The sequence below is a fragment of the Macrotis lagotis genome, chromosome 2, assembly GCF_037893015.1.
Source record: "Macrotis lagotis isolate mMagLag1 chromosome 2, bilby.v1.9.chrom.fasta, whole genome shotgun sequence".
In the NCBI taxonomy this organism is placed as follows: Eukaryota; Metazoa; Chordata; class Mammalia; order Peramelemorphia; family Peramelidae; genus Macrotis; species Macrotis lagotis.
Genome location: NC_133659.1, coordinates 331,328,697 through 331,469,023, shown reverse-complemented (window position 1 = coordinate 331,469,023; position 140,327 = coordinate 331,328,697). Strand labels below are relative to the sequence as shown.

Below are 140,327 nucleotides of genomic sequence, written 5' to 3'. Positions count from 1 at the left end.
GGCCGGGGCCCTTTAAGAGCCAGCGCGCGCTCGCCCCGGTGCCTAGCAACCGCCCCGGGAGGCGCGGGCCCGGGCCGGCGCGGGTCACGTGGGGCCGGCGCGAGCGGCCGGGCGGCGGGGCGCGGGGGCGCGGGGCGCGCGGCCGGCGGGCGCGGGGGCGCGCGGGGCGCGGGGCCGCGGGCGGCGGGAGCCGAGCATTATGGGCCGTGGGCGCCGCCGAGCAAGATGGAGCTGTCTGCAGTGGGCGAGCGGGTGTTCGCGGCCGAGTCCATCATCAAGCGGCGGATCCGCAAGGTGAGCGCCCCCCCGGCCCCCCGCCCCGGCCCCCCGCCCCCGCCGGCGCCCCATCTTCTCCCTCCTCCTCTCTCTTTCAGGGGCGCATCGAGTACCTGGTGAAATGGAAGGGCTGGGCCATCAAGTGAGTGTGGGGGGCCCCGGGGGGCTCCCGCAGGCGGGGGGGCTGGCTCGGCGGGGCCGGGGTGCGCGCCGCCCCCACTGCCCGCACCCGTGTTTCTGCAGGTACAGCACCTGGGAACCCGAGGAGAACATCCTGGACTCGCGGCTGATCGCGGCGTTCGAGCAGAAGTGAGTGGGGGGCGGGGGGCCGCGGGGCCGGGGCTGGGGGAGCAGCGGCCGCCGGGGCGGCCCCCCACCCACGTCTGCCCTGTCCTCCCCAGGGAGCGGGAGCGGGAGCTGTACGGCCCGAAGAAGAGGGGCCCCAAGCCGAAGACTTTCCTGCTGAAGGTAATCCAGGCCAGTGCCGCCTAGGGCCCGTGACCCCCACCCGTGGCCCCCCTTCTCCCCTTCCCGGGATCCCCATCTTGCCCGTGACCCCCCCTCTGTCTTGCCCGTGACCCCCTTCTCATCCTGTGCCCGTGACCCCCCTTCTCCCTTTACCGGGATCCCCATCTTGCCCGGGATCCCCCGCTCCTCCCCTGCCCGTGACCCCCCTCTAACTTGCCCGTGACCCCCCTCTGTCTTGCCCGTGACCCCCTTCTCATCCCGTGCCCGTGGCCCCCCTTCTCCCCTTACCGGGATCCCCATCTTGCCCGGGATCCCCCGCTCCTCCCCTGCCCGTGACCCCCCTTCTCCCCTTACCAGACCCCCCCATCTTGCCCGTGACCCCCGCTCCTCCCCTGCGCGGGATCCCCCCATCGTGCCGTGACCCCTTTTCCACCGCTGCCTGCGAGCTCCCCCTCCTCCCCTGCCCGTGCCCCCTCCTGCAGGAGCCCAGCACCCCAGCCTCACTCGATCTGGTTCGGGGTGGGGGGAGGCGAGCCTCAGAAACCAAGTTAGTTGTCTGGGCTTGGGGCGTCCCAGCGAGACCCCCCCAGCCGGGCCCTGCTTGGCCTTGGCCCCCAGCCAGATTGGGCCGCTCCTGGCTCCTGCGGGGTGGTGTTGCTTGGTACAGGAGGAGGCCAGGGCAGGCTGGGAGGTCTGGGGGGGGGGGCCTAAGGGCCACAGGGGAGCATAGAGAGGAGGGGGTCCAAGAGACCCTAAATGGGGGAAGCTCTGGGTGCCAGAATTTTGAGGACTTGGGGCGGCCGGGAAAGTGGGCCCCCAGAGGCAGGGAGCGGTCAGGAGGCCGGAGACAGATGGAGCTGTCCACCTGTGAGGGGTAGCTCCCCCACCGGAAGTCAGAGGACAGTCCCCGGGAGCTGTTCTCTTGCCCTGAAATTAGAACAGACAAGCAGGATCTGGGGCCCGGGTCTGCCCTCTCCCTCCTTCCAGGGGTGCACATGAGTGGGACTCCCTCTCAGGAACTCCCTCCTCTCCAAGCCCATCTGCACCCCACCCCACCCCCCACTCTGGCCTGACTTGAGCTTCCAGGGGAGGAAGTGAGCTTAGTGAAGGGACTGCTGAGTCTGTAGAAGGGAGACCCGGGTCAGGCCCCCCAATCTGCCCCCCATGCCCCCTTCCGCCTTGAATTCTATGACCATAGAAGCAAGACCTCTTTCTGGGCCTTCATTTTCATTTCTAAAGACTAACCCCCTCACCTCAACTCTGACACCCCCTGTTCTAAGGTCCCTTGTAACCTTGATATTCTGTTCTAAGACCCTGTCCCAGCTCTGACCTCCCCTGTTCTAACCCCTCCCAGCTCTAATGTCCGCTATTCTAAGGTCTCTTGTAGCTCTGATTTTTGTTCTAAGATTCTGGCCTGTCTGACATCCCCTGTTCTAAGCACCCCCCCAGCTCCGCCATCCCCTGTTCTAAGCCCCCTCCCAGCTCTGACATCCCCTGTTCTAAACCCCTCCCAGCTCTGACATCCCCTGTTCTAAACCCCTCCCAGCTCTCACATCCCCCATTCCCAGACCCCTCCCAGCTCTGACATCCCCCCCTTCTCACATCCCCCATTCCCAGACCCCTCCCAGACCCCTCCCAGCTCTCACATCCCCCATTCTCAGGCCCCTCCCAGCCCTGACCTCCCCTGTTCCCAGACCCCTCCCAGCTCTTCCGTTCTCAGCTAGCTCTGGGCTCTGTGTAACATTCTCTGTTACAAGGTCCATGACAGTGCTGACGTTAGGTGACTATTTCTAGACCTCTCTCTAGGGAAATCAGTGATGCAGGAATCCCTACTTCAAAGGTCCTTTAGCCCCCAGTGGGTGACTCCTGGAGGGGGCTCTCCAGTGAGTTCTTAGAGGGGGTGGGAGCAGTGATTAGGGCCGGGGAAGACATTGGGGGGGGCGGTGCATCTGCACCCCAGCCACAGGGTAGAAGAATGAGCCCCCACCCAGAATGTTGGAGCTGTGGGTCTCAGTCTGTGCCCTAACCACCACAACTGCCCATATGACCCTGGGCTTCACTTGGCCTCAATTTCCAGCTCTGAAAAATGGGGATAATAAAGATGGGTTAGGAAACACTTGTGAATTTCTTAAGTACTTACAGAAATTGCCCAGAGCTGGAGATACCCTGCCCATTAAGGCGGGTTGGCCAGGCAGCCTCAGGGCCATTGTACAGATGGGGCAACAGAGTTACAGGTAGCAAGTCACAGCTGCTCAGTGACTGAACCAGGCCTCCTGACTCCTGTCCATGTTTTGCTTTAATACAGGGTACAAGGGAAGTTGCGGGGGGAGCAAAGACAGAGGTAAGGGATGCCCATGGGAGCCGGCAGATAGAGATATCACGGGTTTGTGTCTCAGAGTAAAGTGGGGACTGGCGTGCAGATATCGGATTCTGGGCTTTTCTTCATGCTTTGGGGGGAGGAGGCAGATAAGCGTTTATTAAGCATCTACTGTATTCCAACACTCCCTGGCAGATGTAGAGGCAGAAGGGACCTCAGATGCCATTGAGTCCAACCTTCTTCTTTTCTTTTTCTTTTTGGACCAACTGCTGCCTTTATTGTAGCCCTTCCCATAGGAGGAAAACAAGGCTCAGAAAGGTTGACTTTCCTACCTCCACACAGGTGAAAACATCAGTGCCCAAGGGAGAAGCCAGGTCCTCCAATTCCAAGGCCAGCACTTTTTCCACCATACCAAATTTTTATGTCCCTTTTTTGGGCTTCACCCAAGCCCAAATTAAGAGCTCGAGGGAGACAGTGAAGATCCTTCTGAACAATGGAGAAATCAGACAGGGAAAGCAGCATGTTCCCCATCTGTCAGAAGAAGACTTGTTTTGTGTGGTTCCCACTCCTGGCCATCACAGAAGGCAGGCCTCAGAATTTGCCAGCAATTAGCTGGCTGCTTTGTGAGGTAGTGAGCTCCCCATCCTTGCAAGTATTCAAGCAAAGATGATTGCTCTTTCCCCTTCCTCCAGTGGTTGAAGAGAAGGTTAATGTCTCAAACTTTTCAGGTCCCTTTCTGATTTGAGGTTTCATGATCCTCTTCCTAATAGTGAATGTTCCCCAGCCTCCTTTTGGGGGAGGGCACTGCTGTCCCTGAGGGACTCCAAGATATGTATTTGTCTTTTTAAGTGAAAGGGCATAAGGACTAATTTTGTCCTGAGAATCTCTCTAACGTGGTTCAGTTAAAAAGGGGGGGGGGGGTTGGCTTTGATCTTTCAGGGCCTCAGTTTTCTCCTCTGAATTGGGTAGACCAGTTGACCTCCAAAGTTCTTGGTGAACCAAAAGGACTTCCCTTCTCTGAGCCTCAGTTTCTCATCTACAAAAAATAGAGGATTTCTTGGATTCCCTCTTGCTATAGAACTCAGATGCTGGGTCTCACAGCTTCTGCCCCCAAGAACCCTCCATCCAATTTTATAATTGGTAAGAAAAATCCAGTCCCAGTTCTTCTCCCCAGTGTTCAGGCAGGGAAGCAGAGGCTCCAAAGGAGCAGGCTTACAAGCCTCAGAGCTGCTGAATGGTGAGTCCTTCTCCCCAGGGACTGCTCATGAAAAGCCTCTTTTTCATGGAAAGATTAGTGTTGTAGATAATGGAGGAAGAGACTGTCCCTGGACAGATAACCTGGGACTGAAAGGCCAGAGGGAGGAGGAACTGCAACCCTTGGGGCCTCAACTGGGGAAGCTTCCCCTGGGCCTTTCACAAGGACAAGATCCAAGGTTTTCTCTTTTCAGACCAGTGCTGGGAGATGGGAAAAGTGTCTTGGAATTAGGATTCTGCTGGACAGGAAGAGACTGAGGGACAGAGTGGGAAGGAAAGTGACCTAGAGGATCATGGATCTCCCAGAACCAGAAGGTACCTCAGAAGCCTCCTTTTACAGAGGAGCAGGCTGAGGGTCAAAATGGGAAAAGGAACTGGCTTAAGGCCCCAAGAGCTAGCATTTGAACCCAGGTCCTCTGATTTCAAACTCCCAGATGAAGGGCAAGGCCATCATGAATGGAACTCAAATTGTCTCTGGGGAGAAAAAATGTTATCTCCCACCCCAGGACCTGACCTGATCACTTAGAATACAGAAGACTGTGAGACCTGGGTCCAAATGCTGCCCTTGCCTATCCCTGTCACCTATGGAATCATCTCTCAGCCTTAATTTCCTTATCTGTAAAATGGGAATAATTCATAGGGCCTCTCTCACGGGGTTTGGTGTGAAGGGCAGATGAAAAAATATTTGTAAAGAATTTTGCAAGCCTTAAATAACTACAGAAGTGTTGGTTATTATTAATTATTCATTATCATTGAGCTTCAAAGAGGTCTCTGTCCTCAGAGGCCCCTATGAGCTCTGGATCTGTGGGCGGCTAGTCTATAATACTGGACTTGGGAGTTGGCAAGACCTGAGTTCAAATGCCACCACTGGCACTTGATAATTGCTTAAACCTACTTTCTCATTTATAAAATCAAGTGTTGGAAGAGATGACCTAAGAGCCCTTCCAGCTTGAGATCTAGCCCCTTTCCCTTCTCTGTGCCTCAGTTTCCCTCTGTAAAATGAGGGAGTAGGATGAGATGTCCTCTGAGGACTCCCTCTCCCTGATCCTCTGTTCAGATGTTAAGGCAATTGAAGGAACTTTGGGAGTCACTCCCTTTGTACCCCAGGCTCAAACATAAATCCATCCTTCCTTCAAGTCCTCTCTTCCAGGAAGCTTTCCCTGATTTCCTCAGCCAGAAGAAAACTTTCCTTGAACCTCCAATACTGTCCCCTGTATTTAGTCTCAAGTATTGAATATTCCTGTGTGTTTTTTTGGGGGGGGGTCATTTCCCTTACTAGAATATAAACCCCAAGAAGGCAGAGGCAGCACTTCTTATGTCCTTGTATCCCTTAAAGATTAGACTCATCCACAAGCATTTATTAGACACCTACTGGATGCCAGAAGTGACAAAGACAAAAGATGAAATGATCTCTGCCTTCAGGAACCTTCATTCTTTGTATAGACAGTATGTGTCTTTATAACTATGTAGAATAAATCTCGAGACAGTCTGAGAGAGGATGCTAACTCTTGGGGTGGGATGGGGAGTCAGATAGGGCTTCATGTAGAAGGTGGTGCTTGAGCTGAGTAGGGGAGGGAGAGCATACCAGGCAGAGGGCACTGCCTGGGCAAAGTCATGGAGAAAGGAGATGGTACATCCTATGTAAACCGCAGTAAGAGTGCCATTTTGGCTGGACTGTGGAGATTGGGAAGATCATTGGGGCCAAATTACTAAGTACACTGTTTAATGTTTATTGAATGAATGAAGACAGTGAATATTTAGGCTGGAAGAGATTTTAGCCATCATCACATTGAACCATCCCATTTTGCAGAGAAGGAAGCTAACTTGCCCACATTCACCCAGAATGTTAGTGGCTGTGCCAAAAGTCAGTGCTTTTCCTTGCACATGATTTCTTGCCCTATAGTCTAGTGAGCTGGGGGAGCCCAGAATTAGCCTGGGAACTTAGGGGAGAGATCTGAGATTGCTCCCCCACTTCTCCATCTCTCAAATCTATAGTCTCGTGCCATCAATTGACCAACCCACAATATTCTTTTATTAAGCGCCTGTTCTTTGACTAGTCCTGGAGAAGGGGCCCTCTGAATATAGTGGGTGCTTAATAAATGTGGGTACCACAAGGATAGGATCATTCTCTCACCTTATCTGCCCATCTCCTCTGGCCATGAGCCTGGAATTCTGCTTACAGTAGTCAATAAATGTAGGTGGGCTGTCTTTGCACCCTTGGGTCTAAGGGAGAGAGCTGTCTGAGTGGGGGTAGAAAGAGCCCTTTAGTTCTGCCACTTCCTGGCTTTGCAGCCCCAGACAAGTCACCCAGCTTTGGAGACTCAAAACTTTCACAGTTTAAAGGTTTTTTCACACAGGGCCACAAGCACCCCCTTTAAGGTGATAAAACTGAGGTTCAGAGTCGGGGAGCTCAGAATTCACACAGCTTGAAGTCTCTCCCATCCCACTACACTGGGACAGATGTTAATACCAACAGTCGTCGATCCCTTATTTCCTGGGTTCCTCATCCCAAGCCACTCACAGATGGGGAGGTTGAGGGAGGCTCAGAGAGGTGAATTGACTTGCCTGAGGGTCACCCAGCTAATACTCCATCCACAAGCATTCATTAAGCACCCGCCTTGTGCCAGGGACTAGGGACTAGAGACAGGGGATTCCAAGAAAACCAAAAACAGGACTTGGCCTATCCTGGGCAGCTGAGATGGGATTGGAACTCAGGACTCCCAAGTCTAGTAATAATTGCAAGCCCCTCCTTCTCTCTGAGTCTCAGTTGCCTCTTCTGTAAATGGGAAAAGAGATTATGAGAGCCTTGAAGGTCCCTTCTGTCTCTAGTACTAACTGCCTTCCTTTATTCATTTGACAAGAACTGATAACTACATTGTAAATTGGTTTTAGCAATGGAAGATGCTTCTCCTCTCTCCTTCCCTTTTTTCTTCCTCCTCCCCTCCCACCCCTCCTCGTCTTCCTCTTTCTTCCTCCCTCCTTCCCTCATCCTACCCCTCCTCTTCTTCCTCTCCCCTTCTCCCTCCTACCCCTCCTTCCCTTCCTCCCTCTTTTCTCTTCCCCCTCCCTCCCTCCTCTCCTTCCTCCTCCTCCTCCTCCTCCTCCTCCTCTCGCCTCCCTCCCGCTCCCCGTCTCCCTCCCCTCCTCTTAGCTGTCTTGTTGTCATCCTTCTAGCCTTGGCGGACAGGAGAAGGCTCTGGATTGTTTCTATGGCTCCGACTGCCTGAGTCTGGCCCGCCGCCATGAGGCCTCTAGCGCCACCGCGTGACCAGCGGGGCTATTGATGGAGAAGAGTGGGGGTGGGGCCTCCTAAGAGCCAAGCCCAGGATGTCCTCTGATGATGCTTGGGTGGGACAGGAGCCAGGCTGAGGCACAACCTGCTTAGGCTCCAGTCTTAGAGACGGAGGATGGGCCAGGAATCCCAGCTTACCTGGGATCAGCCTCAGTTTCCCCACCTGTAAAATGAGGGGGTTGGACTTGCTGTCTCTACTGCCTCTCCCAACTCTGAGTCCCACAGTCTCTACCCCACAGAGGGTCATCCTGGTTTTCTTCTGGCCACACCCTAGAGTAGCTCAGTCTCAGGGTGTCCCCAGACAACCACATATCATGTCCTGACTCAGTTTCTGTGGTCCTGGCAAGTTCCTGGTTGGGAAATCAGAGGACCCGGGTTCAAGGGCTGGCTCTGCCAGGCTTCCCACCTGGCCTGGGACTGGCCCTTCCATTCCCTTCCCTCTCTGAGCCTCAGCTTAGTCCTCCCTTAAAATGGTGGGGGGGGTGCCTAGATGGCCTCTGGGGTCCCATCCAGCTTTAAGATCTAGGACTAGGCATGTTCTAAGCTCTTTCCACACCCCCTGTTCTAAGCCCCCTCCCAGCTCTCACATCCCCTGTTCTAAGCCCCCTCCCAGCTCTCACATTCCTTGCTTTTCTCTTAAATGTCCATTGATGGATCTAGTCAGAGCTGCTGGAAGCCATCAGGGGGAGTGGTCAGGGTGATCCCAGGGTGATCTCCCCATTGGTCCTAGAACCAAAGCTGAGGGTGGGGGCCAGATTCCTGGGTACGTTTATCTTCTTCTTTGGAGCCTGCCCAGTCTGGGTGACGCCTCATATGAATGCGGGCAGTTGTTGTTATGGCTCCTCCCCAGTCCCTGCCAGGCATCGGTGGGGGAGAGGGCATCTTCCCTCCTTGGAAGGGAGGGGTTCGGCTGCCACCCTCGTGTGCCTCTCTTCCCCCCCTTCCCATATGAAGCTTTCCTTCCCCTTGTTGCTGTCTCTGCAGGGCCACAGAATATCAGAACTGGAAAGCAGCAGAGCACAGGGCCTTGGTTCTGGGGTCCCTCAAATCTTGACTGATGTCACTTTGAGCAAGTTCCTTAGATTCTCCGTGCCTCGGTTTCCCCATCTGTAAAATGGAGGGCTTGGATTTGACAACTTCTAAGGCCCTTCCATCTTTATTTCCATGATCCTACCATGCCATACCCCTGGCCTCATTTTTCTCATCCATAAAACTCTGAGGGGCTTGGACTAAATGGCCTTTGAAGTTGCTTGTCATTCCCAAGCTATAATCCTAAGCAATTTCCTTATCGTGGGCCTCAGATGCTTCCTAGCTGTGTGACCCTAGGCAAATCACTTCACCTCTCTCTACCTCAGTTTCCTCATCCGTAAAATGCTAACCTCAAGGTTAGCATTTCTCAGGGTTGTTTGAAGGTGAAATGAGATCATATTTGTAAAGAGTTCTGCAAATCTTACGTGGCTATAGAATCACCAGCTGGTTATTTTGATTGCTATTATTTGGGGTGGGGGAAGGGAACTGCTGACTGGAGAGGGGGGGCTTGTTGGGAGAAGGGATGAAGCAGACAGGTGATGGAGGAGCTGGGGCTGGAGGTGAGGTGCCCTCCCACATGTAATGGAGGAACAGAAGCATTCACAAGGGGCATGGGGTGGGCGCAGCTCTAGGGAGCTGCCCAGCCTCGTCAGCATGGGAAGGCTGCTTGGCTTTTCCACCAGAGGGCAGCAGAGAACCAGGTGAGGCTGCCCCTCCCTGCAGCTTGGGCATCACCTGGTCCCTCCCACAGGTGGAAGGACCTTCTTAAAGGCCTTCTCTTCCCAACCCCTCTTTTGGGGCGCTGCTGGCACCTCCTGGCTCTGCCCTGGCCCCCTTCCTGACCTGCTCCTCTCCCCCCTCACCTGCTCCTCCCCTCCCCCTCTCACCTGTTCTCCCTCTCCCCCTTCCTCACCTGCCCCTCCCCTCCCTCCCCTGCTCCCCTCCCTCCCCTGCTCCCCTCCCTCACCTGCTCTCCCCCCTGCAGGCCCGGGCCCAGGCTGAGGCCTTGCGGATCGGCGACGTGCACTTCTCCGTCAAGCCGGGCTCCAGCGCCAGCTCCCCGAAGCTTCACTCCAGCGCCGCCGTGCACCGTCTAAAGAAGGACATCCGCCGCTGCCACCGCATGTCTCGGCGGCCCCTGCCGCGCCCGGACCCCCAGGGCAGCGGCGGAGGCCCGGGCACAGGCCCCGGCATGCGGCCGCCCATCTCGCCCTTCTCCGAGACCGTGAGGATCATCAACCGCAAGGTGAAGCCGCGGGAGCCCAAGCGGAGCCGCATCATCCTCAACCTGAAGGTCATCGACAAGGGCCCCAAGGGCCCGGGCGGCGGCCCCGGCAGCGGGGCCCTGGCGCGCCCCAAGATCCCCTCCCGCAACCGCGTCATCGGCAAGAGCAAGAAGTTCAGCGAGAGCATCCTGCGCACCCAGCTCCGCCACATGAAGTTCGGGGCCTTCTCCATCTACAACAAGCCCCCGGCCAGCCCCGGGCCGCCCCCCGGGCCGGCCGGCAAGCCCGAGGCCGGCGCCCCCCAGGGCCCGGCCCCGGCCCCGCGCGGGCTCATCCTGGCCGCCGCCCCCTACGACGTCCGCAGCTCGGGCTCCTCGGGGTGCCCCTCCCCGGCCCCGCACTCCTCCTCCGACCCCGACGACTCGCCCCCCAAGCTCCTCCCGGAGACCCTCAGCCCCGCGGTCCCCGACTGGCGCGAGGCCGAGGTCCTCGACCTGTCCATCCCGCCCGAGTCTGCGGCCACCAGCAAGCGGGCCCCCCCGGGAGGGGGGGAGGGGGGCCGCACGCCCCCCTCGTCCTCGCCGCCGGGCTCCTGTCCTGACCCCGAGCAGGAGGCGGGGGACTGGCGCCCCGAGATGTCCCCCTGCTCCAACGTGGTGGTCACCGACGTCACCAGCAACCTCCTGACGGTCACCATCAAGGAGTTCTGCAATCCCCAGGATTTCGAGAAGGTGGCGCAGGGGGCTGCGGGGGGTGGGGGGGGCCGGAGGGGGGAGCAAGTGAAGGGCGTTGGGGGGGTCTCCACCCAGAGGGCAGGGGGTCCTGGGCGCAGCTCGGGGATCCGTTTTTGCCCACAGCCACTCGCATTCCGATCTCTGCACCCACGCCACGCACCCCCCCCCCCGCCTGTCCTTTGCTGATTTTCTTTGGCTCACAGGCACCCCACCTCTCTCTGACCCCCCCCCCCAAGCCCTAGAGGGGACAGGAAGGATGGGGCCGGTGGGTGGGTGGGCCCAGAAGCGCTCCTGGTCTCTCTCTTGCCCTTCCCCCTCTGCCAGGACCCAGGTACCCAGAGCTGGCGTCTGACCATTCTCGGTGCTACATCGGCAGCTGAAGGGGGTGCTCTCGAGGCCTCTCCTCCCTTCCCCTGACCCCAGGTGCTAACTCCGTCCTCCTCTTGCCACCCACCGCTCCTAGGTTGGGGAATGGGGAGGGACCCGGTCAGGGTCCCACCCGCCTGCCCTGGCTGTCTCTCCCACCGAGGCTCCAGGGGGAGGGGGGAAGGCATGCTCCCCAGCTGCTGGGGGCACCCCCTCAGCTGGCCACACCCAAACCAGAGGCCGGGGGGCTCCTTGGTGCCCAGCCCACTATCTCCTGCTAGCCCTCCTCCTTCCTAATTCCTCTTTGGAGGAGATGGGCTGACAGGGTCCCCCTCCCCTCCAAAGACACCCAGGATCCGAAGTGGGCCCCTCAACCAAAGGTGCTAGCAGAGCCTTCTGGGGACACCGTCCTTCCTGTGTGTATCCATTGCATCTTGGTGTATAGGCGCGCTGTGCGTGTGTGTGTGTGTGTGTGTGTGTGTGTGCGCGTGTGCGTGTGTGTGTGTGTGTGTGTGCATGCTAGGGACATGGGCCATTCCCTCTCCATCCCAACCGTCCCCACTGCTGCCCGTGCTCCCTGTTTCGGTGCTCCAGTCTCTGTGCGGTGGGAGCAGTCCTGCCCATAGCAAACCTTCCAGCTCCCCAAGGCCTTGGGGATCCCTGAGATCTTCGTCCATAAACATCCTGGTCTTTTCCTCATTCTCTCTGGCTGTGGGACCCACAGAGCTGGCCGAAGAGCTCAGTCTCCTCCCGGGACAATGGAGCCCCCAAATCTGCTTCACTTGCCCCCCAGCATCCTGACCTTTCCTGCTCCTCAGTCCCTTCCACTCTCTTGGGACAGGAGCAGGCCTTCAGACCTTCTTGCTCTTTCAAGTGACTTATCTGAGGGTGGCGCAAGGATGGGCCCCAGCGAGGGGGAGCTGGCAATGGGGCGGCTCATGTATACTGTGCTTGGTTAGAGGGTAATTGTTTGGGAAGTAGTTGCGTCTCGTCCAAGACGGCTGTGGTTTGATTATGGGTGGGTGAGAGAGAGAGAGAGAGAGAGAGAGAGAGAGTGTGTTCACACATGTGTGGGTAGGGCTAGAGTGACTCCAGAAATTAGAAAGGGAAGCAGAGAATGGAAAGAGAACCCAAATACAAAATGCCCATCTGTGCCCCCCCTTATGGCCATCCCTAGTGCCCCTGACCCTCCTCAGGACTTGTTAGAAGTATGGGTCACTGGCCTGGGAGGGTCAGGGGACAGTGGCCCTTGGGGTGGGCTTGGGGCGGGCATGGTTCACTTGGGCCCATCCTTTCCTTCCCCTGCCTGGTGTAAAGAGCCAGGACCCGCCGTTGGCTGGTTGGCCGTCCAAGTGCCGGTCGGCTGTCCCTCTTGGAAGAGCTGGCCTCCCCACCCCACCCCTGGACGCCCAAATCTGGCCGTTTCCCAGGGACCCTAGAAATGTGTTTTCTGAGAGTCTGTCGTTCGTGAAATTTTTTTTCTTTCTTAAAAAAGGGGGGTGGGGGGGAAAGTCGTGTTTTCAAAGGTGATTTTATGATGGGAGAGTGAAAGAACTAGTTTTACAAGAAAAGAAAAAAAAGACAGAAAAATATTGTGGAATTCCTCTAGGGAGGGGGAAGAAAGAGATATTTAAAAAAGTAATAATAATAATTGTGATTGCACAGCTCTGGTGGGGCCATCAGCCAGCCGTGTGGAGGGAAAGTCAGGAGATGGGAGGGCGCAGACGGGGAACCCACTATGGGGCGTCCTATGGCTCATCACTCTCCTGTTCTCCCAGCCCCCGAGAGGCCCACAAACTACGGTCCTCCTTGGCCCTCTGCTTGACAGGATATGGTTCCCAGGGTCTTCCTCCCTACTTCCTCCTCTGGAGGTAGGACAGGGGTGATGAGGCTGAATGATGCTTAGTGGGAACTGGCTTGGGAAGACCAGATTTTGGGGGTGAAGGCAAGAGGTAGGTGGCTCTCTCTATAGGTTAGACCTGGATGAGGGACCCTTAATCTGGCCATGCTCCAGAGGGTGGAGAAGGGCTGTAGGAAGCAGGAACAAGAGACCAGGGCATGGGGATTGGGGTGAGAGGAGGAAGAGAGACCCTCCCAAGCCCCTGAAGGACCCTGGTGGAAAAGCCCCAGGGAGGAGGGATAGGCTTTCAAACTAGGTCGTGTCAATCCATCCCTGCCCCCTCACCCCTTAAGAGGGAGATGCCCACCTGTCACACCCTACAGGGTTTGATGCCCACCCAAACCTAGGCCCAGAAACAGAATTCCTCCTCTCCTGGGGTGATTCTGAGCAGAAGGTGCCCCCTTCCCTCAAGGCCTCAGCTGCTTTTCCCTTTGCCCCCTAGCCAGGCAGAAGCTGCAGTCTACTTCTCTTTATTTTTGTATGCCAACTCTCCCAAACCCCATTTTCCCAAACCTGATTTCGTCACAAGAGCCTTTGGGTTCCCCCACTTGTCATAGGACAAAGCAGAGAAACCAAGGTCCGGTCTCACTTTCCAGACCGTTCCTATCTAAATCTCAGCTCCAGTCCCCAGCTTGCCTTCTCTTTCCCATCTGTGAATTGGGTTGATGGGCTTGTGTTTTTCAAAAGCAGGAAAGGTGAGGTGGGAGCTGGGGTGCCTGGCGCCCTGCTGGAACCCCCCCCACCTCTGCTCCCACAGACTGTCCAGTGGGGATGGGGGAGGGGAGGAGGGGCCCCTGGTGGCTCCATTCCTACTATTCTGTATTTAGCGCTTTACAATTTTCAAAGCACTTTCCCCATCTGTCGTATGGTTCCTACTATAAAATTGCTCGGCGGCCTGTGGAGCAGACGGAGAGGCTACCTCGGGCTCAGGAAGACGGGGCTTCCAGTCCCAACCCTGACACACATGTGTCACCGAACCCTCCAGACCCAGAAGACTCACCGCTCGGGGCTGCTTTCCTGCCTCAATGAAATTGAGATCCAGTCCCCCACCCCCGAAAAAATGTTTTTTAAGCGGAGGGAGACTTCCCTAGAGATAGAAAGCACCTTACCCAGGATCACGTAGTAAACAACAGCGTCGGGGACTCTTTGCCCTACCTTGTGCTGCTCTTTGAGGAGGGAGAAAAGGAAGTCTGGGCAGGGGAGAAAGCCCAGACTCTCAGTGGTTGTGGAGGGTAGACACCCTTATCCCCCCTACTGCCATGAGCACTGGAGGTGGTCAACACAGAGGGCTCGCCAGTCATCCCTCTGGGCACCCAGTAATGGACCTTGGCTGTTCTGTCTAGGAAGAGGAAAGCCCAAGGTGGCCATCCAGAGGGCAGAGCTCGGAGGCCGCTTCATCCACCTTCTCGGCTGCCTCCTCAGGGGGGGAAGAGATGGATGAAGGAAGCAACGGCACCTCTTCTTTCTTGAAGGCCGGGGCATCTGTCCGGTTTGATTGTGGCCAGGGGCAGGGCCTCTCCCCACTCTAGCCCTGGAGGGGTCAGGCCCAGAGGCCTGGGCCCTCTCCTTGTCCAGCCCGGCCCCTTCCACCATTTTGCACTTCTTGCCTTGGAGACCAGACTGCTCTGATCCCACCCCACGCTATTCCCCGGTTCTCATGCACTGGCCCAAGGTCACCTCCCCTGGGGCTCTTGGAGACCCACTCTGTGCCCCTGGCCCCCCACCTTGGGAGGGAACTTGTAAAAGAAGGGAGTTCTCCACCTGTATTTCCAATGAAAACCTCCTACTCTGTGCTTGATACTAAGGGATACTGAGGGTGCCACACTTCATCACCCATCACCCCCTTGTCAGACTGTTCCTGGGATATGGGAACAAGGCCTGGTAGGGGAGATGGCTGGGGAGAGCCAGGTAGGGGACAGGGAGGTGGACTCAAGGCCCACCCTCCAGCCCATGGGTGCCAACGGCCTCCATCCAAGTGGGCTCTCGAGGGACCCTGGTGGGCCGAGGCTGGATGAGCCAAGGTGGAGACTTTGTTTTCATTTTTAAAGCTGAAACAAAACAAAAAAAAAAAAAAGAAACAACCCTTAAAAGGAATAATTATTGTATCTTATAATTTTTTTTAGATTTTTAAAGAAAAGACGCATTTAATGAAAAGCATTGTGCACGAATGAATTCTATATATAAATATATACACATACATATCTCTCTATATATTTTGGGAGGGGGTACTGTCATCTTTTCATTTCCAAAATGGAGTGTGTTGGCTTGGTTTGGACATCCAGCTCCCAGCTGGCTAAACTTGGCCCCCACCCTAACCCCTCAATGGCTGGGGCGGAGGGAGGAGGGCAGAGCCCTGCTCACTCCTGGCCCCCCTCCCAACCTTTGTCCGCTTTGCACCTCAGCCTCCACGCCCTCCCTCCCCCAACTGATGTTCAGGGTGGAAAAGCTGGTGTCTCGGGGTTTGGGACATTTTTTGGTTCTGTTGGGTTTTTCCCTGGTTGTTTTTGTGCTAATTACTCTTGTATTGTACATTTGTTTCTCCTGCTGCTCTTCCGTATTGTATCAATGCCAGGAATGGGGGAGTTAAAAGCCTCTTTTGCCCCCCAATAAATTGTTACATTCCAAAGCTCCAGCTTCCTCCGGCCCAACCTCGGCCGCTGCTGTCTCTGACTTCCTTTCTTTCTTGGGGTGGGGGTGGGGGCTCAATGGAGTCGCCATCTCTACAGAATTGGCACCTACACCCATGCTCCTGGGCTTGGCTGCATCTTCATGGTCCGTCCTGATGTTGGGAGTGAAGACCTGGGCACTGACAGGCCTCAAGCCAGGAGGGGTCTGGCCGAGTCCTTTAGAATTTCTCCTGCTCAGCTTTGGAAGGGCAGACCCCTCGCTGTGCTTAACTGACACTTAGAACAGAAGGTGTCAGTCAGCAAGAGTGTTAGGACCTAGAATTTCAAGTCTGGGAGGGGCCTGGGAACAGGGAAGGTCAGAGATGGGGGGGGCCTAGAACTGGGGGTGTCAGAGCTGGGAAAAGCCAGAGAAACAGGAAGGGGAGGAAGCTTAGAGCAGGGCATGTCAGAGCTGGGAGGGGGCCTGGGACAGGGTATATCAAAACTGAGAGGGAGCTTAGAATAGAAGATGTCAGAGCTGGGAGGCCGTTTCAAGCTCTCTGGCCTAACCCCTTATTTTATAGTTGAAGAAACATCCCAGAGGAGGCCGGTGATTTTCCCGGGCTCATCCAGCCCCCTTCCATGACTTCCATGACAAACACTGGGTCCATCGGGGATTTGAATTGACTTGAGGGCAGGATTCCCCTTCATGGGACGGCTGGGCTGGCTGCTGAAGCTGAAGACATCTTGGACCACAGGAGAGCTCTGGGAGAGGTGACTGACTGCCCTGCTTGGCTTGGGGCGGGGGGGGGGGGGGGGGGGGGGCGTTCTGACCCATCTGAGAACACTCAACTGGGAAGAACAATCAATACTGATTGGAAGTTTCCATAAGAGACACCAGGCCTTACTGTAACTGGGATCCAGTGAACAAATGAACAAGCATTTCCTGGGCATCATGATCCCCAGCAGAAACTCTTTAAGAGTCATTCGAGAGATGCTCAGACAGACCCTGGAATAGCAAGAGCCCTTTGCCTCCCTTTGGAGGATTTGGGAAAGCAGGGAGAAAGACGTGGATGAAATGTCACTCCGGGAAGCCTTAGAACATAGGTTAGAAGGGAGGGAATGGGAGGGATGGAATAGACTGAAGAATGGAGGATGGGGAGCCTCGAGGGACCTTAGAACAGGGGAGGTCAGGGCTAGGAGGGGCCTTAGAACAGAGGATGTCAGAGCTGGGAGGGGCCTTAGAACAAGGGCAAATGATGGAAAGTGCACAACTTAGTCAGAGGACCAAAGTTTGAATTCTAGCTCTAATAACTGACTTTGGGCAACCCAAATAACTTCTATGGGACTCAGTTTCCTCATCTATAAGTGAACAGACATGAATGAAGGATCCTTGAAGTCTCTTCTATTCCTACCTAGATTAAACTATTTGATTTTCTGGACCTCTGAGTAAAAAAAGAATCAACATTGATGGGTGAGTTTTTACTCTAAAGCAAACGAGCAGCTAAATGGCACAGAGGATAGAGCACTGACTCTGGAGTCAGAAGGAAGGACCTGAGTTCAAATCCGGCCTCAGACACTTAATAATTGCCTAGTTGTGTGACCTTGGGCAAATCATTTAATCCCATTGCCTTAAATAAGTAAAATTTTAAAAATAAAGCAAACAGCAAAGGACAGTTATCACTGGAAGACCTTGGACAAGTGACAGCTCCCTGGGACTCAGTTTCCTCATCTATAAAATTTGGCAGTTGGACCAGATGACTTCCTTTCCAGACTTTGAGTTCTAGTATGAAAGGGGCCAAGTCGCTTTTCTCTCTTTGAGCCTGTTTCCCCACCTGGAACATGAGGCAGACAGATCTGAATGCCAACATGAATGCACCTCCAGAGATTTATATGGAAGACCTACGTGACCTGGCTAAAGATCCCGAAAAGGGGAGAATAGGAGCAGTCAAGGAGACAGAACTAAAAGAGAATGAGGTCTCAGAAACCTAGAGAGATGAGTGTCACAGAGAAGTGGGTAATCAACATCATTAAAGGCTGCAGAGAGAGGGATGAGCACCAGAAAAGACAATTTAGTCATAAAGAAACCACTAGTAACTGGGGAGAACAGTTCCAATTGAATGATGAGGGTCAAAGCTAGTCTTCCGAGAGATTAGAAGAGAATGAGAAAAAAGGAAATAGAAGCAGCCTTTGTAGACAGCCTTCACAAGTCAGCAAAGGCAGAAGAGGTAAAGAATGAGAACGGGGGGGGGGGGCCTGGAGTCAGGAGGACCTGAGTTCAAATCTGTCCTCAGACACTTCATAATGACCTAACTGTGTGACCTTGGGCAAGTCACTTAACCCCATTGTCTTGCAAAAATAAAAAAAAGAGAACTAGAGAAGCTCATTGAGGGCTTTTTGAAGAGAGGAGTGCCATGGCTGTTTGTGGTCACAGAAGGAGATAGTAGACAGGGAACCACTGAAGTTCAGTAAGAGAGCAGAGACATAGAGGAGAAGGTCTGCTGAAGGAAATGGAGTGGGATGAGATTGCTTGTGTGTGGAGAGGCAAAGAGGAGAGTCATGGAAGAGTAGATAGCAGTGGAAGGCAGCCGAAGGATCTAAGAGGAAGAGGCGGGGACAGGAAGGATCTCTAGGTGGAGGGCCTCGGGATTTTCTGTGATCAGTCAGAAACTAGGCAGTGAATTTACTGAAGAAGGAAAGCCAGGGGGCAGCTAGGTGGCACAGTGCATAGAGCAATGACCCTGGAGTCCCGGAGGGCCTGACCTGGTTTACCTATTACCTAGCTTAGGTGAAACTGGCCCATTCAATTCTTACACGTTGCTCTGATAGCTAGCTGTGGGACCCTGGGCCTGTCACTTAACCAGAAGAGGAAAGAGGAAAGAGGAAGAAGAAGAAGAAAAAGAAGAGAAAGGAGGAGGAGGAAGAGGAGGAGGAAGAAGGAGGAGGAGGAGGAAGAAGCAGCAGCAGCAGCCTTGATATTGGTAACAAGAGTTTTCAGAATCTTGATTGGGTGGTAAATATGAGTTGAGTGAACCTCAAAGGAAAAGATGTTATGAATTGATGGCGACAGAGGGAAAGCTAGCGAATTCCAGTTCCCTCATGGGAATCAGTGCATGGGGGATGGGGGGAGTGAAAAGAGGCCCCGCAATGGGTGAGAGTTTCACCAATGCCCAAAGGGGCAGCCAGGGAGGTTGTGGCATCAGGAAGGAGTCAGGGGTTGTGAGTACAAAATGAAACAAAAGAGAAAGAGCAAGGTTTAAGAGGAAAACGGTTTGTTGCCTATGGAAGAGGCATGCCAGGGAGCCCAGGGGAAGGTGGGGGATGAGTTTCAGGGAGGAGGGTGGATTGATTTAATCCTGAAGTTTCAGAGTTAATTCCTACTTTTTAAACCTGGATGAGGAAGAGGGAGGACAAATCAATCCACACGCATTTTAAAATGTTATAATTGATATTCTCATTGATATCAAACCCCCAATTTCTCATGTTTTTCTCCTTCCTCCTACCTCCCCACCCTCACCCAAAAACTATCCCATATAACAAATAATTTTTAAAAAGAAAAGAAAAAGGCAGGAAAAATATCAGTAAAATGGATCAATACACCCAGGAAACTCTAACAAGAGTGTTCTGTTCCCAGGCCCTTCTTCCCTCACCTCTGAAGAATAGTGAGGGTCATCTTGATCAAATGGTTCTTTGAAACGAAGTTTTTGATAAGCATTTATTAAGTGCTTACTCTATACTGGGCTTTATGCTGGGATCTAAAGACAAAGAATGAATGAGGAAATTGAGGGTGGGAAGGGACTTTTTTTTGGAAAGGGGGAGATGGTGAATCCATCTTGGGAACCATCCTGTATACAGTTCATTGGATTTTGAGAGACCCTGGAGAGCACCTGGTCTATGACCTGGGGGAACTTGGAGATGTGAGTCTGGAGCTTGGGAGAGAGAGGTCAGGGATAGAAAGAAGGCAAGTTTAATCCTCCATGAAGTGGAGATAATGAAAGTTCTAGGAAAAGGTTAGCACTTAAGGCTGAAAGTCCATGTGAAATGAGGACAGTCCCCCCACTCTGGTCACCATTGCACAGGAGAGAAATCTTTCCAGCCAGAAGAGACTGTCCGAGAGCCCAGGAGACATCTCACTAATGAGCACCCTTTGCCTCTGGCAGCATTCTTCCCTTTCCAAAGCCCTCTCATCTTTCAACCACCTACTTTGCAAACCTCACATCCTCATTTTCCCAGAGGACTCCTGAAGACCAGAGCACCTCAATCCAAAAGGAGGCAAGGCTAATGGGGGACTTCCAGGCAAGGAGGCAGGCAGGTGGGTTGAGAGTTCGGGCAGGGGGCCTGCCATCCTATCCTGGAGGCAGCTGCTCTCGGCAGCCCCACTCAGAGCTGGCCTTGCCCAGAACCCTGCCGCACTGATTGCCAGCCTCGTGTTCTCCCCACAGTCCTCACAATATGCTGCCTTCTATTTAACCTGCTCTAAAGCTACCATTCTTTGAAAGATTGTTGACGCAGGGCTGTTCAATGCCTCTTGTCAGTCTCCTGGATACAAGGCCTATTCCCCTGGAGAAAAGCAGTGGAACATTTTGTACTGAGATGGTATTATTAATATTCTACAGGAAGGCATATGGAAGACATTAAGGCCAGCTTTTCTCTTCTAGGAGCTAGAAATGGGGGCCAACCCCCCAGGGAAGTCTGGCAGAGGCAGTTCCATGGCATCACAAGGGCTAAAGACGTGGATGTTCAAAAGAGGCTTTCTTGGGTCAGTGTTTGATAGGTCTCCATCTCTATGAAGTACTGAAGTCACCAAGTCACCCTATCCTAGCTCCAGAGCTGGAGGGGACCTCAGGGATCTTGTGCTATCATTACACCTGGCTGATCTTGCCACAGGATTTATTGATCTCATCTCCCCTAATTAGGGCTCTAATCACTTCCAGGACTCAGTCTCCACAGATGAGGAAACTGAATCCTTTGGTGATTAACTGACTTTGATTAAGTCACACAAGTAATGAATGTCAGAGGCAGGATTTGAACCCTGACTTATTCTCATCTCCAGGATAGCAGGGAGGAGGGGCTTAAGGGGAGGGAGATGTGATAGGATTGTCTTAAGATGCTACCAGAGAGTAAGGAAGCTTAACCTATGAAGCATAGACGTGGCAGGTAGGGGGAGAAATACACCACCCCCACCCCATAACCCTGCATTTGGCACCTCCCCCAGGTTCTACTTGCCCAGTCCTGGGTAGGTTGGTGAAGATTAGGGGGTTCAAGGCTCAGCTGAGGATCCCCTGCCTCCTGGAGCCTATATCCTCACGAACTGTGAAGACTGAGACCTGGATGTTGAAGTGAAGCCCTGATTTGGGGGATGATACCAATAAATCCTGTGGCTAGATCAGTCAGGTGTGAAGAAAGCACAAAAATTCCCTGTGATTTACTTTCAGCATAGGACTACTTAGACCTTGGTTTGAGTCCTCAGTTTACCTATCTGGAAAATGTCACTCTCTAAGATCCTTGCTCATTTAACTTTCTGATCCTCAGATCTCTCTTTCCCTTACTTTGATATTATGACCCCTCTGACTGTTTGCTCCTCCAGGCCTCACTTTGAGCTCAGATTTCCGGCCTCCTGTATTTGTGACTATGCATATTCATGGACTTATTTCCCTGCCACCAAGTCCTGCCCTTACTTACATAGTCAACAAATTTGCCAATGTCACAATGCCGTGAGGAGTAGTTGAAATACTGAGTAAGGATTGAGTGAGGATTCACAAAAAGACCTTCCCTGGATATATAACCATGGGCTCTTGGCCTTTGGAGTCTACAAACTTATTTTTTAATACTTTGATCATTCTAATTTAATGGGATGTTCCAATAAAATGTATTTTAAAAATGATCAGTTTTCTTTGTAACTTAGTATACTTTATTTGATGAATTTAGGACATGTTTCTTAGAAGGGGACCATGTGACTGACTGCTGGGGGGACCAGAACACCAAAAGCAGATAAGAATGAATGACATGGAGTTTCTTTTTTTTTAAGAGTTTTTCCAAGGAAATGGGGTTAAGTGGCTTGCCCAAGGCCACACAGCTAGGTCATTATTTAGTGTCTGAGGCCGGATTAATGACATGGATTTTCACCCTTAATTCGAATCCCTCTTTCACAGGAGGACTAATATGGAAACATGTTAAACATGCTAGTACATCCAGCCTATATCAGATTATTTAACAGCCATGGGGAGGTGGAGGAAGGGGGAGTAGAAAAATGTGGAACACATAAACTTACCAATGGATCAGTGTTGAAAACTGCCTTTGCATATAATTGGAAAAAATAAAATAAAAAACAAAGAAAAAAAAGAATGAAAGAGAGAGTCTAATAAGGTCAGATTTCACTGAGAGAAATGTAAAGTCCCATGTTTAGGTTCAACCAATGAACTTTATAATCACATATAATCAATCAGTTAAGCATATGAAATATTTACCATGTACTAAGCATTAGACCAAGTACTGACCATACAAATAGGCCCAAACAGTCCCTTGCAGTATACAAGTCCACATTATAATGCTAGAAGATGGGGGGAGAAGCATGGCTAGATAACAGTTTGTCTGAAAAAGATGTGAGGGGCAGTTAGGTGGCATAGTACACTGGCCTTGGAATCAGGAGGACTTGAGTTCAAATCCATTCTCAGACGTTTAATAATTATCGAGCTGCGTGACCTTGGGCAAGTCACTTAACCCCATTGTCTTCCAAAACTTTTTTTAAAAAAAGAAAACGATTCGAAGGTTTTAGTGGACAACAAGCTCTTTATGAGTTAGCAGTGATCCCTGACCAGAAAAGGCAAAATGCAATTGTAATTTGTATTAAGGCAGACATAATGTTAAAAATAAAGCGTTCCCCTGTGTTCTACTTTGTGCAGACTCGATCTGGTAGATTCTCTTAAGTTCTTGGCACCTGTTTCTGGAGTGATATGGGCAAGCCAATGGCAGCATGCCAGAGAGGACAATGGGTTTTCTTTGAAATCAGGAAGACTTGAATTCTAGTCTTGCCTCTGACCCCAAAGCTTGATGTCCTAGGTAGTTCTCTACAGCTATAAGGTACAGACCTTACAGTCCATCTGTATCTCTGGAGGGAGTTTCCCTTCCCCCCACCAAAAATATGGTTAAGTTTGGAAGAAGAGAAGAACCAGGTTGGGGAAGACGCTGGAGAGCTTGCCAAATATGGTTTGGGGAAGCAATTGTGGATGGTCATCCAGAGAATGATGATGTTTATCCTTCATTCTCTTTTTTTTTAAGATTTATTTATTTAAGACAATGGGGTTAAGTGACTTGCCCAAAGTCACACAGCCAGGTAATTATTAAGTGTCTGAGGCTGGATTTGAACTCAGGTACTCTTGCCTCCAGCACCGGTGCTCTATCCACTGAGTCACCTAACTTCCCTGTTTAGCCTTCCTTCTTGAAGAAGACCATGGCATCGGGAGGTGATACCATGACAAGCACTTGAATTTGATTTGAGTAAGGGGATTGCTGTGCTAAGCCACCAGCCTCACTTTCTCCTCCAGAACCATCTGGATCTAGGGGTCAGATAGAAATCAAGATGACTGGGGATAGTCCTGGATGCAAGACAATCACGTTAAGTGACTTGCCCAAGGTCACACAGCTAGGAAGTGTCTGAAGCCAGATTAGAACCCTTGTCCTCCCGACTTCAGAAGCAGTGCACTACCCACTGTATCCTCTAGCTGCCTTTCATTCAGAAGAAGAGAAGACTGGGAGAAATGAGTACAATCTTGACTTATTTGAAAGACTTTTTACAAGGAAAGGGGATTAGACAGGTTCTCTTTGGCTCCAGAGACAGAACTGGAAGCAGTAGGTGACGATGTTGTTATAAGCAAACTTGGGTTCACTATAATGAAAAGCTTTCTAGTAATGCAAGCCATTCCAAAATGGAATGGGATGCTTTGAGAAGTAGTGACATATGTCACTGGAGCTCATGAAGAAAAGACTAGAGGATTATTTGACAGGAAATTGTAGAGAGGATTGGCATTCAAGCAAAGCCTGGATGCTCACTCAAGACCCTTCCAAATTCAATTATCTGTGATTTGGTGACATGGTAAGTCATCGAGAGGGGCAGCTAGGTGGATAAAGGACAAGAGTTTGAAACCAGCTTCAGAACTGGACATTTAAATTAGCTGTGTGACCTTGGACAAGTCACTTAACTCTGATTGCCTCACATCCAGGGTCATCTCCAGTCATCCTAATCTATATCTGACTGCTGGACCCAGATGGCTCTGGAGGAGAAAGGGAGGCTGGTGACTTAGTCCAGCCCCCCCCCCCCCACTCACATCCAGTTCATGGGTTTGTCATGGCATCGCCTACCTGAAATTGTGGTCTTCTTTGATAACCAAGGACAAACATCGCCATCCAAGTCATCAAGGCATCACTTTGGCATTGGGTCACGTGGTAGGTTGAAGGGGCGGAGAGTAATAAAGGGGATGGCCTGGGTGAATGGGAGAGGTAGAAAGGCGCAAGGGCCTAGGATGCTTTGATTGAAGTCAACAAGAGCTGAGTTCAAATTACATGTACGAGTTTAGGACCCGCCCCATCACCTCAATCAATGTGATCTAATTCAACTATTTCCTAAGTCATCGATAGGTTACGATGTGCTTTGTACGAGATCATTCTGCTACCAGAAATTCCCTCATATGCACAGCCCCAGAGCCTTCTCATATTAATGTATCAGTGCTATTGCTGAGTATTCTCTACACTACTCAAAAGAGAAAAGCTTTTTCAGACATGTTAGTGTTAATTGTTTTGCAAATTCTAAATACATCATTTTCCCTCCCAGCCACCATCTATTCCAATTCTTCCTGTCTTTCAAGTATCAGAGCTAGTGCAGAGTCCCCCTGGGAGCCTTCCTGAGGACCCCAGCCCATGCTGAGCTCTCTCTCCTCTGAGCTACAGATAATAATTGCTAGCTCAAGTTATGGAGCACTGAACTGTCTGCTGCCTGCCACATCTCTTGGAGGATCATGGACTAGTTTTAATTAAAGCTTTATTGATCTCCTTAGTTTTTACATCATAGACCCTTCTGCATATCCTTTACCCACCCAATGAGCCTTCCCCTATAACAAAGAAAAACAGGTAAGCAAAATTAATCAACAGGGCAACTGAATTTGAGAGGGTATGTAACATGCAGCAACCATAGTCCCCACCTCTCCAGCTAAAGAAAAGGAAGGAGGGACGTTTAGAGCACTGGCCCTGGAGTCAGGAGAACCTGAGTGCAAATCCAGCCTCAGACACTTAATAATGACCTAGCTGTGTGGCCTTGGGCAAGTCACTTAACCCCATTGCCTTACAAAAACCTAAAAAAAAAGAAAAGAAAAAAAGAAAAGAAAAGGAATATTCTCATCTTGTCAAGACTGGGCATTACAGAACCATAGCCATCAGCTTCAGTTCTGAGTTCTTTTGCATAGAAATTGGTGTAGTGACCATATATATATATATATATATATATATATATATATATATATATATATATATTCATTTTTCAGGAGGCTTTTGGGGGGTTCTGCATTAGTTTACACATGTTTGTATTTATTTTTATGGATCATTTCTCCCTCACATTTATGAAGGAATTTATATGTGTCCAGGATTGGATTAAGTATTGAAAAGTTACTGCATGACAATCGCTATTCATGGAAGAGACATTTTCAGGGCTATATAGGATCTTGCAGGCCATCTAATTCAATCCCTTATTTTTTCAGAGAAGGAAATTGAGGCTTAGGGACAGGGAAATAATTACCTGGGACCACTACAAGTCATTGGGGAGACAGGGCTTGAACATACTTTTTTTTTAATTTTTTTTTTTTTAGTTTTTGCAAGGCAATGGGGTTAAGTGGCTTGCCCAAGGCCACACAGCTAGGGAATTATTAAGTGTCTGAGACCGGATTTGAACCCAGGTACTCCTGACTCCAAGGCCAGTGCTCTATCCACTGAACCACCTAGCCACTCCTTGAACATACTCTTTACCAGCTTCATGTCAACAGTTTTCTTGCTGACCCTCAGAGTCCCAGGAACCAGTTGGGTCTCAATCTCTTCCAAGCAAGTTTCCCCTTCTGTAAAAGGAATGGCTTGAAGTTCTTATTAAAAGAACACATCAAGGGGGCAGCTAGGTGGTGCAGTGGATAGTGCACCGGCCCTGGAGTCAGGAGGACCTGGGTTCAAATCCGGCCTCAGACACTTAATAATGACTTAGCTGTGTGGTCTTGGGCAAGTCACTTAACCCCATTGTCTTGAAAAAAACAAAAAAAACTTAAAAAAGAACACATCTTGCTCTGAAAGTTCTATTATTCTATATTGGTTCTATATGATGTTCCATATTGGTTCTATATGATGCTCCATATTGGTTCTATGTACTGTTCTCTATGAGTTCTACTGTTCTATACATTCTATATTGCCCTATACAAGTTATTCCTAGTGAAATAAGAGACTGGGCCTCTGAGGGCGGGCGGGGATGTTCCCAGATTTCCCAGCAGAGGTGGGTGGCCACTCGGCCACCTGGGCATTCGAGGAGCTGTGGGCAGGGCCCGGATCCTCTGAGGCTCTAGAACCAGGTGGAGGCGGGCTGGGAGACGAGTGAACGTAAAGGTGCAGGGACAGGGCAAAGGAGGCGAGAGACACCACCCCTAACCAGAATGCTGAAAGACGAGGGGGCACAGGTTCTCCCCTTCTCAGCCTCTGGAATAAGCGTTCCCTTCCTTGTCCTCTTGGACGGGCGCCGGGATCAGCGTGTACAGAAGGAGCCCCCGAGGAGCGTCCATTTTCTGCCAGGACTGGGGCTGGCGGGAGGCAAGGGGGGGGGCATTCCTGAGGCCCCTGAATGTGCCCCGCCCCCTGTTGTGGGAAGGTGGGGAGCTCAGATGGGGCCGCGGGGGCCCTGAGGCCCCCTGGACACGGGCCACAGGGGGAGGGGAGAATGGACTGGGCAGAGGCGACCCGGTGTCATGGTGCCCTGGCCAGCAGAGTCGGGAAGCCAGGTCTTGGAGCTGCCGCTGTGTGACCCTGGCCAAGTCCTTCTCTGTGGCAGATGGAGGGGGTCGGACCCGTGGTCTCCAAGGCCCCTTCCGAGGGATCCCGACCGGCCGCGTGGAGAACCACGAGGGGGGGCCCCAAAGATGCCTGGAAGCCTCGGTCCCTTCTCTGGGGCTGAAGGCAGCCCCCAGCCCCCCCCCCCCCACTGCGTGATGGCGGGGCCCGGAAAGTGGTGAAGAGGAGCCCCCCGCCCCTCCCACGAGCGGGGTCCCCTCCCCTTTCTCGGGGCCGGCAGGGGGCCGGAGGGGCGGGGCGGGGCGGGCCGGCGCAGCCTCCCCCTCCCTCCCTCCCTGCTCCAGCGGGAGCGCAGCTCAGAGCTGCGGCTGCGGCGGCGGGAGCGGCAGCACCGGCCCCGGCCCCGGCACCCCGGCCCCCGGCCCCCCGGCCCCCGGCCCCCCGGCCGCCCCAGGAGCCGCAGCTCCAGCCGCGCGCCGGGCTTCCTCGCCGGCCCACCCCCTGCCCTCCTGTCCGGGGCCGTGCGGCCCCCCGCCGCCCGCGCCACCCTGAAGTTCCTGGCCGTGCTGCTGGCCGCGGGCATGCTGGCCTTCCTGGGGGCCATCGTCTGCATCATCGCCAGCGTGCACCCGGCGGCCAGCCCGCAGGAGGGGGCCGGGCCCCCCGGGCCCCCCGGGGCCAACGACTCGGGCGGGGGCGCGGCGGCGCCGCTGCCCCCCGGGCCCGAGCAGAGCCTGAGCGCGCTGCACGGCCCCGGCGGCTCGGCCGGGCCCCCCGGGCTGCCCGCGGCCGGCGGCGGCGGCGGGGGCGCCGGCGGGGCCGAGCTGCTGGCCGGCGCGCGGCCCCTGCAGCCCCCGCTGCTCTTCAGCCGCTTCCTCTGCACGCCGCTGGCCAGCGAGTGCCCGACGGCGGCCGACGGGGCGGCGGCGGCCGGGCCGCAGGGCCAGGACCGGGCCCGGGACCAGGACCGGGGCCGGGCGCGCGAGGAGGAGCTGCTGGCCCTGCAGAGCACGGCCGAGCAGCTGCGCCAGACCGCGCTGCAGCAGAAGGCGCGCATCCGGGCCGACCAGGAGGCCATCCGCGAGCTGACCGGCAAGCTGGGCCGCTGCGAGAGCGGCCTGCGCCTGCCCCTCCCGGAGCCGGGCCCCGACGGCCGCCAGGACACCCTCAGCGACGGCCCCGCCTGGGACTCCCCGGCCCTGGTCCGCGAGCTGGAGGAGGCGGTGCGCGCCCTCAAGGACAGGATCGAGAAGATAGAGGTGAGCCCCGGGCCGGGGGGGGGGGGGGGGGCGCTCCGGAGCTCTCCGAGGTCTAGGGGGCCCAAACCGAGCTGGGGCTGGGGAGAGGAAAGACAGAAAGAAGCCTGGGGCTGGGTGACCTTGGCCAGGTCCCCTGCTCTCGCCTAGAGCCGGGATTCGAGCTCCTCAAGCTCGGCATCCCGGGGGCTTCCCCTGCTGATTCCCTTCTGGAAGAGACAGGACTGAGTCCGTTAGGAGCCCCAAGCACAGCCTCCATCTCGCTCTGTTTGCCCTCCCCCGGGGACTAGAGGCACGGGCGCGGGGGGGGGGGGGGGGCTCTGGAGACCTGATCTGGGAGCTCGGGGCTCCTGCTGGCTCCCCGGAGGGGCCCGGCTGAGAATTCACCCTCATTGGTAAGTGAGCGAGTAAGCTCAGTGCCGCCACTACCCCTCCCTCCCCCGGGGAGAAGGAGCTGAGAGCGACAAACACTGGGCTCGGTGCCTCCAGATTCCTGCCTGTCGGCAATGCTCTCTCTTCCCATTTCTTCTCTCTCGGCGTCCAGAATGGCTTCTCGGGGGTGAGGGGGAAAGAGAGACCCTTGGGGTGAAGGAGGAACTGCCATTTATAGGGAGAGCCCTCAAGGATTGATCTCAGGAGTCAGCCTACCTCTAATAAGAGTCTTATAATCCTATGACAGATGAAGAGACACACCCACCTTGCCTTGGTCTATCACTGTGGTAGAGCAGGGAAAAAACCCCTGCACCCCTAAACTCAGCTCTGCCGCAGTCTGTGTGATCTTGAGTAAGTAATTTGCCTCTCTGGGTCTCAGTTTCCTCATCTCTATGATGTGGGCTAGGTTCTTCCCAGTTCAGGCATCCTGTAGGTTTTTGACACCTGATGTAAAGGCCTTTGGCCCCATCTTTCTTTCATTGCTAACTTCCACCCCTCCCTCATTCCTCTCCTCCTCCCTAGCCCCCAGTCTTCTCGGTTCCATCAGACCTTGTCAGTGGGTGGGTTCAAAGGTCAGGAATGGCATTTGGAGCCAGCCCTCCTGACTCTGCCACTTTGGTTACCTCAGGTAAGTCACTTGAGACATGTCACCCTGGACCTCAGTTTCCACCTTTTAAAAAATTGGAGTGGATGGCTTGTAGAGTCCCTTCCAACTTCTATGGTCCCATGATTCATTTCAACAAACTTTTAGGGCAACACAAACCTCATGCAAAGAAAGCCCTATATTGGATCTTGCCTTGGGGTTAAATAGGGGATTTGCAACGTAAGCCTCCTCTAATTCCTTACATTTTTCTAGGTAGGCAGGAGGACCGCTGAGAAATCAAAGCTTCCACATTTGGCACACATGGATTAAAGTCTTGAGTTTAATATTGAGATTGGGGGGGGGGGAGATGATTTATCCCTCTTTTACGGATCACAGTGGATAAAGCACAGGGCCTAGAGTCAGAAAGTCTTGAGTTCAGATCTGACCTCAGACACTGCTCCCTGTGGGACCCTGGGCAAAGCACTTCACCTCTGTCTGCTTCAGTTTCCTCCACAATACAATGAAGATAATAACAGCATCAGCTTCCCAGGATTGCTGGGAGGATCAAATGAAATGTTTAATTTAATTTAATTTTTAACTGCTTTGCAAATCTCAAATCCCTAAAAAAAAATGGGGGCTAGTATTATTAGTAGTAGTATTAAGTGATCTCTGTGCCCCCTTTTAATTGGGAGCACAGAAGGGCACCAAGTCCACTAGGCTGGTATTTAACACGCATTTGTTAGGTATGTACCATGCATGTGCTGCTGGTGCTGAAGATATAAAACAGAGGCCATTGTCTCTGGGAGGCTACGTTCTACTATGCCCCAGACATTGTTCAAGGTTCTAGGCATATGGTTACAAAAGAGATACAGTCTCTGCCCTCCGGGAACTTCTATTCTCCTGTGGGGATAGCTTATGTCCCCAGAAAAGTCAGGACAAAGTAATATGGAGAGTGAGGAAGAGGGCAAAGAGGAAGAGAAGGAGAGAGACAGAGAGGGAGACAGAGATACAGAGAAAGAGAGATATATACAAGAGAAACAGACACAGAGACAGAGATAGAAGACAGATAGAGAGACAGAGACACACACAGAGACAGACAGAAGAGGAAAGAGATGAGAGAGACAGAGTAGGAGACAGAAAGGAAGAGAGAGAGACTGACAGAAGAGACAGAGACAGAGACAGAGACACACAGAGACACACAGAGACAGAGACAGAGGAGAGGAGAAAGAGATGAGAGAGGACACAGAGACAGAGACAGAGAGGGACAGAGAAGAAAATAGAGAGACAGACATACAGAAACAGAAAGAGTCAAAGACAAAGTCAGAGAAGTGGGAGAGGAGCAGAAAGAGAGAAAAGCATCCCCCCCTTGGAGAATGAGGAAAGGCCTCATTCAGGAGGTAGCCCTTGGAGTGAACTTTGAAGGGACTCCATGAGGGGAGGAGAGAGAGCATTCCAGACACAGCATGGACATACCAGTGGGTACAACCTGTGCAAATCTTTCCCCCAATTGGAGCCGGTAGGGGACAGGGTTCCTGAAGCCTTCCACATTTCTACTCCGTTATGTGTAGCACTGATCTTGCCAAGGTACTGACATGAGTGGGCACCATTAAAAACTTGGATTCCTCTTTGAAAATATGAGCAGCACCCATATTTCCAGGGAAAGGAAATGGAGACAGAATAGGTTTTTTTCCTCTTCTTCTCCTGCTCCCCATTCCCCATTCCCTACAACACATGCAGCTTGCAGATGGTACTGGTGGGTTGTGCTTGGCTCTCTTAACTTCCCGGGCATCCCAAGATAATGGAGCCGGAAAGGGCTTGGCTTCAATCCCAGCCTATGCTTGGCAACACCTCCAGTTTTTGGCTTGGAAAGGCCCTCCCAGCAGGACCTGCTGCCCATGTCATGTCACTTCAGGTAAATGGTCATGGTGGACTTTGGCCAACCTTGGGCTTCCATGCTACCTCCCCATAAGAGTAGTCCTGATTTGGCTTTTCTCTCCTTCCTTCCTTCCTTCCTTCCTTCCTTCCTGGGTCCTGTCACTGATGCCCCCTGAGAGTATGAGGCAGGTGTCTTGCCCTGTCAGGTATAGGAGGAGGGAAGCATAGCAATGGGCACAAACAGGAAGTAGATAGATAGAGAAAATGCTGGAAACAATTTCTGGGCTTCATTTCTGAATGAAACTTTGGCCCCATATCTCCCTTGGTCATACCCTAGGTCCCTAAGTCCTCATAAATGTTCACATCCTCATAAAGCCTGAAAGGATCACTGAGCTGAAGAAAACTTTGGAGACCTTCTCATTTGACATAGAAGGAAATTGAGACCCAGGAGGGGAAATTATCTACCCAAGAGCATACAGGTGGCAAGTAGTAGAGACAGTATTTAAATCCAGTCTTATTTCTGGCCAGGCCAGGTTGCTTCTTGAAATATGTTTCCCTTCTTCCAGAAATAGGAAATCTGGAGATGGGGAGACTGGTCCCAGAGAAGTTCCCAGAGATCCTTGGTCTAGTGAATAGGGCTTAGAATCAGAAAGTTCTGGAGCTAAATTCTGTTTCAGAATCTCACTAGATGGGAGAGTAACTTAATCTCCCAGAGCCTCAGTTTCCTCATGTATAAAATTAAGGGATCACAGACCTCCAGCCCTAATTCTAACTCTAACTCTATGTTCCTAGGATTCTGTTGCCCTGTCTTCCAGAATTATTGTTATTAGCCATGTCTTTTCTGCCTACAAATCATTTCTGTGGACATGACCTCTAGGAGGAAAGGCAACATTGGTATATTCATTTTCCAGATGTAGAAATCGAGACACAAAGAAAAGTAACCAGGGTTAGTAAGACCCGAGCTGGGACCAGAAGTAGAAGCTGACAAGGGAGAAGGGGCTTCCTGGGAGATTTCATGGCTCTTTGTTCATTTTTGTTGTAGAGGGAATCCTGCTCAGCATCAGAGAGACTCATGCATCCTGCCTCCTCAGAGGTTTGGTGATTCTCTAATTATGACCTATGGTAAAGAAAGGATAGGTGCACCATCCCTGTCCCTCTTTGGGTGTCAGTTTCCTTCTCTGTAAAATCAGGATATTGGACTCGTGGATCTCTAAAAGCTCTTCCCAGCTTTGATAGTCCCTGTTTTAAGACCCCCCCCAATTCTGACCTTTTCTATTCTAACATCCCATTTCCAAGGCCCTTCCCAGCTCTAATATTCCCTATTCTAAGGCCTCTCCTTGCTCTAACCTTCCCTGTAGGGCAGCTAGGGGGAACACTGACCATGAAGTCAGGAGAATGGGAGTTCAAATCCAGCCTCAGACATTTGCCACTTACTAGCTGTATGACCTTGGGCAAATCCCTTCATCCTGAGCAGGGCCATCTCCAGTCATCCTGATTCATATCTGGTTACTGGACCCAGATGGTTCTGGAGGAGAAAGTGATACTGGTGACTCAGCACAGCCCCCTTCATTCCAATCTAATTCATGTGCTTATCATGACATCACCTCCTTGATGTCATGGTCTTCTTTGAGAATGAAAGGCATACAACCTTCCCTGTTCTAAGGCTCCCTCCTACCTCTGACATTCCCTATTTTAAGACTTCCCAGTTTTGACATTTCATTGTCAAGATCACAGATTTGGAACTTCGAAAGTCCAGCCCCCTCTTTTTTTACGGATAGAGAAACTGAGACTCAGAGAAATGACAAGTCTTAAATAGCAGAGTTGAGTTTTGAACCTATGTCTTCTAATTCTAAATTCAACCTTCCCCCCTATTCTGTGCTCCTTCAACAGAGTCCTAGGGTCCTCCACCCTCTGATTGTGTTTCTAACGTTCTACATTTTATGATTGCAAAAATTCCCTGCTCACCTGGCTCTCAGCCTTGAGCATGTCTTGGACAGTGTTTCCCGTGCAGCGGGATCCTGGAGGATTGGGGCCACAGGATGAATCATGAGGGTATTTCTCTCCCCTGGGCTTCCAGCACTCAAGTAAATCTGAAAATGAGCATAGCCAATAAGGGGATTTAGAGCCTTTTCTGAGGTCCTATTGATTTTACGTTGATTTGCTTTTTCAAAATTTGCTGCAAAAGGGGAGAAGAATGTTGCCAGGAAAGCAATACAACCCAGGGATTGGGCTGCACTGATGCTCACTTCATGGAATAGGATGGTACTTGTCAGAGATGCTCCTCTTGGGGATGATGATGGCGATGGATGCAGATGGAGTCTGTCAGGAGTGAGGAGGTGACAGCACAAAGTAGGAAAAGGTGGGGAATCTGGGTTTCTCCATTGACTCTCTGGGCCTCAGTTTCCCTAATTGTAAAATGAGGTGCTATGTGATCTCTAAATCTCATGAGAGGCAGTGAGGGGGTAGGTATCTCTGGACTTTCAAAAACCTGGGTTCATCTCTCACCTCTACTGCTTAGGAACTATGTGACCTTGGGAAAATAATTTATCCTCTGTGGCTTTCCTCATTTGTCAAACAAGAGGCTTAGACCAGATGATCCCCGAGGTTCTTTCTAGCTCTTGGATCCTGTCTGATGATGGTGTTCATCCTTCAAAATCTAAGAAGTGCATATCATCATATGCATGATGATATGATTTGCCCATCCTGTCTATAACAATAATATACTCGATGGGGCTTTAAAGCTGGCCAAACGCATTGTAGTTATACATTCTCTTATGTGAGCTTCACAGTGATTTTGAGAGAGTTTGGTATTAGAACTATCACTGTCCCTATTTTTCAGATGAGAAAACTGAGACCCCGGGAGGTGAGGGGACTCATTGATCACAGTGAATCTTCTCAATTCAAAGTCCAGTGCTCTGTCTACTGCACCATGTTACCATGGTCTGACCCCCCCCCAAAAAACCCACTGTCTGGCATAGTCCACTGGAGGGTTATAGCCAACAGGGAGGGGCTTGTCTACTCTCCCTTCCTCTTCCACTTCCATCATTACTTATTTTCCAAGTGAGTTCAGCAATGACTTTCCAGCGGTAGCCACAAAAGGAAATGGCAATAAATTTATCCTCATCAATTTATTGGAGGGTTGAGGATGAAGATTTGAAGAATTCATTGAGGGAAAATGACTTACAAGGGGCAGAAGTTGGAGGAAGGTGCTGAGAGTGTGTTCATAAAGTCAGTCACTTCTCCCTCTTGAGGTCTTAGTTTCCCCTCATCTAAAATAATATAATTTGGGCTTGATGACTTCTGAAATTATCTCCTGTTCAAAGACTCTGATACTCTCCTTAAAGTCTCCCAGGGACATATGGGGTGACATGTCTGAGACCTCTTTGCCCTTGTCCCAATAGCTTGTGTAGCTGTCTCTTTTTTTAGGGTTTTTTTTTTGCAAGGCAGTGGGGTCCAGTGGCTTGCCCAAGGCCACACAGCTAGGTAATTATTAAGTGTATGAGGTCACATTTGAACTCAGGTCCTCCTGACTCCACTGCGCCACCTAGCCGCCCACAGCTGTCTTTTTATGCCTCGATTCTGCCCTGTTATCATCACCACCATTCTGTCTCCCTCACCCATCCATTTATCCTGAGCTGGCAAGGTCTGGGCTTCAGGAGGCCCCATTTGTCTTCTTTTAATTACAGTTCCAAATTGAAATTGGGTGACTAGGCAGGGGAAATCAATCTGGCCCTCTCTGTTTCCCTTTTCTCCCTCCTCCTTCCCAACCTTGATTAGATTGAGGCCAGGAGCCCAGAGCTTCCAACCAGAAAAGGAAAAGGGAAGTAGAGTGGGAGATGTCGGGTCTCCTCGTCAGCTTGGGATGGTGCATTTGTGACTTGGGCAATATTGTACACTAGGAAGAAAATTAACTGGGTTGGGAGTAAGAGGACCTGAATTCAAATATCAACTTTGTCACTCACTACCTATGTGATCTTAGGCAAGTTAACTTCATTTTCTAAGGCCTCAGTTTCCTCATCTGTAAAATTAGGTTAGACTAGATGACCTCTGAGAATTCTTTCAGACCTTGATCTATGAATCTCAGATCTGAACAAAGTGCATCTCCCTAGAATTTTTGGAAAACATCAGTCTTGGATGTGAGAATACTAGCTCAATCACAACCAAACAGGTCATTTTCCCAATCTGGGCCTTAATCCTTTCCCTCTGTAAAAATAAGGGGGTTGTACTTTATGGTCTCCAAGTTTCCTCTCATCTCTGACATCCTTTGTTCCTTTGGAAGCTTGGTGATGAAAGAACCCTGGGTTGGAACTGGGAAACCTGGAGTTGGTCTCATCTGAGAAGGTTAAGAAGACTTGTGCCCCCGGACTCCTGGAGCAGTTAGGAGGGAAGAGTTTGGAAACCTGGAAGTACTTTAGGAAGCTGCTATTGGTCCTATCCTCCTTTCCCTCCCTCACTACAACCCAGTCCCAAGGGCTCTGTTTGTCTTTCTTAGAAAAGTCTCCAGTCCCAACAGTTCTGCCAGGAGAGGTCAGTGAGCACAACCTAGTAAAAAATCACAGGGCAGCCAGCCAATTGCCTAAAAGCATCCGAGAATCAACAATGCCTGTGCTGGAAGGAACCTGTATCCGGGCAGGAATCACAGGCCCACAACAAGTGGAGTGTCCTTGCCCCACTCAGACACCTCCAGTGATGGAGAGCTCACTACCTTAAGAAGCAGCCCATTGTGATCATTGACTAGGAAGTCCTGGATCTGTTGCTTGTGAGGCTTTGGACAATTAAGTTTTTCACCTTTCTTAGTCTCAGATGCTTTATCTGTAAAACAGGAATAAAAACATCTATTCTTTCTTGCCAAAGGTCTTATGTGTAAGATCATAAGATCATAGAAAGAGTTGGGAGTGGCCTTAGAACTGGGAAGGTCAGAGTTGGGAGGGGAGTGTCTTTAACTAGACAATGTCAGATCTGGGAGAGGCCTTAGAGAATATTAGGGCTGGAAGCGGCCTCAGAATATGCAGCAAAATTTCAGAGATGGGAATGGGCATAGGAGACCGATCCTAGAACACTGAGTATCAGAGCAGGAAAGTACCCTAGGGCAGAGGTGTCACACTTGCAGCTGAACCAGATGGAAATGTAATTGGGAAATGTTTAACAAAATATATAAAAATCCAGTGCAACACGGATAATGTTAATTTGAAGTTATCCAAGTCCAGATGCAGCCTGCAGGGGTCTGTTCCTATTTGAATCTGATACCACTGCCCTAGAGCATTGAATGTCGGAACTGGGGGTAGGGGGGTGAGTGGGGAGGGGAAGGGGGCCCTTAAACCAGAGCTGGTGAGATCAGAGAGGGGCCGCTATAGCTGTATCTGGCATCAGTATTAAATCCATACCAGTAAAAATCCACTTCTTATCCATGTCTCCCACTTCCATTTAAAAAAATACATTTTATTGATTCCTTTTTATTCTTAAATCGTTATCTTCCTGGAAACCCAACCTTCCCATTTCCCTCTTCCAGTCTGAGCCCTTCACTGAACAGTGAAACCATCCCATCCTGGGGAACCTCCCTCTACTGAGAGTAAGGGCTGTGGTTTCAGTATCTGACCTTAAGGACCATCAGTCACTGACGCATCACCTCCCTTTTATTTCACCCCCATTAATGTAAGCAGTGAGTGTGTATTCTTTTTTGAGTTCTATTTTTCCCTTGGCTTTAGCCCATCTTCCTGCCTCAGACTATTGGAACTAGAAAAGACCTTAAGCCAATATCTCTGTTTGTACAGAGGAGGAAACTGAAGCCCAGGGAGGGCGACTTACCCATGGTTATACACAGCAACATTATAACTCCTCCTATTTCAACAGGGTTTCAAGGCTACAAAGATTCATTTTGCAAATGAGGAACCTAAGACAGCTCAGTAAAGTAGTGTGCCTGTGGTTGCCACCTAAGACATGACAAGGTCAGGATTCAAACTCAGATCTTTTCTTTTCCAGTTATTTGATCAGAGAATTCTAGTTGGAAAGCTTTGAGGGACCTTGGCAAACATCTAGTGAACTAGGAGCCTTCAATCTTTTGCTGTATCCTGGACCCCTTGGACAGTCAGACTGGGAAGCCTGAGAGCCCCTTCCCAGAATCATGTTTGCTGCCGACATAAAGTAATAGAAAGAAAGATTAAATTTCAGTTAAGGGGAAAGCAAATTGTAAATGTTTTTCCCATCCAAGTTCACAGGTCCTCTGAAGTCTGTCCATAGTATGTGAAACCCATGTTAAAAATCCCTGATCTGGTCCAAAGTCCCTCATTTTACAAGTGGAGAAACTGAGGCTCAAAGTGACTTGGCCAGAGTTACTTGGCCAAAGTCACATGGGTAGTAAATGGAAGATCTGGGATTTGACCCATTGTCCCCAAGTACCCTAACTTCCAGCTTGGTCATACGTGGGAGAATTCAAACTTTTGAACTTTGATTTATCTGTTCATTGGTCCCTTGATAGAAAAGGGAGGAAGAGGGGAGACTGGGAGGAGGAGGAGGAGGAGGAGAAGGAGTCCAGGAAGAAGCCAAGAGAGACAGATTTTCCAATCCATTAGTAGGTGAGTGGTGAGAAAGTGTTGCATTTTTCCCTCCTCCCTTCTTCCCCATCCACCTCCTCTTATCTTTTCATAAACTCTGAGTGGGTTCTTCTGGAAGACAGTCAGTTCCTCCACCCTGGTGAGCATCAGAGTGGGATGGCAGATGGGGAAGTTGGCAGGGGGTGGGGGGGAGAGGTCTCGTGCCATGTTCCCCATGCAGATGCCAACATTCTGATCAGGGGAATGGGATCTGATGAGCTTGCCTTACTAGGCTGGTTTGGCCAAATACCTCCCACTTCCAAAAGTCCCTACCCCCCCATTCCCACCACCTCCCCAAACAAATCTCCCCAGCCCACATTGGCAGGTGGTAGGGACAAAGTGGCCATCTCCCGAACAACCAGCAGCCTTGGAAACTCTCTGCCTAGCCTACTTTGTTTCTCTCCATGAGTAGCTGATGGGGTGGTGTACTAGGGAGAGGGGAGCTTAGCTATGTGGATGCCACAAGCGAGAGGTTGTGTTTGCAGATCTCATGTGTGAGCAGACATTCTGTTAAGTCCTTGGAAGAGGAATTGGAATCATGGAGTGTTGGCAGAGATGGGAGGGACCTGGAACAGGGGATGTCAAAGTCAGGAGGGGTCTTAGAACAAGGGATGTCAAAGTCGGGAGGGGTCTTAGAACAGAGGATGTCAGGGTTGGAGGGGCCTTAGAGCAGGGGATGTCAGAGCTGGGAAGGAGCTTATAAACTGAAATGTTAGAGCTGAAAAAAACTAGATGGAATATGAAGCATTGATGCCTGAAGAGCGCTTAGAGAATGGAACCTCAGAGTTGAGCAGGACAGTAAAGCTCAAAATAGTCATTCATAAAACTCTCCTGAGGTAGAGCTGAAAGAGCCCTTGGAAGCCTCCAATCCAGTGGAATCCCCTTCCTATGTGTTCTAGTCTCTTTGGGCAGTTAAAGGGAGCCCCAGGGTTATCTTTAATAGCACTACCTGCACCAAGACTTTTGGGACATCCATGGTGATGCCACCGTGTAGGGCAGATACTATAGCAATTATTATCTCCATTTTACAGAAGAGGGAAATGAGTATCACAGGGACTTATCCAGAGTCATCCAGTGTCTCAGATCCAAGTCTTCCAGTCTCTTCAGATATCAATGCTTCATGTTCCAACCTTCTATATTCTTTTTTTTAATAAAAGAAAGATTTTATTTATTTTGAATTTTTCAATGCTCTCCCTAATCTCACTTCCCTCCCCCCACCCCCCCACAGAAAGCATTCTGTTAGTCTTTACCTTGTTTCCATGGTATACACTGATCTCCTCTGAGTGTGATGAGAGAGAAACAGTATCCTTAAGGAAGAAACATAAAGTATAAGAGATAGCAAGGTCAGACAATAAGATCTCAGGGGTTTTTTCCCCTAAATTAAAGGGAATAGTCCTTGGTCTTTGTTTAAACTCCACGGTTCTTTCTCTGGATACAGATGGGATTCTCCATCACAGAGAGCCCCAAATTGTCCCTGATTGTTGCACTGATGCAACAATCCATTAAGGTTGATCATCACCCCCATCCAACCTTCTATATTTTAAGAGTTTTTTTCAGCAAGGGGATTAGGAAGCAACAGTGAAGTTGAGTTTCTGTAGACTGAATCTGAGTTTCTAGAAAGAGTTCCAGGCAGAGGGAGCCATTTTATGGGGAATTGGCAGAGCTGCTTCTGGGATGAGAAGTAAAGTAAGGGCTCTATTAGCCATCAGCATCCAGCAAGGTTGGGTGAGGTTTCCAGATCAATGGATGCAGCAGACAGTCAGGGCCTCAAGGGGCAAATTAATAGACTTCACCAGCCCGACACATCCCCAACAGCAATGGCTGAGCCATCTCTGCACCTTTGCCAGCTGAGGTTCTGGGCTTTTCTCTGTCTGTCCTGGGGAGCTGACTAAAGTTCATAGTGATAATATTTCCAGATCAGTTTAGGCAGTGGCCAGCCTCAATTTAAAGGGGGTGGAGAGTGAGATAATCAAGTGCAAAACAAAGTAAAACCCAGGATGCAACCTAGAACAGAGTTAGGATCTCCATCTTACATCTCCATTCATTTCTCTGGGTATGAGCAGAGGAGAATAACAGTGAGTCAGGGAAAGCCTCAGCTCTGACCTTGAATCTCTCTGTGGCCTTGAAAAAGGCACACTGGGTTGCACTCTCCCCTCATAAAAGGTGTGGGGGGGGCGCGCAACTCTAAGATTCCTTTCTGATCTAAGATAGCCATTTCTAAGTTCCCTCCTAGCTCTGATATTTCATGTGGGCAGCTAAGTGGCACAGTGGATAGTGCACCAATCTTGGAGTCAGGAGGATGGGAGTTTGAATCCAGCCTCAGATACTTACTATTTGTGTGACCCTGGACAAGTCATTTAACCATAATTGTCTCACATCCAGTTGTCCTGATTCATATCTGACCACTGGATCCAGATGTTTCTGAAGGAGAAAGTGAGGCTGGTGACTTAGCGCAGGTCCCCCCCCCCCCAATCCAATTCACGTGCTTGTCCCGGCATCACCTCCCTGATGTCGTGGTCTTCTTCAAGCATGAAGGACAGCGATTATTATTATTATTATTTTTATTATTCCATGTTCTAAGGCTCCTCCCAGATCTAAAAGGTTCTGTGATTTCCTTTTTTTTTTTTTTTGCAAGGCAATGGGGTTAAGTGGCTTGCCCAAGGCCACACAGCTAGTAATAAGTGTCTGAGGTCAAATTTGAACCCAGGTACTCCTGACTCCAGGGCTGGTGCTCTATCTACTGAGCCACCTAGCCACCCCTGGTCCTGTGATTTCACACAAGCTTTAAAACCCTCTCAAGGTCCTTCTCACTACATTGGAGAAAAACATCCTTTGTTGTTAGGAGGATCCAATGAGATCCAAGCTGTGAAAGTCCTCTGATTATGATTATTCTGGCCAGTTTCTCATGCAGCCTTACTAGATAGATCTAGCTTCTTGCTTTTACTTTTTGACCTAGTTCAAAGATAGAGTGCTTGGTCCCTTCTCCCTCTCCCTTCCCATCTTCCTCTGCTGCATTCCTGCCCAGTCTTTAAAGCCTCTCCCCCAGGAAGCCTTCCTTGATTGACCCATTAGAAATAGTTTCTTCACCCTTGGTCCTCACTGAAGTATTTACCTTTTCTAATGCACTTACAAGATGAAATGGCTTTATTCCCTTATACCTGTAGGTGGATGGAAAAGAAAAAGGTCCCTTTCTCAGCTCTCTCCTTTTAGGCAATAGGGTTAAATGATTTGTCCAAGGTCACACAGCTAGTGCCAAGTTTATGAGGCTGATTTGAATTCAGATCCTCTTGACACAAGTGAAGTCATATAATCTCATAGAAAATGTCAGAAATGGGGCTGCTAGGTGGCGCAGTGGATAGAGCACCAGCCCTGGAGTCAGGAGGACCTGGGTTCAAATCCGGTCTCAGACACTTAATCATTACCTAGCTGTGTGGCCTTGGGCAAGCCACTTAACCCCGTTTGCCTTGCAAAAACCTAAAAAAAAAAATGTCAGAAACGGAAGGGACCTAAGGGCAGGAAAAAGGGATAAGCATTTATTAAGTGCCTACTATTTCCAAGGCACTGTGCTAATCCCTTTACAAATGTTATTTCAGCTGGTTTTAGAAAGGAATTCTGAGCTGGAAGATCTTTATTTTTGTTTTTAATTTATTTGTTTTCTTCCAATTATATGCAAAAGCAGTTTTCCACATTTATCCTTTTGCAGCTTTTGAATTTCACATTTTTCTACCACCCTCCCTTTCCTTTCCCCTCACCATGTTGGCAAGCAATCTGATATAGGTTGTACATGTAAATGTCCATATCAGTAATGGAAAGAGGAAGTAGAACTAAAGGGAAAAGAAAGCATGAGAAAGGAAGAAAGAAAGAAAGAAAGAAAGAAAGAAAGAAAGAAAGAAAGAAAGAAAGAAAGAAAGAAAGAAAGAAAGAAAGAAAGAAAGAAAAGAAAGAAAGAAAGAAATTTGAAAGAGGAAACCTAGTCTGTTTTGCTCTGTATTTGAACTCCATAGTTTTTTCTCTGGATGTGGATGGTATTTTCCATTACAAGTCTTCTAGAATTGTCCTTGATTGCTGAACTGCAGAGAGGAGCTGCAGGTCCATCATCATTGATCATCGCACGTTGCTGCTATTAATGTGTACAGTGTTCTGTTTCTGCTCACTTCACTCAGCCTCAATTCACACAGGTCTCAGAAGGCCTTTAAAACCTAGGAATTGCTACTGGGAGGAACCTTGGAGATGATCTGGTGACCCAGGGATTCTTAACTTCTTTTGTATCCTGGACCCCTCTGACAATCAGCCTGAGGAAGTCTGAGGATCCTTTCTCAAAACTGTGTTTTTAAATGCATAAAGTAAAATATATCAGATTACAGAAAAAAAAATCATTTATGTGAAAATACAGTTCCTGAACTATTTAGGAAAAAAGCTTGTAATTTAATGATGTATCTAGCAGAGGGTTTCAGAGCTAGAGTAATTTCAAAGTCATGGTAACAATAGCATAAAGGATATGCAGAGACATTGGCAACAGCTATAATATGACCTGAAAAGACCTATGGTTTCTATTAATGACAAGGTCTTAGCATACTTTGGGTTGTTGCTGACATTCCTAATTAGAAGAAGTGTTAAATTTCAATTAGAGTCTAGTGAAAACAAAGATGTCATTTTTTTTTTGCCATCCTGAGTGCACAGATCCCTTGAAATCCTTCCATGATTTTTTTTTTTAGGTTTTTGCAAGGCAATGGGGTTAAGTGACTTGCCCAAGGCCACACAGCTAGGTCATTATGAAGTGTCTGAGGTCAGATTTGAACTCAGGTACTCCTGACTCCAGGGCCGGTGCTCTATCCACTGCACCACCTAGCTGCCCCTAAATCTTTCCATGATTAAAGACCCCCGCTCTAAACAGACGGGCTGGGGCAAGAGAGACACACAAAGCCAAAATAGGCATCAGCCTGGATTTTCTCAGATAGGGATGCATTTTGTTGATAGGTAGATCCTTTGGTCTCAGGGAATTACCAGGGAACCAGAAACTTCCACCTCAGTTTTCCCCAGCTCAGGTGGTCAGCCACCCTTTCTCTCCCTGCCCCTACCCCAGAGATTTGGCTGCTTCTATTACCAGCATGAAACTAATAGTCATGCTAATAACTGACATTTATGTGGTACAATTTGTAACGGCAAAGTGTTATATAAATGAAAGCTATTATTAGTGGTGGCATCATGGGGCAAAATCGTGAATGAGTACTATGAGTGATGGGTAGGCAAAGGTGGGTTTCTATCTGCATTGGTGGAGAGACTCTCCTCATGGAGGATGACAGGGTCATCTGTCCCTAGGAGAAGGAACCTAGGTCATCTATTCCAAACCCCCTCATTTCTTAACAGGTAGATGACTCCTAGGGAAAGGCCAGGTGACAGACAGTTCATGAGGCCGTAGGCCCAGAGCTGACCATCCAATCCACTTATTTATTTCGCCATTGAGAAAAGAGAGTGGAAATGACCTGACTAAGGTCATACAGGGAACAAGTGTCCGAGAGAGGATTTGAATCGGGGTCTTCTGGCCTCCAAGAAATCAGAGATGACTTTGGTGTCATTCACTCAAGTCTTGCTTTGAAGCTTCTTGACACTGAAACAACCCAAAAGGTTCTACAGGTGAAACTCAAGCTCCTACAGGCCCTTCTCCACTGAAAGAGAAGATTCAAGGGATGGACCTAGGCACAGATATGGGTTATCCCATGCCCCCACAACCAGTTACATTTGGAGATCTGGTGACCCAGGGATCCTTTATCTCTTTCGTATCCTGGATCCCTGTGGCAGTCAGCCTGAGGAAGTCTAAGGATCCTTTCTCAAGACTGTGTTTTTAAATGCATAAAATAAAATATATCAGATTACAGAAAAAAAAACAATTACCCCAAAAGTAGAGTTATCGAACTATTTAGAAAACAAACTTGTAATTTAATGATGTATCATTAAATCACCAAGATGGCTGGAGGAGAATTGATAGTTTTGACTTCAGCAACTTCTAAAAACTGCTCCTACAAATACACTGTGGCAAATTGCAAAGTGTCCTGGCTTCAAATCCTGTGTGACCTTGGATCTCAGCCTTCTCATCTGTGAAAAGGGGAGGGAATTGGACCAGAAGACCCTAGAGATCCCTTTTAGGTCTAAGAACTTCTGCTTCTGGGTATTACAATCCAAGCCCCAGAGAGATCCAAACAAAGCTCTGTGTCAGGTCTGAGGGAAGAGCTGTAACCAGGGTGGTACAACTGGGACTGCTTCCCTAGGGTAATGAATTTACAGTGTCTTTGACACTGTTGTACCTGTGGGGAATTGTCAGCCTAAAAACAGGGCTTAGCACTGAGTTAGCCATGATAATTAACCAAACTGAAATGCTACCCAATGGTAGGCTAAGGTGAGCTCCTTTGGGGCTTCTATTTCCCTCACTGGAGGATTATGGCCCTCCTTTCTTTTCTCTCTTTTTTTTAAGGTTTTTGCAAGGCAAATAGAGTTAAGTGGCTTGCCCAAGGCCACACAGCTAGGGAATTATCAAGTGTCTGAGACCGGATTTGAACCCAGGTACTCCTGATTCCAGGCTGAGGTCAAATTTGAACTCAGGTCCTCCTGACTCCAGGGCCAGTGCTCTATCTGCTGGGCCACCTAGCTGCCCCTATGGCCCTCCTTTCAATCAAGGGTGTGTTTCATTAGGCTTTTATAGAAACATAGAAGGATGTTAGATAAGTCTGCTAATCAAATAAAAATAAAATAAATTTATATAGCTTAGGATTGTTAAATGAAAGAAGACAGATATCTCGGGTGTAGGGGAAGAGTTAAGAGATGAAACTTCCCCTCTCCCCACCAAGAAATGGGGGAATTAGAGGAAGGATTTCTTTTCTTTTCTTTTTTTGTTAGTATTTTATTTTCTCAAGATGCATGTAAGAGCAGTTCTTAACAATTCATTTTCAAAACTCTGATTCCAGCTTCTTTCCCTTCCTTCCTCTCCACCTACCCCCTCATTGAGAAGGTAAGCAAAATACAAATCTGTGTAGTCATGGAGATCATTTCCATAAGAGTCATGTTGTAAAAGAAAATATACACCAAACAAACAAACAAAACCCCAACAACCCAAGGAGGAATTTATTTAATCTGATACTTAAGACTAACACAAGTGTGGGAGACAAACTTCAGCAGATAGTCATACAAAAATGAAAGCCTCTATTTCAAGGAGCTTATAGCCTTTAATAGGTTTTTTTCAATTAACAAGCATTCATTTTTCTTCCTTCTCCCCTCCTCCCTTCTCATTAGAAAAAGGGAAAAAAACCTTATATGAAACATGTGTAGTCAAGCAAAACAATCCCCTCATTGGCCATGTGAAAAAAAATTATCTAGTTCTATACCCTGTGCCCATGTCAGGAGATGGGAAGCAGACTTTGTTGTCTATTGTCTGGACCAGTGGTTGGGCATTGCATTGAGCACTGTCTTTCTTTTATTTTTTTTTTAGAAAGATTTTATTTATTTTGAGTTTTACAATTTTCCCCCTAATCTTGCTTCCCTCCCCCCACCCCACCTCCACAGAAGACAATTTGTCAGTCTTTACATTGTTTCCATGGTATACATTGATCCAAACTGAATGTGATAAGAGAGAAATCCTATCCTTAAGGAAGAAACATAAAGTATAAGAGATAGCAAAATTACCTAATAAGATAACGGGTTTTTTCCCTAAGTTGAAGGTAATAGTCTTTGGTCTTTGTTCAAACTTCACAATTCTTTCTCTAGATGACCATTGTCTTTCAAAAGCGTTGCTCTTTATAATATTGCTGTTATTAGAGAAATTATTCTTCTGGTTCTGCTCCCTTCAGTCTGTATCACATCAAATTAATTGTCTTCCTAGGTTTCTCTGAAACCTTCTTTTTCACCATTTCTTTCAACTTGATAGTATTCCTTCACATTCCTGCCATGTTCAGCCATGTCCCATTTGAGGACACTCAAGAAGCTTTAATTCTGGATAGCTATTTAATCAATACCTACCATTTATCACATACTCTGCTAAGTCCCAGAATACAAAAGAAGGCAAAAACATATCTGCTCTCAAGAGGCTTGCAGTTTAATAGGGGGAGAGGACAACAAATAAATATACATACAAAATACATACAGAGTAGGTGGAAAGTCATCTCAAAATGGAAGGGTCTAAGTGACTCTAAGGGAGTTTCTAACAGTTCAAGCCAGTTCATAATGTAATAGTATTAACTTGTGAAAGTAGTAAGCTCCCTATCGCTGGGGATGTTCAAGGAATGATCAGATCAGTCCTTCTGTCAGGGTTACTATAGAGAAGATTCCTGCAGCATACATTCAATAAGATGAGTTCTCAGGTCCCTTCCAACTCCAGGATTCTCCTGTCCTAACTTTCCACACCTTCAAAGGGCCTTTGAAGCAGGGTTGGTGTATCAGTTCTCTCTGGAGGGGGAGAAGATGTTTCATCATGGGTTCTTCGGAATTGTCTTGAATAAGAGTAGCTAAGTCTTCCATAGTTGAACACTGCTGCAATATTGTTTTTGTATACTCGTTTCATTTTGCATCAGTTCAGATAAACCTTTCCTGGTTTTTCTGAAACCATTTCTGATGTCATCAGTCATTTCTGATAGCACAAGAATATTCCATCACATTCATACCCCATAACTTCTTTAGCTAGTCCCTGATTAATGGGCATCCTCTAGATTTCCAATTCTTAGCCAGCAGAGAAAGAGTTGCTATAAATATCCATAGCCAAGGTCCTTTTTCCTTTTCTTTGATCTCTTTGGGATCTAAACTTAGCAGTGACATTGCTGGGTCAAAGGGTATGCTCAATTTGATAGTCCTTTGGGCATGGTTCCAGATTGTCCAGTAGGAGCCCAATGTAAGATGGAAATTACTCCTCACAAGTGTAAGAGGTTCATAGTTCATAAGGTGCTCTGACAGAAGGCAGAGCACAATGTAAAGAGAGCCTGGGAGTGATGAGGTTCAAACCCCATATCTGACCATTCATTCTTTTTCTTGTTTTGGGTTTTTTTAGATTTTTCAAGGCAATGGGGTTAAGTGGCTTGCCCAAGGCCACACAGCTAGGTAATTATTAAGTGTCTGAGGCTAGATTTGAACTCAGGTACTCCTAACTCCAAGGCCAGTGCTCTATCCACTGCACTACCTAGCCACCCCTCATTCTTTTTTTTTTTTAGGTTTTTTTTTTGCAAGGCAAATGGGGTTAAGTGGCTTGCCCAAGGCCACACAGCTAGGTAATTATTAAGTGTCTGAGACTGGATTTGAACCCGGGTACTCCTGACTCCAAGGCCAGTGCTTTATCCACTATACCACCTAGCCGCCCTCTCATTCTTTTTTTTAATAGATATTTTATTTTTCTAATTATGTGTTATGAAAGCTTTTCAACATCAATTCACATGTATATGCATATTTTTAAGTTACATAATTTCCTTCCAACCTTCCCACCCCCCCTCCCCTCAGCGGCAAACAGTCAGGTAAATATTGTACATAAATTTATGTTTAACATGTTTACAGATGAGTCATTTTTGGTATGAGGAATTAAGATAAAAAAGGAAAAGAAAGAAAACCATGGCGGGGAGGAAAGAAATACATAAGGGGAAATTTTAAAAAGTAAATGTAATGTTCATTCAAATTCTATATGGTCTTTTGGTTTTGTTTTTTTCCTCTGGTTGGGGATATCATTGTCCATGGTCTCCGAGGGTTGTCCTAGCTCTCTGAACTGCTGAAAGGAACAGCACCAGTTAATGTCTGACCACTCGTTCTTGTATGACCATGAGTATGACCCCCACCTTTGGGCCTCAGTTCCTTCACCTGTAAAATGAGAGGGCTAGATTAGATAGTATCTGGAGTCTCTCCAGCTGTATATTTATGATCCTCTCTGGGCTTCAGTTTTCTTCCTTCTCTGTAAAATGAGAGTGGAGATTGGGATTGGAACAGGGAACTCTGACCTTCCTCCAGGTTTAGATCCAGGTCCTAAATAATCCATCACTTCCCCTCTCTGAACCTCAGTTTTCTACACTGTCACAGTGGGGAAGTTGGTTTCTGGGGCTTTTCCATACTCAGATCTTTAATTCTATGATTATTCTCTTTCCCCTCCATAATATCCCTCAGAAGGAGGTGGGGGAGAGAACTGTATCAGCATTTCATAGAAAAAGAGAAATGGGATGATTTGTCCAAGATATCATCATAAATTTTGACCCAAAAAGGCAATAGTCAGGTTTACTAACCCCCTCTCCCAGAGCATTTTTTCGTCTATCTTGCTGCCTCTGGTGAATGAAATGAATTCTCCACTTTCTCCTGTCCCCAACTTCATTGAGACAGGGAGCCAGTTTCAATTTTTGACATTCAAATGCAACAATTTGAGATTTTTCAGTCTCAGGGAACCCTGTTCTCTGGATTCTCACCTTGCCCCTGTCTGAATGTATTTTCATTCTCTCTACCTCAGTTTCTCCTCCCTTAGTCTAGAAGCCTTCATTGTACTTGTGTCATCCTCTTTCCCACCTTGCATTCCTCATTTGGGTTTGCCTCTATGGTCCCAAGGCTGGTTCTAGGACAAGAATTCCATCCACCATGCTAAGCTGGGTAGACACCAGCTGGTCATAATTCCTGGAGCGATGTCAGCCCCACCAGCCTGCAAGAAACTAGGAATGAATTGGAGACCAGAAAGAACATTGGACCCATGGGGAGTGGGGGGAGGGAAGGAAAGATGAAAAGACCCAGAAAGGACTTCTTAGTCTCTGAGAAGTGTGCTGAATTATTAAGCATCCTCTTAATGATTCTGGCTGATAATAAACCTTCTATGCCCTCAAACAGAGGAGGAAATCTGGAGGGAAGGAGAGGGGAGGGAAAGAGAAGAGAGGGGGAAGAGGAAGGGGAGGTAAAGGGAGAAAGGAGGGAGAGTGAGAGGGAAAGGGGAGAAGAGAAGGTGAGGATGAGAGAGTAAAAATAAGGGGGAAAGAGGGAGAGGAAGGGAGGAGAAGGGAGAGGGACAGAAAGCTTTGAAGTAAGGTAGGGACTCTTAAGAGATGGGAGTTTAAAAGGAAGTGACTGCCAGACACATGGAGGTTATTGACTCTAATCTGCCTTGACTGGGAGAGGGGGAGGGCAGAATCTACACAATGCAGTGGAAAAAATAGCTGGCATCGAATCTCAGCTCAGCCAGCTTGGCACTTTGGTGGCCTCTGCCAAGCCCCTTCTCAGTCCTGTGCCTAGATTTTCCCATCTGAGAAAGAAAGAAAGAAGGGAGGAAGGAAGGAGGGAGGGGGAAGGGAGGGAGAGAGGGAAGGGAGGAAGGAAGGAAGGGAGGGAGGGAGGGATGGGGGAGGGAAAGAGGAAGAGAGAGAGGAAAGAAGAAAGAGAGAGGGAGGAAGGAAGGAAGGAAGAGAGGAAGGAAGTAAAGAAGAAAGAAAGAAAAGGAAGAAAAAGGAACAGAAGGAAGAAGAATAAAAAAGAGAAAGAAGGAAAGAATAGAGCAAGGAGTAAAGGAGAAGAGAGAAAGAAAGAAAGAAAGAAAGAAAGAAAGAAAGAAAGAAAGAAGGAAAAAGAAAGAAAGAAAAGGAAAGGAAAGAAGGAAGGGAGAAAGGGAGAGAAAGAAAGAGAGGAAGGAAGGAAGAGAGAGGGAGGGAGGGAGGAAGGAAAGGAGAAAGAGAAGGAAGGAAAAAAGTACAAAGGAAGGGAGAAAGAAAGGAAGAAGAAGAATAAAAAAGAAAGAAGGAAAGAACAGAGGAAGGGAGAAAAGGAGAAGAAAGAAAGGAGGTAAAAAGAGAAAGAAAAGGAAGGAAGGAAGGAAGGAAGGAAGGAAGGAAGGAAGGAAGGAAGGAAGGAAGGAAGGAGGGAGGGAGAAGGAGTAAGAAATCAAGCAAACTCCAGGGCATGTTCCTGCAGGAAGGCTCTATAGCTGCTATAGGGAAAGCTGTCCTAGTTCATGCTAAAAGATGCCCTTTTGCAGTTTGGGGGGAAGTCTACTTCCATTGGTGTATCCTCAAAGATCCCCTCTATGCCACTTCTCCCAGGCAAGGACTCTCAGTAGTTGGCTATACTCTAGCTGGACCCACATCCATCTTTCCTTTGCTCATAATTCAACATATAAATGTTGGTTATAAGAACCGTAGATCATTAGAGCCACTAAGGAACTTCCTAGAGCATACTATCAGCATCATTGTCCTCATTCTGCTTTTCCCTTCCCCCAATTTTACAAGGGCTGCTTGGGCAGTAGCTACTCCAGTCTTAGGATGGGAGGGGTGTTGATGGAGTTTCTCAAGGGTTATATGAGTGTTTGGTGACCCAAGACCTGAGTTAGTGCAAAAGGCCTTTGACAAAGCATCAGAAGAACTGACCTCTAGGCTGAGGTTTTCTATTCTCTGAACCATCTGTTTTCCCCACCTCTCTGTTTTCCAGACCTCAGTTTGCTCTCTGTAAAATGTTCCCTAAACTATCCATCTTACAGGAACACTTGTAGAGTTCATGTGTAGATTTGGAAAAGTTAGAAGCAAAAAAAGAAACCGGAGTAGAGAGTGGGGACTAGGGGTATGAAATACCACATACACACTGTCAGACTTCATGTATATACTGGCAAGTTCTGAAACATTACTCTTTTCCCTCTTTTTTTAAATTTTTTCTATATATGAGACAGTTCAAAGATGTAGTCAGAAATAATGATAATGTAAAATCAAAGCATATCAATGTATTTTAAAAGTTGCTGCAGTTATACAGATGACCTATATATATCATAATATAACCATAATATATCATAACATAATAATAGCTGTTGTTAGGATAAAATCATGTTGCTAAGAGAGCATTTCCATAGTGTTGAAAGCACATTGTAGATGTCTCATGTGATCCTCAAAGTAACTCTGGGGAAAGAGGAATTATTATTATCTCCAGTCAGCCAGAGGCTAAGTAACTTGTACAGAGTCACACAGCTAGTAAATGGAGGTAAGATCCAACTCAGGACTTTCTGACTGAAGAGATAAGTTTCTATATACAGCACCATCAGTCAAATGTTTTGCAAACCTGTACAAAGTAAACCATGATGACAAAGATTAAAGTAATGATGCCTGAAGAAAGGTGTGTCAGTTCTCCAGATAGTCCCAAGTGGGCTCTCAATGACTTTCTCTCCTCTCTTTCTTTCTCTCTCCCCTCATACAGCAGGAACTTCCAGTCCATGGGAATGTTTCAGCTGCCGCAAGTCAGCCCCTCCCAACTCAGGACCCACTCCACACTCAGATGGAAACCCTGGAGTCTCAACTCCTGTCCAAAGTCATGGCCCTGGAGAAGGAGCGCTCATCGCTGAGCAGCAGTAACCACAAGCAGCAGCAGGTGGTAGAGAAGGAGTTGAGTGCTTTGCAGGAACGGGTGTCAGAGCTGGAACACGGTGAGACCTGGAGAGGAACTCCCAAGGATAGTGTTTGGGGGGCAGAGAGTAGCAAGCACAGGCTCTGTCTTGGGCTTCTTGGGTTGCTGTCCAGGTGATGAAGGCTTGAACCAGGTGATGGTTACTGTGTGAAGAGAACAGAGATGAAAGAGATGTTGTGGAGATAAAATGGAGAAGATTTGGCTACTGATATAGAGAGAATGAGGAGGAGAGAAGTCAGAGATGACTCCAGGGTTTCAAGTGTGAGTGACTTCAGGAATAGAAGTTGACCTATTCTGAATTAGGGCAAGTGAGAAGATGTGTAGATTTAGGGAAAAGATGATAATTTTACTGAGTAATGGAAAAACTAATGAATGACCTCAAGGAGCTTCCATTCTAATGGAAAATTAGGGCTAGAAGAGAGACAGGGTAAAATGAGATTAGGGAAGAGCTCACAGTGGTGTTCATCTGAGTGTAAAGACTGAAATAAGGCCAGAATGGTAGGTGGAGCCAGATCATGGAGTATGAATGTTAAATTAATGAGTTGTAATTTTATTCAGCATTAAGTTGGAAGGAACTGAAGGTTTATAAGCAAAGAATAATCTAGCCAGCTCTACGATTATAGAATCACAGACTCAGGGATCCAGAGTTGGGTGAGACCTCAAAGGCAATCTCCAAATTCTTCATTTTACAGGTGAGGAAACTGAGACCTAGTGAGGGGGAAGACCTTCCGTATGGTCATGAAGATAGGAAATGACAGAGGGAGGATTTTCTTGATCATAAAGTCAGGACTTTTTCTTGGGTGTTAGATTGCTTTGATCATTCTGTGGAGAGAGGGGAATCAGGATGATGGATACAGCCAAGTATACTTAGGAAACTAGTGCAATACTCCAGTGATAAAGGCCAGAATTATGGTGGCTCCATGGGTGGAGAGAAAAGAGATAGAAAAGATGTGGAGATAAAATGGAGATTTGGCAATTGATAAGATATAGAGAGAATGAGGAGAAAAGTCAGAAATGATTCCAAGGTTTCAAGCTTGAGTGACTTCAAGAATAGAAGTCATCCAATCAGAATTAAGGCAAGTGAGAAGATATGTAGATTTTGGGGAAAGATGACAATTTTACTGAGTAATGGAAAAATTAATGAATGACCTCAAGGAGCTTCCATTCTAATGGAGAATTAGGGCAAGAAGAGAGATGGGGCAAGATTAGGGAAAAGCTCCCAGTGTTGTTTGCCTAAACATAAGACTAAAATAAAGCCAGAATGATAGGTTGGAGCCAGACCATGGAGTTTGAATGCCAGATTAATGAGTTACAATTTTATTCAGTATTAAGTTGGAAGTAACTGAATGTTTATGAGCAGAGAATAATTAGCCAGCTCTTGGATTATAGAATCACAGATTCAGAGATCCAGAGTTGGATGAGACCTAGAAGACCATCTCCAAATTCCTCATTTTTCAGATGAGGAAACTGAGATCTAGGGAAATTGAGACCTTTGGAGAAAGATGATAAATTTATTGAGTAAATGGAAAAACTAATGAATGTTGGGGAGAAGAATAATGAAACATATCTCCTCCCATACTTACAATAGAGAGGTGGTGGCCTACAGGGACAGGATAGAGGATATATTGTCAGGAAACAGGGTCTCTGTATTGGATGTTTTTGTTCAACTAAGGGGGAGTGATCAAAAAGAAGGGCATGATGGGAAATGGTAATAACAAATATTTAAGACATCATCAGTAAAATGTTTTTGTTTTTCGATGGAAGGTGATGAGTTCACTTTTGGATATGTGGCATTTGAAGTGCTAACAGGATGTTCAGGTAGAAGCTACCAGCAGCCAGGTGGGATTTCAGATCTGGAGTTCAGTGAAGCAGACAGGACTGGAGCTACAAGTGTGGGAAGCATGCTCATAGAAATGATCCTTGAAGTCAAGAGATTGGATGAGATTGCTTGGGGAGGAGAAAGAAAAGGGGTGAGAGTCTTGAGAGGTATCCACATTTTCTGGTGGAGAAAAAGAAGCAGCATTGAAGTTGACTGAAGAGGAAAACCAGGAGAGACCAGGAGACAAGGAAAGAAGGATAAGTTATCCAGGAGGAGATACTGGTTCAAGAAGCAATGTAGCCAAAGATTGAGGAGGAAGAGGATTACAAATAGGTCATTGGGAAATGACATGTTACAGAGAAGCAAGTTCTGAAGTCAATGGACCTGAGTTTAAATCCTATCTCTGATATTTACTGTGTGACCCTAAGCAAGTCACTTCCCTGGGCTTCAATTTCCCCCTTCTGAAAATTGAGGTTGGGAATTGAAGTGGGAAAGATTAAAGTGATATCCGGAATCCCTTACAGCTATAAATCCTAGGATCCTCCAGTCAGGAGGCCCTGGAGAGAGTAGTTTAAATCAAGGAGGTGAAGATGGAGAAGGAGAATTTTGTCTTTGAGAACATAGTGGCTAGGGCACTGAATTCAGAGACAGGACGATTAAATTTCAAAACTCGCCTTAGACACTTGTTATGTATTGGGAAAGTCGATTAACTTCCTTGGACCTCAGTTTCCTCATTTATAAAAAGGGGTTGGACTAGATGGTCTTTGAAGTCCTTCCCAGCTCTATGATTGTCTCTGGGTCTCAAGTTTCCTCATTGGTAAAAGAAGGGGTTGGATTGAACAGTCATCCATCTACAGAACTAGGAGCCTGAGAGAAGGTCTAGAACCGTGGTAAGGGTTTTGGTGATTGTTGTTTTGTCTTGTCGTTTGTTTTTTTCCCAGAGGGACATAAGGGAAGGCAAGGACTGAGGAAGTCTGAGGCAGGGAGCACAGTCCTTGCTGAGTGAGAGGCTTGAAATGGAGTTGGGAAAGGGGGTTGCAATTTGGAGCCTAGCCTAGAGGAGTGGGAGGAGATGGGAGCTGGTTCACATGGTAGAAGAGCTGGTCTTGTCAAGGTTCCTCCACCCCTTTCCCAGAGACTGGAGGAAAGGAAAAGAAGAGAGAATGCAAACGGGTGTTGGTAACTGGAGGAAGAGGGGTAAAGCAGCTCATGACAGATGGGCTGGAGCTTCTCAGTCAAGTAGGAAGGAGGACCATCCACTGAGAAAGGACTTTAAGGAGGAGGTTTGGAGCAGCTGCTATGGGGAATGTGAGAGTAAGTCAACAAGAGAGCACACAACACAAGTGATAACAAGTGTTTTTATTAAGGAAGCAGACCAGCAAGAGATTTGCAGTAAGGACCCACTCGGGGCTGAATGACTTCAGCTCATAGTGAATGTAACCAACACAGCGTTCATGACTTTCTCCAGACAGGAGTAGAATAACAACGCCCAGACAGCTGGTTTTACATTGAGTTGGGGAAGGGGGGGCTAACGTGACAGTGGAATGTTTATCAATTAATCGAAAATTAAAGCCTTATTATGTGTCAGATGCCATACTTGCGGATGCAGAGACAAAAGTGTAAGTCTGCCCTCAAGGAGCTTACATTCTGTAGAACCAATTCACTTCATTTAACAGTCAATTAACATGGGTAACATACTAACATTGGCTAATATAGAAATGTTTTGTGTGGTTCCATGTGTATAATCAACATCAAATTGCCTGTCTTCCCAAGGTAGGGAGAGAACCTGGAACTCAAAATCTTTAAAAATGAATGTTAAGGGTGGCTAGGTGGCCAAGTGGATAGAGCACTGGCCCTGGAGTCAGGAGTACCGGAGTTGAAGTCCAGCCTCAGACACTTCATAATGACCTAGCTGTGTGGCCTTGGGCAAGCTACTTAACCCCACTGCCTTGCAAAAACTAAAAAAAAATGAATGTTAAAACACATTTACTTGCAAATATTTACTATTTAAAATATTTAACAACATAAAAATACATTAAAAACAAAATGTGCAATGCTTTGCAAACTTTAAAGCATTAATAAATGCTAGATATTATGATTAGTAGCTTACTAGATGGTCTCTAAAAACATTCCAGTTTTACATTGATATTTATGATCCTTTAATCCTAGATTTTCTGGGATTTTGATGGGACAAGCTGGTTGTGGAAGATGTGAAAGGAGATTCTAGTTTAACTGTTGGGTTTATTTGGAAATGACTCTGAGGTCCCATCCAGCTGGGGACTCCTGGGAGTCTGTGATTGGTTGACCGAATAGAGTGTTAGCATCAACAGCCGTGGGCATCCCTGACTCATCAGCAAACTCCTTGTATCTGAGCACTTGGAGGGTGGTTGGGACAGAGTCTGAGTCTACCTCTGTCATTTCCTCTGGGACCCATCATCTCCTCCCTCTGACTTCTCTTTGCCTCTTCTTCCCTTCTCTCTGGTTCTTAGGGGCATCAGCCTACAGCTCCCCAGATGCCTTCAAGATCAACATCCCAGTGAAGAATAATTACATGTATGCTCGTGTGCGCAGGACCCTGCCGGAGCTGTACTCCTTTACCATCTGCATGTGGTTGAAGTCCAAGTCTGGGGGGATGGGAATAGGCACACCCTTCTCCTACTCAGTGCCAGGCCAGTCCAATGAGATGGTGCTCCTGGAGGCAGGGCATGACCCCATGGAGCTGCTCATCAATGACAAGGTGAGAGTCTGGGGAGTGGAATGGAGGGCAGTTAGCATTTATTAAACACCAACTGCAAACACAAAGACAAAAGTGAAACAGGCCCTGCTTTCAAGGAGATTTCATTCTATAGGGAAGACATAGCACAAGCCAGGAAGTACAACATCTATAGAAAGGAAATTCATAGTCATTTGGGGGTGGGGAAAGAATTAGCATCCAGGAGGATCAGAGGAAGTTGAGTGGAAGGGGTTGGCACTCGGGTGAGCCTTGAATGATGTCAGGGAATCCAAGTGGCATTGAAGAGAAGGAGGGTATCTCAGGCTTGGGAAACAACCTCTGAGGCAAGAAATGTGACTAGGGATTGAGGAAGGAGGAGGACCTGGAAGGGTTGGGACTGGAGGAAAAGAGACCAGGAGCTCAGAAGGGGAAGGGGGCTAGGTTTGAGAAGGCTAGGGAAGGAGGAGGCTAAGGCCAAGGAGACAGTTGTGGAGGAGAGGGAGTCAGAGGTGATTGTGTAAGCTAGTATAAGTGGTTTGCCTTAGAACAGTCCTGGGAAGCAGGTGGTGGCATCGCCAGCTTGCAGAGGACTCAAACTGCCTTTATCTGGGTCACAAAGCTAGCTAGTGGTGGAGCCAGGATTCAAAGCCAGTTCTCTCCTGACTCCAAGTTCAGAGCTCTATTTACCATGAGAGGCACCTAAGGGAGTTTGGGAAGGAAGGGACCAGAAGGTAAGGAGATTTGGGGGGAAGAGACCAAGGGAGTGGTGAGGAAGGGTCCCCTCCCTGCCATTCACCTCTAGTCAACTGCCTTGACTTCTCCTAATCCTCTTCTTTCCCTTTTCTCTTTCTCACTTAATAGTATTTTTTCCAAATACATGTAATGAGAGTTATCAACTTTAATTTTTGTAAGATTTTGGTTTCCAAATTTTCCCTCATCCCTACCCAAAATAGCAAGTGATCTGATATAGGTTATCCATGTTAAACTATTTCCATATTTGTAACATTGTGAAAGAAGAATCAGAACAAAATATTTCCCTTTTCTTCCCCAGATCTGATATTCATCTTAATAGAGCAGACCCCAACTTCTTTCATCTTGTCCCCAGGAAAAATATGGGGGAGGTAGCTAACAGAGGCCCCCCCAGTTTCTCCAGAAGGGCAGGATTATTTCTTCTCCATCAGTGCGTGGGTAGTTTGATTGTGTGATTGTGTGACTGGGTATGTGTGCAACTGTGTGGTTGTGTGTGCGTGCATGATGGGGGCCAGAATAGCATCAAATGAGGAAGGATGTTTTATATTCATGCAGAGGGTGGAGTCCTCAGTGGTTAAGGAGAGAGAGGTGGGAGCAGGAAGCCAGCTGCTCATATAGTCTGTCCTTATTGAGAGGCCCTGGTGCCCCACAGAGTCTGGCTGTTTGGCTTCTGAGGTCTCAGTCCATCAGTTTCCCTATAGGGAATCAGGACTGGGACTTGGGATGGATTCATAACTAAACTGGGCTAATCTCTGGTCTAGGGCCCTTTAACCAACACCCCACATTTCCCTAGGGCTTCCAAAGCGCTTTCCCCCAGCCAACCTCAGAGTCCATTCTTGGACCCAGAGAAGGGAAGGAACCAGCCCAAGGTCACAGACTCAACTTGTAAGATAACCAAGATCTGAATTCATATTCTCTGACTCAAAATCCATTACTCTTTTCACTGCACTTAGGTAGGAAGCAGTACAAGCATTACTATTATTTTCTGATATTTACTACCTTGGGTAGGTCTCTTCCTCCCTCTGGGTCTCAATTTATTTATTTATAAAATGAGGGAGTTGAATTTGATAAGTCTCTAAGTCTATGATTCTAGTCTATTTTGCAGATGAGGACATTGAGGCTGAGACAGGCTAACGAGCTCACGATCATAGTTGCAAAGTGTCTTCATGGTAAAATTGAAGACCCAGGGACCTGTTTTTAAGCTGTGGTGCTGCCCCTACTCCCCGACCCCAACCCCCAGTTAGGATGAGGTCTTGCTTGTCTCCAGTGGCTCATGGGGCAGTCTCCTCCTTGATGGCCTCTGATGAATCCTACTGCCAGGGCCATCCCTCACACTAGACAGGTTCTATTCATAGTCTCCATTCTCAGACGATGAGCAGCTATCTTCTGCCAATGGACCCTTCCTTCGCCTTGCTTGTCTGGGACTTAGTCCACAGTCAATAAATATTTACAAACAATGCCCGTCACTGCTTCTCTTGATTTCCTTTTCAATAAAATAAGGGGATCTGGTTAGATGATTAGGAAGACCCCTTCCATCTCTAAAGCCTATGAACCTAGAATGTAACCTAGAAGGAACCGTTGAGTCTGAACCAACTCACTTTGCAAATGAGGAAACTGAAGCGAAGAGGAATGAATGACTTGCTCAGGGTTTCTGAGTCTAGATTTGAACTCGTCTCCTTTTTTAAAATTCATTTATTTTTCCAACTGCTTGCAAAGATCATTTTCAACCATCATTTTTGTAAGGTTTGGGGTTTCGCAGTTTTCTCCCTCTCCTTTTCCTGACAGCAAGTAATCTAATATAGGTTCTACATGGGTAACCATGTTAAACATTGCCATATCGATCATGTGGTGAAAGAAGAATCAGAACAAAAAGAAAAAAAAGAAAACAGATTTTAAAAATTGAAAATCGTATTCTTTGGTCTGCATTTAAACTCCATTGTTCCTTCTGTGGGTGTGGATGTGTCCTTGGGAATTGTCTTTGATCAGCGTACTGCTGAGATGAGCAACTCCATCACAGTGGATCATTATGCAGTGTTGCCGGTAGTGTGTACAATGTGCTTCTGGTTCTGCTCACTTCACTTAGCATCAAACTCAAAAAGTCATCTTGACTCTAAGCCCTGATCTCAGTCATTCTACCATCTAGCTGCCTATGATTCTTATTCTGAGCTTTGCTGGCCATGGGACCTTGGGCAAGTCACTTAACCTCAGTTTTATCATCTGCAAAATGGGCAGGACTTCCATGAGGAAATCACACTGGACTTTTAAATTCCAATCAGGTAGAATCATTGATCTAATTAAGGGACTCAGGGGAATGGACCTCACCATACACCCCCACTTCTTCAGGGGTCATTCTTGTGTCTCTAGGACCTAATGGCTCCTGGCACATAATAAATATTTAATAAGTGTTTGTTGATGGATTGATTGAAGTTCCTTCATTGTTGGAGGATTTCATTCTTTTGGCCTCAGGAGTTTTTTTGGTTTTTCAGGAGGTGTCCATGAAAATACAGGCAGCCCTGAGAGATTAGCAGTAATAGGTGAAGGGGGAGCTCACTGCCTTTGCAGATAGAGTCACCTGTGGAGTCAGGGATGGGGTTCAAGGTCTGTCTGTGACCCAAGGCATTTCACTTCTCCCAGGCCCAGGCAATTCTCCAAGATTCAATAAGTGGGCTGTCCCATCCTCCCATTCAACAGCAGAAGGAATTTTCCTGCTGCATTTCCCATGCCAATAAAACCTCCCAACTGTGCCCAGCCCCTCACACTGAGCAAGGACTCAGTAGCTGTATCTTGAAATGGGTTATTGATGGAAGGAAAAACTTCCTAAAAAGTAGAGCTACCCTCATGACGAATGGGGTGAGTTCCCCATTGCTGGAGGCAGGTGAGTGGGTAGTTCTGCTATGACCTGGATGGGATCTCTTCTGCCATTCCCTTTAGCTCTGAGGTTTTCAGTGACTTGTTGAAGCTGATTGGGCAAAGCCTGAGTATCAAGCATGGGCAGGAAGCTCTTTAACTTAGGTCTTTTGTGTTCATTCTCAGGTGGCCCAGCTGCCACTGAATCTGAAGGATGGACGTTGGCACCACATCTGTATTGCATGGACCACAAGGGATGGCCTATGGTCAGCATACCAGGACGGTCAGCTACGTGGCTCGAGTGATAATCTGGCTGCTTGGCATCCCATTAAACCCCATGGGGTTATCATCCTGGGGCAGGAACAGGTGAGGAGGACTTAGATCCTGGGAAGCTCAGAGGAAGCAAGGGAAGGGAGAAAGAAAGAGAGGGGAAAAGGGAAAAAGAAAGGGAAGGGGGGAAGAAGGAAAAGAGGGCAAAGGGAGAAAGGAGAAGGGGGACAGAGGGAGAAAGGGAGGGAAGAAAGAGGGAGGAGTGAGGAAAGAAGGAAGGAAGGAAGGAAGGAAGGAAGGAAGGAAGGAAGGAAGGAAGGAAGGAAGGAAGGAGGGAAGGAGGGAGGGAAGGGAGAGGAGAAGGAGTGGAAGAAAGGGAAGGATGGAGGAAAGTAGGGAGGGAGGGAGGAAGAAATAGGGAGGGGGAAGAGGGAAAGGGAGGAGAGGAAAGATCTTTCTGGAGGAAGCAGCGGGGACTAATCCTAGGAAACTCCTGCATTATTAAAATATCTAATAATGGTGATGATTCTTTCAAGCTTAGTTGCCCTTCTAAGATTTTTCAAAGCACTATTATTGGCTTGCTTAATCTACACACCATTTTTGTGAAGTCAGATAAAGATGTCTGAGATGAGAGGGTCCTTAGAACACAGCATGTCAGAGCTAGAGGAGGCTTCGGGGTTCTAGTCTAATCCTAGAGGTTCTGGTCTAATAGCCTCATTTTCCACAGTGTGGGAGGGGGTCATTTCCTCATGTTCATACAATGGGGCAGTAGCAGAGCTGACCCCAGGCCTCCAGATTTCTGACTTCCCTGCTGCCCACTTCAAAAAAGCAAGCACCGCCAGGAACCACTAGTGTTTTATTAATTGAATTTATGTCTGTCTCTCTCCTCCCTTACCCCATTTCTCCCTTCCTTTCTTCATTTCCCCCTTGGTCTTCCCCCAGGATACATTGGGTGGCCGATTTGATGCCACCCAGGCTTTTGTGGGCGAGATTGCCCAGTTCAACCTGTGGGATCATATCCTGACACCAGCCCAGATCTTGGGCATTGCCAACTGCACCTCCCCCCTGTTGGGTAACATTATCCCCTGGGATGACAAGCTGGTAGAGGCTTTTGGGGGTGCAACCAAGTTGGCTTTTGACTCCTGCAAGAGCAAGGCCAAGGCCAAGGCCAAGGCCAAGGCATGAGGGTGGGAGGTGGGCCTACAATCCCAGCCTCCTCCCCCTCTGTCGTTCCCCAGAGGAGCACAAGGCAGGCAGCACCCCTTCCCTTCACCCCACCCTTCTCATCCTTCCACCTTTCACTCTTCCCTGATAGACCTTGGATATCATTGCTTCCCTCCCTCCCCCCCCCCATCATCCACTCTCCCACATTCTCCAGGTAATGAGGACAGACACCTGCCGATACTCAGCAGCTGTGACTTGTTCTGTCAAGTGTAGGGTGAGTCCTGGGGAAAGGGGGGGCAGGAGGGACAACTGAAAGCATGGAATTGCCCACCGCTGGGCCCACTATCTTGGGCATGTCTCTGTCTCTAGCAAGAATTAATAACTGACCAGAATGGAGGCTTGGAACAGATCACGTCTAAAGGGACCTCAGCGTTCATCTACTTCAGTCCCCTCTCTTTTACCAGTGGGGGCTGAGGCCCAAAACATTATCATTTGAGTTCAAAGACATAGATATGGAGATGGAAGGGACTTTATTAAGACCATTGCCTCCAATATCTTCATATTACAGATATGGAAACTGAGGCCCAAAGGATTTAAGAATTTAAAGTTAGGTTCATCTCTTTGACAAAAATCATGGATCCTCAGATCATAGGATTAGCTAGGTGGCACTATAGTACACAGAGCATCAGGCCTTAGAGTAAGGAAAACTTGAGTTCAAATCCAACCTCAGAGAGACGTACCAACTGTGAGAGGCTGTATAAGTCTCTTAATCCTGTTTGCCTCAGTTTCTCCATTTATAAAATTAACTGGAGAAAAAAATGGTAAACTACTCTAGTATCTTTGTCAAGCAAACCCCAAATGGGGGTCACAAAGCTATGACATGACTGAAATGATTGAACAACAGTCATAGATTCAGATCTAGAAGTAACTTCAACATCTGGTCCAAATCCCTCTTTTCATAGATGGAATCTGTGGCAAAGCCAGAATTTGAACATGTCTTTTCTGCCTCCATATCCAACTACTTTCCTCCTCCAGTCCTCCATTTATCTGTCATCACCCCCATCACAAGACATTAAATGGTGTCTGGGCATCACCAGATGTGTGGTGTGGGGGATATTGCCTGAGCACTGGAGGGTCCATCTCCACCCATCCCTCTGTTCCCAAGGAGCTCATTTTCATGAGTTCCCATGAGCACTGCCAACAGATATGGCCTCCCTCTGGACCTAGCATTTTTAGGAATAGGCATTGGTGCATCAGGGTCCAGGGATTTTCTATAAACTTGGCCAATTCCCTTTTCCTTCTGGACCCATCATGGGCAGATCTGCCTTCTTACCAGACCATAACTCTAAAGTATTTCAAACATCACTCAGCCAGGCTGTCAGGACTTGGCATAGAGGGGATCTCTGCTCCTTCATAATGCCCCCAAATCACCTAAGTAAGCATTTTTCTACTCCATCTCTGACTCCATCCATCTTCGAAGCCACCATGCATCCTAGGGGGTCACATGGAAGGTCTTGGACCAGACAGAGGTCAAAGGCAGGGTGCTGAGGTCCAGGTCCAAGACCCAAACCAGTCAATGTCCATAGGGATGACTGAGCAGGGTCTCATGTCTCTCAGCCTGTCTTATGGAAACCCCATTTTGAGCTAAAGAGGAGAGGGATATTTGCTTAATGGTGGGTTTGAACCTCTCCCAAATGAAGAGATCTTTTTTCCATTTTCCTTCAATTAAATGATTAAGATGTAAGCTGCCTCAGACCTTAGATATCTATCATAAGAATTAAGTGCCTATTAGGTGAGGAATCTTGAAATACAGACTAGAAAAGAAAAGGGACCAACAGATTTAGCATCTGTCATTCTGTCGGTCATTTGGGGTGATTGGCCTTGGGGTGATTGCCATTATCATCATTTCTCTGACAAAGTGATCTAAGAACATTTGAAAAGGAGGAGGGAGGCTTTCAGCTGAGAGGAGCAGGGAAAGTTTCACGGAGGAGGTGGTGCCTGAGATAACCCTTAAGGAAAATAAGGGATCTTAAAGAAAAAGCAAAGATTAAGAGGAAATTCATCCCAGACTAAAAGGTCATAGTGGATGCATGGAAATGGAAGAGAGCTTTTCTGATTTGGGGAATCCCTATGACTCCAGTCTGGTTGGAATGGAGAGTATATGAAGGGGAATTGTGTGAAATAAAACCAGAAGGGTAGATGGGAGACAGACTGTGGAGGGCCAAGACTGCCTGCCTAAGTAGTTTATGTTTTATTCTGTGAGCAACTGGGAAATACAATGATTTTGAGCTAAGGAATATAGGGCTATAGGAAAATTATTTGAGCAGCTGTGTGAAGGATGAACTTAGGGGGGTGGTGACCAGCTGAAACCCCACTATGGGAGGAAGAGGGACATAGGCTGAGGATGCCATGGGGTTAAGTAACAGAGCCGCTAGACAAACAAGATGACAGGGAAATAAGTTGAGTGGGTACCATTCAAGTTACATTTAGCCTGGGGTAGCTAAGTGGTGCAGGGGGCAGAGCATCAGTGCTAGAGTCAATCAGAAGGGCCTGAGTTCAAGTCCGATCTCAGACACTTGATCCTTACTAGGTTTGGGCAAGTTACTTAACCCCTTTGCCCTACAAATACCTACACACACAAAGTTACATTTAGTCTCATAAAGGCTTATTAGGGTTAGGGTAGCGCACAGGGCTAGGTAGGTATTGGGAGCTCTGCCCTCCTGGAGTTTATAGTCTAACAGGGACATGAGATTCACAGATAACTGTAATTCAGAGTATCAGCTGTTTCACTCAGCAAAAAAGGACAAAATCAAGTCCTGTAGCTGGCATTTGAATTGGGTCTCAGAAGATGGCTAGGAATTCAATGGATTTAGAGGGGGAAGAAAGAAATTTCAGGAGTATTACCATGTATAAGAAATGCAGGCCTACCTAAATTGGCTGAAGCATGGCGTATGTGGAGGAGAGTATGATGAGATTAGGAATGGAAAGGTTTGGTGGTGCCAGGTGGTGTGGAATGTTAAATGCCGGACAAAGGAGTTTAAACTCTATTCAGTGGACAATAAGACTATGCATGCCCCTGCTAAGAAGCATGAGGGTACGTAGCCTAAAAGCTATTGGTTGGTTATTAATATCTTCTCATCCTTTGTCAAAATGGAGATGTTGGTTTGTGTTACAAAGTTATGGTCCATAATGTTTCCCAAAGTCCCAGAATCCACCTTCACACATATCTTCATGCCTTAGAGAGAGATAGTCTTACTGAAAGAAATAAAGACAGACTGGCATTCATCTTATTGTTCAAGGTCAGGTTACTGGTGATTCCCTCTTTAGAAAAACTAGTGAAATTCCCATCTTGACTCCAGATGGATTTTTATTTAACTGGGAAATAGTGTTTGTGGAACCCAGGATGATTAAACATTGTTTGGAAATGGATCCTTCACTGGGATCAATCTGGAATGGGCACTTTCCAAGTCTTTAGCTTGGGCTCCCTGCACAGAGAGGTAAGATTACAAACTGAAGAACAGCAGCCTCCCATGAAGCTTTATCTCTAGAGCACTGCTGTCTCTTACATCAAAGACAATTACCTATCAAGTTGGCCTGTGATCTGCAAAGCTCATCCCGACTGGGATCACCCAATCCTTACCATAACTGATCACTCAGGGCCAGCTCTTTACAATCCAGTCCATGGGTACTTGAGTAATAGGAAAGGGAGCCAGCTTTGCAGCATAACCACCAGGTGTGGTGGTTGATGATGTCCTTGTCTTGTGGCATCTCAAAGGCCTGTTTCTTTACTTGGATGACATCTGCTAGATCATTCAATGCAGGATTGGGAGTCTGAAGATGAAATATGAACCTCAGGGCAAGAAAACAATACCTAAGGAAGCATTCTGTTTAAGCAAGAGGTCAAAAGTCCTCATTGAAAGGAAATACATTTCTGAGACAACTGATATTTAAGGGTTTAAATTACACCAAGGGATTTACATAGATAAACACATTTGATTCTAGGACATGCATAGTTACTATGAATATTATTAGCCCTACTTTATGGATGAGAAAACTGAGGCCTAGAGCAGTTTAAGGGATTTGACTATGGTTAGGGAATTAGAGACAGATAGAGACAGAGAGGAAGGGACAGGGGGAGAGGGAGAGGAAAAGAGAGGGAGAAAGGAGGGAGAAAGGAGGGAGAGAGGGAGGGGAGCTTCAAATCCAGTAACAGTAAGTAAGCTCTGATGTGACTTCTTAAGCAGGCAAAAGGTGATTCAAGTCTCATAAATGAGGATGCAGGAACAAACCTTGGGGCTTTGTAGTCCAGTCAATCAATCAAAATTTGGGATGACTGATCCAAGATTCTAGAATTTTGTGGAATGCCAGCCTATGATGACACAAGTCAGTGGGAGGTATATTTAAGGTCATGATGAAGCATCAGTCCTGAAATGCTGAACAAACTGAAGGTCTTTACAGTGGTGATGGTGATGATGATGATGATGGGGTTACTCAAACTGATCACATTATTAATAATGAATTCTTTCAACCATCTTGAAGTTTCAGCTTGACAAACCCTTTGGCTGCTCAGGGATGTTCCAGAGACTAAGAGCAAGAGATCCTTATGGATGTTCATTTGCTGCCTGTTAGTCATCACATTACTATAACTTTCCCACTACCTCTTTTTCTTTTCAAGAATCCCATCATGCTTCTTAGGCAGGTCAGAGGTGGGAACTTACCCCACTGGTGCTCAGCTCCTGTGAGTTACCATACTCTTTGGTTCATTTCAAGAGATACAGCTATTTTCTGGATATGGAATTTCTAGCCCTTGACTAGCAGTAGTGTGTTTCTATATTCTATAATTTGGTCAGAACAAGTTTTAAAGAACCCAGTTGGAAATCCAGTCTACTGCTCCAGAGCTTGTCAGGGCAAAGCAGGAACAAGTTATAGGAATAGATAGACAGAAGATGTTGATATAGAAAATGTTGCTGTCAGAAAGAAGAAGAGCAAAACTTAAAAAATTATTCATCTTCTCTTTTTACATCACCTTCATTTCCCAATATATCCCTCTTCCTATCCTATCCAGAAAGTTATCCCTCATAACAAAGAATCAAAAAGTGTAAAATCGAAAGTCAAAACCAGCACATCAATCAAGTCTGACAGTATAGGCAATGTTCTATATTCATAGTTCCCCATCACCATTTCTACAAAGAAGAAGGACCTTCTCATTTCTCTTCAGGGACAAAAGGACAGAACACACAAAGTACACAAAGACTGCCTTTGAAGATTAGCGAAGACAGATTCTGCTTTCATAAAACTAATAAGCTTACAATGCAACACAAAGATCTAACAGATACTATAGGTAGGACATAGTTTAGGGTAGATATTGTTAGTCAAAAGAGGAGGCTTCAAGGTAGTCAGAGGCTCGAGGTCTGGCTGTGAGATAGAGAATTGAGATCCTTATGGCCAGAGGCCTTCAGGGAGAGGCAGTGTGGTCAGCACCCTGGATAGCATCCATGGGAGCAGTGGCTCTTTAATGGCTAATGTCTACACTACTCTCTAACCTCTTAGCCCTGGGCCAACCCTACTGGTTCTGTACTAGTGTTGAAGGGACCTTAGTCTCATCCACTAGGCTTCATCACTATGTCATGGGAGAAATCATCTTTTCATTCATCCAACATTGATTGAACACCTGCCATAGAGAGCATGTTGTGCTAAGCGTGGGGGGGAAATGTAAAGAGGTGATCCTTGTCTTCATGGAGGATAGAGTCTAGATCGAAGGTGGGAGAAAAATATGCAAATAATTCTAATGCAAAATAAATTATATGAATGTAATAAAGCAACATCACCAAGTTATTGAGGGCCGAAAGTACAAAGTAAGTTTGTAGCCTGGTAAAGAGTCTGGCCTGGCATGGGTAAGGGGAAGTAGTGTGAGATAAGAATATAAAAATATATTAGGATTAGGCAGTAGAGAACCTTAAATTCCCATTTAGAATCTTGGGGGTGACAGGAATCTCCCAGAACATCTAGTCTTGCAGTCTCTCTTGGGGCTGGCCCCTCAAGGGAATTCAGCAAACTGGTTGGGGAACTTCATCCTTTCTTTGCCTTACAGAAAGGGAAACTGAGGCCAAAAGAAGTTAGTGAGTTGGGTTTATATGATGGCTCACACTCAAACTTTCTGCTTCCTTGGCCACTTCCCTTTTCTACACATGAAGCTGCCTGACCTTTGGAGTTTTGGATGATTGGTGATCTTAAAAAACCAGAGTGCCTAGCAATAGGAAAATATTTATTTATGGCATAACCCCAAACCTTGGCACCCACCTCCACTAGGAAGCATCTCCAAGTCACTGTTCCCCTGAACAAGGGAAATTGAGGCATTGATGGGGAGAAACATGTAATACAGGTGGAATGATTGAACCCAGGAATCCTGCCATAGAAGAATACCTCCCGAGGGGCTGATTGTACTTTGACTAATTACAAGTTGCATTACAAAGTCTCGCTTTCTTTACTGTTCCTCTCTCCATCTCTTGGTCTCTTATCTTCTTTTCTGGCCACCAGCCAGAGACTTGGCACTGCCATATTATTCTTCCATAGCCACATCATTGTTCTAAGGCCCCCGGCTCTACAGGCCCTTCCCCACTGGCACATTCGAATATCAAGAGCCAAAAAACATTCCTTCTCTCTTTCTTCTATACCTGATTTCAGCCACACTCCCCAAAGACCCAGTGACGTTGTGGTCGCTATTTAGCCAGAACCAACAGAGCCCTGAGTTGCCCTGGTAACAGCTGATGACGGCAGCAAGAGCTCTGGGTCAAGGGCTCTATCAATAATGCGATGTCTTGTTGCCATGGTGATAGCAGAATTCAGAATTTGAGTATCTAGAATATGGGGTTTTCCCCTCCCCCTTTTAAAAATAAAATCTTTGTTGACAATTGTGTATAAAAGAGGAAGTGGCTAAGGGGGATATCTCAGAATTGTGATGCATGCCATTGGCCGTAGCCAGTTATGGTTAAGGCCTTGACCTTGTTACCAAGACAGCCTGTCAGGGAGTGCCTGGTCCTCATCTCTCATGGCTGAGTCCCTAGCTGCTGGAGTCCCTAGCTTTCTCCCTGAGAAGGAAGGAAAAGAAAACAAGAGAAATTGGAAGTCTAGGTTAGGTCAAGGTTAGGACCCTGACTTGTGCCCCAGACAGTTCTTCCTTTCTCAACGTCTCTATCTGTCCAGATGGTGTGTTCTTGAAGGATGTCGGTTCCTCAGACCCTCAGGCACAGGGAGGACTCAGTTATTATTACTGTCAAAAGTGTTTCCTTTTTCACTTTGTCTCTCTGGTGTCTGACCATATGATAGGCTCATTGAATTAAGATTTCTTCCATGTCTCATCTGAGATCCCCATGATCCTGCTAAATCTAAAGCCTAGTTGTTTCCAAACTCTTGTCCTTCTAAGGCAGAGAGGACAGGGAGGAAGGTTATTTCCTTGAGGATGCTATTGTTCAACCACTCAATCCACTGAAGAGACTGACAAAAGGAAGACATTGCCTGCTCTCAGAGGGTTTAAATTCTAATGTGTGGAAAGGGACCTGGAGTCAGGTGAAAGGGGGTATTATCATCTGAGAGGGAATTGTGGGGATTATTTACGTTATTAAAAATCAACCTCTTTGTGCTCCCCAAAAGTACGGGATGCAGAAAGCAGATGGCAAGTAGTTCAATACACATGGTTCAATACAACATTGGCCCCATAGGGAGGTTTGAAGGAAAGCAAATGATCTCAGACCTTTCTAGAAAGAGAAGGACCAGTCCTGCCCCATCCATAGGCCTATTTTCCCAATGCAAGCTCATTTTCCTATCCATTTCTCTCCTCTGAGACCCCACACTCTCAAGTGCCAACATGGAGGCTCCTATAGGGCCTTGTGTCATGGGCAAGCAGGGATGTGGACAGCTTGGGGGGGGGGCACTGCCTTGATCTCTGTGAAGCTCAGGATCAGGTGAACCAAGAAGTTAAATCCTTCTTTGTGAGGATTTGGTCCCCACGGTGGGAAGCAGGGAGATAAGGGAAGGCTTTCATCTTCAACAATAATACTTGCTCTCCTTCAAACCTGGTCCCATTGATGTCCCAGTGTTTTCTCCATGTTCTACATGACTCCTTCCATGTCCTACCCCCTCCCCCTATCTGCTGCCCTCTGGCTCCTCCAAATCCCACTGCCCTTCCTTGAGTGTGACTCTACTCACCCCACCCTAAGACACAGGCACCATTTGGGGGACTTGGCCTGTGAGACAATTGTGTTTGAGTTGTGCGACACTGTGATCCTCGTGACCATCACTGAGACCACACATTCTGGCTCCTCCAAGCTGCTCTTTCTTCCTCTCTTTCCAGACCCCCCCCTCCCACCACCCCATTTTGTACATCTGTGACATGAACTGCAATGTGTGTGTGTATGTGTGTGTGAGAGAGAGAGAGAGAGCTATTGCATATTTATTAACATGTGATTCTTTTTTTTTTGTAAATTTGATTGTTGACAATAAACGTGATGTTTACTTCCTGCCTCTTCTTTCCAGGGGTGGGGCTGGGAGGGAGGACCACCTCTGAGAACAGTGGGCAAAGAAGGCAAAGGCCCACCCTAGCACCACCTGTTCCTCCTCTCCGTTCTGTAACCCCTACTGTTCAGTCGACTTCACTAACAACCCAACTTGATCAAACACTATGTGCAATACCTCGGGTTCCAAATTGGAAATAAAAAGATGAAAAATGACCACCAAAAAGCATCGATTCATCACCTACTATATGTCACCTGCTGGACATACAAAGGCCTCAAGGCCCTCAAGGAGATTATTCTTTTGAAAGAGATGATATGTATACACTGAGGGATGGGGCAAACCTGTGATTTCATTGGTATAGCGATCTCTCAGATGAGGGAACCCCCTCTGTGAGTCATCACCTCCTCTACATCTTACTGTCTTAAAATGGGATGGTCTATGGATAGATTTCATGGAGTTTGCAAAATTTTATGAGGGAGGGACTCATCCCTTTCTTTTCATTAGCCAGTAAATGGAATTTTTTAGAAACAACTAGACGGTCCAATGGGTAGAGCACTGACCTTGAAGTCAGGAGGACCTGAATTCAAATTCAACCTAAGACACTTAGTAGCTGTATGACCTCAACCATGATCGCCTCACATCCATCCAGGGCCATCTCCAGTCATCCTGATTCACATCTGACCATTGGACCCAGGTGGCTCTGGAGGAGAAAGTGAAACTGTGACCCAGCACACCACTCTCTCACTCAAATCCAGTTCGCTTGCTTGTCATGGCATCATCTCCTTAATGTCATGGTCTTCTTCCAAAACAAAGAACACCATCATCATCAAACATCATCAATGGAATTTATTATTTCCTTCAACTTCTAAAAAATATTATTCTGAGAAGAATTAATCTAAACATTTCTCCAGACTCCTCTCTCTCTCTCTCTGTCTCTGTCTCTGTCTCTGTCTCTGTCTCTCTCTCTCTCTCTCTCTCTGTTTCCTCTCTGCTCTCTCACTCTCTCTCTAGTTCTTTCTCCCTCTCTCCTCTGTCTCTCCTTTTTCTGTCCTCTGCCTGTCTTTATCTTTGTCTCTTGTCTATCTGTCTGTCTCTTTGTCTCTCTGTCTGCCTGTCTTTGTCTCTGTCTGTCTCTGTCTCTCTATCTCTCTGTCTCTCTTACACACACACACACACACACACACACACACACACACACACACACCCCAAGCTTGTGCTGGTAAGCATGTACCTCATTCAAAAGCAGTTTAAAAAGATAGTTCTTGGGGTGGCTAGGTGGCTCAGTGGCTAGAGCACCAGCCCTGGAGTCAGGAGGACCTGAGTTCAAATTTGGCCTCAGATACTTCATAATGACCTAGCTGTGTGGCCTTGGGCAAGTCACTTAACCCCATTGCCTTGCAAAAAAAAACTAAAAAAAGTTCTTAACCACAGTAGCCTAATTTTAAAAGTACTATCTAAATCAGGAATTAAAACTAACTTCACAGAGAATCTTGGCATCAATGCTTGCCATCACCAGGAAGAAGCAGGGGGTGGAAAGCTAAATCAAACCACTGCCTTTCTCAGTCTCAGGTCAGAACTAACTCAAGGGGCTTCAGTTCTTTCAGCCTTTCCCATTCTTAGGGGTCTGAACAAATGGAGATGATTTGATGCTTGGGGCCGTCTTTTCAACAACCTAGTTTCAGTGTCCATTGAAAACACACACGCCCAATCCATCTCTAGCTCACTTTTTTCTTCTTTTTCCTACTCTACCCTCAACCCTGCACACAGATGTCCAACTCTTACAATAATTTCTCCCGGTGAGAGAAATTTGCTTTGGATTACATCTTCCAAAGTTCTTTCAACTAGGTCTCAGAGTCTCTTCCTGCCTGAAGGGAGATTAGCTTTGCTATACACCTGCATAACTCTATACTAAATAAACTCAGGATAATTTGAGGGAGGGAATGTACTAAGAGCTAGGGGAGGGGGGAACCTTCATGTAGAAGGCTTGAGTTTGTAGAAGCTAAAAGTGAGGATGGAGAACAGTGCAGAAATGGGAGACAACCTACACAAGTGAAAAAAACAACACACATTGTCATCAAGAGACAGCTAAGTCCACAAGAACTGGGGAGCTCCTGTTCTGCATCTACTTGCCTCTGGTGATGCAGGGGTTCCCTTTTCTTACACTCATTATCACTCACTTGTATAACCCAGAGGCAGTTTTAATTATAAGTTAGATTATAAAAATTCTCCATGTATAATGGATAAGAAATTTGTCTTGGATAAACCTGGATTCAAATCTTGTCTCTGATCCATACTAACTGTGTGACCTTGAATAAGTCTCAAGACTGAGTAGCCAGTTGCACTGGCAGAGAAAGTTTCCTTCTTAGGGAGTTCTCTATATCAATGAAATCACAAGTCCAGTTTTTCCTATATCAGATTATGGCTAATGTTCAGGCCCTCTCCCAAAAGAGGTGGAAGGGAGCAGAATTTACAAGAAATTCAATGTATATCACGAATCAGGTATGGGACACATTTACTCCTATAAATACAAAAAAAAAGACTAAATCTTCAAAACGAGATAAGCTTGGGGCAACTAGTTGCCATAGTGGATAGAGTACAGGCCCTGGAGTCAGGAGTACCTGAGTTCAAATCCGACCTCAGACGCTTAATAATTACCTAGCTGTGTGACCTTGGGCAAGTCACTTAACCCCACTGCCTTGTAAAATTAAAAAACAAAAACAAAATAAAGAAACAAAAACATACAAACTTGCCTTAGCTGGATAGGATTCGGTAAGAACATATAACTACAAGCACAGAGATCTTTCCATCTCACTGGTATTTCACTTCTTCTCTGTATTATTTTCCCTATTAGAATGGGAGCCTCTTTGAGGACAGGCACTATCTTATTTTTCTGTTTGTATCCCCAGAGCTTTGCATATTGTAAGGGTATAATAAATGCTCATTCATGCATTCATATATCCATTAATTCATTAGTTCACAAGACCATAAAGCAATTTGTGAGACTGCTGATTGAACAGATTACATTTCACTTTCACCCTATCCTTTCTTTCCTTTCCAAGTCAAAACCTCTTTTGGACTTCCTGCTCAACTGTTCCCAGACTCTTGCAACTGCCAGTTAATCATTTGGACCTTTGGAACTCACATTCACCTATAATCCTGCACATACCCACCTTGAGGTTGATGGGCAGTCAGTCATCTAAGGAGAAAAAGTACCAAATGAAACAAAACAACAAAAAGGCTCAGCAAAGACCTATGGGTAGGCTAACCTAGCTGAGTTCATGATTCCTGGTGGGGAGTAGGGGTGGGGAAGGCAGAAGCAGAATAAAGGGAGATAGCCACTGCATCCTCACCCTTCCTCTTCATCCCCCATACATACTTTTGTCAAAGCAAAAGTACTGTAGCCAAGAAGGCTGAAGGAAATCTTATTTCTGATGCCATAACCTGCCCCTTCCATCAATGTCAGGGTATGGAATGGGGTTGGAAAGGGGCCATTCAGGCTTTCAATACTGGAATACCACATGGCCAGAAACAACCGGACTATTCACTGATGTCCCAGCATTGAGTCACCATGTCCTTGGAGTCTCCATATATTTCCAGGGAAGTTCTGATTGCATGGTCCCTAGGATAGACCCATTCAGGTTACCACTCTGCTACATAGGTCATGGACCTCTAATTTGAAGGGACTTTAGAGAACATTTACTTCCATAATGCCAGTCACAGGTTTTCAAGACAATTTCCTCCACAAAATGCTCCTGAAAAGTGAAGTCATTCAAGTACTATCACCCTCAAATGACAGAGGAGCAAACTGAGATCTGGAAAGATGAAGGGACTTGCACAGGGTCACACAGCTAGTAGACATCAGGGGCAGGACTCAAGCCCAGGCGACTGATTCTTGATGGTAAATTGGCAGCACTTTCCACATGGTCTCTTCTGACTCATCACTACAGGATATAAAGGGGCCACTAGAGGTCTTGGGTTCCCCTTGGGATGGGGAAAATTAAAGGCAGCAAGTCCCAGAAAGCCAAGGAAGCACCCCCACTGTAGGATCCTGCTGCTTCCCCATCTAACCCACGTTCATGGCTCCCATTCACAGAGGTGAACCTAAACTTTACCATCGGATCTCAAGAGCTGTGAGACATAAAGACCCCTGGCTCTGGATTCAATTAGGAAGAAGTGGATTCAAATTCTGACTTTGATATTTGCAACCTTTCTGACTCTTATCAAGTTACTACATTTCTTTGGATCTCAGTTTCCTCAGCTTTTAAATAAGGGCATTGGGCTAGATGGTTTGACCCTTCCTTCCTTCTCAAAATCGAGGCTCCTGTGACCCCGTGATTTTAAATGTGATCAGTCAATAGATCTACATACAGTTAGTCCCATTCCTCCCTAAATAGGAATCATTGGGTAAGGACCCAGTGCTCATATGTAATAAGCCACTCCATGCCACTGCTTTGCCACCCTTTTGGGAAGCTTCTCTCTTCTCTGTTCTCTGTGATCTCTACCCATCTCATTCTCCCCTCAAGTCAGGAAGCCTTCCTCCAACCCCAAGACAATCATTTTGAGGAAGTTATCAAGCCCCTCCAATACTCACACAGTGAGGTGTCTTCCTTCAGACTAATCTCCCCTGTGACCCATTTCCTCCCTCAAAGGTAATTCCCAGAACTGACCCTCCCAAAAGGTCTGACCAAGAAGGAAGAGAGTGACTCTATTACCTCCATTTAAAAAACTTAAGTCAATACCTTCTATTTCATATCTCTTTCATTTCAGAATATACCCACCTACCTGAAGATTCATCTGTCCCTTATAACAAAATTTAAAAGAAAACACAGTTTGGAAAACCCAGTTCACTGTCTGACTACCTCTTTGCTCATAAATGTTTTTGTTCTTTTTTTTAATCTTTGTGCAAGGCAAATGAGGTTAAGTGACTTGCCCAAGGCCACACAGCTAGGTAATTATTAAGTGTCTGAGACTGGATTTGAACTCAGGTACTCCTACTCCAGGGTCGCTGCTCTATCCACTGTGCCACCTAGCTGCCACTATAAATGTTTTTGTTAAAGTAGCCTGAGATCATTCCAAGAAAAAAGGAAAGTCATAACCTTTGATCTATTTTAATTCCAATTTCAACTCTTCTGATATGTCCTTTACCAAGGCCTCCACATTCCCCAGTCTAAACCATTCTCCCTTTTAAAAGTCCTAGTGGTCCTGTTCCCTAATCAATTGGTGCTAGAAATCTTGGTGGGCTCTACTAAGAAGAAGAGTCATTTCTACGTTAGTGGGAAATAATCTGAATGCCTGACCTTGCCCTGCCATCCACAGGAGTACTAGTTTTGTAAAGGGAGTCTCTGTGCAGAAACAACAAAGAAACTTTAAGAGAAATGGCAGGCTGCAGAGCCCATGGATAGAAAGGTACATTTTACTGAAAAGAAACAGATTAGATAATGAGGATAGTCAGCGTATCTAAAAGATACACTCCTTGGAGAAAAATCTACCAGATGGAAGGAGAGAAGCATCATGGAGATCATTTGGGTGAATGACAAGGAGGGAGAGACTTTCCAGAAGGAAGGGATAATTGGATCTTGAGTTCTGTTTACAACAGAATTTGGGGGACTTTATCTGGACCTCTGTTGGACCTCTTTGTGTGTATGTGTATATATGTGTGTGTGTGTGTGTGTGTGTGTGTGTGTGTGTGTGTGCGCGCGCACACGCTAAAGCAGAGGAGTTGAGGACTTTCTCGATTTGCTTTAGCGATAATTCCATCCTTTAGAGTAGGACTATGGAACCTTTTTTCAGCCCTGAGCCATTTGGATATTTATAACATCATTTGCCTGCTATTTTTGGTCAAACATTTAATTAATTTACCCCTAAAAAGCTCCTAGAGTTATTGAATTTCAAGTACTACCTGTGGTTGGCATGGCAGTGCCAGACCAAATGATTTGCAGGACTTTATGTGAGCTGCAGACCTGACATTCCCCACCCCTGCTTTAGAAGGTGAAAGATTTGATGATGGGATCTACTATTCTGGACTTGATTTTGACCCAGAAAAACAAGGCATTGGTTGTTAAGGTAGAAATGAGGAAAGCCTTGGGTGGAAGAGCCTACTTGTAGAAAGCAAGCTCCTTAAGGACAGGGACCATGTCATTTGTATCTTAGGAGTCCGGCAATGCTTCAGGACCTCCATTAGCTTTCATCCATATCATTGTAAGAGGTCCTCAATATTTCAATGAGTTGGATCAATTGTTCCCATGACAGTGACTGAAGTATTGAGTCAAAAATACAGCTTCTGACCCCCAAACCAATACCAGATACAATCATTCATGCTTTCCCTGGACCAGTTAGTTTATCTGTGCCTGGTAAATTATAGTTTACAAAGCATTCTCACAGTGTCTAGGGGGTCAAACTATAGCCCAGATGAGTTCTGATCTTATCTGTGTGATTTCTCTGAATAAGCGATCTTAAGGGTGGAACAAACTTCAGTTTCTATCACTAGCCCATAATTATATATACAGACTGTTTCTCAACTACTGTTCATTTACATTACTGCACTGGGTAAGGGTCTTCACTGTGTGGTTACCTCCCATTAGAATGTGAGCTCCTGGAGGGCAGGCACTAGTTTTGCCTTTCTTTGCACCCCAAGACTTACCACAAGGCCTGATACAGAATTAATGGTTAATAAGCTCTTTATCTGTCTTTCTTTATAAGGCTTCTACCCTAGAATTTGTTATTCAGTCATTTCAGTTGTATCCAACTCTTTGTAACTCCATTTGGGATTTTTTTAGGCCAAGATACTAGAATAGTTTGCCATTCCTTCTCCAGCTCATTTTAGACATGAGGAACCCGAGCCAAACAGGATGAAGTGACTTAACTTATGTGTCTGAGGGCAGATTTGAACTTAGGAATGAGTCTTTCTCACTCCAGCACTAGTATTTTATCCAACGTGTGCCTGTAGAACGCTAGAACTACGTGTCTGTTAACACCTGAGAAGTCGGATGAATGGAGGAGTCCCAATATCTACACTGTGCATCTAACCTGCAAACCACTCTAGGATCACCAACTGGCCAAGAGACCTGCCATCATCATCATCGTGCCATGGAGAGAGCCCTCACCAACATCCAAAGGAGAGGTTGGGGAAATAGAGAAGTCCCTTCCAGCAGCCTAGCCACCGGACCTCTAGAGTGCAGGGCTCCAAAGCATGAGCCTGTGTAATGTAGGGAAGATTCCCTCTGAATGATGAGTCCTCCTGGTGCCCCCTTGGCATGGTGGTGGCCCTGCCTCCCCAGGAAGACTGTGTGGGGGTGCCTCCCTCTGAATGATGAGTCCTCCTGGTGCCCCCTTGGCATGGTGGTGGCCCTGCCTCCCCAGGAAGACTGTGTGGGGGTGCCTCCCTTGGCGTGGTGGCCCTGACTCCCCACGAAGGCTGTGTGGGGGTGCCTCCCTCTGCGAGGTCCTCCTGGTGCCCCCTTGGCATGGTGGTGGCCCTGCCTCCCTCTGCGAGTCCCCCCTGGTGCCCCCCAGCCCTGGCCCCGGCCACGCCCCCTGGAGGCCCCACGGTCCACGGAAGGCTCGCGGCGTGGGTAAGGCGCTGGGCACCCGCGGAGGCGAGCTGGCCGGGCCGGGCTGAGCTGGCCGGGGCCCCGGAGACGACACGGCGGCCACCGGGCCGGGGGCTCGGGAAGGGGCTGCGGGCCCGCGGGGCGGCCGGGGCTTGGGCCCAGATCCTGGGGCCTTTGCCGGGCGGCGGGGGCACTCGCTGCCGGACTCGGGGGCCCCCCGCCCCTCCCCCGGTCCCGTGGTCCCCCGGAGGGCCGGGTCCGCACGGCGCCTGCGCGCCGGCCGCGCCGAACAAAGGGCCGCGCAAGTTAGCGGAACAAGTTGGAGCGGGCGGCCCGTTCCTCAGGCGCGCCGCGGGCAGCTGCGAGCGAAGCCCCGCCCCTTCCCCTGTCCCGAGCTTCCGCCTTCTCGCCCGAGGCCCCATCCCGCCGGCGGACAGGGACCCGCACCAATCATCTGCCCGGGCTCCGCCGAGGCCTCCCTTCGGGGGCGGGACTTCCCGTGCCGGTTGCTAAGACAATCTCGTTTCCCTCCTTGACAACGCCAGGAGGCGGCGGCGGCGGCGGCGGCGGCGGCGGCGCGGGGGCCCCGGCGGCGGGAGCAGGTGAGGGCGGCCCCGGGGGGCTGGGGGAGGGCGCCCCGCGGCCGTGTCCGTCCCCCGCCCCGGAGCGAGCGGCCTCGGCTCCCAGGCCCCGGGCCCTCCGCGGAGCCGTGACCCGCCCCCCGGGCCGCCGCGGCCGGAGCCCCGCCTGGATGCCCCCGATGCCCCTCCGGGGTGCCCTCTCCGACCTCAGCCCCGCGCCCCGGCCCTTCCGGCGTCCCTTCTTTCTCGTCGTTCTTCTGTTCGCGGTTAAGCGACCTGCCCAAGGCCACACGGCCGGGCAATACCAAGTGTCTGAGGCCGCACTTGAACTCAGGTCCGCCCGCCTCCGGGGGTGCCCTCTCCACGGCGCCCCCCATTCTTTCTCTTCTTAACTTCTGCGCCCTCTCGGCCTCCTAACCCTCGCCGAGCAGCGCTCGCCTCCCTCGAGTCTCCCCTCTGCTTTCTCCAAGCTTGGAGGCGGCTCCCCGGCTTCCACCCCCCCACATTGCTGGGACTTCCCCATCTCTGCCCTCACCCGCCTCCGCCCCTGCGCCCCTTGCATCCGCTGCCCGGTGGGGTGTCAAATTGAGCGCTTTTTTCATTCCCTTTGCACCGTCTAAGAGTCAGCCCCTCTTGTTTCTGGGTGCTCTCCCCCATGGGCGGCGTTCTGCTATCTGTGCTTAGGTTAGGACTCTGACCCTCTCCTCTCTCTGTCTCCATCTCCATCTCCATCTCCATCTCCATCTCTCCCCTGGCTCTCTTGATGATCTCATATGTTTCCACCGATTCCACCATCATCCTTAGCTCGATGACCTGATCTACTTACCCAGCCCTCACGTCTCTCCTGAATTCTAGGCCTAAATCTCTACCTGACAAGTAGGTTTCTCCAATTCAACAAGTCCAAAATGAAATCTCTTCTCCAGACTCACTAGCAGTACCCTGCCTGCAAAGCCTTGAAGGGATCACTTCACTCTTACTCATCTTCCATAGCCAATCAATTATCAATATACCTGATTCTGCCTCCCCCACCTCTCTTGCGTCTGTCCTCTTCTCTCCATTCATACCACAGTCCCCCCGCCCAGTTCAGTTGCCCTCTCTCTTCCATCTGATCTCTGCCCTCTCCAGTCCATCAGCTGCCATCCTGATATTCCTTAAAACACCAGTCTCACTTCCTGCTCAGGAAGGTTCCTTGTTACCTCAAGACGAAAATGCAAACTCCTCTGTTTGGCATTTAAAGCCATACACAGACTGACTCCAGCCTATCTTTCCAGCAGATTACACATCACTCCCCCTCACATACCGTTTCAGCCAAACTGGCCTACTTCTCTGTTTTCCCATACACAACATTCCACCCCCATTTCTATGACTGTACAACCTGCCCCCTTTAGCTGAAATGTTCTCTAGCCTCTTGGAATCCCTGCTAACTTTCAAGGCTCAGCTCAAGGGCCACCTGTTCCAACAGGCAAGTGAAAGAGCAGAGAGAATATTGAACTCGAAAGTCGGTGAGATCTGGGTTCAGAATCCTTCCCAGATACTTTGTAACTTTGTGGCTCTGAGCCAGGCTCTTAACCTTTCTGTGCCTCAGTTTCTTCCTGTGTAAAGTGAGGGGGGTCGAACTCAATGACCTAGCTCTCTTCTACTCTGAATCGGTGATCCTAATTCACCAAGTTTTCAGCATCTCTCATTTTGTTTTTATTTTCAGACATTTTTCATACAGATTGTATACCCCTGGGAAACATAAGGAGGAGAGATGGCCATTCCTGGCTTGGGAAATGTCCTAAATCTCATAAGACACTAAGGCTGAAGAAAGGGTAAGAAAAATCAGTTCCATTTATTCAGACAAAGTAGCATGAGGAAAATCATGATGTGACATGAGCCTCGAAAGTGCCGTAGAATTGGAAGTAATCTCAGAAACTGTTTGGGCCCATCCCTCCCTGATGAGGAAATTCCTCCCACCATGATGTCCTTTTTGTCCCCTGCCATCAGCTGAAGATGGGTCCTCCTGCTATCTTGGCTCCATTGTCAAAATTACCCCAAATTGTTCTCTCTGCCTATAATCCCTCCTACATACTTTCCCCAACACAGCTCTGATTGTCATTTCTCTGCCCCAAAGCCTTTGAGGGCTCCCCATTGTCTATGAACAAAGCTCCAATGCACCCACTTTTTCACTGTGATCTCCCACTATTCCGGTGTGCCCACCCAGGAGGGTGAAGCAAATGACTCCCTTAACATGCCCAAGTCTTTTCTGCTTTGTTCATGCTGATACCTCCTTCTAGAATGTTCTTCCTTCCCCACTTTTCCTATTAAAGACCTTCCATCTTACAAGGCCCAGCTGAAATGCCACTTCTGTGAAGCATTCTCCCCCTCCTCTGAATTCTTATTGCACTTTTTGCTCATATTTTTCTTACAGGATTTGATTCTTAACCAAGTTTATTTCCTTTCTTTCTATCTTATATTCTAGTTATCTGTGACTTCTGTATACAAATAATCCTTAAGAGGTAGAGATTGTAGGAAGACTGTGCCACAAGTGGAAAGAGCACCAGACCTTGATTCAGGAGACACAGCTGCTCTCCATTCCAGCTGTGTGTCCTTGGGAAAGTCAACTTTTTGACCCTCTGTTTCCTCATCTGTAAAGGAGGGCTTGGATCAGATGATTTCTAAGGTCCTTTGTCCCTCCTAAGAGTTAGGGCAAAGTTTGTGTCACCCGGCCTCAGTATCCCAGGAAACATTCTTCAACTAAGAGGAAGCAGAGGAGAGGCCACCCTGGTGATGGCAGGCAATGGGAACAGCAGCCAGAGAAAAGCATCCTGCCCAGGGCAGGATGAGCTTGGGTGCCTATGAGGAGTAGCTCCATTTGATGAAGGCAGAAACTTCTCAGCCTCCTAGAATTTTAAAGGTGGGAGAGATTTCAGACAATCTCCATCCCAGTCGGCCTGTCTGGAGGAAGACTGCTCTGCCTCAATGGAAAGAGCATTGGATTTGGAGCCCACAGAACCCAGTTCAAATGCCCCAATCCCTTCAGTCTGTCTGTAAAACGAAGGGGTTGGTCTAGACCAGAGATGTCAGTGATGCGGCCCTTCGGGAACCTGTGGGCCACACAATATTCCTGGGTGTGACCTGACTCAGATTAAAAATGTTAATTTGGAAATGTTTAGCAGAATAAAAATACAATAAAATATGGATAACATTACATTTAAAACTGGGTCACTATGTGGCTGGTAGGGATCTTTAGATGCAGTTTAGTGGCCCCCATCTCTCTTTGACACACCAGGTCTAGATCCTCAATAAGCTTCCTCTAAAAATTGATGGTCCCTTGATCTCTGCTAAGTGGTGATCTGTCTTTGGCTTTCACAAACTTTCATGTGGATGGGGGAGTCTTATAGCTCCTGAGGCACCTCCTATGCCAAAATGAGGGGAATGAACTGAAGACTCTCTGCCCCCCATTCCCCCATCCCAACACAGGGCAATAAAACAACCAAACATTTGTAAAGATGATGCTCTTGGCATCAGATAGTTTTCTTAGCACCGTATATATCCCTCCCACTGTACCCCCATCAGTTCCCCAGCCCTCCTACAGAACTAGTAATTGGAGCTCTCATTTCTTTGACTTTTTAGAGTTCTGGAGAATCTTTAGTATGCCTGCCTTAATGGCTGTGCTTCTTTCCTTTACTACCAGTGTATAGATGGCAGATGGGAGAGTGAGGGCGATAAAGGAGAAGAGAAATGATGGCCAGTGATGGGATTGTGGGTATGTGTGTAATAATACATGGTTGAAGGGAGATGGACAAGAATGGACATAGACCTGGACTAGCCTCATCATCTGGAGTTTATTCAGTAATAACTGGATTTTTAGATCTTAGAGGTGCAGGGCTGCTGTTTGTCTACACTTCTTTGAGACCCCCCACCCACCCCCTTGAGAAGAGTATTTTACAAAAAATTGAATCAATGGTTGGGTGTGGGTTCAGCTGACATGCAGCCTTTCATCCTCCCCACCTGTGTGCTCTGGAGAACTTCCCTAAGTCTGCAGCCTCTCCCCGGGGTGAATGGAGAGAAATAGGGGAGGCATTCTGAAATGCTTCTGAGGCAAGCATTTCATTTCTGGTTGCCACATAAACATGTCTGTTAATGAGAAGGAAGCATGGCATGATTTAGAAAGAATCCAGAGAAGGGCACTCCCACATCCTGGGGGCTCCTGGGACACCTGCCCGGAGCCTACCACACCCAGGCCTCTAATCCCTCTTCTGTACAATGAAGGCATTGGACGAGAGGATCTGGGGGCTCTGCCCATTGTAGGTGCCCAACAAATGCCTGTTTGTGTATTCAAGGTCCCTTCTGACAATTCTGATTTATGATAGGCTTCCCAATGGCAGTGGCTCAAGCATTGCTATGAATTATGAATTGTCTGGGATGGGTAGAGAGAGTCTGATCTCCTGGGCTCCTGTTGCCTAGGAGAAGCCTTTGTTTGGGGTACTGACTACCAAGGTTGTTGGAAACACTTCTGGGTCGACGCTGTCAGTGAGAACCATCAGAAGCAGAGAGGATGAAGATCCTTAGTGACTTGGTGTTCAAGACCAGTAACTCTCAGAGGTAGCCTGAAGTCTTCGAGATTAGGGCTGCCGGAGCATCTTAAATTATTAAGATGCTTTCTTTTAAGCCTGACCTGATTCCTTTCTGGCCCCCTCAGCTCCACTTTATTGGCATAGAAGATGAATAAGGTTATTAAGAACTAGTTACACATAAGGACCCAAAGGACTTTGAAGAGTTTGTTTTCTTCCCTTGGTGCTGTGTGAGATGCCTTCGTTTATTTTTATTGAACATTTTGTTACATCCTTTCAAACTTAATTAAATCTGGTATCATTCTTTCAGTAGGAATGAGGGAAAATTATGAATGCTAGAGCTGTCTTAATTGCAGTGTCATCCTTTTCTTTAGTACTTTACAACGGAAAGTGAGGCAAAAGCAGAGGATGCCCATTTTACGGTTGGAGAAACTGAGATGCAGAGAAGTTGTGACTTGCCCAAAGGTCCATTAGTTAATTATCATCATAACTGACATTGTGATGATACTTTAATAAGTTTTACAAAGTACTTTCTTCACAATTACCCTATGAATAAGGTAGAGCAAGTGTCACTGACCCCAACTTAGAGATGAAGAAACTGGGGTTCAGCCACTTTACAGCTGCGCTACCTTGGGCAAGCCCCTTAATGTCTGAAACCTTCAGTTTTCTTTACTTTAAAAAAGAGATAATAGTAGCTTCCTAGAGTGGTGAGATCAACCTTTGGCAAATGTTAGCTATTAGAATGAGGACCTAGGAACTGCCATCTTTGAAACGCCTTCTCAGGGCACTTCCTTAGGGTCTCCAGGGTCCAGACATCTGGATGACTGGGCATTTTAGGTATCCCATCAGGCTTCCAACCCCAACCTCAGTCTTGGGTTGGACCTTTATTAATGAAGGGAAGGTAGAAGTAAAGAGCTCAAAGATATCAGGACACTGGAGGTGTGGCATAGCATGGAGGAGGAGAAAGGCTTGGTGAGATGAGAATCCTAAGCTAAAGTCAAGAAAGGTTTTACTTTGGAAAATGCCAGCCTGTGCATAGCAACAGATGACAGAGCACAGACTTTAGAAGACCCAGCCCTGAACTTTAGTGTGCTTGGTCTGTGGACTAAGGAAGAGAAAGCCAGCCTCATGCCTTCTCCAGGTGCCCTATCTCAGCCTGGGTCACTCTCCTACTGCCAAGGAAGATGATGGAGAGAGCAGCCAGGCAGGAGCTGACCATTCAGATTGGTCCTTTATTAACCAAGGATCATCAGTGTCAACTCCCTGCCTGGAGTATATTAACCTTATAATTCTCCCTTCTGAAGCTCCTTGATTGACCCTTTGTCTTGTGTAGCCAGAATGAATTCCATAATCACTGGGTTGGGGCAGCTAGGTGGAAAGAGCACCAGCCCTGAGGCAGGAGAACCTGAGTTCAGGTCTGACCTCAGACACTTAATACTTGCCTAGCTGTGGGCTAGTCACTTGACCCCATTGCCTTAAATAAAAAAATTTTAAAAAAGATCAGTGTGTCACCACCCACTTGTATCCTTCCTACCAGGGGAAGGTAGTGCCATCTCAGCAGAGGGAGAGGAGAGAAACAGAGAATGAAGAAGTGGAGAGAAGAGGGAAGGAGAGAGAAAGAGAATTAAGTATGATGTGCAAAGCTCTGAGTAACAAATACAAACAAGACTGTCAGTCCCTGTTCTCAAAAAGCTCTATTCCCATAGAGGAAGACTGTAAAAGGGATCTGGAAAGTAGGGAGAGATGGAAAGGGAGGTGTGGAGGGCAGAGAACAGCCCAGAGGGGGTGAAGTGAAAATAGGCCCCTCAGAGCTGGGGAGTCTGTCACCAGTCCAGAGCTTTGAGGGTCTCTAGAAAATGCCTCCTGTGTGTAGGACTCTGGCAAGTCTTACTTGGGGAAGATAGAAAGTTTAGATTGGCTCTCTGCCTAGTGGAGATAGATAAATATCGTTCCTTGGAGACTACCTGATGCCTCACTGGGGCAGAGGGATCCTTTGAATGTTATGTTCTTAGAGTATAGTCTCTTACACCAACTGGACCATCTGCTGAGTTACAGACGGAGAGATTGCACCCTGGATGGAATGCCCAACTGGAAGAATCAGCAACTCCCTAGATCCCATAATTGAAAGGGATCAGGGTCATTATATAGGTCATCATTATTATATAGCTGAAGAAATGGAAGCACAGAGATTAATTGACCTACTCAAGGCCACACAGCTAAGTTTCTGAGGCTGAATTTGAATCTGTCTTCTTGACTCCATCATACAGTATAAGCATCAAATCATTGCAACACAAAATCTAAGAGGAAAGAGTGATGTTGATGGAGGATTAAGGAAGGTTTCGTAGAGTGCGTGAGGAGAAGAGAGGAGGTTAGTGTTATAGGGTCCAATGTGAACAAACCTCCAAAGTCGGAAAGTGCCGGTGATATCTGAGTGGCAGACTAGTTTGTCTCTAGTGCAGAGAATGAATGCCTGGATGAAAGTTAGGTGACCCTATAAGACTGCATTGCAGAGTTGGTGGTACAGTTTTCCAAGAGCTTGGAATGCCACCTAGAAGACCTTGAACCTTATTCAGAAAATGGTAGAGAACCATTTGAGCAGAATGTGACAAGATAAATATAGGCAGAAGATTAGTCTCAAAGCTAAATGAAAACTGAATGGAGGGAAAAGACAGGGCAGAGAGATCTCTTAGAAGGCTGTTGCCTTGGTCCAACTGAGTGGAAATAGGAGACTACGGGAATTGGGAATGGAGCAGAGAATACCTGAAACATTGTGCCAGAAGGATTGACAGATCTTAGGAGTGCAATGTCCAGGAAAGGTGAGAGAAAGAGAGAAGATTGAGGATTGAGGCAGAGGTGGTGACACCAGGAAGAGGCATGACTATGTTTTGGACATGTTGGGTCTGAGTATCTTTTGGACATCTGATCTAAAGGCAGATAGGAATTTAGACTATCTCTCAAAAGGATTGGAGATCGAGTTTGAGAGGTCCTTTACATAATGGGGGTCATTGAAGCCAAGAGAGCAGTTGCCAAAGGAGAGCATATAGAGAGGAGAAGAGGACCCAGGAATTGGGGAGAAGAGAAGGAACTAGCCAAAGAAGGGGAGAAGTAGAAAAGGCTAGAGATCTGACCTGGAGCAAGTGCTAAGTACACGTGTATGAGTGGGCCTTTGGAGGGGAGGGCATGTAGGTCCCGGTAGGTGGTCAACAGAGCTATTCTACAAAGATCAAGGAAAATGGGTCTGATGACGGAGCAATCAGTAGTAACCTTTGAGAGAGGAAGGAGCTTGAGATTATTGGGGTGAATACCAGATGGTAAAATGTTAAAGAGAGCTAGAGGTAAAGTGGAGACAGACATAGATAGTCTTCAAGTAATTTAGCAGTGAAGGTGAGAATAGAGATAGCATGGATGGCAGCTGGATGGGATAGAAATTCTTTTTATTTTATTTTGTTTTTGCAAGGCAATGAGGTTAAGCGACTTCTCCAAGATCACATGACTTCTCCAAGGTCACACAGCTAGGTAATTCTTAAATGTCTGAGGTCGGATTTGAACCCAGGACCTCCTGACTCCAGAGCCAGTGCTCTATCCACTCTGCCACTTAGCTGCCCCAGGGAAGGCACTTTCAAACATAGGACTCATTGTCAGCAGGAAATACCATTTATATGTCAGTTGACCAGGGATTATAATTGTAAAAAGCACAAGAGCAATGGTAGTGAATTTAAGGAAAGTAATTTGCTAAATTGTCGCAACATTTCTGATGAAGAAGGTAGAGATGACGCAGACTGGTCTGCTGAAAGGAACGTTTCAATAAATCTTACTGCTGCCGCTAATCATAACTGAAATTATGGAGAATATTAGAGTTGAAACTTCCAAAGGCAGTAAAGTATTTGCTTTTGACACATGAGAAGAGTGAGTCCCATCAAGGGAAGTGACTTTGCCAGGGTCCCCCAGTTGGATAGGTTGGGACTCGAACTCAATCTTTTGCCTGCCAGTAGGCCAACTATGGAATGTTTTCCATTCACTCCTTTTTTTGTTTGTTTGTTTGGGGTTTTTTGTTTGTTTATATTTTTGCAAGGCAATGGGGTTAAATGACTTTCCCAAGATCACACAGCTAGGTAATTGTTAAATGTCTGAGGCTGGATTTGAAATCAAGTCCTCCTGACTTCAGGGTCAGTGCTCTATTCACTGCCCCACCTTGCTGCCCCCCTTTCATTTCGCCTTTCTCTCAAGCTCTGCAGGGCAGAAAGTCTTCTCCCCACTTGACCAACATTAGACACAGCCAGCAGAGCCAGGCCCAGCACCTGTACTTCTATGCTCTTAGTCCACCTGGACCAGACAGTCCAGAACTCCCTCAAGGACTCTCCAATTCAGAAGGAAGCCTGCTCAGGGGCTGCTCCCCCAGACCCATAGGTTCCGCTGGCATGAATAAGAACCACATCTTGGAGGGCATCATGGTGGCCAGCCCAGGGTGGGCTGTCACCCCCATCCTCGTTTGTCCCTTGATGGATTGTCTAATAGCATCACCTCGACTGTGCTTGGAGGCTAGTTGGCTTATAGTCAAGATGTGCTCCCTCGTGAGCGCGTGGGCTCGCAGCCTTGATCAGAGCAGCCTGTTCTTCCTCAGCCTCAGCATCTCCTGTTGACTCATCCTCCAAGCTGCAGACATGTTGGCCATTTGGAAAGGGACAGTGGAGGCGTGAAATGGGGGTGGGAGGATCAGATAGTTGCTGTGACCTATCCAGTGTGTGATTTGTGGTTGTAAAATCAACTTTCTTTGTTCCTGTTTTTCCTGTTTTCCACAGCATCCTCCAAGGGAAGCATTTTCTCCTGCTTCTGAGACAGCTGGGCCTGCCTCCTCAGCCTTCCTGGCTCACCCTAATTGCTACCATTAGCACCTCCCCAGGAGCACCCCTCTTTCCTCAGTTGCTCACAGTGCAAGGATCATGGGAGAAGAAGGAAAGAAGGATGATGCTGATTATAAGAGACTCCAAACCTTTCCTCTGGTCAGAGTAAGTTCTGGGAGGAAATGAGAAAGGATCCTCAGGACAGGTTGAGAAAGGGGCCATTGAGAAACAGTCTTCCCAGATGTCTCCCCCTCTCAATCTCCAGGGGTCCTCCTCAGAGCTGAGTGTGTCTGGCTTCAGTTCTGACTCAGGATTCCGATATGTTCGGGGGTTGGATAGGAGATGCTGGTGAGGCTGGCATGCCTGGGCCAGTTAGAGCAAAAAGACTTCCAGCCTTGCCCTCTGTGACCCATCAGCTTGCCCAACAGGGCAGAGCTTGTTCCCCTGCACATCCTTCTGGGGTGGGGGGCGGTACTCACATCCTCTCTGGACACAGCCTTGGGGCCTCCCCTCCACAGCTGTGTTGGTCAAATCAGACCTGGCCAGGCCTTGCCATGTCCTGTGCTGAGCCTTTCTGTCCTTCCCTCCTCCCCCAGCACTCAGACATGCCAGAAGAGATGAGAGTGGAGACCATGGAGTTATGTGTCACCGCCTGTGAGAAATACTCCAACAACAACGAGGTATCTGGTGACCTATGGCCCACCCCTCACCCCCCAGCTTGCTCAGCCTAGCTCAGGAACAGCCGGGCGCCCAGGGGAGGGATGGTAAGGGAAGGGAGTGAGGCCCTGCTGAGGACCCTCTTCTGAGGGTCGTTCAGATGATCTCAGCCATGACTTTACCATTGCCAGACCCTGCACGGGATGGTGATTGTAGCTCTTTTACCCTGGCCTTAATGGCAGAAGGAGCCAGAGAAGACTGGCAGAAAGACTACAGTGTGGCAGCAGTACCCTATTGATGTCATGTGGGGAGGGCAAGAGGGTTTAGGGAGCAGGACTGCAGGTCCGTGGTGGGGGTGCTATGAAGGGAAAGGCCCAAGTGAGAACCAACTTGTTAAGCTTGTCCATGTGCAGGCAGGGTCAGTGTCGCACTGACTTCAGCCTTTCCCATCAAAGCCCCCAGAAACATGGGAAATGTTAGGCTCTTCTCCATACGTGACAGTGAGCCTGACCAGTGGGCAGCAGGATGCCCAGAGCTTCCTGGGCCCTGGGGGGGTCACTGCCACCTACTGACCCCCATGGACCCATGAGGAAATGGAAGCCAAGAAAGGTGGAGGGACTTGTTCCTAAACCCCAGAGGTGAGATTCCAACTCAGGACCCCAACACCAGCTCACTCTTAGGCGGTGGTCCCAAGAGGCAGGGATGCAGCCTGAACCTGAAGCCCCAACTTCTCCACTCTCTGGTCCTGCTGCCTGGGGCCACTTTTCTGAGACTCATATTCCTCTTCTGTAAAATGGGGGCCGGCATCCTTGTCCTAGCCTGGGACCTCCCAGCATGTCTTGAAGGAAAGTTCTGTGAGTGGGAGCTCTCCCGATGATCTAGGGTTCTGGGCTGGCCCTTTGCAGAGTGCTGCCAAGATGATCAAAGAGACCATGGACAAGAAGTTCGGCGCTTCCTGGCACGTGGTGATTGGCGAAGGCTTCGGCTTCGAGATCACCCATGAAGTGAAGAACCTTCTGTACCTGTACTTCGGGGGCACCCTGGCTGTATGCGTCTGGAAATGCTCCTGACCCTGGCCCCGCCCCCACCCTGCCCCCACCCCTTTGGGCAGGCCCTGGCTTTGGAAGGGAACTGTGGGGTCTTTTTCTCTCTCCGTGTGTGTGTGTGTGTGTGTGTGTGTGTGTGTGTGGTGTGTGCATGTATGTCTGTGTGCGTCCGTCTGTCCGTCCAAGTGTCTACCGTCTCACTCCAAGAGTTGGGATATGGGAGCAAGGGCAGTGGGGGACGAGAGGCTTTCTCCTTGGACAAAGCCCCAAATTGGAGCCTGAGCCAGTCGGGAAGGGAGGAGGACCCATGGTCACCCTTGGCTCCTCTGAGCTTCCCTTCCCACAGCCTTTCAAGAGGCTTGGGGTCCCCTGGACCACCCAGCCTGCTGGGCATCACCTGGAAGGAGCTCATCCTTCCTCCTCTTCCCTGGCCAGAATCAAGTGGCTAGAAGACCCGACCTCTCCCGTGGGGACCCAACCTCTCCCGTAGGGGCAAGTGTTGAGCGCCCTGTCCTGTCCTCCCACTTGACCGCCTAGTTTACTCACCCACTGCATCTTAAATAGACTGACAGCAGAAGCGGCCGCCTCCTCTGGGGTGGTGGAAGCAGCCCAGCCTTCCCCCACTTTTCTCCTCACCTCCCTCCAGGAGGCCACTTTTTACACCTCCATAGCCACTGGCAGGGGGCTGGAAACCTTCCCAGGTCATGGAGGAGGCTCCAGGTTTAGGGGTGTCAACCCTCCTCCACAAGGGCCCCCAAGGCTGCTAGCTACTTAGTCATCAGGGACCCTGTATATTTGTACTACTAATTTCTCTGTCTTGGGTTTTCTATGTGATTTTTTTGAGTGGGTTGGAGAGGGGATTTAGTAGAAAGAAGAACTAACTGTATTTTACACAACAGTTTTATTTATATGAATGTTTTTGGTTTTTACGATTAAAGTTACCAGAAACAGATTCTAGTCTCCACACTGCTGAGGTTGAGTGAGGTGTGTGGCATAGACATTGCTGGGGGATGATGGCTCCAAGAAATACCCCAAGACCCTTCAAGTGGCCAAGGCATCTGAGAGGAGACCATTCGCCTAGGACACAGAGTCATCCCAAGTCAGATTAACACTCCCACCTCCCTCCCACAGGGATAACTCAAGGGCATGGTGATCTGCCATAGGATGGCAAACCCCAGATGTGGTTGCCGGTGGGGTCCTCCTTGCACCACCTCTTCCCCACTAAAGTGATTGCTGCCCCTGTTCCACCTGTCATCCCACTAAGTCACTGGGCCCTGTCAAGGTCGACTTCACCATCCCTTCCATTCCCAGGGCTACCATCATCCTCTCAGCCTTCATTCCCTCTCCCCCAGATGATCAGAGCAGCCCCCTCACTGGTCTCCCTGCCTGGACAGTCCCTCTCTTCAATCCATCTTATGCCCATAGCTGCAGGCATCTCACTCCCCTCCCTCAGTGATGACCCATTGCCCACCAGATCTAGTTTGGACTCATTGGCTCTATGATGAAGGTCCTCCAGTCTCGTCAGCCTCACCTCACCAGGTTTTCTCCCACACCATCCCCTTCCATGCCCTTCACTTCAGGTAAACAGTCCACATGCCATTCCCATATCTTCCACCTCTTTGCCTTTGCTCCCTTGACCTAAATTGCCTCCCCCTAACTCTCCATCTTCCCTCCATCCCTCAGGACCCCAGATCCCACCTGCTCCATGAGGCTCCTGCTAGTCCACTCAGACATCCTCCCTCCCTGCTATAAACTTGGTCCTTCCACAGCCTCCTCATGAACACTCTTTACATCCCACAAGTCCCTGTTCTTTGGTTCCTTTACTGAGCTAGACCCTCCCTGAGGCTGGTGTGTTTCACTTATCTCTGCCTTCCCCTTAGCTCCCAACCTGGAACATCATTCACATTAGGTACTTGGTATGTTGTGATGAATTGGATTAAAGTGGGATAGAGGTGGTCTGGGTTTGAATCCCATCTCAGATGCTACCTCTGTAAACTTGGAGAGTGTCACTTCCCTTCCCCAGGCCTCAGTTTCCCCATCTGCAAAATGAAGGTATGGAATCATAATTGCTCCAGTCCCTTCCAATGCATTGGTATTCAATCTGCCCCATCAGATTGAAGGGGAGTTCTCTGGGACCCTCAGTCAGGGAGGCTGACATCAGATCTACCAAGAAATCTGCTTTCCTGGGTGCACTTGATGAGACAAGGATCAGGCTTCTGAAATGGGAGGAGAGCCAGCCTTGATTTAGTAAACATAGGGTGAACACCTGCTGTGCAAAGCCCAGAGCCAGGCCTGGGGAAGATTGAAAAGAAAGTCCTGCTCCCCTACCACCCCCAAAAAAGCTTGAGAGGAACCACAGCTCCCATTCTAGAACTTTCTATGCTTCTCACATCAACTCTATGAAGCACCTGCCATCATTATTGCCATTTTGGGACTGAGATATCAAGCGACTTGTCCAAAGTCACACAACCAAGAAGCATCAGAGATAGGATTTGACAGGTCTTCTGGTTTCAAAGTACAACACTGACCACCGCGCCCCCCCCCCAGTGCAGAGTAGAGCTGAGAGCTGCTCCCCTTTTCCATGGAGCAAGGTCTCACTGGACGAAGGAGTCAGGTCGGGGAACAGCAGGAGATAGTCACCCAGGTAATGCATTGACCTCAAGCCTGACCATCATGTCTATACAGCTGTGTCAATCCTGACTAATCTTACCTCGTACCCTTCCGAGGCAAGTGGCCACAAATTCGTTTTTTTAATACGTGGATTTTCACAATAACTGGTTTCCTTTGGAATCCCATGTATTTTATGCCGAGTTGTCTTCATCACCAAGGGATCCAGGCCATGCAAATCCCTACCCTTAATGACCAACCCCTGGACTACTGATGGGAAACAAGATGACCAAGGAACATAATGAGGAGCTCTTGAGGGTCTGCCCTGCCAGCCAACCCTTTAACTCGACTCAGGGTTAGTCTCCCCCTCTGTAACTTTCTAACTTGGTCTTTGGAGTTTCCATTGAATGTCTCCATCGACAACCCCCTGCCCTCATTGGATAAAAGAGAGATTACACCAGCTCCAAGTCTCTGCTTCCCTCGAGTTGAAGCTGCAATCTCTGTTGTCGACAGGTGAGAAAATGGCTATTTTTCCATCAAACACAGCAACCACTGCTGTGTCCATAGGTCTGCAAGACCACTGTGAAGGGGCATCTTCTCATCACTGGGACAGAGACTGAGTCACCACCACTGGAATCTTGGAGTCACCACTGAGGACATCAGTCATAGGCCTCATCTGGAATGATCCCACCCCTCGATGGCAGCCTCCCTGGCTCAGGAGACCAGCGAGGGGTCCCAAACAGATGAAAAAGAACTGAATTTCTATGCCCTATAAGGATGATGATGAAGGGAATCACTGGTGCTGGGCAGAACTCTGGGTGGGCTGCCAATTGGGATGAGCTGCTTTTGAAGCTCTCTGTCTCATGCATACTCATCACCTCAGCTGACCGAAGACAGGAATCTTGGGGTGAATATTCAATGTCATCTTTGAAGAAGAGAGATGTGAAAGCCGCTATCGAACCTGCTCTCTACTTCCCACCATGCAAAGGGCAGCTTTGTTCTCGCCATAGACGAGACCCTGGAAGTGTCCTGACAAAGCCAAGGGCCCTCACCAGGAATGACTGAATAAGGAAACTGTTCTCTGACAAAGGGAAATATTCAGAGATGAGACCCCGAATTCAAAAGTGCCCCAGAAGCACTATTCGATCCACCCGGTAATTGATAAGTGCAGTAGTGGGACTCTCAGACCATATTGATGGGAAAGGTCCAACGGTGGCAAAGGATCATCGAATCACCAAAGTCAGAGGATCTCAATGCTCAACTCAAGGTTTGACTGTGATCCAGAAATCGTGAAGCCTTCCTGCTAAGGCAGCTCTGACAATTGTCATGCCACCTCCTATTGGCAAGAAACTGCTACCTCCCTAGGGGACTTGGAATGCTTTGAGATGGGATAGGGCTCAAGACTAGACCTGTAAGTGGATTGCGGTAGGGGACTTCCAGGTGAGCAGATTCCCTCTACCAGTGCAGGTGGTAGCTTTTCTACAACCTAATTCTGGTCATACGGAATCCCAGACTCTCCATGCTAGATGGGACTTAGATGTCAGACTTGAACCAGAGCCCCACCAAGTGGACCTCCAGCCTCTCCTTGATGACCCCCACCTTGTCCTGAGGCATATCATTCACCTTTGGGTCATAGAGAAGAGGTTCTTTTTCTATAGTTAATCTTTGCTGACCCTTTGACAACTTGATGCCATTCCTAGTTCTACTGTCTAGGGCCAAGCAGTACAGAGCTTATCCCTCTCCCCCAGGTCACCCCTGGAGACAGCTTTGTCCATCTTGGTCTTTAGGCCATGCATCCAGAAATGTAGGCCCCTAGAAGCTTCCACGGGGCTTCTGGTAGTGAATCTTGGATAACCCCCACAAAATGACTAGAGAGGCCCCTGACTCTATTTAAAGGAAAAGGATGGCAGAATCTGGGACACTGGAAAATATCACCTAGAGACCGTTGCTAAGAAACTATTACATCACAGGAAGGAGCAAAACCAAGAAGTGGCCTTCCCTTAGGCCTGTGCATGAGACAGAGGGAACAGAACATCCATGTCCTCCTAGTACCAACACCAAGAAAGTGGGGGCCAGAGCTTCCCTGGAGCAACAAGAGGGGGGCAAAGGGAGTGATTGTTTCAGGCATTTCCTGGAAGGAAATTCGAGCCCTGTTCACCAGATTTGTTGAGCCTGGGTTCTCCCTGGTCTCAGTCCAAACCTGAGTTCTTGCTTCCTGACCAGCCTCCCTGTGCCAGAGGTTATACCTTGGGCCTGTGGCCAAGAAAAGTCACTCCCTTTGGGCCTTTCCTAAGGAAAGAGCACTAGATTTGGAATGTACTCACTAGGCCCTGACTCTGGCCCTGGCATAAACCGGGTAAATGGGCTTTTGACAATTCCACATCCCCATTTGGGGTTTTCTTAGCAAAGATACTGAAATGGTTTGCTATTTCCTTCTCCAGCCTATTTTACAGATGAGGAAAGTGAGGCAAACAAGATGAAGTGACTAGACCAGGGTCAGACAACTAGTAATTGTCTAAGCGCATATTAGAATTCATGTCTTCCTGACTCCTCCAGGCCCAGCCTTCTATGTACTGTGCTCCCCAGCTGCGTCTTTAGGCATGTTTTAATTTTTTAAAGGCAGAGATTAGAAGGACTGCTAGAAATCATCTCACCCAAGTCCTTCCTTGAATCAAGAATACTCTACAACCCTCTTGATCACCATGTTTTTACTTTTCTCTGTATCCCTAGTACTTAGCACAATTGTTGCCTAAATGGCTGAATGAATGCTACCTACATGAAGACAGCAGGTGATAGGAAACCCAGTGAAGCATCACCTTTCAGTGTGGGTCAGTTCTAGCTGTCAACAAATTCTCCCATTGAACAGAAGTTTATACTTTTTCCCCTGCACTGGTTCCATTGGACAGCTCTGGAGCCACACAAAATAAGTCACATCCATCTTCCCCTTGGTAGTCCCTCAGAATTTTGAGGGCAGGGAGCAGCCCCTAGATCTCTTTAAGAATCTCTAGAATTTTTAAAAATAACACCAAAAATACTAACAGATTTTTTTTATCAGTGCCTTTGATAGGGCAACCTTTTCTCAATGAAACAATCCCTTTTGACTTCTCCAAAATCTTATTTCTGGAAGGTGGGAGGGGTGGGTGGGTCATCAAGAATGAAGATGAACTGTTCTCAGCAAGACTGTACCTGTCTGGGTCTCCCCCCCCCAGGATGCCCTGTGAGGGAGGGGTATGTGTGGCAGCTACAATCAGCCCACTTGCCAGAGGAATCCAATCTCTTTGGCTGGACCAGACTCTACCTGGCTTGGAGACCATCCAGTCTCTCTAAATTGAGTCACTGCAGATCACTCTTTGGATGGCTTCCTAATTCCAGAAAGCAATTTTTTTGAACCTTTTGGTTCAAATCCTTAAAGAAGGATGGTCATTGTTTTTTCTTTCACCCAAGGTGTCCACTAACTGCACTCATGAAATATCATAGCTATAAAGGACTTCAGGAGTCATCTAGTTCAATCATTTTAAGGTTAACAAGACTTTTGTGGGGGGAAGAAGGAAGGAACAGCATGAGTATGGTATTCCTCACTTTACAGAGGAGGAAACTGAGGCCCAAAGAAATGACCTGGCATGAGTCACCTAATAAACTAGGACCCGGATTCCAGCCTAGATCTCTCCACCATCAGAGACATCATGGAGGTCCCTTTCTGCCAACACTAGATCTATGATCTTATTCAATTCAGCCAGCATTTATAGAGCAGCAGCTACCACGAATGAGGCCCTGGGTTGGAAACCCTAGAAATAAATGACAAAAAGGAGACATTCTCTTCCCTCGATGAGCTTACATTCCACAGGAGGGAGAACTACATATGTGCATGAATGATATAGGCATCACAAAGTAACTGGGGAGAGGGCAGGGATATCCAACTTGGGGAAGCCAGAGTATGATGAGCTAAAATAATATTCCAGGGCTGAGGGACCAGGGGCAGCCTGAGCCAACGTAGAAATGTGATGAATGGGAACCATGAGTCAATTGATTTGGTTGCATGTAGAGTAATATGAGCCCAATCAGGTAAGAAATTGGAGCCAAATCATGAATAGTTAAACGCTAGAAACAAGAGCTTATTACTGTGTTCCAGGAGATGATAGGGAAGTATCAAGTTTCTTGAGGAGAGGCATGGCTAGGCTTCACCTTTGGCAATTGGGTGAAGGATGATCAGAGCAGGGAAAGGCCAAGGACCAGCTGTCAGAGATTTGTAGAGAGAATTTATTCTCCCTGGAGGGCTCAGATATCAGATTTTTGAGTCCCTCCTAATTGGAGAATTCTTTGAGTCCAAGTTTCAACTGTTGACATTCACATCAGTGAAGTGCTTTTACTAAAGCTGGTGTGACAGAGGGCAGAATTGAATTGAGTCAGAACTTGGGTTCAAATTCTGATCTGTCATTTAATCAATGACCATTTATTAAATACGGTTTGTCACACATTGCTGGGAATGCAAGAAAGACAAAAAAAAAAAAACCTGCCTTCAAGGAGCTTCCAGTCTAAGGGGGAAAGGTGAGGATAACATGTAAACAACTATGTACAGATAAGACATATTTAACTCAAATTAGGGGAGTCTCAAAGGGAACAATGTCCTTCATTTTCAAAGAAGACCATAGCATCAGGGAGGTGATATTATGGCAATGTGAATTGGAGGGGATGCTGTGTTAAGTCACTAGCCTCACTTTTTCCTGCAGGGCCAGCTAGGTTCAATGACCAGATATGGATCCAGGATGACTGGAGATGGTCCTGAATGTGAGGCAATAAGGATTAAGTGACTTGCCCAAGATCACACAGAAGTATCAGAGGCTGGATTTGAACTCCCATCTTCCTGATTCCAGTACCAGGGCTCCATCTACTGTGCCACCTAGGTGGGCTGGGAAAGGCCCTTTGGCAGAAGATGAGATTTTAGGCATCTTGTGTGACCATGGGAAAGAGCACTTAAGTATTCAGCCTCAGTTTCCACATCTGGAAAATGCGGGGCTGGAGAGCAGGAGATGCCCTCTGAGGTTCCTCAAACTCAAAATCTGTGAGTTGATGGAAGTCTTAAGCATGAGGGCTATATAAATCAGTTTGATGTTGTTAATAATAATCCTGTCTTTGAGATAACTATGGACTAAAGAGGTGACTATTGGAAATGTAGACTTGGGTGTTATAGATTTCATAGTGAGATTAACAAAATCCAAAAGGAGCAAAGTAAAATTAGATGTGAGGAATGGTATGGAGACTCCTACTGCCTTTCACAGTCTGCTTCCAACCAGCCAAAATAGCAGCCTCGCAGCTCTTCACATATCATGCTCCACTACCCCCATGGGGGCCATTGACTAGCCCCCAGGCCTAGAATGCTCTCCTTCCTCAGCTCCCCCACTCAGAATCCTTTGTTTGTCTTTCAAACTCAGTTTAAATGCCATCTTCTCCATGAAGTCTTTTCTGAGCTCCCTCCAAGAACCCACTGGGATTTCTTTTGTATACAAAGTATATTCTCTAGTTCCATGGCTTTGCTCTCAACAGAATGCATCCTCTTGAGGACAGGGCTGATTCATTTCTGTCCTTCTATCCCCAAATCCTAACTGTGTCAGACACACTGTAGGCTTTTAGGCAAAGGTTTGGTGAGTGACTGAAAACAGGAAGAGCTTGGGCAAGTCATGTAACCCCATTGCCTTGCAAAAACAAGAAGGAAGAAAAAGAGGGAGAGGGAGAGAGAAAGGAGGAAGGAAGGAAGGAAGGAAGGAAGGAAGGAAGAAAGGGAGGGAGGAAAGAAAGGAGGGAGGGAGGAAGGAAGAAAGGGAGGGAGGAAGGGAGGAAGGGAGGGAGGGAGAGAGAAAGAAGGAAGGAAAGAAGGAAGGAAGGAAAGAGGGAAGGAGAGGAAGAAGGGAGGAAGGGAGGGAGGGAGAGAGGGGGGAGAGAGAAGGAAGGAAGAAAGAAAGGAAGGAAGGAAGGAAGAAAGAGAGAGAAGGAAGGAAGGAAGGAGGGAAGGAAGGAAGGAGAGAAAGAGGAAGAAGGGAGGGAAGAAAGGGAGAGAGAAGGAAAGAAGAGAGGGAGGGAGAGAGAAGGAAGGAAGAAAGAAAGAAAGAAAGAAAGAAAGAAAGAAAGAAAGAAAGAAAGAAAGAAAGAAAGAAAAAGAAAGAAAGAAAGAATAAAGAAAGAGGGGGAGAGAGAAGGAAGGAAGAAAGAAAAAAGAAAGGAAGGAAGGAAGAAAGAAAAGAAAAAGAAAGAAAGAGAGAGAGAGAGAAAGAAAGAGGGAAAGAGGGGGAGAGAGGGAAGGGAAAAGGAAAGAAGGAAGGAAGGAAGGAAGGAAGGAGAGAAAGAAGGAAGAAGGGAGGGAGGGAGAGAGAGAGAAAGGGAGAGAGGGAAGGAAGGAAGAAAGAAAGAGAGAGGGAGAGAGAAGGAAGGAAGAAAGAAAGGAAGGAAGGAAGGAAGGAAGAAAGAAAGAAAGAAAGAAAGAAAGAAAGAAAGAAAGAAAGAAAGAAAAAAGAAAGAGGGGAGAGAGAGAAGGAAGGAAGAAAGAAAGAGAGAGAAAGAGGGGGAGAGAGAGGGAAGGGAAAAAGGAAAGAAGGAAGGAAGGAAGGAAGAAAGAAAGAAAGAGAGAGAAAGAGGGGGAAAGAGGGAAGGGTAAAAGGAAAGAAGGAAGAAAGAAAGAAAGAAAGAAAGAAAGAAAGAAAGAAAGAAAGAAAAAGAAAGAAAGAAAGAAAGAAAGAAAAAGAGAGGGAGAGAGAGAAGGAAGGAAGAGAAAGAAAGAAAGATTAAGAAAAAATAAATAGATAAATAAATGAATGAATAAATAAATAAAAATAAAATGAGGAGCAGTCAGTCACCAAGACTGAGTTCTTCTTGCCTTTACACTCCCAGTCCCATTCCCTGCTCTCACCTCCATCCAGCAGCTCTTCCTTGGAACCTCGAAACCAGAGCAGCTATCCTGGGATGGGTGAGAAGAAACATCTCTGAGAATGTGACCTCAGAACAATAAAAGGTAAGAGTCAGCCCAAGTATTTTTGTTATTAATCCACCAGGGACAATCTTTCTCTCTTTAGCAAAGCAGCCTCTGATTAAAAACAAACAAAAAGTCTGTTCCCCCCTCCCCTTTCACTGTCAGACCTCCCTCTTCTGCAGTGGGGCACACCTGAGCCTTCAATGCCCTTTCAGATCCTCCTGGATCATGAGAGGAAGAGGAGAGAAGCCCAGCTCTGCTGCCTGCCACCCACCCAAAGCAGAAAGACCCACCTCCAGCTGATCAACCTAATCATGTGCTCTCTGAAGAAAACTAACTACCGGTACAGGGCCTCTACCCATATCTCAAGGCCTGGAATGCCCTCTTCTTTCTTCCTCTACCTTTCCTCCTTCTATCATGGCTCTGGGGAATCATGGACCTGACTCAGAAGCAGCAGCTGAGAAAGTTCAGCACCTTCATCTTCATAATCATTGCTGGGATCCTGCTCCTCCGTCTGATGCTGAAATCCAGGCTCCCCTCCTCCTCCAATCTGCCCTGCATCCTGAAGGGGCTTCTCCCTCAATCTTGAGGAATCTTCATCTCCTCAAGGCCAAAAAGTGGGAGCCTCTGGAGCAGGACCAAGGAATAACTGCATGGGCATGCACCCTTACGACAGTTAGCACCCACAGAGGGCCAGCTAGTCAATGAAAGCCGAGTCCCTTTTACCTCAAAAGATGGTGGCCCCAGACAGCAAATCAAAGCTGATGGTTCTCTTCAAGCACCCCCAGCCTTGGAACTGGGTGAGGAAAACAAGTTGATTGTTGCAACACCCAAGGAGTTGGCCACAAAGGACAGGGAGAACAATAAATGGCAGGGTTGGATGGGTTGGATGATCTTAGTCAAGAGATGTATACTTTCTGAGCCTCAGTTTCCCAGTTTGTAAAATGAAAGAGTTGAAATCCTTTTAAAAAACTCTGGGGGCAGCTAGGTGGTTGGTTAGGTCTTGGTTAGCTACTAATCACCTCTAAAAAGCTCCTAGACTTATTGAATTTCTCGTCCTGCCTGTGTTTACTGTGGCAGGCCAGAACAAATGATTTTGTGGACCAGACACCGAAGAAGAAACTGAGGCCCAGAAAGGGGGAGTGAATTGTGAAACTTCACCTAGCAAGAAGCAAATTTAAACCCAGGCCCATTGCCTCCAAATCCAGAGTTCTGTCCCCAGCACCACAAGCCTTGTAGCTTTCCTGTTTTCCCCATCAACTCTTCCCCACTCCTGCCCACTCACCGGGTTAGACTGCGTCTCCCATCCTCAGGTTCCTGGGGAGATGGTTCTTTGAGGGAGTTCCACCTTGTCCCACCATGTCGCACATGATTCCCCAGAATCCAAGACACTGAGCTGTACAACATGGCCCCATCTCACACCCTACCTGCTGCCCTCTGGTCATTTCCTGTGGACTTTGGTCTTTCCTATATGACCTTCAGCACCTTACAGTGATCAGGACTGGCCCTACCCATAGGCCCAGGTGGTGGCTGCCTACTGAAATATATTGAGGGACTCCAGGAAACCCATAGCCTTCAGAAGGATCCCCCACCACCCATACAGGGCTCACTCTCCCTAAAATACCATCATTTAAGTCATTGCTTTGAGTAGTTAAGCATTATTCAAGAATGTTAAAATGTCAGAGCTAGGAAGGACTTTAAAACAGAGATATCGGGGCGGCTAGGTGGCGCAGTGGATAGAGCACTGGCCTTGGAGTCAGGAGGACCTGAGTTCAACACCGGCCTCAGACACTTAATAATGACCTAGCTGTGTGGCCTTACCCCATTGCCTTGCAAAAAAACCTAAAAAACAAAAAATAACCCCAGAGATGTCTGGGACAGTTAGGTGGTGCAGTGGATACAGTACCAGCTCTGGAGTCAGGAGGACCTGAGTTCAAATCTGAACTCAGACACTTGATAATTCCCTAGCTGTGTGATCTTAGGCAAGTCACTTAACCCCACTGCCTTGTAACAAACAAAATAATAATAATAATAAATAATAATAAAACAGAGATGTCAGATATGGGAGAAGGGCCTTAGAACTAGGGGTGTCAGGACTGGGAAGGATCTTAGGACAGGGAACATCAAGGAGGGCCCTAAAACAGGGAATGTTAGAGCTGGTAAGGGCTTTAGAACTGGGGATGCCAGAGCTGGAAGCAGTTTTTCCAGCGCCCTCTGGGCCTCAGCTTCTTCATCTGCATAGGGATGGTATAGGGATCAGGAAGAACGTAGTTCAAGCTGACTCTTAAAGGAAATAAAGGACTCTCAGAGGAGGACCTGAAGAGGGAAAGCATTCCAGACATGGGAGACACAGGCAAAGGTGGGAAATGTGGGGAACAGACCCTCGGGTTCACATGAAGGGAAATAATATAAAATGAGGCTAGAAAAGGTAGATTGTGAAAGACTCGAAATAGCCAACAGGGATTTTTATTTGACTCTAGAAATAAAAGGGAGACAGACATTGGAATTGTACAGTAGGAAAATCTTAGAAAGATCGCCTTGGTCACAGAGCAGATGGGAGTGGGGAGACAGGAGGCAGGAAGCCCAGTCTCCGGGAGGCTACTCCCAAGAGTCTGCATGATACCAAGTTCAAGGTCTCCTTTAGAACATAAAGGGGGGGCTCAGAACCAGGGCTAAGAATCAAAGCAGGACTGAACATTATCCATCTCTGTCCCCCTGACCAGGCTATCTGGCTCCAGAAAAGAAAAACCCATGAGACCATCAGGCTCCTGGTGGCTGGAACCACAGAACCATAAATGAATTCCCAAGGGGAAGGGGCCAAATTGGTGCATATCGGAGCCATAAACGGAAGCCACACAGAGCTGGGAGAGACTTGACCTTTCAGAATTATGTCATAATGGCCATCAGGCCTCCTCCAGGCACCAGCCCTGAGGCTTCTGGCAAGAGAGCCCAGAGTTCCTAGGTTCCCATGGGGGAAGGTCTTTGAGATTTCTTTCTCTGCCTCAAAGTCTTTGGAGTGTGTGGGGGGGAGTCAGATATCCCTATCACAGACCCTAAAAGGAAGCCCTAAACATTCATCTGAGGCAGCCTAATTTAGTGGTAAGAGAATTTAATTTCAGGTCTGAGGATGTGAGTCTGAAGTCTATCTCTGCCCCTTAACTAATTGACTGCATGACTGCCTCAGTTTCCTCATCTGTAAAGTAGGGATAATAATAGTGCCTATCTCCTAAGGTTATTATGAGGATCAAATGATTTAATATTTGTGAAGTATCTTAAAATGATATATAAATTCCATATTATTATTGTCACCCCTTCATTTAACAGATGAAGAAACTGAGGCCCAGATAAAGATAAATGACTTGTCTAAGGTCATATTAGCAGTATCAGGATTTGAACCCAGTTCCTCTGAAGTTAAAAGCAGGCCCTTTGTTACAGATAATCCTGCCTCACTTAAATGGTGGTTGAATTGAGTTTAGTTGCTGCCTAGGTTTGGATGAGGAGGGTGGATTGGGTCAGGTTCGGGCCATGGGCCTTGGCTGGGGCTAACAGACTCACATCCAGAGGCCCTTAGGACCCTGAGTGTCTGAGGATGGACAGAGGGATGGTGTTACCCATACTCCTCATCTTTCCAAGGAAAGGGGCTAAAGGCAAATTCACAGCCAGGGTCTTCTAATCTGCTGGTACAGGGTGACCTCTTGTGGCAATGAGTAGGCATAACGTCCTCTAACGGGTCTCCCTGTGGATTTCTTCTCTGGCTTCAGTGAATGAAGGGTGATCGGAAGTCCAGAGTGGCCCAGCCGATAGAGCACCGGCCCTGGAATCAGAAGGACTTGAGTTCAAATCTGGTCTCAGACACTTCATAATGATCTAGCTGTGTGACCTTGGGCAAGTCACTTTATCCCATTTCCTTGCAAAAACTAAAAAAAGTCAGGAGTGTCCTGAGTAAGGAATAAAGAAACAAAGCCTAGGGCCTGGGTTCAGATACTGATCTGCTGCTAGCTACCTGTCTGGTCATAGGAAAGTCGTTTAATTTTCTGGGACTCTGTTTCCTCATTTGTTAAATATGAGGATGAGCTAGGCAGCCTCCTAAGACCCAAGGATTGGGGCTCCAGAACTCAATCTATGATCCCAGATGTATTAGAGGTGTATATGAGATGCCATGGAGGATTTTAAAGAAAGGAAAATGATTTTTGGTCAGGGAAGAATTATCTTAATGAAGGAGGTGGCATTTCAGCTGTGTTTTGAAAGTGGATTAAAATTTTAACAGGAATAAGGACAGCTAGGTGGTGCAGTGGATAGAGCACCGGCCCTGGAGTCAGGAGGACCTGAGTTCAAATCTAACCTCAGATACTTGATAATTCCCTAGCGGTGTGCCCTTGGGCAAGTCACTTAACCCCATTGCCTTAAATAATTTTTTTAAAAAAAGATGTTAGCAGGAATAGAGAAGGAAATTCCACACCTTGGGGATGGAGTGGTCAAAGATACAAAGACAAAAAGAAATAAAAATAACAGAACAATAAATAGCATTCATCCAGGGTAAACTATTTGAAGGAGAGCACAGTGAGACAAATATGAAATGTGTGTGTGTGTATGTGTTTGTGTGTTTGCGTGTGTGTGTGTGTGTGTGTGTGTGTGTGTGTGTGTGTTATCAGCCAAGGAGTCTTGGCTTTATCCAGTAGGCACTGGGGAGTCATGGATAGCCTTTAATCTGGGGAGTAACATGGTCACAATCTGTGATTTTGACACTTGTTTGGAATATGGTTGGGAGAAGAGAAAGATTAGAGCAAAGAGACTTCTACAACACAGTCTTAAGAGCCAGCTATTAAAAAGCTTCAGAGGAAAGAGTATCTCTCCCCTGGGTGAGCTGTCCCAGGTCCTGAGGACCACAGGGTCTAGATAAGAAGGCAAGGCCCCTGCCCTTCAGGTTCGCTATCTTTAGTTAGAAACTGTATCACACAGTTTTGAAACTTGTTAAAAATATACTGCACAAAATCTTGCAAAAAAAAAGGACTGTTGAAAACTATCACTGCACGTAACTGGAAAAATAAATATTCTTAAATGTGATGCACACTACAGCCAAAGTAACAAATATTCATTGAGCACCCAATGAGTTGGACTCAGAGGGAGGTAACCTAATTTATTTCTTTTTTTTAAGTTTTTGCAAGGCAAGGGGGTTAATTGGTTTGCCCAAGGCCACACAGCTAGGTCATTTATGAAGTGTCTGAGGCCGTATTTGAACTCAGGTCCTCCTGACTCCAGGGCCGGTGCTCTATCCACTGCACCACCTTGCCGCCCCTAGGTAACCTAATTTCAGTGAGATAGGGACCTGTCCTCCTGCTGCCTACAATTTAGAAATTAAGACACCAATCAGTAAATTAACAAATATTTATTAAGCAGCTTAAACTAGACACTTGCAATAAAAAAAAATAAATAAAGCATGAATGACTGAGGCCAAGGGCCTCTTGATGTGAGTCTGTTAGCCCCAGCCATGATCCCATGATAAGTTCAGAGGAGGCTATCTGTGTAGCATAATCTCCAGAGGGGCAGCCCTGGAGTCAGGTACACCTGGCTTCCAATCCTGCTTCAGACACATTTTAACTTTCTGAGAAATTAATGTCTCAGGGTTCTGAACAATCCTCTAACACTATAAATTACCAAGCTACATCCATGAAAGGAGTTAATGTTTCTACATGGGAAGTCACAAACAAATATGAGTCAAAATAAAATGATGAGAGAGGGTCAGCCAAAAGGCTGTGTGATGACTGAATAGGGAAAGGTCAGTGCTGGGAATGTCGAGGTTAGGAGTCAGCAGTAGGGGATGTGCCAGCTCTGGGGTGGAGGTCCCTCTTGTTCACTGCCTGGAGCACCTCTTTTTCTAAGGGGACAGGACTTCTCCCTGAGACTTCTTTTCCCAAATGGTAGGTGAACCCACTTTACTATGCCCAGGTCATGTAGACAACCCCCCCTATGTATAAGGCTCCCATCTGCTCAACCTCATTAATATAACTAGTCAGTGTTCTCTTATGAGGGAGATCTCGAGGGCAAGTTACTGCCACAGTAGGGCTGAGACCACCATGAAATGGAGGAGGAAAGAAAGGAGAGACAGGATGGATAGCTAGAGAAAGGATGAAGGCAAAGCAAAGAAGAAAAGGAGGAAAGGGAAGATATAAGAGGACATCAGAGGCAGCCTCTAATGCCAGGGATGCTGTTCTCTCCACTCTATCGAGTTGAATTGGACCCAGTGGAAAGAACAGCAACTCCTTTCAGATCCTGCTTCTGATGTTCGGTGTCCATGTGACCTGGGACCAATCACTCAAACCTCTGGGGTCCCTAATTCTCAGGATTTGATCCTGAGATCCCTCCCAGCTTTCCATCCAGAAGCCTCCTCCCTCCTTCCCTCAGGTTCTGTTTTTTCTCCTTCCTGCTCCTCCCTGCCCCAGGACACTGGTCAGACACCTTTATTAGGCTTTCCAGAACATCGGCAAATACAACCTTCCTGCTGCACCTGGACAGTGGTTGAGGATCAGATCAGGACCCAGCAGAGACAGGGCCCCGGGGGAAGCATCCTAGAAATGTGAGCTGTTCTTGGGAAGTGAGGTAAGGACTAAAGCAGCGATGGGGGCACAGGTCCCAGTGAGAGCTTTCTCAGAAGGGTAGTGAGCTCCCCGTCACTGGGGGGCTTCAAATGGAGTCCGGATGACCTCTACTTATCAAAAAAGGGATTCCCATTCAAGTTTGGAGTAAATATCTCCTGAGATCGTATCATGTGTCATGTTCAATTGGTAGGGAGGGTGTGGAGGAGGTGGCACCCTGAGAGGCTGGACCTTGTGAGAAGGATTAGAATCATGGTCATGGAACTGGCAGATACTAGTAAACTGGTAAAAGGTATTAAGTGTTACAGTGGTGCTGGGCTATTTAGCATGGGTTTTTTATTACTAGATACAAAATGAAGCAGTTTGCTTTCAAAGAACCTTCATTCTGTATAAGTCTTAGAACCTGGGGGCAGGTAGGTGGCACAGTGGATAGAGCACCAGCCCTGGAGTCAGGAGGACCTGAATTCAAATCTAGCCTCAGACACTTAATAATTGCCTAGCTAGGCAAGTCACTTAATCCCATTGCCATAAATAAAAATATTTTTTTAAAAAAGACTTAGAACTTTCTATTCTGTAACCAACTGGTCCCATTCATGGGAGCAAAGATCTAGAACAGAGAGGGACTTTAGTCCAACTCCCACATTTTACAGCTGAGGAAACTGAGCAGAGGGGAAAATGAAGAAACTTATACAAGATAAATATGAACTATTAAATCATAAGATCATAACTCATGGGATCTTAGATTTAAAGGGACCAGAGAGACCAATTAGATCAACTCCCTTCATTTTACAGTTGAAGAAACTGAGGCTCAATGATATGAAACGGCTTTCCTCTGTCACTAACTACATGAAAGAGTAAATGGCAGAGCTAGAATTTCAGTTCTAGTGTGTTTTCTACTACATCATTGACTAATTGACAGGTGACCTTAGGCAAGTCATTTTTTGAAACCTCAGTATCTTCAGGAGTTTTAACTAAATCATTTCCAAAGAGCCTTACAGATGTGGAGCTATGTTTGTGAAATTCCTAGAGAAGGATCTCCACCCACCCACCCTCTCCAGTCAAGGGATAAACAAGGAAATCAAAGCCAGTAAACAGGACAGTGTTCTCTCTATTATATTAAAAATTTGACCAGCTATACACACCACCCCCAAAGTTCACAAAGTTTTCTCTTGCAGTGCTAGACTCTGGCAGGTTGTTTGCATCTCTCAAGTCAAAGTATCCTAACCCTGTACTCAAGTGAGGTTTTGTGGGAAACAATCTGGAACAAGAGACCATCCCATCACCCCACCCTGGGCACACTGGGAGATGGGGTTTTGGTTTGAGGTCACTTTTTGGCACTTCCAGAGTCTGGAATTCTGATTAAGGATTCAGTATCTGATAACAATGGGGATGAGGTGGACAGGGCCCTGGAGTCAGGAGGAATTGGGTTTGAATCCCACCTCAAATACTGGCCAGCTGTGTGACTCTGGAAAAGCCACTTGCCATCTCTGGAGCTGAGAATTAAATTCACATCATTTTTTACACTTGAGGAACCTGAGGTAGAGAAGTGAGCAAGATTTGAACCCAGGTTTTCCTGACTCTCAGGCAAGCCCCCTACCCTACTGTCCCAGCTAAAACATAGCAAAGACAACTTCAATACAACTAATGCTTTCCCAAGTACTTCATAGGCATCTCATTGGATTTGCACAACTACTCTATGAAGGAGGTAATATAGGAATGAATGGCTCCAATACAAGATACATGATAGAATAGAGAGAACACTCCGATTCATCCAGCTGCTCTATCTTCCTGCAATTCCCTATGACATCCCATCTCCCATCTCCAAGCCTTTGTCTCCTAGCCTTCTCAGTTCCACTCTTAAAAATCTCTATTTTCCTTCAAGCTGATTTCCAAAACGAGACAATCCAACTTATTAGTTCATCTCCTGTAAAATCACTGTATGGGAATGTGTGGCTATACCTTATATATACACATTATAGGCTTAAAATCAATTATCTATTTTCTACTAAAATGAAATTTTTACTTAATATTGTTTGTAGAAATTGAGGACCTCAGGGGCGGCTAGGTGGCGTAGTGGATAAAGCACTAGCCTTGAGTCAGGAGTACCTTGGTTCAAATCCGACCTTAGACACTTAATAATTACCTAGCTGTGTGGCCTTGGGCAAGCCACTTAACCCCATTTGCCTTGCAAAAAGAAAAAAAAAAACTAAAAAAAAAAGAAAAAGAAATTGAGGACCTCTTGCAATGCCAGAAGCCAGTTCCATAGAGCAATGGCAGGTTCAGCTCCAACCCAAGGGCCTCTGTTTTCTCACTATGAGTTCATCATTCTGGCTCCATTTGAGCAGGTGAGACCAGTTGGATCCCTTCTCAGCCTAGGACTCTGGGCACTGCCAAAGTAGCAGGGGGAGACTGACCCAGAGGTAGATCACAGCAGCAGGAAGAATGCCAACTCAGGAGACAGATGCTGTGCAACCTTGGGCAAAGCCCTTAGCTTCAGTTTCTTCATCTGAAAAATTAGGGTGGCCCCTCCAGTCCTGTAGAAAACCTCTAAGGTTCTAGGATTTTCAGTCATTTCATCTCTCTGGGCCTCAGCTTCCTCATCTGCAAAATGAGAGGTTTTGACTAGACAACCTTTGAGATCCCTTTGAGCACCAGAGTAGTGACCCCAAGTCAGATTCTGACCAAGAAGAAAAGAGGCATCAGAAGTGAATCAGCTTGGAGGGGAGTCAAGGAGAAGGGGAGGGAGGGAAGGAGAGAAAGAGAGAGAGAGAGAGAGAGAGAGAGAGAGAGAGAGAGAGAGAGAGAGAGAAAGAGAGAAGAATGGAGGGAGGGAAGAAAGGAAGGAGGAGGGAGGAAGAGAGGGAAAGAGAGGAAGGGAGGGCAGAAAAAAAGAGTGTGAGAAAAGGAGGACAGGGAGGGAAGAAGGAAGGGAGGGAGGAAAGAAAAGGAGGGAAGGAAGAGAGGGAGAGAAGAGAGGAAAGAAAGAGAGGAAGAAGAAAGAGAGGAAGGAGGAAAAAAGGGAGGGAGGGAAGAAAAGATGGAGTGAAAGAAGGACAACAGGGAGGGAGAGAAAGAGGAAGAGAGGGAGAAAGGAAAGGAAGGAAGAAGAAAGGGAGGGAGGGAAGGAATGAGAGAGGGGAGGGGAGGAAAGGAAAGAGAAAGGGAGAGAGAGAAAAGAGCAGTAGAATCTTGAGGTGTCCCCTGTCCCAAGTCCTGCTCTTGTCCAGAGAGCAGGAAGGCCCTGGAGACATCATTGAGTCCAACCCCATTACTGCAGCTGTAGGAAGCAAATCCAATCACAACATTCTATAGAAGAAACTAAGTCCCAGTCAACTGACTTGCCCTTTGTCAAGAAAAGTCTAAGCTAGGCTCTAAGTTGGAATTTGAACCCAAATCTTCCCTATACCACTGGCAGCGCCCTCTCCACCTTGTCACCCTTTTGTCCAGTTGTTTCCACTCCCATTTCTAGAGCACTCTGAGGACTTTCCTCTGGACCCCCTTGGATGGTGAATCATTCCAGTCTCATTGCTTCCATTTCACAGAAGAGGAGAATGAGGCTCAGAATGCTGTGCTCAGCTAGCCAAGAATCATCTGAGTCAGAATTTGAAATCATGGCTCCCAACTCTAGGACTAGTGGCTTCTCCCAAGAAGGTGAGCTGTGTGAGGCCGTTGGATATTACTGAGGAAAGGATCGCCAGTCCCATAACGAATTCCAGCCCTCCTCTTCTTCCTCCCTTTCTTTGGCAGCAGCACCTAACCATGGATCTCTAACACCTGAGTGGTACCATATGAGGGTCTGTCACTGAGCCTCTGCCCCAGATGCTCTCAGAACCTTGCTAGGTGGCTCCTTGCAGGTGATTGAAGGCAGATACATTAAAGAGAGAGATAGCCCTAGTATTTGCTAAGGAGTTGACCTCACAGAGCTGAGCAGAGATGGAGCTCCCCCTAGACCACCCAGCAGAAGACTGAGGAAGGGGGGTGTGAACACCAGGATAATACTGGTCCCTAGAAGGGGTGGGGGCCTAAGTGAGACTCCATGCTGGGGGGCTCAGCTTTAGGGAAAGAGGGGCCCCATGGGAGGAGCAGATTGCACGGAGGGCCCCAGACAGAATTTAATCTCTAAAGAGCTTCAGAAGTCCATGGAATGGAATGGAATATTAAATCCTTCATTCTTGAAGAAGACCATGACATCAGGGAGGTGAAGCCACAACAAAACCATGACTTGGATCTGAGTGAGGGGGGCTGTGCTAAGTCCCCAGCCTCACTTTCTCCTCCAGAGCTGTCTGGGTCCAATGACCAGAAAGAATCAGGATGACTGGAGATAGCTATGGATGGGAGGCAGTCAGGGTGAAGTGACTTGTCCAAGTTCACCCAGCTAAGTAAGCGTCAGCGTCTGAGACTGCATTCAAACTTCCATCCTCTTGACTCCAAGGCCAGTGCTCTATTCACTGTGCCATCTAGCTGCCTAGAAGTCCATCCACCTCTTTGGAGGGACCAACCCAAGTGATTCACACTAGAAAACTGCTTTCAAGAAGAATCCCCTCCAAGCACTGTTTGTAGAACTGATAATTTGCTACTGAATGATAGGGACAACTTTTTTTTTAATTTCCACATAGGAAAGGAATGCCTAATACTAAGTTTGTTTTTTTGATTCCCATGTAGGAAAGGAATGTCTATAATATAATAATAATGATGATGATGGCATAATAATTAAGTCTCTGCATATCTCCACAGCTGCCTCCTCCAACCCATCTTACAACACTTCCTTATCATAAGCATCTCTGCCTCTTCATAATCTCCCTGTGAGGTAGGGAAGGGCAGGCTACTACAGCCCCACTTTGCAGGTGGGAAGATCAAGGCCCAAAGAGAAGAAGTCATTTGTCCTAGGACACCCCAAGGTGATTCAGCCCATGTTAGGGAAGCTAGGTGGGGCAGTGAATAGAGCACCGGCCCTGGAGTCAGGAGAACCTGAGTTCAAATCTGGCCTCAGACACTTAATAATTACCTAGCTGTGTGACCTTGGGCAAGTCACTTAACCCCATTGCCTTAAATAATTTTTTTTAAAGTTCATGTCAAAACTTTTAAAATGAATGTCAAAACTTTGTTTTATTTGTAACTAGAAAAATATTGAATTCAATTAAATTTTTAAAAATATCACAGAAAAATAAAAATAAGTTCACGGACTCCAGATTAAGAACCCCTGGTCTAAGGAATTTCTGGATGAAGCTGTTCCATCTTCAGGAGCAGATTATAGACCCTGCTCTGCACCTTCTATTCCTAGCCTGTCTAAAACATATATATGCATATTCTTAAATATCATAATTTCCTTCCCCCTCCCTTCCCACCCCCCCTCCCCTCAGCGGCATAGAGGCAGGTGAATATTTACCTAAACGTTTGTGTTAGACATGTTTACAGATTAGCCATTTTCTGTGTGAGGAATTAGGATTAAGGGAAAAGAAAGAAAACCCAGAGAGAGAGGAAAGAAAATCATAAGAGAAATTGTCCCTAGTTAGGCTAATGGGGTTGTATGATCCATTTTTAGATGAAGAAACTAAGGCTCAAGGAAATAGAGATTTTTTTCTGTGTCCAGATGTCCCTATTTGGCCCAGGATGGAAAGGCAGCAGTTGCCACCCAGGGGTTCCATGCATGCCAACACTGATCAACCCACCAGCACCAACCTGCTCTTGGGACCAGTCCATCCCTCCTATGACAGTCTTTTATTCCCAGACAGTGATCATTCTGGTACCAGATGTTGGCTCAAAGCTTCCCAATCTCAGCCTCCCCTGGTAGCAGCGACTGTGGGCAGTGCCATCCTACTCAAACTGAAGGGACTGGGTCAAGGTTACCCAGTAAGCTATAGTATAGCCAGAACTTGAACCCGCTCAGTTGCCACAGTCTTGGGGTTCTGACTCACTGTGTGACCTTGAGAAGGAGGCTGTTTCTCAAAACTAAACTGATCCCCAGAAAACCTGTTAAAGGGTTTGGGGATGAGTGGGTATGGAAGGTGTCCTTAAATTGTACATAGGTGCCCCAGTCCCATCTCCTTCCCTCACTTCACCACCATTACCATATTCCTTCTTAGAACCTGGACCTGGTGGAATTGTGAATTGATCCAACCCCTCTGGAGAGCACTATGGAACTAGGCCCAAAGAACAATAAAACTGATCATCCCTTTGATCCAGCAACATCAATACTAGGTCTATATCCAGAGGAAATCATAAAAAATGAGAAAAGTCCTACATGTTCCAAAATATTCATAGCAGCTCTTTTTGTAGTGGCAAAGAATTGGAAATGGAGGGGACGCCATCCACTGGGGAATGGCTGAACATGTTATGACACGTGAATACTACGGAATATTGTTGTTCTACAGGAAACCACCAATGGTCAGACTCTAGAAAAGCATGGAAAGAATTACAAGAACTGATGCTGAGCGACAGGACCCAACATTAACAGCATTGTGAGTTGATCTACTTTGACGGAAGCAGCTCCTCTCAGTGGTTCAGAGAGCTCGGACAACCCTGGGAGACCTGCTATGGAGAACACCGTCCAGAGGAAGAAAAACAAAACAACAAAAAACCCCCTTCAGAATCTGATGAACGCTATATCACTTTTTAAAAATGTTTCTCTTATGTATTTCTTTCCCTTCATCCTAATTCCTCATACTGAAAATGACTAATCTGTAAACATGTTAACACAAATGTGTATGCACAATATTCACCTGGCTGTTTGCTCCTGAGGGGAGGAGGATGGGAAGGGACGGTCGAGGGAAATGATGTAACTTGAAAATATGCATATACATATGGATGAATGTTGAAAAACTTTCATAACATGTATCTAGAAAATGGGAAAAAAAGACTTTGGAGGCTATAAAAAAAAAGAAAAAGAAGAATCTGGACCTGGAATCTGGCAATGAGAGGACTAGAGCACAGACCATGAACCCCACCAGAGAGGCTCCAGGCCAGAAAAGATTGGTCAGACAACTACAGGCTAAGCATGGAGGATTTGAGTTACAGGATAGGCTGAGTCCCCAGAGTCAGGCCAAGGGATGGCAAAAGGGGAGGGACAAAAGCCGTCTCCAGGAATCTCAGTGGCTGAGCCCCAAAGAGGTGAAGGGGCTCCTTCTTGTCAACAAGCATTCTGAACAGAGAAAAGGGGATCTAAAGGATCTACCCAAACTCTTTACTAGGGTGGGGCAACTGGCATGTCCCAACAAGGGCTTTATATAAGCTGGGGATCTTCCTCAGGTCTCATGGTTGTGGTCTTCCCCAGACCTGGGATGTTCTTTGCATTTGCCCAATCTGGTATATTGATGTAGGGGTTGGCATTAGCTTCAGGGAGACCTGGGTTCAAATCCTGCCTAATCACACACAAAATGCTTCACCTCTCTCAGCCTCAGTTTCCTCATCTGTAAAGCAAGGAGGTTGGACTAGAAAGCCTTGAAAGGCCCCTTCCATGATCCTATGACCCCTCTTTAGGGTGTCATCACCATGGCACCTATCTCCCAGGATTCAGTTTCCTTCCTCCTAACCCCAATAGGGAAGGAACTCACTCTGGAGACCATTGCCCCCCCCCCAGGTGACAGAATGAAAAATTGGACCTTTGGTAGGATTTGAAGGCCCATTCATAAATAGGATGACCTTCCCAGAGCAGGCAAAACATTGGGATTTGAAAGGGAGAGGATATTGAAGCCCAGAGAGGGGAAGGGGCTTCACCAAAGTCACACAAATAACTAGTGACAGGACCAAGCAATAAAACCCAACTCCCCTCTAAATGGCCCCTCCAAATTCTGGTATCTGTCAGACAATCTCCAAGGGCAGTGGGCATTCTTTGTACTTCTCCTTGCCAAAGCATGCAGAGGTTGGGTTACCTCCTAGGCCATCAGAACAATGCCCATGAGCCTCTGGGCAAGGTCAATCTTGGCCAGGATCCCAGGCTCTAAACTCCCGACTCAATTACTGAGCTGCTCCTTCCTTCCTTGAACCTGGGTTTGTCTTCCTATAAAACCAGGTTAATGATGCTTCCCAGGAGCTAGTGAAGCTTTTTGAGTTCTCTGGATGAAAGAAGTTACAGATGCTAGATCTCCTTGGGGAAGCAGGACCAGGGTGGGGAAGGGTGGGGCAGGACTCATACCTCAAGTCCCCAGAAGAAGGAGAGATCCTGCTAGGACAGTACTTCCCAGGATTCTTCAAGGGGCCCTAAGGTAAAAACCCTAGGGACCAGAGACCAGCCAAACTTGTTTCTCTGGTGGAAGGAGCCCTTAGGGAGAAACCAGGCCACAAAAACTCTCCCTTCACACCACCCATGGCTGTAGCCACTGATTAACCCTGTGATAGGTAATGGCATTTGAAGGATATGCTACCTGGACCTCCAAAGTGATGGCCAAGGAGGAAGGAGATGGCCCCAAGTGAACGAGATGACATCTCCCATACCCCGCTTCCAATCCCCCATAGCGCACCCTCCTGACTAAGGGTACACTTGGAATGGACCAGGCTAGCGAGAACTGCCCTATTCCATAGAAAAAGACAAAGTTCTATGCTACATGGCTACTCCCTTCCTGTAGGTTCTAGGAACATGAGACCAGCCTAGCTAGGCAAGGGGCATGAATTTGGAGCTATAAACTCAGGGCTGACTCTACCATCAACCCCTTAGATGTCTTTGTCAAGTTTCTATGCCCCTCTAAGTCTCAGTTTCCTCATCTGTAGATGTGATCATTCCTGCCCTGATTACTGTCCCAAGAGTGGGACCCCATGAAATAATGTATGCTAGGTGCTTTATAAATGTGATCTAGCATGATTTTTCTTTACTAATGTTTACTAACCTTCAGATCCTGGATTCCTGTCCCAGTGGGTGAAAAGCAGCCTCCTTCCTTGGCCCACTTCATTCCATCCCCTCTCATGAAAGGGAAAGGAGACAGAAAAGGGGGGGGGGGTATAACCTCTCTGGAAAAAAAGAGATACACTTTTAAGTTTAATCTGTATTATTTTCTCCATCATTTTCTTAGATCCAGACAATTAGTCAAATAATAAATCATAACTTCTTTTCAATTTTCCAATTTCCAAGTATCCATGCTCCCACTAAAAATTTAAGACACATCTCTTGAGAGTCAGTTTGAATTGGCTCCAGTACGCCCCTACCGGAAACAGGGGGGAAGTTGAGAGTCCCCTGAAGTCTAACCAAACTTTATGTATAAGGGAAACAGTTTGAGCTGTCCAATAGAAGAACAGGTTGAATCAGGTGGTGGGTTCTCCCTTGTCGTAGTTGTTAGCAGTGTGTCTGAAGAACCTCTTGGTCAAGACAAGAGTGAACCAGTGGATCCCAAACCCTTCCCATCTTTGGGATTCAATCATTTAGTGAGATCCTGCCCTCAAGAAAGCTCAAGACCATTGAAATGACTATGCAAGATCACACAGCTAGTAGAACATCAGATCATAGCTCCAGGAAGAGCTAAAAGGGAATTCAGAGGCCAACCCCCTTGATTTACAAATGAGGAAACTGAGGGACAGAGAAGGGAAGTCACCTGACAAAGTTCAGACAGGTAGGAATCATGGGGCAGAGATTTGAACCTAGGTTCTCTGACCCAGGGGCCAACACTTTTTCCTGGACTGCCGAATGTTTGAGTTTGAAGGGCCCCTAAAATACAGACTGTCATCTGGATCTTTTTTTTTTAACAGAGAAGGAAAGCAATACCCAGAAGGACTTAGTGTTTGCAGGGTCACACAAGTTTAAGATTGGCAGTCAGAATTCTGAGTCCTCTGAGTCTAAATCACAGAACTATAGAATTTCAGGTTTTGGCTAGGGCTTAAAAATCTATTTTTATTGCTTATTGTCTGTGTGATTGTATGACCTTGGTCAAGTCAAGGTAAATCTCTATAACTTCAAGTGTCTTCATCTGAAAAACAAGGAGGCTGAATTGGATGGTGAGGAAAGTCTCTCCTAACTTTAGGTGCAGGATCCTCTGGTTGGGTCTATGAGTTCTTTTGTATAGGGTCTGAAACAATGGCCTTATGCATCCCTTCACAGCTTCCTGTGGCCTCCTTGACTCCCAACCCTTCCATTTCCCCACCTTTGTGCAGACTGTGCCCCCAGACTCAAATGCTCCTCCTCCTCGGTGATCCCTCAAGTCTCAGAAAATCTTTCCTGACCTTGTTGATTGTCCATGGGCTTCCTTGCCCCCCCACTTTATTTGTCATTTTGGGGTCTCTGGTTCTCTGCCTCTCACCCTGGTTCTGATTGGAGCATCAGCTTGCTCTCTAGATCAGCCATTTCCTTTCCCTCCTCCACTGCCCCTGAGCCTTCTGGCAGTTTCCTCTGGCGGTTGGGCCATGTCTCTTCATTTCCTGCAGGCCCCTTTGGGGGCGGTTTGGGTCTAACAACTGCTCATGATCTTGCATCTTTCCTCAGGGGAGATCAGACTGTATTACCAAAATCGTCTTCACACTCGTTTCACAGATAGTGGAACCCTGAGGCCCCAGTCAGCTCTTGGGACAGGAACAAAGCTGAGTGTCCCTCAGAGGAGGCCAACTAGGCTTTGAGAAATTTTTGGTTTCATGAAAATGAGGAGGGTTTCTTCTGGGTTTAAACTGTGGCTAAGAGCTTCCAGGTTCAATCTCCACGCCCATGGATTCCTTGTCAGCCTTGCAGGGCAAAGACTTTAATGGTCCTCTCTGGAGATGGAGGAAGGTGTGTTGTGGTAGGGTGGTGGGGGCTCAGATTGAGGAATAGACTGAGGGAGCTCTGCTCCAAAGCCTCTCCAGCATCCCCAGAGGCTTGGCTAGACTAAGAGCCCCAAAGAGTCTAAGAACACTTGATTGTTATTTTTTTAATTTTAAATATTCATTTGTTCTCACATCACCTTCATTTCTCAATATATCCTCCTCACTTCTCCCTCCCAGAGAGTCAACACACCCTTCTCCATCCCCAGAGAAGGCCATGAATGTCTTACCCTGTAAGTTTGAGAGGATTGAGGAATAGACTGAGGGGAGCCTTACGACAGAGGCTGGGGGGGGGGGGGAAGGAGAGAAGGGAACTTCCCCTCCCCCTCCCACAGGGCTGGAATGGTCTGGTGTTGCCAAGGCAACTGTAGGCAGAACTTGAAATCCAATAAATCTATGTGCCTTTTAGGGGTGAATTAATTAAATATTTTTCAAATATGGCCTTTAAATGACATTATGGATATCCAAATGGCTCTAGGCAGATCAAAGCTCCACAACCCTGCCTTACAAGAAGATAAAAGAAGGGGGGGGGGCAAAGCTAACCAATCCATTAATCAAAGTGAGCCCTTATTATTAGCTTCCACAAATTCCTCAGATTCCCCATGTTAGGATAGAAGCTCCTTGAAGGCAGGGACTATGAGCTCATTATATGAACAAATTCATAATAAAGGCTTGAAGATGGATGGACTGATGAGGGCAGTTGCACTATTTACTATCTGTTGATTCAAAAAGTTCAGAGGCAGTATGGAGTTGTAGACTCTAGACTTGAGACCAGGAAGTCCTGAGTTCAAAGTCTGCCATAACCCCACCAGATGAAACCTAAGCAAATCAGAGCATTATAACTCTAAAGATGTGGGGTTTGGAGTTTAAAACTCAGCCTAAATGGGTGGTTTGACTTGACCCCATTTTCCCCAGTTCCTGACTTTAACCTGACTACCTCTGTGACATTGGGTCAGTCTCTTCTCTCCAGGCCTCAGTTTCCTCCTCTGTAAAATGAGCATGTTTGTTGGGTTGCATGGCCTCTGAGGTTCCTTCCAGCTTGAAAAGCTCTTTGTGATGACCTCCCCTGACCTTCCATTTGTTCATCTGTAAAATGGGAATAACAACCATGTGATAGATCCACAGCTTTGCAAGCCTCCAAGCCCCATATAAATATAGGACAAAAAAGCTCCCAGGAATTCAAGGAGGTTTTTGTGTCTATTGATCACAGCAATATCTCCTATACATTCAGTCCATAGAAAAAGCTTGCCTTATTTCTTGTACTGAGTCATGGCTCTTGTTAACAGAACAAAAGAAAAATGGAGATGCAACCTGGCCTTCAGGTGGAGAGCCTGCTCTCTCCCCCTCCTCTTCCCTCTTCCCCAGGGGAGGCTGGAGACAGACTGGTCCCAACCTCAGGAACTGCCCCGGCCTAAGGATGGCGGTTCCTGCACCTCTGTGGCTTTGAGGGTGATTGATTCCAAGGCTGAGGATAACTGAATCCTCCAGTGGAGATGGACTGTGGGCAGTCCTGTTGTTTTCTGAGCCTTAAGGTACATTCACTCATTCATTCATTCATTCATTTATTCATTCTATAAAGATCTCATACTTAGTTCTTTAGTATATTCCTGCTTTGTTTGAAAAGCTACAAAAATATGAAGAAAAAACCCAACACAGCGCCTGCCCCCAGGGAGCTTTGAGTCTGGTAGGCCACGACCAACTGGAAAGGACAAAGGGATACAAAATTACGTGGGTGACAGGAAGACAGAAAAAATCCCTTTTGATTATCTCAACATTGTTTCCTTCCAGGAGAAAGTAAGCCCCCTTGAGGGCAGGCATTGGGTTTGCTTTTGTCTCACAGAGATGTGCAGTGACTTACCCAAGGTGAGCCAGTCATAGAGGCCCCTGGGACCACGATCCTCCACTCCAAAGCTGGGGTTCTCTCCATTTCCTCGGACCGCTGGCGTCCCAGTGCCAGTGTTGCCCCTGGGATCTTCCTTTGCCTCCACCAAACCATGCAGCCATGATTCATCACTGGGAACAGGAATATGTGCTTTCTGTCGGTTGAATAAATACCATTTCTCCACACAAACAGGGGTCACTACTTTGCAGCTGTCGGTGGGTCAGAAAATGGTTTTGTTAATGTGTGCTATGAAATGTGTGAATGGAAAGTCCAATGAGGGTCCGATGGGGGCACAGTATGTGAACACCTAAGGGTCTACAGGGATTATACAGAGCAGAAGGAAGGGGATCTCTTTAAGGAAGGCTCTAAGAGCTGGGGAATCAAGAAGGTGGGATTTAAGCTGAGTCTTGAAAAAAAGCCAGGGACACTGAAAGGGTCGTCTTGCCTTGGGGAATGGCTAGTACAAAGACACAGTGATAGAAAAACTGTTAGAGAAGGAGAAGAGAGGACAAACCATAGAAAGGACAAGGAGGAGAGAGGGAGGGAGGGAGAGAGAGAGAGAAAAAAGAGAAGGAAAGGAGACAGGAGACAAGAGAAGAGAGTATGAGAAAGAAAAGAAAGGTAGGAAGGAAAGAAGGAAGGAAGGAAGGAAGGAAGGAAGGAAGGAAGGAAGGAAGGAAGGAAGGAAGGAAGGAAGGAAGGAAGGGAGGGAGGGAGGGAGGGAGGAAGGAAGGAAGGAAGGAAGGAATAAGAGAGAGAGAAAAGAGAAGAAAGAAGGAAGGAGAGAGGAGAGAAAGAAGACAGGGAGGAGAGAGGGAGGGAAAGAGGCGGAGAGAGAGAGAAGAAAAGAGAAGGGAAGGAGACAGGAAAGAAGAGAGGAGAGCATGAGAAAGAGGAAGAAGAGAGGAGGAGAGTGTAGACAAAGAAGAAAAGAGAGAGAGGAGGGAGAGGGGAGAGAGAGAGAGAGAGAGAGGGAGAGAGAGAGAGAGAGAGAGAGAGAGAGAGAGAGAGAGAGAGAGAGAGAGAGAGAGAGAGAGAAGGAAAAGAGAGGAGAGGAAGAATAGAGAAAAGAAAAAGAAGACAGGAGAGATAGAGAAGAAATGCTTCAAATCTGTCTTCAAACCCATTGTTCTTGATGGGCAAGACAATTCCTGCCTCCTACCTCCTCCCCCCTTCCCCTGTGCCTCAGTTTCCTCCTCTGTAAATGGAGAGACTAGCTGAAGTCCCTGCCAGCTCCAGGTGTGAACCCCACACTCAGCACCCCTTCCTCCTTCCTCACAGGCCCTCAGGACTCTGTCCAGTGCTGAGCACATAGTAGGTGTTTACTAGCTGATCACTGACCTACTGGCTCCAAGCCTAGAAGAAGCCTTGCAGAATTCTGAACTCCCTCTTGGGCTCAGCAGCCCAGATGCCCCGAAGACTTTTCCTGTTCTCCTTAAATGTTCTGAAGGTCCTGAAACTGGCTCTTTTGTGCCCATCACCCCATATCTACCCAGAGGTATCTGCCCAGAGGTCCCTGCCCGGCCCTTCTGCCCCTCCTTGAGGGCAGAGCCTGAGGTATTTTTGATTTTCTCCTCCTGCATTCCTGGCACCCAACTTGAGGTATGCAGTAACTGCTTAATTTTTGCCATGCTGAATGGAGTTGGTAGGATGCAGGGAAGAGTTGGCAAAAGAGTGAGGGTATCAGACTAGAGGTATCTGAGCTGGGCCTCCAGAGCAGGCGAGTCTGGAGAGGACAGTTCAGTACCTAACATAGGTGGGAAACAGAGGTAAGGAATGCTCAGGCCACTTGGCAGTTGGTCCTGGCTAGAGGGCTGCTCCAAGAAGGGAAGTCCCGGGAGCATAAAAACCCATGTCTTTGGCCTGCATCCTTTTAATGTTTTTTTAAGCCCTTCCCATGTCTTATTTACTTAAAACTGAAAGGAAACAACAGATCAGCCTATCTTCCTCTTTTGACATAGGGGGAAACTGAGGCAGAGGCTTGATGTAGCCTACTCAACTTCAAGTAAGGTTTCACACCCAGAGCTTTGGACCCCAGATCCAGTCATGATTTCTAGAAAGTAGCCAATACTTTGCTTGGAAGACATTGGGGTGCTACTGAAAGAAGGGGAGTGTAGGGTGGGGTGGAGAGGAAGAAACAGGCATTCATTAGTCACTTAGGTGGGCCAGGGCTGTGCTGACCATGTTGCAGATCTTAGGAGGGAGGCCTGTTTCTGATCCCCATTTTACAGTTGAGACTGAGGCAGAGGTTGTGACTTGTTGCCCAGGGTCCACTAGCCAGTACTTGGGGGGTCCACTGAGCTGCTCCCTTTGGAATGGGGGAGCAGCGGCATGGGAGCCTGCACTTTCCTCCCTGACCCAATTTCCCACTTGGCTGGGGAGTGGGGGGGGAGCTGCTGCTTCAGGTGCTTTGAACTACCAATGCCTATGGTGGAGGGGGAGGGCAGAGGCTGGAAATAGCCGGAAACCTGCCAGCGTCCTTTCCCCTGCCTTGCCCAGGCTGACTCAACCGGGGATGCCAGTCCTGAGGGACTGGGAGGAACTGGGAGGATTGAGAGGTTGAGAGAAGGCCCAGGGAGAGGAGGGAGGGAGGGAGAGGAAAGGGGCTGGAGGGAGGCAGGGAGGGAGGGGCAAGGAGAAGAGGAAGAAAAGGGGGAGGGGAGGGAGGGGAGGGCGGGGAGAGGAAAAGAGGGAGGGGGAGGGGAAGGCAAGGAAAGAGAAAGAAGGGGAAGAAGAGGGGAGAGCAGGGAGGGAGGGGGAGGAAAAAGGCAGGGAAAAGTGGGGGAGAGAGGAGGGAGGAGGGGAAAGTGGGGGAGAGAGGAGGGAGGAGGGGAAAGTGGGGGGAGAGGGAGAGGGGGAGGGGAAAGTGGGGGAGGGAGGGGGAGGGGAAAAGTGGGGGGAGGGAGGGGGGAGGGGAAAGTGGGGGAGGGAGGGGGAGGGGAAAAGTGGGGAGGGAGGGGGAGGGGAGGGGAAAAGTGGGGGGAGGGAGAGGGGGAGGGGAAGTGGGGGAGAGAGGGGGAGGGGAGGGGAAAAGTGGGGGAGGGGAAAGTGGGGGAGAGAGGGGGAGGGGAGGGGAAAAGTGGGGGGGAGAGGGAGGGGCAGGGGAAGGGAAGGAAAGAGAAAGAAGGGGAAGGAGAGGAGAGGGGAGAGCGGGGGGGGGGGGAGGCGGGCCGAGGGTTCAGGGGCAGAAGGGGGGGTTCTGGAGGGAGGGGAGGGGCAGGGCGAGGAGGGGGAGGGGCGGGGCCGGGCAGGGGGCGGGCCGCGGCCGCCGGCTCCGACTGGCTGCTCCGCGGGGGGGCGGGGCCGCCCGAACGCCTTTGTGTTCAAACCGCCCAATGAGCGCGCGGGGGCGGGGCCGGTCTCCAGGGGCGGCGGCTGGCGTTGACAGCGCAGAAGCGCGGCTCCGGCCAAGTGCGCGGACTCGCTCCCGCGCGGCCCGCGCTCCCCGCGCTCCCCGCAGCCGACGGACGCAGGCGCGGACGCGGACGCGGACGCCGGTGGGCGGGGTGGACGGAACCGTCTCCGCAGGTACCGGCCGGGCCCGGGCCCGCACCCCCCGGCCCGAAGCCCCGGCGGGCCCCCGCCCCCCGAGTGGTGCCGTTTGTCCCGGTAGAGGGAGAGCGGGGGCGGGGGGCGCGAGTCCATGCGTGTGAGCCTGTGTGTGTACAAGTGAGGTTCCATGTGTGAGGTTCCATGTGAGAGGAGGGACGCGTGTGCGTGGAGCGGGGCCCCCCGCGCCCCGGGCCGCCCGGGCCGGGGAGGCTCCTGGCAGCAGGTGCCCCCGCCCGCCAGGGTCCCCGCAGCCGCTTCTTTGGGGCCGGACTTGGCCGCACTCATCTTGGGGCGGGGGGTCATCCCCGGGCAGGGGAGGGGGCGCCGGCGCCCCGGCCGGACCCGGCCTGTGTGCCCTGGCAGCGTGTGCCCACGGGCCCGAGCCGGGAGGGTCCCCGGACTGGGGCCCGGGAGCCGGACCGGAGGTGGCCTCCAGGTGAACTTGGCCCGGCAGGGTGGGCAGCTGAGGTCTAAAGGGCGGGGGGCTCCTGGCTCGCCGCTTCCCAGGGGCCTGTGGGCTCCGAGACATTGTGGGCAAAGGCAGCCCCGTGGGAGGAGCAGGTTGGAGTGGGGGAGTCCGGGAGATGGGGGTCAGACGCCCGTCCGGCCCTGCCACCGACTCGCTGCCAGATGGCCCATGAGTCTCTATCTTTCTCAGCTTTATTTTTCCCCTCCAAAGTGAAAGCGGGGCCGGCCCTCGGTGAGGAGGGCGCCTTCTTGGGGCTGGGGGCCGGCCTGGGCCACCTAGCCCGGCCTGTGGCCCCGGGAAGCCTAGGAGGCGGGGCCAGGAAGGCAGATCTGCCTTTTCTGGAGACCTCTGTTCTGTGTTGTTCCAAACAGAGGGGCAGGATGCTGGGGCCGGGGTTAGAGGATGGGGGGGACGGGGGGGGGGGGGGGGGGCCTGTCCCTTTAACTGGAGAATTCAGAACACTCAAGAGCTTCTGCTCTCTGGTCATTGTCCCACCAGAGTTCTGGAAGGGAGGCGAAGCGGCAGGCTGGGCTCCTTGCCTGGTGACTTGGTGGGTACCCATACATTTTCAGGCCCCCCCAATGGTTGGTGTCAACAGCAGCTGGAGTACAAGATGGTACTGCTTTGTCTGAGGCCTCGGGCGAAAGACTCCACCCAGCACGGGGGAGGGGGCTGAGAACTGAGGCTGATGCCCGCGTGGGTGGGCATGAAAAGACTCCAGTGGGGCAGGGGGGAGGGCAGACTTAATCACCACCGAGGGGGCGGAACACAGAAAGGGGCACCAGGCCAGTTGTCTGCCTTGGCCCCCTCCAGCCAAGTGGGCAGGTGGACCAGATGAGCTTCCTTGGCCAAGGCGATGTGTGGCTTCTTGCTCTCCGGGAGAGGAACTCTGTGCCAGCCAAACCAGACCGTCTCCTTTTCACAACTTGCCTTAGGATCTGTCCCCTCCACCCATGCGAGGGTCCTGTCGACAAGAGTGGTCACAACCAGAACACAAGTTACAGCAGAAGTCACTGGCCAGAATTGGGGTTGGGTTCATAGAGACCATTCGGTAGCACAGACAGACTGGGGAACCCAGCTGAGATCCCCTGCAGCCTGTCTGGTCTCTGGAGAGCAAAGCTAATTGGGCTTCATTAGAAATCCCCCAGGAGCCACTGCAGGATGAGAAGGCCAAGGCCTGCCTCCAAGGCTCTTCCTGGAGAAGCTTACCCCTTGTCCATTTATTCATCTGGGAAATGAGTTTGATGATCCTTAATAGATAGCCATGCTGATCAAATCTACCCGGTGCTGTGTTACTCATGCAGTTGGGCATGGGGCCAGGGCGTTAACCTGGACAGACAGTGCTTTCGCATGTGACCTGTCCACCCAACACAACAGAACACAGTATTGGATACTACAGGGGGACATGGGAGAAAAGTTGGCCCCTTCCATCAAGGTTAGGCTCTATTGGGAGAAGGAAAATGTGTCTTCATGAAGCAACTTAAGAATAATCACGGGGTGGGGGGGGGGACAGCTAGGTGGCACAGTGAATAGAGCACCAGCCCTGGAGACAGGAGGACCTGAGTTCAAATGTGACCTCAGACACAGTAATTGCCTAGCTGTGTGAACTTGGGCAAGCCACTTAACCCCACTGCCTTATAAACAAATAAAATTTTTAAAGAATAATCACGAGGGTGTCAAAAGACCAGATTCCATCAAGACACGAAAGGGGAACACATGAATGGAGGCCAGGCCTCCCCAGGAAGTCACCACCAGGTTCCTTTGGAACTGTGGCTACAGACTGACTGAAAGGCAGGAAGAGATGCGTCGTGGACAGGCCTGAACCACAGCAGAGCCAGGCTTGAGTCTGGGGGCCATCAACAAGGGGTCTTGCAAAGGCTGATACCTCTTGACCCTAGCCCAGGTTCCCTGTTGGAGGAAAGTCTGGGGTGTTTTGTCTGTCCCCTTCAAGTTCATCCCCATCAGTGTCTTCTTGGGGGGGGGGGGGGTTCCAAAAAGAGTATCATCAGTCCATAAGCACTTATTAGGGTTCCTGTTTCTCCTTTTTTCCCTTCTTTCAGATATATTTCTAGAATTTTCTAGAGTGGATCGATATTGATTATGTCTCGACGTAGTCAGCGCTTGATGCGCTATTCTCAAAGCGACGAAGATGGAGGCAGCAGCAGTGGAGGAGGGAATGCCCTGATGGACAGCCAGAACTCAGTCTTCAAGGACAGTCCTGTCAGGTGAGCCATGCCGTGGAGTTGCCCACTGCCCAGGGCAGCCGTGGGCTTGGGCAGGTACCTCTGCCCCCACCTTTGGTAGAGAGCTCACTCTTTCCTGTAGCCAGCACCGGCTCTTCCCCTTCAACCACAACCTGGAGCATCACTGCCTTTACCCTGTGAGAACAGGAACTAGGGAGGGGCAACTTTGAGCATCTGAGAAGGCCGGAAACCCCGAGGCCTTTAGCTGGGCATGGAACAGCCCGGCCAGGGATCTCATCTACCAGGTGCCCCGGGGGGCAGCACAGGAGCCAGAAACAATATGTGAAGCCAAGTGGGTGGGGGCCTAGTGGTGAGGAGCAGATTTTCTCAGACCTCTTCATGCTCTTTGATCCTGCCTCCCAGTGATAAAAAGGAAGAGGAAATAGGAAAAGAACGCTTTGGAGACCATTTCTTTTCATGCTGAAAAATTTCCCTCTCTCTCCAGTCTGTCCCCCTCCTCATCTTACTCATCCTTCCTCTTTGTCACCCTCTCGGTAACCCCCAGGATTCTGAGGAAGAAATCCAGCAGTGTGAAACGTACCTCTCCAGCCCACCACCTGAGCTCTGCCTCCAAACCTCAAACCACCTACTACAGTGAATCTGTTGTCAGCGAATCCTATGTTAGGAGGCCCCGGGCCACCTCGATGGCCAAAAGCGCCCTTCTGGACAGCAATTCCTACTGCAGTGAGTGAGACAGCTCTGCCCTGGCTTCCCCCTGGTGGATTTTCTTGGCCTAGCCTGGGGAGGAGCAGAGAAGCTCCCCCGCCTTCTACAGATCGCTAGGAAGGCTGCATTCAGATCCAGACCTGAATTCATCCTTGTGCTCCTTCATCTGTAAGATAAGATTCAATCGGATTGGCTCATCTTTCCCAAAGTCCCTCGGCTTTCTCAGGGCCCTTCTGAGACAGAGGCCGCCTAGATTGGGACGTCCCCTGAGCTAAAAATGGCCTCTCCGGGTTTAAAGGTTCATCATATCTAAAATAAAAACCGTTCTTAGCCATACAGAAACAGGTGACAAGACCAGGTGGGTTGGTCTTTCTAGCCTCGACCCACCAAAAGACTGAGTTGTGGAAAGTTCTTCCAGGTCGCTGGCCTGAAGCAATTGGCTGCTCTGTGCAGGTGGGGACCCATTGGAGAGGAAACAGAAAGGCACAGGAGCTACTGAGAGCAGTCAGATTAATGGAAGAGGCAAGCGCAAGAAGACCATCTATGACATCCATGGATCCTCTTCAGGCTACTCCTCTGAGGATGACTATGCAGGTAGGTGGGCCCCCCAGCCTCAGGCACTCCCCCACTGCTCCCCGGGGGAGAAGAGGCTGCAGTCTAGCTCCAGAAGGGGCTTTTCAAGGGGGGGAGGGCTTGAGCCTCACAGAAGAAGAAGCACTTGAATTTCCTTCTCTGTGGATCCCCATTTCTTCCCTTCCCTGCAGGGCTCGCAGGGATGGGCCAGCCTGGTACGGCATTTGCTCTGAGGAATACTGCCTCCCAAATCTGTGCTGCTCTGTGGACAGCAATTACTTTTCCAGGTGAGTTCTGGGAGTGGGTTGACATGGCGGGTTTGCCCTTGTGGAGTAACTCTAGGTCAGTGGTAGGGAATGATCCCCCAGCACAGCCGGAGACTTCAGCAAGAAGCAGTTGCAGAGTAGGCAGGGACCGGGCTAGTTTTGGGGGGAGAGGGGGAAGTCTTTGAATCCCTGTGCTGGCACTCTTGCAGGTTGGCTCTTTGGTGTCTTCTACTGGTGGCTTGGCACCTCCTGGTACCGCCTGACCACCGCTGCCTCCCTACTGGATGTCTTTGTCTTGACCAGGTCAGTGGGGCCTTGCTAGGGCCTGTGCCCAATCAAAGAACCTGTACTCTGAAAGAGGTCCAAAATCCTGGAGATCAGTTTCCCACAGATTGGTCCTGGTTTTTCTTTTCTTCAGCTTGGATTGACATTTAGGAAAAGAAGCTTGTGACAGAGGGTCAGGTCAGGGTCAGGGAGGTGCTGGAACCAGGTCAAACCTGCTCATAAGAGTCAGCTACCAATCAGAGCTTGATTGTCTAGACTGAAAAAGATGGTGGAGAAAGAGGGTTGGATGTGCCTTCTCCTCACCCAGCCAGCACCCCTAGTCCCCATCCCTCTTGGCTCTTCAGGGAGGTCAGTTGGCTAGAAGATAGCTGGTCCTCGCCCCTCGGTAGTCCCTGCCTCTCATCTCAAGAACCTGGTGGCTTCCCCTTTGCTAATCTGAGAGTCCTGAGTTTCTAGGAACAATCCCTATTTGGGGCTTAGAATTGAGAATTTTTCTTCAGTCTTCTAGGGACCCAGGCCCTTCTTTTTTTTAATAGTTGGTTTTTTTTTTCAATTACATGTAGAGATAATTTTTGTAAAATTTTCTCCCTCCCCAAAACAGCAAGCAATCTGATCTAGATGTCCATGCCTGGTTATGTTAGCCATATTTCCATATTAGTCATGTTGTAAAAGAATCAGAACAAAAGGGAAAAACAAGAAAGAAAAAAAAAACATTTACAACTTTGAAAATAGGAAGCTTCAATCTTCATTCAGACTCCAGAGTTCTTGCTCTGGCTCTCCTCCGAGATTGTCTTTGATCATGGGCTGCTGAGAAAGCTAAGTTTATCACAGCTGATCATCCTGCAGTGTACAATGTTCTGGTTCCTCTCACTCTACTCAGAAGTAGGTCTTTTCTAAGGTCTGTCTGCTCAGCATTTCTTAGAGAACAGTAACAGCCCATCACATTCATATGCCACAACTTGTTCTGCCATTCCCCACTTGCTGGGCACCCCCTTATTTTCCAATTTTTTGTCATTATAAAAAGAGATGCTCTAAACTTTTTTCCCTTTCTTAAACTCTCTCTGAGATCCAGACCAGTGTAGTGATCTTTCTGGATCAGAGAGTATGGGCAGTTCCATTGCCATTTGGAGCCAAAGCCATTCCTGTAGTTTCTCTGTAGAGGCGCATGCCCATTCAAAGAGGTGCCTCCAGATCCTTGAGGCCAAGGGTGACCAGTCGACCTTAACAGGGCTCTCGCATGGCGGCTCTTCCAGGTCCAAATTTACAAGCACTGTAAAATTGGGTGAAAAGAAGACTAGCCAGTTCGTTAGCATAGTAACCTATTTCTGAGTGTAAGGAGACACATTCTGCCAACCTCTGAGGACATCCCGTCCCTTTCCATAATAACCTTACTGCATTTCATGAAGGCTGCGTTTTCTCTGTCCACCTTACCTCAAGGTCTGCCCCCAGCCCTACCCATATTGGCTGGCTCTGAGAGCCCACCCTTTTAGTTGATTCATTCCCCCATTCAGGGAGGGTCCCACAGGAGACTGGTGGGGAAGAGCCGGTGCTAACATCTCCTCCTTCATCCCAATGAAATCCAGACTGTTTTCCTTTCTGAAGAAGTTGCTCCTGTTTCTCTTGATGCTGTTTCTACTGACTTCACTGGCTTATGGTGAGCTTTGTTGGGTCCCCATGGCAACTAGGAAGGGTGAATGGGCAGGGATTTGGAGGTAAGACAGAGCTTTAAAGAGGAACCTTTAAGGAGGGAGATAGGATAAAAGCCCTGGGAAAAGCGGTCCAGGCCATGTTTAGGAAAGAAGTTTTCCTGTCTAAAATGTGAGTTATGTCCCATCTCCTTCTCTTCATTCAGTCCACAACCATTCTTGTGCAGACTCTTCACTGCATGGTTGGGGTGGCGGTCCCTCCTGCCTTGAGTGTGTCAGCTTCGTGGGGGTGATCACTGACAAGACACCTAAGGGTGGAGGATTGAGAGAGGAGGGAGGGAGTCCATCATCTGAGTAGGATAGAGCTCAGACTAGCTCTGGAGGGCTTTGCCACTTCTCGTTGATGAGAGCAGACAGGGTGGTCTTCCCTTGATGATCCCAGAAGGTAAGAAGCCATGATATCACACAGCCTGCACTATGAGAGCAAGCCAGACCTGGGAAGAGGAGGCTCCCTTGAGGCTATCGTCAGGTGATGGAGGCCCTGCCCAGGGACCAGGAGGCTGGATGTCCTCCATGTCCTCTCCTCAGCTTACACTTCCCTCATTTGTACATAAATGACTTTTGAGGGTTGGGAGAGAAGAAATCCTTTCCTGAAGGATCTACAGCCATAGCCTCTCATATCATGGGACCCTAACCCAAGGAAGCTGGTGGTCCAAGCTCATATAGACCTCTAGCCTCTACCTTCATTAACCTTTTTACCCCCTTTGTGCTAGGTGCATGGTATTTCTACCCCTATGGACTGCAGACCTTTCACCCTGCAGTGCTCTCCTTTGGGGCATCCAAGGACAGCAACAGGAGAGAGGAGGTGTGGGAATCGGGAGAGACTGCCCCATATGTGCAGGTGAGTGCCAGGAGCCAGCTCAACAGTCTAGGTCATTCTTGCAATCCCAATGTTACTTGGTCAGCTAGCATTTCTTAGGATGGCCAGCCTACTGTTTGTCCAACCCTGTTCTAACAAAGCGACCAACCCACGCACCTGAGGAGGGAGACCCAGATGGGAGAGGGAGAGGGAGGTGGCCAAGCTGGAGGGCTTCCCTGGCCTGGTGGGAGCTGCCAGATGTTGATCCTACTGGCACCATCCTGGAGACCCCAGGTTCTATTCTGTAGTACCATAAGGTATTGGAGGTGAGAGAAGCAAAATGAAGCATAAAAAGTGTTTTTTTCATTTTTTAATGAACAAAAATCCATTTTCTTTTCCTCCTGCCCATTTAAAAGCAAAACAAAACTGTGACAAACATGCTGCAAAGTCAAAAAACCCAGTCCCTCCTTGGCCATGTGTAAAAGGTGTCACCTTTTGCCTCTTGAGCTCCTCCCCTCTGTGTCAGATGTTTACTCATTTGCCAGAATACGAGTTTCAGAATTGTTTGTCTTGGTGGTCCTGCTCTTTTTTTCTCTGCATCAGTTCATACAGGTCTTCCTGGGTTTCTCTGAAAGCCATCTCTTCATTTCTTGGAGCCCACTAGGATTTTCTTCAATCTATACCCATCATCCATTCAACCTTCCCCAGTTGGGGGGTAATGCCTTGGTTTCCAGTTCTTTGTCACCTCGAAGAAAGTCACCATAAATACTCGTGTCCATATTCTTTGTTTCATCTCTTTGGGGAACAGGGCTCATAGCAGGCCAGAGGGTGGTCCAGCTGCGCATTGCTTTCTAGAAAGGCAGGGTAGTGTTGTTGGGTCCAATGCCTCATGACCTCATTTGGGATTCTCTTGGCACAGATACTAGAGCAGTTGACCATTTCCTTCTCCAATTCTGCAGATGAGAAAACACTGGCAAAAAGAGTGAAATGACTTAGCCAGGGTCACGCAGCTAGGAAGTGTCTGAAACCAGATTGACTTCAGAAAGAGGCAGCTTCCTGACTAGGCTGATGGCGCCACCTAGTGGCCCAGTAGAGCATTAATTTCCTCCAACAGGTCATTTCCCCTTTTTCTCCTCTCTGCCAACCTGGCAGGTATGAGGTAGAACCTTGGAATTAGCTTCATGAGCATTTCTCTATCAGCAATTTGGAGTATTTTTTTCACATAGTTACTGATTGCTTTTATTTATTCCAAAAAATTATTATTTCATATTCTTTGGCCATTTGTCTATTGGAGAATTGGCGCCCAGACATCTGATGGGGGGAAAAACCAGTAGGTCCTTTTCATCTGCCTTGCCTTCCTTCCCAAGGGGATAGGCGTCAGCTTTCCTTGTAAATAGATTGGCTCTTCGGGGCGGCTAGGTGGCGTAGTGGATAAAGCACAGGCCTTGGAGTCCAGAGTACCTGGGTTCAAATCCGGTCTCAGACACTTAATAATGACCTAGCTGTGTGGCCTTGGGCAAGCCACTTAACCCCATTTGCCTTGCAAAAACCTAAAAAAAAATCAAATAGATTGGCTCTATGTTCTGCCATTTTTACCTTTTTTTAAAATAAGAGCTTAATTTTGGTCACATGTCTTAAGTATTTTCATTACTGTCCTATTGTTGTTGCTGTTGTGCTTTGAAATAGTGACACTGCTGTTATCTACAGCTTCCTTCTGTCCCTTTCTGCCCCTCCCTCCCCTTACACAGCATGACACCGTACTTCTTATTCCTTTGGGTCCAGTTTTTTACTCTTGTCCAGTCCAATATCAGTAAGCACTGGCAAATTCCATTAGATATTCTGCTAGAGGGGCAGCTAAGTGTCACAGCGGATAGAGCATTGATCAACCCTGGAGTCAGGAGGACCTGAGTTCAAATTCGGCCTCAGACGCTTAATAATGACCTAGCTGTGTGACCTTAACTCCATTGCCTTGCAAAAACCTAAAAAAAAAAGATACTCTGCTAGAAGTCAAGTCAAAGTATTAAGAAAGGAAAAGCAAGAATGATTTTGTGGATTTTTTCCCCCAAAAAATGATTTTTTTTTCCCCCAGACCATTTTTTTTCAGTATTGATCCTCCCCTATGAGAGGGGAGAACATAGGAAATAAGAACCTATCAAACTCTCCTTTGTGTGATAACTGCTGTTCTTTCTCTTATGCATTTTTGGAGGAACACAGGAAGAGAGGGCACCTTGTTGTGGCAGGCCACCCACCATGCCCAGAATGCTCTCCTTCCATTACCGTTCTGAGCATCCCTACCTGGCCAGAGAAATGTGGCTCCAAATCTGGGCCCTTGTCTGCCCTGAGGAAGGTGACCTTCCACAGACTGTCCATCCACTCCTTGCACCCCCTGGGTCCTTGAGCTTGCTGGGTGAGGAATTTGAATAGACCTGCTCTCTGTCTATAAGCAGCCATGACTTTGTAATGTTGCCAGGTGACTATCTTCCAAGAGACCTGTCATTCTTCTTAGTGGTTATGGTCCAGGCCCTTCTTGCTATGACCAAGAGAGAAGACTATCAGTCCATACTATAATGAAGCCTTCATTTGGTAACTGTGTTTCAGTCTACAATCTCATCAAATTGTGTATCAGCACTGCTCATGGGCAACCAAATTAACGTACTGAAACACTTAGCTTGGAAGTGCAGAGTCCTGGGGGGAGTCAGGGTCAGAAAACCAGGGCTTTGCCCTTGCTGGCTTTGGGACCTTGGGCAATTCAATGCCAACCTCTCTTAAGACTCAGTCTTATCATTTCCCCCCCTTAAATTGAAGTCATACTTTCCTCCCACCAAAAAACCTTCCCTACTACTTTGTCACAAGGTGGGGTGAACCTGAAGAGAGCCCAGACCATCAGACAAAGCAAAACAGGAGGGCCATTTGCAGAGCATGTTGGCTGCCCACTAGAAGCTTGGCCATCATGTAATTTGGTTTTGGGAAGCAAATAAAATACCAAACAACTAGCCCTCTGTAAGCCATCTTCTGGAACCCAAAGAAGCTTTTAGATGACTTATCAAATAGCAACAAAAGACTTTTCAAGATTTAAAGTTAACCAGTTGGGGCAGCTAGGTGGCACAGTGGATAAAGCACCAGCCCTGGAGTCGGGAGTACCTGGGTTCAAATCCTGTCTCAGACACTTAATAATTACCTAGCTGTGTGGCCTTGGGCAAGCCACTTAACCCCATTTGCCTTGCAAAAACCTAAAAAAAAATAAAAAAATAAAGTTAACCAGTGATGAAGCCTGCTACCCACCTTCTGAGAGAGGCGATGGACACCAGAGACAGAATGAAGCTCTCCCTGCTGGACATAGGATCCGAATCTATTTTACTTGATTTCCCTTTGCTATAAGGATTTGCTACAAGGTTGATTTGTTTTGTCAGTTGAGGGAGGAGAAAATCAATGGAATGATCACTTACAGGCTGCCTTTGGAGGAGGCAAATCGGCCTTAAGAATTTGATTTCATCACATTTCTAAAGGCAACAAGAAATAGCATTTCCTGGTCATCCTCCCCAAAGTTATGTTCACAGGTCATCATTTGTTTGAAAGGGCAAAGAGAGTCTCTGAGGAACCTGACAAGACTCTTTTCTCCTTATGACTCCAATACCTGGCACAGCCTGTTACACTTGGTAGTTTATCAGTGCTTGTAGACTGGAATTGTACTAACCCCCCCCCAAAACAACATGCAAGGGAGGATGACAAAATTACTCTTTGTTTTAGTAAGGGAGATCCAAGACATAAGATAAATGATCAGCACCAGAAGACATCACAAAATAAGTGACCATCTGAATGGGACAAGAAATGCCTGGTTACAGCATCAGAAATCAGATCGGTGACTGGGCCCAAAAGAGGTCAAAATCAGCAAATTAGAAGGGAAAAGACGACACCGTTCAGCTCCTGTCCCTCCCATTCAGATGTGTTAACAACTCAGGAATGGACAAAACACTGACTCATAGCATCGTTTCCTAAGGATGTTTGACTGCTGCTCCAGAATACCACATTCCAATGAGAAGGCCAACAGGCCTGGAGGCTGCCTCTGTGAAGAGACCAATGGCTCTCTGCCAAGGCAAGAAGTCATGGCAGCCAAGGACAACAGCAGGTCCCAAGGACAGGCCACTGGCAGAAAAGAAGAGGGTGGAGCCTAAAGAAGACAAACAGTGGCCTCATGAAACTGCAAAAAGTAGGGACTTCAACCCTGATGTGAGGATAAAGGACCTCCCCCCTTCCAAGGCAGCCCCTTCTATTTTAACCTCCAATTAGTTCGATGAGAATAAAGACCAAGGGTTGCCTGTTTCCCTCCTTTCTATCCCCTCCATTGTATAACCTCTGAATGAGGTATCCAAAGGAGATAACTTTCCCCATTCTTTCTCTCCTTCCTCCTCCCTTCCAGGACATTTCTCTTCCCCACCCTTTTATTCTTTTGAAAGCATTATAACATAATAGACTCACACCCAGGCCACAATGTCTAATGAGACCCCTGGTGATCCTATTCTGAAAAGTTTACATGGATCTTTTTGCCACATGTAAACACTTTACCCTTGTTTCACATCTTATGCTTCACTTGGATTCTATGTTTGAATGTCAGATTTTTCTCTTCAACTTTGGACTTTTTCTCAGGAATGCTTGAAAGTTCTCAAATTCAATGTCCATATTTCCCTTTGGGAGTATGCTCAGTTTTGCTGGGTAATGTTGTCTTGGTTGTTCTGATCCTAGATTCTTGGGGGATAAACTCTTTATGCCATATAGCCTGGAAATTTTCAGGCAGCTTTAGATGAACAATGGACCTCCCACCTTGTAGCTCTCAGCTGGAATAGAATCAGCACCAGGTGCTTTGCCACTTGAAAGGAGTCTAATGGCTCAAAACCTTTTCTTCAGGTGAAACTTGAGCTAGTGACACTTTGACTTCAACTTGTGGCAAATGATTAATGACTTCTGTATTGATTGAGGTGTTCAGCCCATCTCTCTAGGATCATGTCTCTATCATTAATCAGTCTGGCTCCATCAGGACTGAGTAGTTGAGATGCACCATAGGTCTTTGACCCATAAATAACCTTCAGGGCATCATAAAAGTATTTTGGTTTGTTACTGTCTGCACAAAACTGAATTTCATCTGCCCTCTTACTGAGCCAAGAGTCCTGCATCTCTGTAAGCTTCACTTGGACTTGACATTTGATGGCATTAAATGCTGCCATCTTAGAAATGAACTATCCTTCTGGTAAACCCTGTGAAGTTGTCATTTTTCATTTAGCAGCTTCTGTATTTCCCCATCATTTTCATCAAGCCAGTCTTAGTATTTGTGAGTGCTCTGGCCCAGATGAGCAAATGCAGTGCTGTACACCTGATCTCCTTCTTTTCTGTTCTACTGTTGTCAACTGTGTGTGTTGGCTCAGTTTTCTCTCCAAGTTAGCAACAAACTGTTCCAGCTCAGAGAAGTTCTCTAATCTCTGGACATTAATTTCTTCTAGTAGTCATTTTGCCTTGGGGCTGCCACTTTGGCTAAATGTGAATATTTATCTTAGAATTCAAAGATGTCTGCATTGTTCATCTCTATAAAGGTAAAGGGAATAGATTACCCTGTGACAATCACAGGGGTGTTTCTCTTTTCATCGTTGCTGGTAAGATTGTTGCCAGAGTCGTCCTCAATAGGCTGGAAGTTGGTCACCTTCCTGAGAGCCAGTGTGCCTTCAGAAAGGGTCAGGGAACAGTCGATATGGGGTTTGCTGCGTGACAACTCCAGGGAAAATGCCAGAAACAGAATAGAGGTCTGTAGACAACATTTACAGATCTGAGCAAGGCCTTTGATACTGTCAGTCTGAGGGCTTATGGAAAATTAGGTCAAAATTTGGTTGCCCGGAGAAGTTCATCAGTATTGTCGATCAGTCTCATGATGACATGCGTGCCTGGGTTCTGGATAGCGGATGATGCTCTTAAGATTTCCTGGTCACCGGTGGAGTGAAACAAGGCTGTGTCCTTGCTCCCATACTTTAGCAAGATGTTTTCAGTCATGTCATCAAACACCTTCCCTGGGGATGAATGTGACCTCAAGGTCAGCTACCCCACTGATGGCAAATTCTTCAACTTGAAAAGGCTTTAAACTAAGACCAAAGTGGAGGGAGTGTTGGTCCAGGATCTTCTGTTTTCAGATGATGGTGCCCTCATCACGCCTCTGAAGCTGAGATGCAACAAAGAACGGATCGATTCTCTGCTGCTGGTGCTCATTTTGGTCTAACAATGAACAGGTAAATTGGCACTCCATCAGCCAGCGCCACACCATCCAGATGTGGAATCATCGATTACAGCAAATGGAGAAGTTTTGAGAACTGTTGACAAGTTCATTTACCTTGGCAGTGCCCTTTCCAAGGAGAGGTGCACACTGACAATGAGTTTGACACTTGCATTGCCAGAGCTAGCTCAGTATTTGGGAGGCTCTGAAAGAAAGTGTGGGAAAGAAGAGGTATTATAGATTGGATACCAAACTGAAGGTCCACAGCCTCATTGCTGTATGTCTGTAAAGCTAGTGCCAGGCCAAGTAACTGAATCACTTCCATTTAAATCCTCTTAGGAAGATTCTGAAGATTACCTGACAGAAGAAGATCCCAGACACTGAGGTACTTTCTCAGCTAAATTATCTAGCATTCCATTATTACAGAGAATGCAACTACAATGGGCTGGACACGTCGTTAGAATGCCAGACGGAGGCATGCCAAGAAGACTCTAATATGGAGAACTCCCATAGGGCAAGCGCTCACTAAGAGGTCAGAAGAAGCAACACCAAGACACCCTGAAGGTCTCATTGAAGAACTTTAGAACTGATAGTACAGCATGGGCAACCCTAGCACAGAATCACCCAGCATGGCATACCCTCATCATGAGGGGGGCTGTACTCCATGAGGAAGGCAGAATGGAAGCAACTCAAAAGAAACGTGACATCCATAAGTTTAGAGTACCCACTCCAGGTGTTTGCCTAGACTATGTGGGCCCAACCTGTGATAGGGCATTCCAAACTTGTATTGGTCTGATCAGTCACAGCTGGGCACACTGTCATTTGTCTCAAACATAGTGATGTCATTTTGGTCTTCCTCAATAACAAAGGACAAGAACCAACCAACCAATCCTAGATCCTTTGCATTCCAAAGTATCATATCCCAAGCCCTCCACCCCTTTAATGTGGAAGCTGCTAATTTTCATGTGTCCTGACAGTATTTGAATTATCTTTGTCTGCTTACAGAATTTCTCTGTGGGAGCTCTGGATTTAACTACCTCATGAGATTTCTTTTAGGAAGTGATTGTGGTATGCTTTCAAGTTCTACTTTGCCTTCTGGTTCTAAGATAACTGGGCATTTTTTCCTTTACAATTTCTTAAACTTGTTCTGTTTCTAGTCTTTAGGTAGTCCAGTTTCCTCTATCTATTTCTAGTTCATTGTTTTTCCTGAGATAGTTCACATTTTCTCAATTTTTTTAGCCTTTTGAATTTTATTTTTTCTCCTTTCATAAGGCTATATTAGCTTCTTTTTTGCTCAGTTTTAATTTGTGCCTTTTTTTAAACCAAAATATCTTCATCTTTCATAAACTGCTTAATTTTTTTCAAATTTTTTCCTCTTCCACTCTTATTTGGTTTTTAAAATAACTTTTTGCTTGTTTTTATCTTTCCATGGCTCTTCTAGGAATTCTTGTTGAGTTAGTGTCCAATCTACATGTTTTCTTTGCAATTTTCCTAAAATGTTTTCAAGTCATTATCTTCTGTCTTTCTGTCTTAAGCTTCCCTGTTATAGCTCTTTATGGTTAGGTTCATTTTCTTCTTTGCGAATTCTTGCCGCCTAGTTCTTGTCTATGAATGTTAATGTTAGTGTTGGGCTCTACTCACCTCTGGGCCTTCTCAGCCCATTCATTCATTCTTCCTTCTGGGGTCCTTCAACTTCCAGATGATGTGATCCAGACAGAGGTCTGTTCACTGCTCTCCAGTCTGAGCTATATAGGTTCCTGACCCAGATTTGGGTCTTGGCTTGGGTGTGGTTGAGCTTCAGTAAAGTGTTACTGGCCTCACTCACTGCAAATTCAGAAGAACTGAGTTCTCAACCCTCCTTGTGTCTGGGTCTTCTGTTCCAGTTATCCCACTACAGGCGTATGTGCAGGACAAAGGTCACCACTGATCACCCCCATCCTCTGGAGTATAGGCTCCACAGCTCTGATTACAGAATGTTTACCTTGGTCGGAGCTCAACTCAACTGTGACTCCTCCTCCTCCCAGCTGACCCCCCTTCCTGCTCCCAGTACTACTACTGGGTAGTAAGTACCAGGATCTCCTGCTTAGGGTTCAGCCCCCTTACCATCCTTGGGCACTGAAATGCTGCCATCATGCCTTTCTGCCTTGGGCTTTTTCTTGACTTTCCTGATCAGAATTTCTTGGAACATAGTCTGGCACGTTTTCTAGATGGCAATAGAGGAGATGGGCTGGGCTCAGCAAAAATGCTGACCCTCCCTCTGCCATCTTGGCTTTGGCCCCATGCAGCTTTGGAGAAGGTCTCTAACCTAACCTTTTGCTCTGGAAAACTCAGCAGGGATGGCTCCCAGTGCTTCTTGGCTATTTCTGCCTTCATCCCCCTCCCTAGTTCAAGCCCTCATCCCCCTCCTGGGTTACTGCAGCAGATCCCTATGGGGCCTTCCTGCCTCTAGTCTGCCCTTGACTCTAGTCCCAAAGCCCAGGGCAGACCCTGTGCCTGTGCTCCTCAGCCCACTCAGGGGTCCCCTCACCCCATCCTATCTGTCCAACTTTGGCCACACTGGGTATCCCTCTCCAACTCTGCTATCCCTTTCGACTTCCATACCCTCCAAGTTGATGCCCTTTCTTCCAATCCAGAGGTTCTTTATTAAACACCTGTTGTATTGTGTGCCAGGCCCTGACCTGGGGTGGGCAAAGCAGGACAAGGAACAAAGGAGTTCTTATGGGGAGGACCAAAACGAAATGCCAAACTGTGGATGGCATAAATGAAGTAAATCCATGCAAAGTCTATGGTACCTGCTGGGTGGAACATTCTGGTCTCCTCCGTTAGGGCAAAAGTTCCCTGCACCTGGAATCTGGCAGGGACTTAATAAATGCTGCTGTCATCTAAAGCCTAGTAGTCTTGTCCCTCCTCCTGAGAAGAGACTTGTCATCTTAGTGTATTTTCCTTCTCTCTCCCCAAGATTGAACAGCATGTCCTTTCAAAAGTGCATGCTCTGGAACAGCGCCTGGAGACTTTGGCTTCCGAATACTCTGTCCAGAGGCAGAAGGAAGCCACCGGCCTGGAGCACCTGGAACTAAAGGGGGGGGCCGGTGGCAGCGGCCTGAAGGACGAGATCCGCCAGGATATGGCCACTCACCTCCAGGTGAGAGAACTGGCTTCTTGAGGGGCCAATGTGGGACATGGGGGTCCTCTGGCCTCAACAGAGCCCGGAAAAGTCTTTGGGTCTCGTTGAACCCTGTCTTCTTTTCGGTGCCCCGCAGGAAGAGCTCGGCACCCTCAGGACAGAATATCAGCAAGGTTTGGATAACCTTCAGAAGACGATGATTCGTGCATCCCAGGTAATCTGGGAACCGGCCTGCTTCTTGAGGCTGGGGCGGGTTTGGGGGGAGCCAGCTTTTGGCTGACTTGGCATCCTAGAAATGTTGCTGTTAGGGGGTCTGGGACTTGTTTCTGGCCTTCTGGCCACCTCGGAGACTTGTCTGGGAGCATCTTAGATGCACAAAGACTCGGGGTCTCCCTGAGAGATGGCTGCTTACTAGCTGAGCTGCCTGAGGGCCCTGGAACCCCTCGACTGAAATCTGCATGTGGAGCTCCAGGACCTAACCCAAACCTCGGCCTTCTTCCTGCAGCTCCCCTCAGGACCCCTCCCATGTACCTGCAGGTAGACTAGAGAGAAAAGGGGGGAAGGAGAGGTGACCTCAGCTCTCTGGGGAGGGGCTCATGCCAAAGCCTGGCTGAGCCCAGGTCTTTGCCAGAGGTCTCCTCCTGGTGGGACGGTAGCAGAGGAGTTCGGACCCCAGGTCAAGCTTTCTGGAGCAGTCTCATTGTGTCCTCTTCTTCCTTGCAGGAGATGGAAAACTGGGTCAAGTCTGAAGGGCAGAGGTAAGACAAACCAAGAGAAGAGGGGAGGGGGGTTCAAATTGTTGCTTGGTTTGTCCATAGGATAGATAAGAGGAGGGAACTGAGGACCAAGAGGGAAATGGCCTGCACAGGGTCACGTAGGGAGGAAATGTCAACGAAGACTCACACCCAGGTCTGGCTGAGCCTGTTCTGGGCTCCACTTGACTTCATCCAGCAGTTAACCTTGGCCTTTGTCACCGACTAGGTTGGCCCAAGAAGCCTTCCAGGAAAGTCGACTCAAGGACCTCGGTTCCCTGGAGGCCCAGCTGACCGGACTGAGGCAGGAGCTGGCGTCCATGAGCCAGAGACAAGCCATGGTGGCAGAGCAAGTGGACCTTTGGCCGCAGAAAATGGAGGCCCTGCACAAAGATGTGAGTCTGTGTCCTCGGGTTGGGGGCCCACTCCCCAGGCTTGGCCACCGTGCCCCTCACTCCTAGCCAGGTGCTGCCCTGGGGGTGCCTGCCCAGGGAGTCCCGACTCTGTAAGGGAGGTTCCTCATCTGTAAATGGGATGTGATCAGCCCCTGAGGGTGAAAGGTGACCTCAATGCAATCACTTGGCCAGCTCACTCTGGCCCAGGCAGGCCCTCTGCCTTCCTCACCTCCAGTATGGCTTGGGCCTTGGCTGAGCGCTCTCCTTGGGTTCTAGATGGAGTCACAACTCCCAAACTGGATCAGAAAGTTCCTGCTACAAGAAAAGGACATTTGGGTCCAGTTCCTTCAGCGAGAGGATGTGCAGACCCATATACGCAGCCTGGAGCACAGTATCCTCTCACACATGACAGAGGTGCAGGGCAAGTCTGCCAAGGAAGCTGCTGCCAGCCTGCGGATGACCCTTCGCAGGGAAGGAATGACTGGGGTGACGGAGGAGGTGAGGCCAGCCTGGGGGCTGGGACCCTGACCAGGGCAGGAGCGGGAGGAAGAGGAGAGTCCGGGGCGGCAGGGCCCCTCCACACCCCGGGCATCCCAGACCCGCCAGTCCCTCCCCAGGCATCTCAGACCCACCAGTCCTTCCCCTTCTTAGGAAGTACAGCAGATTGTGCAGCAGGCCCTGAAGCGCTACAGTGAGGACCGCATCGGGCTAGTGGACTTTGCCCTCGAGTCGTCAGGTAGGCTCTGATGGGTTCCAGGGCCACTGGGGAGCTGATGCCCTTGTCCTGCCCGCCCCAAAGGCTGCGCCCACACTCTGCCATCTCCCTGTCCCTCCTCCAGGAGGCAGTGTCATCAACACCCGCTGCTCAGAGAGCTACATCACCAAGACGGCCCTGCTCAGTCTGTTTGGCATCCCCCTGTGGTACTACACCCAGTCCCCGAGGGTCATTATCCAGGTAGGGCTCACCTGCCACCTTTCCCCTCCCCCTGGGGGCTGGCCACAGTGGGCAGCAAAAATGGAGGGGCCACACTCAGGACCTCTGACCTATCTCGCCTTCTTCCCACAGCCCAATGTCTATCCCGGCAACTGCTGGGCCTTCGAAGGCGCTCAGGGCTCCGCCGTGATCCGCCTGTCCACCCACATCGTCCTCTCTGCTGTCACCCTGGAGCATATCCCCAAAGCCTTATCCCCTGTCGAAAACATCCCCAGTGCCCCCAAGGACTTCGCCATCTTGGTAAGGGTCTACACCTGGCTGCGCTCCCTTCTAGAAGGATCAAGAGCAGCAGCCTTGTGATGGGAGAAAGGGAAGGAATGGGGAGGGCGGACACCAGGGCTGGACCCTGACTCCACTCAGAGGGGCCAGGAAAGGACCATAAGAAGGGCCAAGACTTGAGGGCTGCGCCAGAGCGAACCAGGGAGGATTTGGGAAAAGATGGCACCAGAGAAGGGGAAAATGCTGGGGCTGGGGGGTGCCTGAGGCTCTAAATCCTGGGAAAGATGCATCAATGCAGGCGCCCCCGGTGAAGGGTTTGTCCTGAGCCATTCAGCACCTTGGGGGGGGGGGGGGCGGAAGGACAAACCCCAGAGGAAGGAAGCATCACTGTGGCCTTTGTTTTCTCCCTTCGACTCTCTCCTCCACCTCCCAAGAGCTCGGTCTTCCTTCCACGCCCCTCCCCTCCACGCCTTGGTCCATCCATCCCTTCCCTTTGCTTTTCCCTCTCTGCAGGGACTAGATGAGAATCCCTTGTCGGAGGGGGTGCTCCTCGGGATGTTCACCTACCAGCGGGATGGGGAACCCATTCAGACCTTCCACTTTGAGGTATGGCGGGCAGACCTGTGCCCCAAAGGGAGGGAGAAGATGGCTCCTTGGGCCAGTCAGGGGGAACCCGAGGGACCCAAGGGGGGCCTTCCTGACCCTGTGCTCTCCTCTGCCCACAGCCCAACAGCAATCACACATACCACGTGATAGAGCTCAGGATCTTGAGCAACTGGGGCCACCCCGAGTACACCTGCATCTACCGCTTCCGTGCCCACGGGGTACCAGCCTTTTAGCCCCCTCCCCCTTCAGCCTTAATTTCACCCCCCACAGCAAGTATCCCCTCCCCCTTCTCATCCTACCCCCTTGCTTAATGTCAGAGAGTTTGGGAGCTCCCCCCGCAAGAGAGGACTGGTTCCCTCGGCCCCTCCAGCTGAGCTGGGGGGCTTCTATACCCCCATCCTCTGGAATCGTTGATGGATATAGAACTCTGTATTCTGAACTCTGTATTCTGTGTTGGGGAGCAGCCGCGTGACAGCCAACCGCCAAACACGGCCTTGGCCTACCTCGCCCCAAGGCAGGCATGCTATTGAGGCTGCGACAAAATGGGCGTGTGCCATGGACATGCCCCAGACGTGCCCCAGCAAGTAGCAGAGAGCCCCTGTATGGGGTATCTTCACCAGAGGCTGTCAAGAATGCACCTAGGACTGGACATAATTCCCTTGGGTCTGTTTCTGTTTCACCCAGGCCAGCAGCCTCAATTTGGGGGCACTTGTGCCCCTAGGACCACCCGTGGTGACCCCCAAGGGGAAGGGTGGTTCAGCCAGAGCTAG

At 48.1% G+C, this 140,327-nt stretch overlaps 4 protein-coding genes across 11 annotated transcripts in view; all 4 read left to right on the top strand.

The window, feature by feature from the left end:
- Window positions 1-190: 190 nt before the first annotated feature.
- CBX6 (chromobox 6) lies at window positions 191-15,488 on the top strand. 2 transcript variants are annotated; one of them, XM_074226958.1, is made up of 7 exons: window positions 191-294; window positions 375-418; window positions 520-585; window positions 678-744; window positions 3,050-3,085; window positions 9,622-10,593; window positions 14,206-15,488. In XM_074226958.1, exons 1-7 carry the CDS (start codon window positions 226-228, stop codon window positions 14,389-14,391), a joined length of 1,440 nt encoding a protein of 479 aa, XP_074083059.1. In that variant the 5' UTR covers window positions 191-225; the 3' UTR covers window positions 14,392-15,488. The 2 variants fall into 2 exon arrangements, with proteins under 2 accessions (XP_074083059.1, XP_074083060.1); XM_074226959.1 differs by lacking the exon at window positions 3,050-3,085.
- Window positions 15,489-26,693: 11,205 nt separating this feature from the next.
- Window positions 26,694-68,691, top strand: NPTXR (neuronal pentraxin receptor). The gene is made up of 6 exons (XM_074221079.1): window positions 26,694-26,713; window positions 26,951-27,755; window positions 50,394-50,619; window positions 54,909-55,156; window positions 58,916-59,095; window positions 59,942-68,691. The coding sequence occupies exons 1-6, from the start codon at window positions 26,694-26,696 to the stop codon at window positions 60,182-60,184; spliced, it is 1,722 nt and encodes a 573-aa protein (XP_074077180.1). The 3' UTR covers window positions 60,185-68,691.
- Window positions 68,692-76,377: 7,686 nt separating this feature from the next.
- On the top strand, window positions 76,378-88,857 carry DNAL4 (dynein axonemal light chain 4). Of its 3 annotated transcripts, none has more exons than XM_074226955.1 (5): window positions 76,378-76,826; window positions 78,508-78,616; window positions 86,161-86,367; window positions 86,799-86,882; window positions 87,765-88,857. In XM_074226955.1, the coding sequence occupies exons 3-5, from the start codon at window positions 86,302-86,304 to the stop codon at window positions 87,927-87,929; spliced, it is 315 nt and encodes a 104-aa protein (XP_074083056.1). In that variant the 5' UTR covers window positions 76,378-76,826; window positions 78,508-78,616; window positions 86,161-86,301; the 3' UTR covers window positions 87,930-88,857. The 3 variants fall into 3 exon arrangements, with proteins under 3 accessions (XP_074083056.1, XP_074083058.1, XP_074083057.1); XM_074226956.1 differs by lacking the exon at window positions 76,378-76,826 and adding an exon at window positions 77,034-77,139; XM_074226957.1 differs by lacking the exon at window positions 78,508-78,616.
- A 31,167-nt stretch (window positions 88,858-120,024) lies between these two features.
- The window catches only part of SUN2 (Sad1 and UNC84 domain containing 2), a 21,102-nt gene continuing 799 nt past the window's right edge, over window positions 120,025-140,327 (top strand). Inside the window, exons 1-18 of one of the 5 annotated variants that reach the window (XM_074226950.1) lie at window positions 120,025-120,186; window positions 122,740-122,904; window positions 123,428-123,606; window positions 124,042-124,182; window positions 124,353-124,448; window positions 124,637-124,730; window positions 126,224-126,366; window positions 127,132-127,259; window positions 136,427-136,609; window positions 136,728-136,805; window positions 137,315-137,349; window positions 137,573-137,738; window positions 138,015-138,236; window positions 138,390-138,474; window positions 138,578-138,693; window positions 138,805-138,972; window positions 139,465-139,557; window positions 139,677-140,327. The exon at window positions 139,677-140,327 is cut by the window's right edge and continues 799 nt beyond it. In XM_074226950.1, the coding sequence (XP_074083051.1) occupies window positions 122,780-122,904; window positions 123,428-123,606; window positions 124,042-124,182; window positions 124,353-124,448; window positions 124,637-124,730; window positions 126,224-126,366; window positions 127,132-127,259; window positions 136,427-136,609; window positions 136,728-136,805; window positions 137,315-137,349; window positions 137,573-137,738; window positions 138,015-138,236; window positions 138,390-138,474; window positions 138,578-138,693; window positions 138,805-138,972; window positions 139,465-139,557; window positions 139,677-139,790 (2,166 nt within the window). In that variant the 5' untranslated portion in view covers window positions 120,025-120,186; window positions 122,740-122,779 and the 3' untranslated portion in view covers window positions 139,791-140,327. Of the gene's footprint in view, window positions 120,187-120,207; window positions 120,328-120,411; window positions 120,434-120,517; window positions 120,647-122,739; window positions 122,905-123,427; window positions 123,607-124,041; window positions 124,183-124,352; window positions 124,449-124,636; window positions 124,731-126,223; window positions 126,367-127,131; window positions 127,260-136,426; window positions 136,610-136,727; window positions 136,806-137,314; window positions 137,350-137,572; window positions 137,739-138,014; window positions 138,237-138,389; window positions 138,475-138,577; window positions 138,694-138,804; window positions 138,973-139,464; window positions 139,558-139,676 lie in introns of those variants that run through there. The other 4 variants (XM_074226954.1, XM_074226953.1, XM_074226952.1 and 1 more) reach the window with 4 other exon arrangements.

What these genes read in the sequence shown, in the direction of transcription:
- CBX6 (XM_074226958.1), top strand. Translation starts at nt 226, where the DNA reads ATGGAGCTGTCTGCAGTGGGCGAGCGGGTGTTCGCGGCCGAGTCCATC. An exon ending in TGGAAGGGCTGGGCCATCAA is followed by an intron (nt 419 to 519) that starts GTGAGTGTGGGG and finishes GTGTTTCTGCAG; the next exon opens with GTACAGCACCTGGGAACCCG. An exon ending in ATCCCCAGGATTTCGAGAAG is followed by an intron (nt 10,594 to 14,205) that starts GTGGCGCAGGGG and finishes TGTTCTGTCTAG; the next exon opens with GAAGAGGAAAGCCCAAGGTG.
- NPTXR (XM_074221079.1), top strand. Translation starts at nt 26,694, where the DNA reads ATGGCGGGGCCCGGAAAGTG. An exon ending in ATGGCGGGGCCCGGAAAGTG is followed by an intron (nt 26,714 to 26,950) that starts GTGAAGAGGAGC and finishes CGGCCGCCCCAG; the next exon opens with GAGCCGCAGCTCCAGCCGCG. An exon ending in GGTGTCAGAGCTGGAACACG is followed by an intron (nt 50,620 to 54,908) that starts GTGAGACCTGGA and finishes TCTGGTTCTTAG; the next exon opens with GGGCATCAGCCTACAGCTCC.
- DNAL4 (XM_074226957.1), top strand. Translation starts at nt 86,302, where the DNA reads ATGGGAGAAGAAGGAAAGAAGGATGATGCTGATTATAAGAGACTCCAA. An exon ending in AAACCTTTCCTCTGGTCAGA is followed by an intron (nt 86,368 to 86,798) that starts GTAAGTTCTGGG and finishes CTCCTCCCCCAG; the next exon opens with CACTCAGACATGCCAGAAGA. An exon ending in AATACTCCAACAACAACGAG is followed by an intron (nt 86,883 to 87,764) that starts GTATCTGGTGAC and finishes GGCCCTTTGCAG; the next exon opens with AGTGCTGCCAAGATGATCAA.